The sequence below is a fragment of the Cavia porcellus genome, unplaced genomic scaffold, assembly GCF_034190915.1.
Source record: "Cavia porcellus strain 051 isolate PalLab524CR breed Dunkin Hartley unplaced genomic scaffold, mCavPor4.1 scaffold_7, whole genome shotgun sequence".
In the NCBI taxonomy this organism is placed as follows: domain Eukaryota; kingdom Metazoa; phylum Chordata; class Mammalia; order Rodentia; family Caviidae; genus Cavia; species Cavia porcellus.
Window position 1 is genome coordinate 60,694,664 of NW_026947490.1, and position 144,179 is coordinate 60,838,842.

The window sequence follows — 144,179 nt, forward strand, 5'->3', positions numbered from 1 at the left end:
AAGTGCAAAAGCCACAGCTGGCAAAGCATCATGCTGCTTTCCCTGCCTATCTTTGAGAAGAAACTAAAATTACCTCCATGAAAAATCTCATTTAGGTTTTGCTAATATGTGTTAAAAATCTAAAAAGTGAAACAGAGCAAGCAGTTGTGTCAGGGCCCCCAGGAGTGGTCTGAGGGACACTCACTCAAGGGACTATTAGAACAATAGCTAATTCTACCAGGGAGCAGCACTCAGAAGTGTCCCGTTGTGGTGGTTGAAAGCATTGGTCATTTCCTGGCTTCTTTGTGGGAGGGCTCTGCATGATACCTAAAAGTTGGGGAGAAAGTCAGTAGCGCTGTTGTTTGGACCTGGGCTGTCTCCTGAAAATCCTTGTATGAAATGTTTAGTCCCTGGCTTGGCAATCTGAAGAGCTGGAAACATGAGAGGAGGGGCCTGATGGAAACCCCTTTAGTCACTGGAGGTGTGACCTTAAAGGTTACGAGGGGACTTGAGGCACGTTATCTCTTTTCCACTTCTAAGCCACAGCCAAGTAGCTTTGCCCCACCGCATGCTCTTGCCCTGATGTGCTGCCTTGCCAAAAGGCAATCGAGCCAAGCAACCAGGTACTGAAACCTCTGAAACCATGAGCTGAAATAAATCTTTCCTTCTTATAAATTGATTATCTCAATTATTTTTACAGCGATGGGAAGCTGGCACAGCATCTTCAGCATCGTGTGACTGCTATGAACAAACAGGATTCAGTTACACTGCAGGAAACAGGACTTTCCACAGCAATGGGACAGAAAAGAGAGTTCCAGCTGAAGCGTGAGTACAGATAGCACAAACGAGCCATCCAGGGTCAAGGCAGAGATTGCAGCAAGCAGGCAGCAGGGTCCTCTGTGCTGTGCTTACATCAGGCACTCCCCCAGCCTCATCAGCATTACAGAAATCAGTGCCTTGATCTCAAGCACCTTCTCCATTAAAACAGCAAGGAGACTTTGTCACAGTTTTCAGTGCATGAAAACTCCCTGGGAAACAGCTGAGATGGATTTCTCTTACTTCTGCTTTGCCGGGGTCTTAGGAAATGTTCCATGTTATCCCCATAACAGTTTCCAAAACAGCACTTCCTCAAGGCTATTCTAAGGCTGCTCCACTTCCCATTTCCTGTCCAAGGGCAGGAAGTATTCTTAAAGAAACAGTGAATGTTGTGACATCGCATGTTGTGATTCAAAACAAGTGTTTAGCAGTCACTTGCTATATAGAAATAAAATACATCATAGTCTTGTTATTTGTAAGCAAACTTCCAGAGGAAGATATGGTGCATAGGGTATATGTCAAATGTAGTGCTTTAACTTTATGTTAAATTTGTTAAAGTAAAGGAGTTCTCTAAGGTAAAGGATGGTGTCTATGCCCGCCAGTGGCTGCGTGTGGGTATAAAAAACTCGGAAGTTGCAAAGATGAGATAAACAGGAAAGGACTGAAGATATTGTGAAATACTTTTATATAAAAGGCAGGGTCATATAAATATTGTGAGAAACAGGCTTTCATATTGAGATATAAAAAAATCAGTCTGGAAATCTAAAAGAAAACTAATAACCCCATGAATAAACTCCATTCAGGGCTGGGAGTGTAAGGAGGTTGAGAAAAGAAAATGTTTTGATAGTAAAATGTAAGAGCCCTCAGAATGGGAAGAGCCACGCAGGACAGTGATGAGGGTGGGCAGGAGGAGTCCTGCACAGGTTCAGCAGGAAATTATTCCAGCCTCAACTAGAGACACAGTGGAAGTGAGAAAGAAAACTCTCAATTTGTCCAATTTCTGCTCAGGAAGTGGAGTGAGGGTCCCGGGGGGAGGAGGGAGGCCAGAGAAGGAAATGGAAGAATAAATAGATGCTTGCCAAGCCCTTTAGCTTGGGAAGTGGGGAGGTGTTATTGACGGTCAAGGAGGGAAAGAAGGTGTCTTTAAAGGAAACAAACAGGGTTCATTTTTAGGTTGGTTATTTGATGTATGAGGAGAAACTCGATGTGTCTAGGAAAGAAAAGGCCCAGGGGAGAGCTCCTCTCAGGGATGGCTCCATTCACTCCACAAGTGCACAAAAGAGGGATGCAGAGCCACCATAGGCAGAGGCGAATTCCAGGGAAGGGGACAGTCAGATGAGAGCTATTAGATGTAGGCTTTGTCCAAATCCTGTTCTGTGCGTTTGCATCTGTGTGCCTTTCACTGTGTTCAGCTGGCTCATGGACCCTGTCAATCTGCTTTTGACAGACTGAGAGAACGAATCTTTGCTGCTTAACCCAAAGAAGAGCTAGGGGATAGAGCAAAGGGTAAATGTCACAATTTTCATTTTTCAGCGGGTGTGAAACTTTATAAATAACCCAAAGAGAGGCAGAGAAGACTGCCAGGACACACACAGGCGTGGTTTTGAGCCTACAGAGAAAGTGGGAAAATCAGAGGAGCAGAGGAGGACAGGGAAATTACACAGACAGTATGCAGAATGCCCTTGGGGAGATGCTGGGGGATCAAGACTCATGTCTGCCATGACACCCAAAGCGAGAGGGCCACTTGTGTCTTCACCGCTGCCTCTACCACGTCCTCACCAGCAGCCACACCCAGGACCACTACCCGCAAAAGCCACAGAGAAGGGAAATGTTTGTGATTTTTGCGCCAGGGTTAGAAAACAAGCAGAGATCTGCTAAATGGGAAATAAATAATTTAGAAGTGAATGTAAGCTCTGGCTGAGACGGTATCCAGAATTTTTGTGATTTAAGAAAAGAACAATTTGGGACTCATGGTGAGAGCTTGGGGAATCTGGAATCTCAATAGATTTTCTGATTCACAGGGAGCAGAGATTGAAGATCACCAAGAGATGCTAATCTGTTTATCTCCATTAGATTCCTTTTACACACACACAAACACACACACACACACACACACACACACACACACACACACCCCTGAAAAAATATGAGGAGCTGCTTACCTGCAGATGGTGTTTTCTTCTGTTTGTGCTTGTGTGTGCTATTTTTTATTTGTTTATTTATTTATTGAGATAGGGTCTTGCAATGGAGTTCAGATTAGCCTAGAACTCAGGGTCCTGGGGTCACAGGTGTGTGTGCCACCATGCCTGGCCCTGTTATTATTCTTGTTTTTTAAGGGGTGATTTCTTAACAGCATTCATTTTCTATTTTCATGCTTTTATATTGTTTAACGTTTTGATTCATTTTTAATAAAAAAAATCCTTTAAGTCAGATAACTTTGAAGAAAGCCAGATAACTTTGAAAATTAAGCCAAATGAAAGGGTAAGCCCTCTTAATGCCTAAATATTTAAGCAGTTAATCCTTTAAAAGTCTTTTTTAGTGTAGTTCCATGAGATGTGTGGCATTTTTGCCAGGAAGAACTTTAAGACATGATTACAAAATACAAACAATTGTGGCCATTTATTTAGAATGACCTCCCTCCCCCACCGTAGGTGCGGAAGTAAAGACAAGTATTCAGGAGAGACTTGTTGAACAGAGTAGACTGTGAACTCATTTGGAATATATAGGTCTATATTCCATAGAGAGAAAAGAACTAGCAATTATTAGAAAAATCTCATGGCAGCTCCTTGCTTTGGGTGGTAATGAGCTATTCATTGAGGCTCATCTCCAAGACAAAATCCTGTTCAGGAAGGTTCTGTATGTAACCTCTTTGGGCACACATATCTTCTGGTTTTCTGAACCAGACAATTTCAAACATATTATCAAGACATCCCACAAACCATCGGAATGTTCCAAAAAGTTCAGCATTTTTGACTTGTGAACTCTGTGACTCACATTGCTCTGGGAATTTGGAAGCAACACCCAAATACTCTGCGGATCATATGTTTGAAATTTAGACTGGAGAATGTGGCAGCTGGATTTACACATAGGCCTATCAGAGCTCAGAGCTCTGCTTTAGCCTGGCTCCTATACCAGCTTCCTCTGGAAGCAGAGACAAGCTAGGCAGGGGCCCATGCAATTGATGGGGTGCTGTGGTCAGAGACACAAGACACCCTTCTGCTGGTAGGATATGGGGAGGCTGCGTCTTGGGACTGTGAGCATTATGCCTTCGAGGAGGGACAGGACTCAGAGTATTTGCTTCCTAAAGGCAGAAGTGAGGACTCACCTTCTTCTACCATCCACATTTCAAACTGGACCCAGGGTTCTTTGGGGTCTTCAACCCTGTACATGACAGTGGCTAGTTGGGGCACTGTTTCCCCAGGGGGATGCCAGTTCTCCACACACTCCAGGACACTGCTGAGATAGAGGAAGAGGAGGAGGCTCTTATTTTGCAGCTGAAGTTGCATTTCTATATCTGCATGTTTTCTTTCTCGTGTGTGTGTGTGTGTGTGTGTGTGTGTGTGTGTGTGTGTGTGTGTTCCTGCTCATTTCCATAAATAAAATGTTCTTTCTCAGCTGTATGGTTGCTTCCCCTGATTAATTCCTACCCCGGCCTCTCTGGAATGGGGTTTCTTCTTTTGCTTAAAACAGCAGGCATCTGCTTTTTGAGTTGAGTTAATGGGGGATGCAAGGGAGTGAGCCAAGTCTCTGTGGGCTTTCTGAGAATCCCCACAACTCCCTTACAAATAGCTCACATTTTCAGCTGACTTCTTTTGATTTTGTGTATGCCTTACAGAGGTAGAATATTTCCTATGCCACTCAGAGTCACATGACATGGCCCACACTGGGATGGATTTTCAGTAATATCTTGAAGGGAATGGAGGAACCAAGCGTCCAGTTATCCCAGCATCAGAAGCTGGCTGGTTCTCTGCCATCAGCCAGGAGAACAAAGCCTTCCTTACATCCGCCTTCCTTGCCTTACAAGGCAAGACTCCAGTCGCACTGCAAGCTTTATTATCTGCTAGTCTTCCTCCAAAGTCTTCCACACAATAGATTGCATCTATTTAAATACCCAGATCCCGCTGGAAACATGGTCTTCCTCTGATACACACAAAAAGGGTTTGCAGGCAGCAATCTGCAGGTAGTAATTTTAATAGCCACTAATGTGAATTAATAATTCTAATAACCTCATTTTGGATGTGTTATCGGGACACTGGAGAGTGTTGCCATGGCTGCTGTATTTTATTGCTCACAGCTGTGCAAACTCATTTTGGCCGGCACAGTTCTCTTGTCTAACCTCTCCTTTCATTGGTTTGCACAATCTCTCCTGTATGGATTTAACAAAACAACAACAACCAAAAGTTAAGGAAAAGTTGTGTTCTTAAGAAGCAAAGTGACGTTGTTAAGTGACAATAAAGGAGCTCAGGGCTTTAGAAGAGGATTATGCAATTGTGTCTTCATGAATTAAATCATTGTTTTGACACATTTATTAATATCAATGTCCAAAGTGTAATTTATCAGCACTCCAAAGCATCTTCTTTAAGTGCTTTGGGGCACGAACAGTGTTCCTTAATAAACTATGCTGGTGGTTATTGCCCGTAAAGCTTCCAAAAGGTACATTAATTCATCTTTCAGGCCCGTAACTGGCCATGGAGCAGTGTTTTCAGCTCAGTATGCCTGTATGTCTCCTCTCACTGTGGTCGTGTTTTTTGTGTGTTTCTTATTTAATCCTCACTGGACCTGTGTGGCGAGGTAGGGTCTGTATCCTGTACCCTACTCTTGGGGAAGCTTGTGATTGCTCTGAATAGAAGAGTCCTGGGTAAGCGATCCTGTGCACTTCTCAAGGAGTCTTGAAAGGTCCTGGGTCCCTGTTTTGTGAGAGTCACACATGCTGTCTCTGCCAGGACCCATCACTGAAGAGGTTGCCGTCTAGAGGTTGCCCTACTGTGAAGTCTGGAAAATGTCTGAGTGCTCTAGGTGACAGTGTGCTCTGAACCAGTCTTTGACAGGGCATGTCACAAACCAGGACTCTGACATCTTGTAGGTTTTGTCTTTCCACCATAGCTCCTTGATATTATGGGCCAAAGATAAATCAAACTGAGTCCCTAATCTTAATCCACTAGCATAATAAACTGGCTGGTTGTGATTTATTGCTGTCTTAGGGTGTTTTATTATGTGGCAATAGGTAATTGAACACTAAGAAAATTTCAGTGTTAACCAGTTTGGCCAGTGTCACCAGGAGATATCTTGAGATCTTTCTCAAGTTCTGAGATTCAAAACCAGGTCTTTCTGACACCAAATCTTAAGATCTTTTAACTATGAAATTATAATCACCATAAGAAAAGCCCATAAATTATACTTAGGGGAAAAACAATATTATGAAAATATAAGGAACAAGTATTTTCCTTTCTGCTCATGGTTATTAGAGTGGACTTATCCTAGGCCTGCCAATCCTAAATACAGAAAAGCTGCGGAAACCATGCGGTGATCTTTAATTAAAGTATATTTTTTTAAAAACCACCCCTGTGTTCCTACCAAATTGTCATGTATCTGGTTTGAAAAGTAGCCAGCTCATTGACTTTAACTGTCATCTGAACCCATATGGCAATCTGGAACTCAATATGAAACCCCAAGTTCTGTTCAGCTCTCCTTGCTCCATTTGAAGCCAATCATGGAGATTACTCAACAGTTGCCTTTCTCTGTTGCCATTTAAATGCTGGGTTTTGGCTCTTTTTTTGCTTTTTTCTTTGTCTTTTTGAGACAGGCTCTCACTATGCATTTTAGTCTGACCTTCAGCTCAGTTTGTAGACCAGGCTGGTCTTGAACTTGCTACAATCCTCCTGCCAATCCTAGTGCTGGGATTACAGAAGTGTGCTAATATACCCAGATAATTAATTTTTTTTTAGTTCTAAATTTTTACAAAATTTCTAGACTTTCCCAAGCTTTGGTCCTCCTGGTCTTAACACAACAAACAAACAAACAAAAATTCAAGATCTGAAGTCTGACCACCCTACTTTCCTGTCACAAGGAAGTCTCTTCATGGTGAGATCCACCTACAAGTTTGTCATACAGTAATTTCAAACCTTGTCCTCTCACTCTCCTTTTTCTGTTAAGAAAACAAAAAGGAAGGCTCATGTGATAGTAACTAAGAAGCACGTAGGACTTAGGAAAATGCTAGATGAAATGGGAGGATTTAATAGAACCTTTGAGCCTTATTGGAGCTGAACTGTAGGCAACACACATACAACTGTACTCTGTAAACTCACAGGCAAGCTTGAGATTTTACATCTTCCTGGAACAAATTGACTAACTTTGTGAAGCTTTCTTTATAATGAGAGGTCTCAATACAAGGTCGCAGGTGATGGAACTGCTTCAGCAATTAGTCACTAAATGCATCTAGAAGCCTTTGGGAATAAGGGACTTTCCTTGCAAAGAAGCCTTATTTATTAATTGTTAATTATAATTTCTCTTATCAGCTTCTCTGTGGAATTAGCATCTAGGAAGAAAGACTGAGGGAGAAAATTGTAAGAGCTTCTGAAAAGCAGACAGCCCTCTGGTTAACAGTACTCCATTAGCAATTGCGGTCTCAAAGAATCTCAGCAGGGTAACAAAGCAAATGCATTCTGTCCACCATTTTTGCATAACTCCTCAGGCACATGACACCCAAGTGAACGGCACTGTCCTAAGCTGCCATTCACGTTGCTTGTAGGGAAATGGTAAATGGGAGCTTTGTTTTACCTTGATAGCTAAATCACATTAAGAAGTTTCTTTGGAGGCCTACATCCACATCCGGCCTTGCAGCCTGTAATTTCATTTGATTTGAAAATCCGGTCCCGGGCAGGATGATGGTAGATGACGTGGTCACACCGGCCTCTCTTCAAGTTGTAGGCCTTAGGATAACACGTCATTGAAATGGAACCTGCTGGTAGGAACCCGCAGACCAGTCCACATTGTCTGAGTGAATATGGCGAATCTGCTTCTTGAAGAGAGCAAGGAACTATGCATAAACACATCTGACTATTCGTGGTTGTTATGATGCTTAGATTTTGCATAACAACAAAAGACATCAACTTTCCTTAAAAAAAGGTGAATGTGACATGCAATATTGTTTTCCTGTAGGAATGTCTTCTTCATGGAATTTTTGGTTTAATTCTTTGCAGGTTACAAAAGTACATAATCACTGTTGACAAATATAAATACACATATTTCCCTACCAGTAATAAGTGGATTAGATGATATTTCAGATCTAGACAAGCCTAATTAAATTACTCCTAAAGTTACTGGCCTCTGTGGATTGATCTCTCTTTGACCTTCACAGCCCATCAGGATAAATGAAAAGAAAGCGTTTCAATATATGTTCACATTAGAATTTTCACGTGTCTTCATATGTAGAATATTATATACACATATCCACCGGCACATGTTTGCATGTTCCTTATGTTTTACAAGGATTCTTATGGTATAAATTAGAATTATATGATGGAAATACATTATATAATTGCAAAGAAATGTTGCATGTTACATTTTAATGTTTTCACATTCATTTTGTAAGAAAGGATTACTTTTAAACAAGTATCCTCTCTTAAGAATATAAATGTATTATGATCCTTTCATCCTTTTAACAGTACAGGAAGAAAGTACTGTCCAGCATAACCAGCAAAAGACATTTTGGACAAAGTAGTGGAAATTTTCCTTATAACACTAGGCACTACAAATTATCTTTCATGTGGAAGAAATCTTTTGTCCTTCAGGAGGTGTCTCTGTGGTAAACACTCTAAGGGAACATTTTTTGGCATTTGTGAAAATACAATGTTTATGTTACACATTTTTTAAAAAAGGTTGGATATATTATGCTGTTTGTTTAAAAATCATACTTTACCACTGAGAGCAGATGTGCCTTCTCCTTAAGAAGTATAAAATTAAAAAGTTATAAGATGCACAGACTGCTAAAACTATGAAAAGTTTTTCTTCCTTTTCCCTTTCTTTGATCTTCTTTTTCTTTGCCTTCCACATGACAGTTTATGATTTTCTTAAAGTAACCACACTTCCTTAAGCATTTTTAGACACTTACTCATAAACTCATCAGGGATCACATTCTTAAGTGATTCAAGTTATTTTCACCATAAATATATTACCTTTGATGTTCTTGCTTGGTAGAAGTGGCCATGTATCTTTTTTTTTTTTTTTTTTTTGTCTTTTTCCTTTTTATCGGTACCAGGGATCGAACTCACGACTGCCTGCTTGCAAGGCAGACACTTATGCCGCTGAGCTAAATCCCCAGCCCCTAAATGGCCACATATCTTAAGCAAACACAGTTGCTTAGTACTGAGCCTTGCACAGAAATACTTGAAATCTTGCACTAACAAATGAGATGCATGATTTGGTATTTTAAAAAGTCTGATAACAGATAAAACACAATGTAAAACATCATGTGATGACCTGGTGATGTTTTGGTTTAGGTATCTGTTTAATCAGGCCCTTTTGCTACAGGTGCACACTGTTTGGACCATCCACCTGAGGATATCCGCTGTCCACTTTTGCTGGGTTTCACTTCACCATTTGGTATGAGGGGTCCTATAGTCCTAATTCTTAAAAGGGTATATTTACTAACCCTATGTTTTCCTATCAACTTAGAAGTGTCTACACACACACACACACACACACACACACACACACACACACACAACACACACACACGAAACTTAAGGTTTTGTAAGACTATTTTCAACTTCAATCCCAAATCAAGGAACTCTATGTTTGAATAACAGTTGACTAAAGACTAAGGACAGATTGAAGAATGAAAGATATCTTTCACTTTTGGATTTCTTTTTGACATGGCATTTTTACATCACAGTAATGTTGAAGAAATATCAAATTTCCTAAATAAAGAAATATCTCTTTAAAAAAAAGAAAACTAAATGATCAATGAAAGACTATTTTTCAGGACCAATGGATATTGGTCAGTGGCACAGCACCTGCCTGGCAAGTGCCAGGTCCTGAGTTTGATTTCCTGTACAAAAAAAAAAAAAAAAAGAAAAGAAAAGCATATTTCTCAGGGCTTCTAATTCCATGGAATATTTTTTTAAAAAATCAAAAAGAAACATCTCATATCAGAGAAACATTTCTGTTCCTTTGGATCCTTGCAAAGGCTCCTGGTATGAGAAATACTATAATTCCTTGCATTAAAGGGATGATTTCTGGTGCATAGCACTGTATACTCAACACAGTCAAGGAAACTGGCAACCAGAGAAGTTAAATAACAATCGTTATAATGTGGGCAATGTTGGAGTAGATATACTTAAAACTACTTTTCTCAATAGCCTTATGCTCATTCGTGAATAAAGTGAGTTTAATAACAGAAGTAATTACTCTTTCTTATTCTAATTAAAATCTCTAGTAAATTTTCAACTCATTCTTCTTTTCAAAATGTTGTTTTCAGTCACTCTGGACTTGTGCTTAGAAGAAACAAAACCAAAATAAAAACTCAATTAATTGCTTTTTGCATTGTATACTGTCCCCAAAATCTCATCCCTGGGATCACTTTAAAATTCATCATCCTTGGAAAAAAAGTAAATCCCATAACTCCTTAATTTTCTTCCTTTTTGATCTTAGTATATCTTGTGTAGTTAGTAAAATCCTTTTTGTTTATTCTCTTCCTATCCGGGGAACCTGAGTTGCCTCCTGCAACCTCCTCTCTTTCCTCTTCAGAAAAGCAATTGAAAACATCTTGGCTTGCTGCCTAGAGAAATTCATCCATTTAATATAAAACTGCAGAAGAATTCTCCAAACAGAGAACATAAAACACTCTCCATGATGTTCCGTGAGTGGTTTCCAAGAGGTGCCAAGCTCAGAAAAGACAGCTAATTCTTCCTAACACCTGAGTTGGGTGTCTGAATGCTGGGTGAGGTCCTGTCAGCACATTTATTTTTCTTGCTCTGATATTGCTACTCTTCCTCCTCTGGCCTTGCTTTTGCCCTGATCACTTGAATAATCAATAGTAGCAGCAGCAACAGCAGCCTGATTATACACGTGCTTGGCTGAGCTCAAATCTGGGTAAGAACACATTGCCTTCTTAACGATAATGGACACACACTGTCTCACGAGCAGAATTTCTAGAGCAAAGGTCAGAAGCTTATGAAGTCATTTCTGGTCCTGCCTCAGTGACAAGAGTCCCCTGTCCTTCTCTGCTTTCCTTCATGCTTCTGACATGACCAGAACTGGTTTTCTTAAAATGTACCTCTGGGGTGTTCACACCATATGGCTGTTCTGAGAATGTCACCCCATGCTCTGGGGTATTTTTTTCCCCTTAGCTTACACAAATTGTAAATTATTATCCATAAAATAATGGTAAAGAGAGACAAGGGCAGGGAAAGGATCTGCTGTAAAGCTTCCATTAGCAAATGAGATTGGCTTTCTTATTCATGTGAAAAGTTCAAGGAGGCAATCTTGTTAAACAGCCATTTTGCATAAAGAAATAATATGTTATAATGGACCTTTCCAAATAACTTTGATGTTTTCCAGAACAATTTATTAATACCATACTTTGGAGGAATAAGGGATAAAATCTCACTAGAGAATAAAATTGGTGGTGATCGGGCAGTTGGTCATGGCTCAGCAGATTTCATAGCTGTCTGCAACACATTTCCAGCCTCTGCTAGAAGTACTTTATGGTTCTATTTCCCTCCACCAGCTCCCTTTATCTCGGGATTATCAGACCAGAGAAACACAGCCCTGATGGTCCATTTTCTGTATGCAACACAAATGTATCAATAAACAGTGATGCACTTACCTTACCTCTTCCTTTTTTCCATCCCTTCCCTCATACTGTTCCCTCTGAACTGAAAAGTTGTGGGGGTGCTGTGAGGGGAAGAGGAAGGTGAGGTGAAGATATCCCAGGCTTTCAAGACGATGTTAGTAAATTTACCCTTGTGAAACAGTTAACATGACTAAGACCCCACTGTTTGGTTTTATGATTGGATTGGTGCCTGTCTGTGTACACTTATATGCTGAATTCACATAAACCAATTTAATGGGACTGGCACAACAGTGCACGTTCTAGCTGGACTGTTGTGCTATCCTGTTCTCCTGAGTAAGGTCCATAAAATACAATGGCACTTGAGTGCTTTCAGTTTTCTTGTGTTTTGGGACACTCTTAGAAGTATTTACTATCACTATATTAATTAATAATTATATTAATAATAATTACATTAATAATGCCACACTCATCTAAGTGCATATTTCAGAGGTTGCTTTATAGGTTGTCAAAGGGCTCTGTTGCCAAAAAAATTTGGGGAACATCATTGTGCAACTTGTAATATATTTACTCATTTTATGAATCTTCTTAGCATTATGTAATGTTACATTACCCCAAGTTATTTGCCTTTTGCTAAGCAATATCTATCAAACACAACTTGTGCACTAAAACTTACAAAAATGTGGAATCCAGAATTATGGAGAAAGAAGAATTAACTTTTCTTAGCCTCAAATAGCTTATGAAATCTAAGCTGACTTGAGAACCAAGTCTCTGTGTTAGAGAGATCCATAGAGCATGAAGAGCTTCTCGACCACGGACAGCACTGGGCTAAGGATTTCAGGCCAACAGCCCTCAGAAGACGATATTCCTTGGAAGGCTGAGACAGAAGTATCACAAGCTCACTCCAGTCTGGGTACTGTAGCAAGACCTTGTCTCAAAACAAAATTCAATAGAAAAAAAAGAGTGGGCTGAGACTGTAGCTTAGCACTCTCTGGGTTCAATTCCCAGAAGAAAAAGTCAAGGTCCTGCCAACAGTCATGTGGAATCCAGGGCCCATACCCGGGTTGTACCCATAGCAGACCTGGCAGGCCCTGCCTGACTCCTGAACCACAGAAACTATAGGAGGATAAGGATTTTAAGCCACTAAACTTCATGGATAATTTGTAATAAAGTCATAGATAACCAATACAGATTTTTGGTTTGTACTCCTCAACAATATGACCCAGTGTCCCTGTAGGATTAGTTTAGAAAATCATAATTGAAGATATAAGTCCTGCACAGAGTTTTGAGGAAGACAAACAGATTACTGTTCTCTGCATGAGAGCATATTCCAGTTAAAAGGCAAAGAATGTGCAGGGGCTTATAATAAATGTCACTCACTGCAGAGAATATTTCCTGAGAATTTATTAAATGCATGACACTATGGGAAGCAGAAAAATGACTGGAGAAATTTTTCCAGTTCTGAAGGATTCTTATCCCTAGGTTAAAAGGTAAATAAATAATAGACCATCTATTTTCAAATGTAGAAGCAAAATAAAGATATAAATTGCTATACTTCCATATATACATATGGGAGATATTAGTTCCAACAGAGTGAAAGGAGAAAATTAAGAAAGTTTGCTGGAGGAAATGTCAACTGAATTGTCCTCAGGAATGGGGAATAACATGACAGTATTTAACAAGTAAAGGCATTGTAGTTGGAGAGAACATAAGAAAGGGTTCAGATATAAGCGCTCATGTCGTGTTCAGTCAGTATGTGTAGGGCATAAAATACAATACCTTTAAGAAGGAACTGAATCCAAAGCTGAATATTCAAATGACTTTTATTCATTCTGAGCAGATTTTTCTTTTACTAAATCACATCAAGTGTATCACAATTAATCTTCTAGATTGAAAAATGTGGAATTTTAAATTTTTAGCCCCGTGTGTTCACACTGGGAATGAACATATCTTTTGGAATAAACTTTTCCACCTCTTTTATAAACGACCTCAGAAAGTTCCCTGAGAAAGAGCTCTTGGCTTAAGATAAGATTGAAATCATCCAACCAAAGGCCATCAAATCCTCAGTCACCTAGATAAAATTCCACATTGTCCCTTGGAAACTTCTTGTAATGTTTGACAGCTTTACCAGGTGTGTTATCCTTGCCCTGCTTCTCTGACATTGATTTTAAGTTAGTTACCCACTTTTAAACTGTGACAATACTGACGTCTTTTCTGAAATGTTCTGAGTTTCTTTGAACTCCCTTCCCAGATCTCATCTCTAAATCATTAATAATTGTCATGTTCTTTTCTGGACCGCATTCAAATTTCTTTAGTAGTAAGGACTCCATCTCCACAGAGCACATTAATAAAGGGCCTAACATATGACAGGTAGGGTTAAAGAATGACTTAGTTTTCATGTTTAATATTCCATGCATGTGGCATCGTGATTTTTGCCTCCTGGTGTTAACTACCATGTCCTGGCCTGCATATTTCCTGCCTGTCAGAACTTCCAAAGCTACAGTGAAGTCAGCTCTTTAGGGTGTTTTCTTCGCTTCAACAACTTCTCTTCAGGGTGCTAGAATTAAGGAGTTATCACCCTCCTTGGAGGTTGTATTAGAACAAACAGCAGTGTAATTAGAATATCGATGTTCCAACACCATGAAAACACAGAAAGCTTAAGACTTCTTTCTTTGGTCAGGTAGTTTGAACTTACATGAGTGTCTCCACTGATCTTATCTTGCATGGTCTTCCAAACTTCCTGCCAGAGAATGTGAGGTGCTTGCTTCTAGCATTCTTTCACTGTTGAGCAAACAAAGGTTTAGATATGGTAGTACTTATTTAAGTAAATTGTAAATCTAACTTAAACTAAACAAATATTTTGGACCAGCTTCTTCCACCAGGCTCTTTACCCCCACAGTTTCCTAAAAGTTACTGAGGGTTGGGGATAGAGCTCAGTGGTGGTGTGTCTGCCTGACAAGTGGGAGGTCCTGAGTTTGATTCCTGGTACCCCCCCAAATGTTATTGACATGGCTAATGAGAAAATGCAATGTGATTGTAGAGTAGCTGCTAAAATGTAGGCATTACTGCTGTATTAGAATTGTAGGATATGACTGAGGAAGTTGGTGAAGTTTTCATTTTGTTTTGAATGCATGTGTATGTGGCACCAGACTACCAAGTCCCTGACAACATGCTGCCCAGCTAACAGCACTAAAGCAAGAAGTGGACAGAAGTCAGACAGACAAAGCCAGCCAGTCTCCCTGAGGCCCATTTCTGTCCTCTTAAAGCACCTGCATCGTTCTTGGCACTCCATGGAGAGCTCTGCAAATCCTACTTTCTCTTGTACCAGGAGACTTCCTTTGTCTTCAACTGGCCAACTTTTTGACAGTAAATGGCAATACACGTGGAGATCCATATCATCTATATCTATGTCTATATCTGTATCTATATTCATTCCTGGGTTTGTTTTTGGTGGGAAGTTCTGTTTTTCCAAAAGGACTCATTTTTATCTCAGATTCTAAGTTTAAAATAATTGTCTTCAGCCAAAGTAAAAACCAAGATTGCACAACTGATTAATCACTAAGTAGGGCCTAGGTATCCGTGCTTTAATTCCAGGATTCTTTCTATTAAACTATACAGTAGATAGGGAAATTAATGGGAAACTCTAGTGCCTGAGAATCACATTATTGCATGATTATACTGTTTTGTCATTATGAAATTATGGGCATCATTGAGTGGTAGGAATCAGAAATTGCACAAAGCCAGTTAGCAAATTATATTCTAAATATTCCCTTTGGAATCAATTAAAGAACATCTTTAACAAATTAATCCTTTTGTTTCATCATTAGAAAGGAATACATAAACAGGATATTTAGGCAATGAAATATTTTTCATTCTAATTAATTATAGCAAATTAGTTAGAGAATCTATAACAAATTGCAAAGTTTGATACCTTATGAACCTATTAAAGTGAAAGCTTTCCTTATTACCTTTAAATTATTCATTTTCATTGCCCAAAATGATAATTTAATAGTTTTATTGGCATGTGGTAATTTTTAAATTGCAAGGATCTAGCCATCTTACTAGTTTTGTATATACATAAATGAAAATTACCTATAGAACTTTAGAAATAATGTAAAATAATAAATGAGTGTGTGTATCTCATTGATTACATAGTCTCAGCTTTTATGGAAAACAGAAGTAAAAATTTGTTCTCAAGTAAGCCATTGTATACCTAAATTTCCATGTAAGAAAAACAACTTTTTAAAAATCTGATTTTGTGAAAATTTCACTTTGTATTGATTTTTCTTTTCCTCGTTCTTTGCCTTGAACCAAATTCTTGATTTTTTCCCTGAAAAAGGAGAAAACAGATATGTCAGCACTTCTGACTAATCCGCTCTGCCCCTTTGCAATAATACTTCTTGAAAGAATTTTCTGCAGAGGATCTCTACTTCTTACCTTGTTTTAGCACTTACTCTTCTCGAATCAGTGTCTGTCCCCCTCATCCTCTGAAACTGCTCCTTGCAAAGCATCGGTGGTCATTTCTTTTGCCTTTTCTTACCTGGCTTAGTCTTGGAAACATTTGAACATTCACTACTTTGTAAAACGCTGCCTGCTCTTCATTTCTCTGACCCCGAGTTCTTTCCTCTGCTTTGACAACTCCTTCTTCTCATCTCCTTTGCTGACTTCTTTTCCTCCATTTGACATCCAAATCATAATCCCAGACTTCTTCTCTTCTATTTCTTTGCTTCCTCCCTAGATAATCTTATCAAGTCCCTTTGCTATAGCTATCATCTATATGCTAATGAGTCCCAAATCTATTACTTCTGTCCTGACCTCCATTGGTTGTTTGACTTCTACATTTAAATGACTCACGGCTCTCAACTTGGTGTTTAACACAGAATTCTTGATCTCTGCCTACAAACTTGCTCCCAGTCTGCCCGTGCCGGCAAAATACTCCAGCATGTATCTTGCAGATCAAGCCAAGAACCAATATGCCATCCTTGATTCATTTTTATCCCACACTTCTTATTTTCAGTCCTTCATGAATTTTGTCCACTGGACCTCTAGAATGGGTCCCGAACACGTATACTTCTGCTTATCTCTCACTCTTGCATTTGTCTCTAGGACATCATTGTCTCTTACCTGAAACGCCATGAGAGCCATCCTGGTGAGTGCCCTGATTGTCCTCTGGTTCTCTGAAACCCATTCCCAGCACAGCAAGCAGAATAACCCTAAGTCAGATTTCTCACTTCCCTCCTTAAATCCTCCACTTGATTTCCTCAGGTTGAAAATAAGACCCACACTCTGCTCTTTGGCTTTCAGAGATCATCTGATCCTGCCCTGCCTGCCTTTTTGAACAAATCTTTACCCTCGCATGCACTCTGTCCAACTCACTCCAATGTGAGGACTGCATTAGCCCATGGAGTGAAGTGCTCAGTCCCATTGTAAACATGTTTTATGCTAGTGAGAGTTTTCCATGGTTTCATTCTAACCTAGCTGGCACAGGAAGTCATCTATACATTCATTCATAAAATACTTATTCCTTGGGGATTTAGTACACTATTTTGGGATAATAAATAGAACAGGGAGCAGAAGTTTATATTCCAACAAAGGAGGCATAGAACAAACAAACAAATGAATGAACAAGATACTCCTTGATGCCTCAAAAATGCAGGGCATGATGCAGTTATTCTTCAAATTCAAGGCCAGAATTATAAACACAGGTAACCATGGGCGATATCACGAGCACGCAGATGACAACTGCCTGGTAAGGAAGGTGACCACAGGATATTTCCACTGAAAGTATGCAGTTCAGGTTCTTTGAAAGAAACATGATAAATGGAATCAGTGAACAGACCAGTAATTTTAGTAAGATGAATTTTACATATAAAATGATGCAATTGCCACTTGCAATTAGAAGGAATTTCTATTTTTATTTATAAAATTATTAATCAAAACTGCAAATGCCAATTTGCAAAGCCACACATGAATAACAAAACAGGAGGCAACCAGGCGTCCAGGGACATCTGAGAGTGCCCGAGCAGGGCACACTGGGTTGGAAGCCCAAGCTGAATATGGTTGCAAGACCTGTCACACTTTTTCCTACATTTCTCAGGGCCTTCTCCCTTGTGTTTGCCTTCTTTCTTCCAACTGTGAAGACTTGACTCTGCTTTGCAGGACTTTCCCCAGCTTTGTCTGATTTTCTCCAGGTGATGGCTCCGGCTCAGGAATATGCGCGTGCAAGGCTGTGCCCTGGCCTCACCCTGCACCTGCGCAGTGTTAGCGCCACTCTTCTTTCTGCACACAGAAACAACCTTGCTGACACAGTGACCTCTGAGGGTCCTCTGGTCACTGTGACCCTGTTGCCCTGGAGGTGGGCATGAAGCCAGCATTGCACGCCTTCCACAGCTCCCGGAGAGCTGGTGCCTGAATCTCCCTGTGCCACTGCCAGGAGGGACTAACGTGGTTTTTATGGGTTTTTGTGCAGTCCAAAGTCACAAAGGGGTTGAATGTCATGGTGACTGTCTCTCTGGTGTCAGAAAGACTCAGGCAGTGCTTGCTCCTGACCAGAAGTGAGGTTTCTTTCAAGTCTAATAATTTTTTTTTTAAAAAAATTGTCTATCTATCTATCTATCTATCTATCTATCTATCTATCTATCATCTACCTATCCATCATCTATATACCTATCATTTATATGTCTATTTTTGGTACTGAGGCTTTGCAAATGAGCTACATTCACAGCCCTTTTTACTATAGTTGTTGTCGTTATTATTACTACTATTTTGAGACATGGTCTTGCTAAGATGCCTAGTCTGTACTCAAACTTGAGGTCCATCTGTTTTAGCCCACTCAGTACTGAGATTACAGTTGCAACCTGCATCCCCAAACCGTGCTAAGTAATTTTAAAGGCATCATGGCTAAGAATTCTCAGATGTAAAGAAAAATATAGCTCATTAAAAGATCATGTAGTATTTAGTAAAAAAAAAAAAAAGAGAGAGAGAGAGAAAAGACAAATGAGTGAAAAATATATATTTGAAACACAATGTATAATATTGTAAAAACTTCAAACCAAAGGCAGTGGTGAAGCTTTAAAAGTAAATAGGGGATTGCTAGAAATGAACAAGAATTGTGCTAATATCAGAGTTTCACAGCCACACAGTAAAAGAGAGAGGTAAATGGTGTCATAGTGTCTCAGTGTAAAGAAAAAAAAATTAAACGGGAAATTTTTAAAATTCCTTTATTAAATGCAAGGATGACATAAGGAGATTTTGAGATATTTTTAGATGTTTTTTAATTCTACATGTTTATTCATTCTGGAAGAACTCTACAAGAATGTTTAAACCAGAAGGTAGAGAAAAGAATGGAAGTGAAAGCAAAGGGATGTCAACTAGGCAAACAGAACATCTTCAAGTTTATTTCTAATTAAACAAGTAATTGTTATAAAGAAAACTGTATGCCCTATAACATTAAACCATTAGGCAGGATAAATTGATTAACAAGGGTCCAGTAGAATTCTAGCCATAACAAATAATACAAAGACATTTATGGAAAATATTTAGACTCCTTGAAGGATAATAAATAAAACCTAAACAAATAAGAAAATAAGACATGTCTTAAGAAAGGAAGACTTAATGCTTTAAAGATGTTTTAGTATTGTTCCCATCAGTATCACATGGTAGAATGAGACCAACTATTTATCATTTATATAGACAAAAATGAAAGCCATAAATAGCTAAGAATATTCCTAAAAGGAAGATCTTCATGGGGATCACAATATTTCACATACTATGACATCTATCAAATCCTTAATACTAAAGAAATTTGGCACTAGGAAACAATCAATTTAAACGATAGATCAGAATTAAACCCATATGCATGAAAACTTGATACACAGCACAGAGAGATTATAAACCAGGGGGAAATATCAATTTTTAAATAAATTGTGCTGGGAAAATTATTTCACCATATGTATGAAAATCAGTTTTGTTCCCTATCTCACACCATATGTCAAAATAAATTCCAGATGGTTTCAAATTTTAAGCATGAAAGGAAAAATATGTGTATCTATTAGAAAACAATGAAGGTGTTATTTTGATTTGGGGAATAATATTTTAATGATGTGCAAAAACCATAAATAGGAAAGGTCTCTATGCAATCAAGGTAATGAATTAGAAAAAGAGTGAAAAAAGATGTTTCCAATTGTCATGACTGCTAAAAAATTAGCATATCCATGAAAATTTAGAAGTAAAAACTAAAAAGAATAGAGCTAAACATAAGTGAAAGCTTGCTGGCTAATAAAATACTCAACTTCATTATAAGTAGATTCATATAGTAAGTATTAAATTGATAAAAATGTGTAAGCTAAGGAAATCAAATTTTATGGCGGATTAAAGTAGAGTAAGGCAGATGAACATAGACCCTGTTGTTGAGAGCATGCAACCTGGCACATAAATCTGGAAAAAAAATTCTAATCTTTTATGAATTTGAGGTTGCCCATAAATTGCTATTATCCCAACAATTCTACTCCTAGAAAGTTTTCCCCCTGAGCCTTAGGGAGATTCACAAGAAGGTAGACATAATGTTTTCATTGCAATATTTGATGACTTCTGATTCACTGTCAATCACATGTATCTCCAGTCCAGAGCTGTGCAGGGTGGCTGGGGAAGCAGAAGAAATCAGTTGATGAGACGGTATGAATGAGTATGTTTGATGCTGGGAGAGGATTGGGCAAAGTTTCTCTGAGGGTAAAGCATGTAAGCTGAACGTAAATGATGAGAAAAATCACACTTCCAGGCAGTGCCCCTGAGGAAATGAATTCTGGGTAGATGGACATGACCTGGGGACAGGAGTACAGAGGTATTTTGTGAAGTACCAGAAACAAAAGTGCAGGCTGAGATGACTGAGGAGCAGGTCTCCCAGGTTGCTTAAGAGACTGCTGCATAGAAGACCACAGTAGAGGCTTAAAAACCATTGGGAGGTAATTGAATTGGTTTTAAATACTATAGTAGACAGTATTGGAAATTTAAGTGTGGAGTAATTTGATTTAACTCTTCAAAACATCATTTCAGTATTTCAGCAGAGAATACATGGTTATGTGTATCATATAAAATAAGGAGAGAGAGAGAGAGAGAGAGAGAGAGAGAGAGAAGAGGGAGGAAGGGAGGAAGGGAGAGAGAGAAGGAGAAAGAGAGAGAGAACTTAAGGCAGGCAAATCATTTGGGTCACCCTTTGACCATAGAGAAACACTTAATGTAAGAAGATACTGAAGCAATATCAAACAAAATATCTGAAGGTAAGAAAATGTGATTTAGAAAAGTGAAGAATTTTATACCCAGGACAACTGTCCTCAAAGACTGAAACTAAGAGACTTCCACTTTCAAGAAACCAAAGATTTAGGGAACATACCACACATGGGATTTTCTTGAAAAATCCATAGAAAGATTGAACATTACCAATAAAGAGACATGCCACATGTGAGTTAAAAAATAGAGAAATCATAAAGGAAAAGCACAAACTAAAAAGACAAAATAACCTTACGTGCTAACATTAGACTTAAGTCTACAATTAGTTCTACACTACTATGACAATTATAGATGTAAATCAGAACATAGAGGTCTCAATGAACAAATTTCTGTGTGAGTTAAATACGTAAATAAGGTGACTAACTTTCTAATCTTTAAAATTTTTTTCTAATAATAAAGCTGTGAAACATTTAAGAAATAGTACTTTCAATTAAGAAAGATGATCTGAAATTTACACCTTCTTTTATTCTTATTTCAATTCATCTTTCCTCTATTAAATATTATTCAGATTTAATAGCTGTATGTAATTATCCCTTTTCTTTTAGTCTACACGTATGTATGTGTATATCAGTTCAACCTGTTGATCTATCTCTACCCACGCATGTGTGTAATGACATTAAAGAATCTGGTTCTGGGTAGTAGACTGCTTTTTGTCTCTCTCTCCCCTCTTATTCCTTGTCTATAATCCGTCAAGTTTAAAATAACAGTAATGTTCCACTTTTACAAAAACAAATGAAGTCATTATTTGAAGACTAGTATAAAAATGAGGAGGGAGTGAGGAAAATATCTGGCTTATGTAATGCTAGCATGTAATCCACCAACGTATCTTTCTGACATCAAATCAAACTTCAGTGTGAATTACAGATGTAAACACTAAAATCATTATTTCATTCTTTTACTATCTTGTAATATTCAAAGTACTTGTATATGTGATTTTCTTTTTGCTTTATGCTTTCAACTAATTTAAAAAGTAGACAGAAACAGATCTTATTCGTTCTAATTTTATTCAGGAGTACAAAGTGAGGTGACTTTACCCCCGCGACAGTAAAGCAAGGGACAGAGTGAAGAGTGAAACTATTTTAAAGACAGGTGTCTTGTGGTTTCCTTTTTCTTTTCTGATTTCCCCATGCAATGTTTTAACATTTAAATAAGTGTTGAAAAAAACATCAATGTGTACAGGAAGACATGGGGGAAGATATTGAGAGAGAGAAAGTAGGTAAAAATATGAGACCTGATTTCTCTTTCCAAGAAGGAGAAATATTGAATTTGCATGCACAATAATTTCCTGAAATCCTAACTGAGCTTTGTTGCTTGAAGTCAGATCGTCATTAAATCAACTTTCCCAGTGAGTATCCCATAATTTTGAATTATGACTTAATGTTCATTTATGGTTAGGATTATGATTAAAGTGCAATTAATCTCTGATGAAGCCATGTCTACGTTGATTCACTAAATCAAAACTTCTGAGGAAATGTTTTACTTTTATTATTTCTTTAATAACTAACTTCTAGCTAATCAGGCAAGTCTTGCTATAAATTCATGCAAGTCCCCGACAGTAATATTGGATTGACTTTTTAAAATAAAAATTTGAGTCATGGCATGATTTTAGTGTTTATATCTCCTGCAGTATTTTGAGTTTATAGTACCACTTTGGTTAATAAAGTGCTTTTAAAAATATTTAAAATATAGCTTTCAACAAATTAACAGTCTTTCTATAACTCATATGTTGCGTTACCCTTCTGATTTCAGGGACTAAACACTTGCTTTTCTCTTATTGAAATTAGTTTTAAAATATTTACTGAAACATTTCTCAAAGATTTCTTTTCTCCAGGCAAACTCAGAAAAAAAATCCATCTATATCTTCTGAAACAAGCCTAATTTTAGTGCAAGAGCTTATTTTTTTAGGCTAAATCATTGATACTTCTTTTCATGAAATCTTCTAAATTGCAGATGATTTAGCTTCACTAGATCCTTAATAATAGAAACCACATATAAATTGATTATAAAATTCCTGAGCATAATTTTGAGAAATTCAGTACATTTGTTATTAGAGAATCTGAAGATATCAAATTGACCCAGTCAGATTGGATAGGCTTTCAATAGTCATGTTTCATTAAAGTTTATATGCAGAGACTTACCATCTTCAAGTGGCCTTGCTCAAAAGCAGGAGACTGCTTTAGGTCATTTAAGAGCAGTAAGACTTTGTTTGTGCTTGATTTAAGTGAAAACAAAACCAACAAGAATTATAAGAAGCCTTGCCCAAGTTGTTTGAAAATCTTACAAGCTGATTATAGCTTCTAATCGGTTATTAACATCACCATTACTGCCAGTTGAATCAAGTGGAAGCAATTTAGTCACTGCTTTACCAACGTGTCCTTGCTACCTCCTGGACACTGTCAGTAGGTGTGAAAGGCCTCCTGTGATTGTCATCATGCCCAGCCAGTCCTCCCTCTCTGCAAATGTCCCACATGTGGACCACACAGCACTTGCAAAGCAATCAAAGTCTGTTAGTCATCAGATGATCTGTCTGGTATTTTCAGCCACCCTAATAATTAACTGGGTAGCAACTGAATCAATAATGCAATGATTCAATGTGGTTGATAATGTGACCAGGTTTCTCTGATGATTGGTGAAGTTGTTTGAGTTTCTAGGATCCAGGCATAGAAATAATGAAGTTTTAATGAAGTTCGCAAATAAACAGCACAGGAACAGTAATATAGTTCAAATAAACATAGCTGTGATTGGGGTGAGGAGACATTCACTTAACAACTTGCTCCTTCCTCATGTGTTAACTGTGCCAAGCCTACATTAGGGTTACATCACAGAGTGACGTATAGAGATCCTAACCATGAGCACGCATGTTTTGATAGAGTTTACAGAGATTTGTTTATATCCTTGTTTTATAAACATGAAAAATCTTGAAAATTTAACATTTGTTCACATAGATAAATATGTCCTTATCTGCCTAGTTATATGTTTGCATATGTGTTTAATGCTATACTCCCCAGTTCCACTTGTTCTCTCCTTGATTTTGCAGCTGAAAAGATCAAGACCTAGAGAAATGACATCTTTAAATATATGGAAAGTATACATATGATGTAGTTTATGTTATCTTAAAATGCCTTGAGAATAACAAGCACTTAAAGAATGTAGGGTGTGAAAACTTGTAAAATACGTGGATCAGCAAGAAAATAAATTATGACATTGTTAATTAGTTATAAAAGTGTCTGCTTTTTCAGCCCATGAAAGTTTTTATCTGACAGAAGGTGTAGTTACCTCCTAAAGCAGACAACTTGTTCAATATCTGAAGATAAATATCTACCAGTAGCTTTTAAACAATGCTTGTCATGTTTGTCATTTATAAAGTAGATTCATACATAAATTAAGTTTTCCTGAACTGTAGCTATGAATTAGAGACCCATGAAATGTGCTATATTGCTAATATACTCCCATGGTATGTCGCTATCAACTCAATTGTTTTAATGATAAATTTCCTTTAGAAAATGGAAGGATCTGTTGTCAGACAAAACCAAGAACTAACAATGGACTATTTAGACTTGCAAATGATGGAACATTTAATTATTCCAAAATAGCATTCCCCAGTTAGGGTATGATCATTAAATCCATCATCCTTCAGTTTATATGCATGCAACATTTATCATGTCTTCCTCAAACAGGAGTCAGTCATCTAAATATAGATTTTTGGACCATCCATTTCAACATGACATTTCATCGAAAGCCTGGAATTTCATTTATTTTCTGTAACAGAGATAAAGTGTTTGTAAACCATGTGATAAGACCATAGAGAGAAAGCAGAGTGAAATCCAGCTCCATAAAGAGATAAATACAGACTCTACTGAAGACACTGCTGCCATAGAAGGAGAAAAAAGAAAGGCAACATATCAACAGCAGCAGAGTCCATATTCTCTGGACAGTTTTTAGAATCGTTTGGGGATCAGGATGTAGCTCAATGCATTTAGCATGTGTAAGTTCTGGGTTCCAAATTCAGTACCAAAACTAACACAGTAATACATGGTTGGTTCTGGTGGTCTAAATTTGTTTGAAAATTAATTTTTTCATTTAGTCTCAAAGACAGGGATAGCAAGATCAAGATGCAATGAAGGTAAACATAACTGAACTCTTTCTGTAGATCTTCAAGTACTAAAAGATGTCTCTGCTTCATTTGGGAGAGAAAATAGTATTTTAGGAAATTGAAAAATTGATTATGTTTCTGCACACATCCTACAGGTTCCCATTTTTCAGGATAGTGTACACAGTAGCTAGATGTTCCTTATTTTAAGTCTCCCCGAGAACAAGTTATGTTTGGGACTTGGACAAGCATATCATAAGATGAAAAGCACAAATAAAAGCCACATAATGCTGGCTTCTGCTGATATGGATGGCATACAGAAGCCAGCAGGAAAGGGTGAACAGGTAAGTTTTCCATGAAGGGCTGGAAGGGTCTTACTTGGTCCAATCGTAATAGTTTCTCCAGACCAGAGCTGGCCCTTCTCTCCACCAACATTGCATAGCTCAGGAGAACAAGATTCACAGAAGAAGAGTGAAGGACCCAACACCACTTGCTAGAGTCAAACCTGAGTTCTGGATTCTAAGGTTTCTGGATTCTTTTTCTTTTTCTTTTTTTTTTCCTCTCTTTATTACAACAAAATTTACACATTTTGGGTTTTATTGCTCCCATAGATCTTATTACTTTTTTGTAAGAGAATAAAATCAAACATGATAAAACAAAGCTGTCAGTCAAAACCAAGGATAGACATAGCACATGATGTAAAAACAGAGTACAAGGTTATCAACAATGGTTACCATAATGCCTCTTGCTTCCTTAAGAAGAATTGTCTATCTCATTAGGTATTACAAAGTTGAACAAAACATTAGAGAACAAGACCAATAAAACCTAAACATTGTAAACCTTACAGAACTTCAAAAGAGGATAATAGTCAAACCAGAATGGGCATCAAAGTGAATCTTATTTCCTTCAAAGTAGTTGCCTATACTCTGATACTTAATACTATCATACAGAGCAGAACAGAGTCTAATCAGTCAAAATAAGATAGTGGGAGTATTACAGGACTTCAAATCAAGTTAATAGGAAATCAAAAAAGTTACTATACTATATCCTGCTAGGTTTTTTGATTTTTTCCCTTTAGTTTAAAAAAGAAATAATTTTTTAATGAATAAGGGAGAGGTTGAGATAAAAGAGGGCATAACAACATAACAATACAGGTCAAAGCATGACAGTTTCAGCAACCTAGTGCTTCACCACCAAATAACCAGACTTAATAGTAGTTACCATAGTGTCTTTTTCCTTCAAATATTTGAATATAACTTCATATGCTATAGAATCAAACATATCAAGACTGTGTAACACCATTCAAGTGGATGAAAGCATTGTAGAGTATTTAGAACCAGCTAACAGAAAAATGAACAATGGTTTCTATATTGTCTATTTGCCCATAACAATTTTTGTTTATACTACCACATATGATAAAACCCAGCAAGATACAACATGATAAAACCAATGAAGACAGAAGAGCCATAGTTTGGTGGGGCTTTAAAACAAGATGGTATTAAATCAGCACTAGCTATTATGATGTCTTGTTTTCTTCAAAATAGTTGTTCATTGCATCACAGGTGTTATTTCATCTCATTAGCTCCATGGGGTAAATACGTGAAGCCATGCATATAGGTGCACACACAAAAGCATTTATGAAACAGACCATTCTATGAAATTGGGAGCTAAGCATCCAAATCTATCCTCTTGCAAATTGAGCCCAAGCTAGTAAAAAAAAAATACAGTTCTGAAAAACAGTATTGAGCATCATGCAAAAGATATGGAAAGTCTTCATAATATATTTGAAATACTTCAAATACATATTTGTGTGCATATATAATAAATAAGGTGTGGAAAAATTTGGTGAATGTTTAAATTAAAGCAAGTTATTACAGTCAAAGATGCATGGTGATTAGTTCCCTTTCAAAATATTCCCCTTTGGTGCAAGCACATTTATCCCGCACTTCTTGCCACTTTCTGAAGCAGTTTTGAAAATCTTCTTTTGAATCTTGTTTTGAATCAGTTATAATTGTTCACCTCTCATGGTCATTTTCGGGGAAATCAGAAGTTCCATGGTGGCAGCTTTGGGGAAGAGGGTGGGTGAGGGCACTGTGTAACGATTTTATGAGTCTGTCTTCCTGTTGGATGACATCAGCAGTAGTACTGACTTTGAAAAAACACTCACAATAAAAAATTTCCAGAATTGTTACTGAGTGGCAAGAATAATGCAATAAATGTATTCAAAGTTACAAAGAGTCTAATGAAGGGGACTGATTAATGGCAATATTTTTTTTACTTTAAAAATTCATGGCATATTTCACTTATATATGAAATTATGTATAAAGTTATTGTTTATCATTTTATACATACATATATATATATATATATATATATATATATATATATACATATATAAGGAGTATCTAAGAATGAAGACAATAAAATTAAAGTTGGAGAATGAAAGAACTACATTGAAAATAATTTCAATGTGTTCATAGCCAGTTGACTTTCTGTAGCAAAATTTTAAAATGTGAACATTCACCATATATTTTGAACAGTGCTTATGTATGTGCATATATAGGTCTATATATGTTTGTGGATATTGTACTTTTTATTATTATTATTAACATTTATAGATATAGACAGCAAAAGAGTGTGAGAGAACGAGAAAGAGGCAGCTAAAGGCTAATTATTCAGAGCTATTGCTTTATGCTGTTTAGTTTTATGCTAAAACTTTGCAACCAACCAGTATAAAGAAGATAGCACACTCCTCCATTTTTAGCCCAACTTTTTAAACCCTGACAGACTTAGCTGCTTTCCCAGTTCCCATCGCATTCAGCTCTCCTGCCTCTGGATCTCATCTCCTTCACTTCTGAGGTCAGCTCTGAGTCTGTGCTGATGGATGACAAGAAGACGTATTTTAGATGCTAAGCAGTGGAGTTGGCATTAATTATCCTCAACTTTCTCCCTGTTATATCTACATGCAGATATGAATGAATTTCATGCCTGTGAAACTTTCTTTAAGATTTATTTAACTGGCATTTGACCTAGGTAATGGCTAGCAAATTCTCCTCTTCCTGATTTGTCCTCTTCACCCTGGCAGAAGAGTCCTAGTTCATTACTTGTGAGACAAAGAAGAAAATGTAAGTAGCTCCATTATTGTCTTCGAATAGTGGAAGATGTATCTCTTCACGTACAAGAAAATTGAAATCGATGATATGACTGTTAACATCATCCTGATTTAGCCACTTCACTCCTAAACAAAGGACATAAGAAAATAGCACGGGTACAGCTAGTGACATATAAGTATAACGAACTTGCTTTAATCATAAATGGGCTGAAGGGAGGCATATAGAGTAGATTAATCTAAGAAATCAGAGGAATGTCATAGAAAGCTACAGTGACTTGAAACGCGTCCTACCTAGTAGTAGCTACAGTGCAAATATTATCTGTGTACAGTGCTGTTGTGTGTACAATGGCAAAACTCTCTTCATTTTGAGTGTACGTGAAGCATCAGCTGTCTTGATAGTTGTGATTTCCTATGATAACCACGGTATGAACCCTTCTTTAGCTGGCAAAACACTCTGTGAAAGGCATCACATTTGGACTCTGTCTTACACAAGATGTGCACACCATTTTTCTTTCCCTTCCAGTCCCTGTCACTGCTTGCTTGTCTTTGTCAGGTAAAAAAAATATCTTGTAACATTGTCTCGGTGTTTACCGTTTTCATACAACAAATTCTGAGACATGGTACTTTGGGAAATTGTGTAGGAAAAATCTTTTGCATGGTGAAAACAGTTCATAGCAGGCCACCTTCACATCTACAGAAATGTTTGCGTAGGAAAGAAAATAAAGTATTGCCAGTTATTTCACTCTGTGCTGTAATATAGCCAACATGAACGAAGTCTGGTCTTAGCAGAACACAACGTCTTTCTGTGAACAAATCTTGCACTAGCTGGTTCTTTCTTTCCTCACCAATTTCCCAATCTCTTCCCCATCAGTTGACTCAAATTTTCAACTTTCTAATATTTTTCTGCAAAAGCATTAGAATCTATTCTTTTGCTTCTCATAATTCTTACCACAATTTGATTTCTTCACTTTTTCTTCTGTTCTCACATCCCTCTCTCATCCCATCTATCTGCAGAAAGGCACAGGAAAGGCAATAAAGATAAGTGTGAAAGCAGCTTCTATCTCAATGTGCTTCAATTTTCCTCTTTTTAGCTCTTTCCCTCCTCTTTGGATTTTTCTTACCTCCTCCTTTTTAGCTCTTCATATTCGGAAGGAGGCCAATGATAAGCAGAAGAAAAATGGGCATAACTTCATGTACCAGTGCCTTGAGTATCATTAGGAAATAGGAAATGGAAAACAAATTAGATGAAGGAATTCAGGAGGTGGAGGGACAAATTGTCACGATGGAATTTACGTCTCTTAGTGTTACGACAGTGAGGTCAAAGGGAAAAGCAAGACACTAGCTCATATCAGTCTCCAGAGACTGAAAGTGGGTGCAGAACCAGCCAACGCAAGTGCAGGAAGAGGACAAATCTCCAGAGGAGCTCAGTGCAGAGACTGAGGACAGACGGATCTGAGGATGTCATCAGAACTACAGAGTTCTTGTGTGATTCCTGAGGTCTTCTGGGTATTGTGAATTGAAGCAAAAAGGACTAATGGAGGAACTGTATTCTATGGAAGTCTGAGAAAGAACAGGATAGAGACAATGATTCATAAGGAACCTCATCCTCACCACTTGTAAGACTTCAGAGGGAGAGAACAGAAAAAGAGTCCGGTATCTGACAATCATACATCTTTCCCCTATTCCTAGGAGCTAGGATGCTTCTTTGTTTCTCAAATTTAAGAATATTATTTCTTTTTTTTTTTAAATCAAGGAAATTAACCCTAACCTCCCACCACCACATATGTGGCTGTATACATTTCTATGTAAGAATTTGGAAAGTGGAAAGGCCAATAAAATAATTGAAAACCAAGGGCTGACTGTCCAGAAGAATCAAGGTGGATGGTCAGTAAGAAATTTTCTCCAAAGGGTGCTCGGCCTTTACTATTAACATAAAATTATAGGGCACTGGAACTGTTTATGTCAGACACTTTTGAAAAATGAAGGGATTAAGAAAGAGTCAAGGAAAATAGCTGATATATGGTAACTATTTAATAGAACCAGATAAATGAATAAAACACCCTTTTAAAATGAATTATGGAGATATGTGTAAATATTGATGTGGTTTTCTTCAAAAATCATTAGTTTTATAAAGGAATATTTCTAAACCACAGTACGTAGAAGACACACATTTTCAGATAGCAATGCATGGAGGTAAATTTGTTTTCTGCTTGTGTCTTGAGGGAGTGGAGTAAGCATTTAGCCACCAATATCAATAATAGGTTTACTGCACTCAGTATAATAGTCTTCAAAATATAGACCTGTGTTTGTAGATTAAGACCACACTAAGAAGAGAGTTAAGTAGCTGCTAACCCATGATGACCACTTTTACCTTTAAAACAAAATTAACTTAATGGACACTGCTTTTAACTAACCCTTGAGAGAGAGTTTACTTTATTGTCTGAAGAGATTGCTGAACTAGAGCAAGAATTAGTCACTGATTTTTGGTTTATTTTGTTGTAATATTTTAATGACACCACAAATTTTATACTTAATTAACATAAGGAAAACATTCCAACCTTTTGTTAAATATTTTAGGATATTCTAGGACTACTTTCAGATAATCTTCAAGCTTGTGTTTTAAAATGTATCCAGTTTGCACCAAAATATATCATAATTCCCTCCAGAATAATTTGCAGCTAAGATAAAAGAATTAGATTTATTCTCCTTTCTGAGATGAACTAGTTTTGTTCACCTAGGCTGCTGTGGCACAGTATGCTAAGCTGGGTAATTTATAAACAATAGATTTTGTTGTATATAGCTCTTGGGGAAGTCTAAGACCAAGTTGCCAATTAATTTGGTGTTTGGTAAGGATCAATTCCCCTAAAATGGTATTTTCTGTGTATCCTCACAGGGCAAAAAGGGACAATAAAAATCCTTAGTTGGTTATTTTTTTTAAAAAATTTTTGTTCTTCAAAGAAAGGCATTAATTCTATTCAGAAGGGCAATCAAATGGACAACACATGTGAGACAAGAACTGGACATTAGACCATGAGCAGCTGTGACCCTGAAAGATGGTGGGCGAGGGAAGCAGACCCTCTGATAGTGAAGCTTCCTTATAGGTCATGTTCAGGGAGGAGAAACTCAGGCAGTCACTTTATGAGTTTAGGTGATGGATCTTGGCGTGGAGAGGAACCAAAGTAGTTAGCAAGAACTACTACAGAAGTGGCACTGTTGAGAAGGGAGAAAACAAACTCAGAGTATACAGAGTATATCTCTACTAGTGCTTAAATGAATACTAGGCAGATCACATAAACAAAATAGTGACCTGAAAGCAGGGGGAGGAACATCAGAAAGGATTAGGAGATACACAATTGGATCATAAAGAAATTTGACTGATCACAAACAAGGCATGGAAAGTATAAAAAAGGATAAAGAATATATAAGAAAAAATACAAAACAAGAAGATAATAAGTTTGTGTTTAATATATTGATAATTATATTACATGTAAATGATTTAAATAGCCTAGTTAAAATACAGAGGCTATGATATTGAAAAAAGACATAAAAAGAAAGCAAAATCTAACTATAATGAATTATAGTAAATACACTTTAAATATAAATACATAAATTATTTTGAAACAAAAGCCTGGTTAAAAAAATCATGTTAAATTTCATTATTTGAAAAGCTGGAGTAGCTATATTCATATTAGACAAAGTAGTGTTCAAGGTAAAGGATATTGACAGAAACAAAAAGTTTATTTTATAGTGATAAAGGGACAAAGTAGTGAGGGATATAACAATCCTAAAATTTTATGCATAGAATAAAAGAATTTTAAAATATTAAATGTACAATTATTGTCAGGGATTTTGCTGCTACTCTCCTAATAATTAGTAGAACAAATAGAAAATCAGTTAGAATTTAGGAAATTTGAACATTACAAGCAAGTGGATCTAACTGAAATTTATAGGAAAACCTCCAGCCAACAATATAGAATAAATATTCTTTTCAGGTGCAGGTAAAACATTTACCACATAACCTATATTCTGGCTCATAAAAGATCTCACTATATCTGACAACATTAAATAATATAAAATATTCTCTGATTATAATTAAATTGGAAACAAATAAAATAAATTCAAATTAAATGTATATCTTAAATAAATTGTTAAAAAGCTTCCCAAAAAGAAAACTCCTGACTTAGATGGCTTCATTTGTGAATTCTATCAAACATTTAGGAAATAAATAGTACCAATTTTACACAAGGTCTTTTAGAAAGGAGAGAATGCTTCTCAACTAAATTTATGAAGTCAACATTTTCATGATATCAAAAGCAAAGATTACAAGTAAAATAATAACAATTCAATATCTTTAAAAAACACACATAGAGAATTCTAGCTAGAATTTTAGCAGATCAAACGCAACAAGTTGCATTTGCAAAAGTTTATTATATTGTGATAAATCTTGTTTCTCTTAGGAAGACTAAGTTGATTTAATAGTCAAAATTAATCAATACTCTTCCATCATAAAAAAATACAACACATAAGCATCTCAGGGAGACACTGAAAAAACACTTGACAAAACCCAGTGTCCAGAAGGCACGGAATCCCATCCCAGTGTGGCGGAACTCTCTTCCTCACCTGGGGGCCAGGCCGTGGTTCCCTGCTGGGACCAGTGAGTGGGGACCAAGCGTGGAATCCGGTCCCAGTCTGGGGGAACTCTCTTCCTCACTTGGAACAACACTTGAAGCTCGAAAATATAGGAAAATGACAAAACAAAAGACTAGCCAGAGAAATTAGACAAGAGAGAGAAATAAAAGGAGAAAGATAGGAAAAGAAGTTAAATTATCATTGTTTGCAGATGACATGGTACTGTACATAGAAGACCCCCTAAACTCCATCAAAAGACTCTTAGATATAATAAATAAATTAAGTAATGTAGCTGGGTACAAAATCAATACTCAAAAATCAACAGCATTCCTATACACTAACAACAAAATCACAGAGAGAGAAATAAGAGAAGCCATACCCTTCACACTATCAACCAAAAAAATGAAATATTTAGGAATTACTCTCACAAAAGAAATGAAAGACCTATACAGGGAAAATTATAATACACTGAAAAATGAAATTGAAGAAGATCTCAGAAAATGGAAAGACATCCCTTGCTCATGGATAGGAAGAATAAATATTGTGAAAATGGCCACTCTCCCAAAACTTTTATACAGATTCAAAGCAATCCCAATAAAAATACCATCAACATACCTCATAGAACTCAAGAAATCACTCCTAAAATTCATCTGGAGTGAGAAGAGACCTAGAATAGCAAGGACAGTTCTAAGCAGCAAAGGCAAGGCAGGAGGCATCACAATCCCTGACTTGAAGTTATACTACAAAGCAACTGTAGTAAAATCAACATGGTACTGGAACCAAAACAGAGACAAAGATCAATGGAATAGATTAGAAGATACAACCACACCTACAAACACACTCAACCACCTTATCTTTGATAAAGGGGCCAAACATGTTCACTGGAAGAATGACAGTGTTTTTAATAAATGGTGTTGGAAAAACTGGCTCTCCATATGCCGGAAACCAAAACTAGACCCATATCTATCACCATGCACTAAAATAAAATATAAATGGATCAAAGATCTAAATATTTTTAAAATTTTTTATTTAAAGAAAGATTAAACAAAACAGAAAATAGGTAGAAATAGTACATACATTCAGAGGAAAAAAAACAGTAAGAAATCACTAGTTGATGTTGTTGTTTTACAAATAGTTGTTCAAGGTACAAAAATGGAACATGTAAAGTGGGAATTCAAACAGAGAGACTGCAAAAAGTTCTAATCAACTGTCCAACAAAAACTTAGTAACATGGTTGTCAATCCTATACATTTAAACATACATGCAGTTATCCATATCTTCATTTATGTTTAGATTAAACAAACTAAAGCAGGTTAAAATTATTCTGAACCAAGAATAATAGTATTGCTGGATTTCACATCATGGCACTCCATGATCAGCACCGGGTACTGTAGTGTCTTCTTTTAAAAACTGAATTTAAAGAAAGACTAAAAAAACCCAGAAAACAGGTAGAAATAATATATAATTTCAAAGAAAAATAAATGATAAGAAATCACTAGTTGATGATTACAGATTGTCTTCTTACAAATAGATATTCAAGATACTAAAGTGAAGCATATAAAGCGGGGATTCAAACAGTGAGATTGTAACCAGTTCTGTTCAACTATCCAACAAAAACTTAGAAATATGGTTATCAATCCTATACACTTAAACATATATGCAGTTACCCATATCTTCAATTATGTTAACTTTGAATAAACCCAAGCAGGTTAATATCACTCTGAACAAAGAATAACACTATTGCTGGGTTTCACATTATGACCCTCCAGGATCAGCACTGGCTATTTTAGTATCTCTTTTTCTTCAAAGTATCTGTTCATTTCATCAATTGTCATAAGATCAGTTCTCATAAACTGTTTATAGATTCTACACATGCATGAGCCTTAACATGTATTTTTTTTTAATTTTGAAAGTAGTAAAAATGAAACAGCACAAGACAGAACAAAGCCAATTGAGATAATGCAGTGAAATTGGTACAGGATTTCACAGTAGGATACTGGGATAGTAGTAATAAGTACTATGGTATATGTCTTTAACTTAATAATAGCTGTCCAGTCAATTACGTATTATAAAATCAAACCAAAAATAAAACATTGTAAAACCAATTGAGAATACTGAATAGAGCAAAAGAAACATAACAAAACAGTGAAAACAACCTATGCCTTCAAACACAAGATAGAAGGAAATCCCCCATAATTGCTATGCTGCATATGGTCATCCTCCCAAGAGATGTTGAAACATCTATCCCCAGTAGCTAAGGGGGGAGGGGGCAGGTGGGAGGAGGGTGCTTGATTTTCAGCTCACGTGGCAGTAGGCTCACAGGTAATGGTTCTTCTCCAGGCCCAAGCTGCAGGTGCTTACCAAGAGGGCAGGTGAATAAGCTGCCTGAGTCCCTCCATGGCCGGATCTCTGGAGCTCTGCAAAGATCTAAATATTAAAACAGAAACACTAAATGTATGGGAAGACAAATTGGGTAAAAACCTTGAAGACATAGGAGTAGGTAGAAAATTCATGAACAGGACTCAAACCGCACGGGAAACACTTCCCAGAGTCAATAATTGGGATCGCCTCTTATTAAAAAGTTTCTGCACATCAAAAGAAATCTCCAGAATAGTGAAAAGAAAACCCACAAACTGGGAAAAAATCTTAGCGAACTGCCCCTCAGACAAAGGACTTCTGTCTAAAACATATAAAGAATTAAAAAAAAATCAGACCCCAAAATTCAAAGACCCAATCCAAAAATGGGCATCTGAGATGAATAAACAATTTTCAAATGAAGAAATACAAATGGCAAATAAATACATGAAAAAATTTTCACCGTCACTGGTCATTAGAGAAATGCAAATTAAAACCACACTGAGATTTCATCTCACTCCTGAAAGAATGGCCAAGATCAAGAAAACCACCAACAACAAGTGCTGGAGAGGCTGTGGGTAAAAAGGAACTCTCCTGCACTGTTGGTGGGAGTGTAGACTAGTACAACCATTGTAGAAGTCAGTCTGGAGATTTCTCAGAAAGCTGGGACTGGAAGCCCCATTTGACCCAGCTATTCCACTTCTAGGCATATTCCCAGAAGAACTGAAAACATCATACCACAGTGATATATGTGCACCCATGTTTATAGCAGCACAATTTGTAATAGCTAGATCTTGGAAACAACCTAAGTGTCCATCAACTGAGGAATGTATAAAAATGTTGTGGTATTTTTATACAATGGAGTACTACTCAGCTATAAAGAATGATCACATTGAGATATTTATAAATGGACGCAGCTTGAGACCATACTCATAAGTGAAATAAATCAAACTCACATGTATAAATACTGAATAGTTTCCCTAGTGTAAGAAATGATAAGAATACATAAAAGTATGTGGTAACCATGATTCCCAATCATATTGGTTTGAAGCCATATAATGTTTTCACTCATTAATTGCAAAGGTTTTAATCTGGGCTGTTCGATTTTAGTATCGGTGATAGTACGAATAGCTATTTTGAAGAAAACAACACATCATAAAAGCTACTGCTGATTTAATATCATCTTGTTTTGAAGTCCCATCAAGCTGTTGTACATCTGTTTCCACTGGTTTTAACATGTTGTATCTTACTATATTTTACTATATGCGATAGTATAAACAAAAATTTTTATAGGCAAAGAGAGAATATGGAAACCTTTGTTCATTTTCTGTTAACTGGATCTAAATACTCTGTAATTCTTTAATTCTCTTGAATGGCTTCACACTGTCTTGATACGCTTGATGCTATAGTATACGAAGTTATACTCAAATAATTCAAGGAAAGAGGCACTATGGTGACTACTATTATGTTAGATTATCTGAGGATGAAACACAATGATTCTTAAATTGTTTGGTTCTGACCTGTGTTGTTCTGTTACAACGTCCTCTTTTACTCAATCTCCACCCTTTTAAAAAAATTATTCTATTTTTTCTTTTTTTTTTCAATTAAGGGAAAACTAAATTGGGGAATAGTGGGATATATTATAGTAACTTTTTTGTTTTCCTATTGACCTGATTTGAACCCCAGTGTTGCTCTCCCCATCTTGTTCTGTCTGATTTTGCTGTGTTCTATTTCGTTTGATGGTGTCAAGTTTGAGGATATAGGCAACCGCTTTGGAAGCAATGGGATTTACTGTGATGCCCATTATGGTTTGACTATTGTCTTCTTTTGAAGTCCTGTAAGGTCTCCAGTGTAGGTTTTGTTGGTCTTGTTCTGTACTGTTTTGATCAATTCTATTATACCTGATGATATAGGCAACTCTTTTTAAAAATAGCAAGAGGCACAATGGTAGCCATTTTTGATCATCTGGTATTCTATTTTTGCATCATGTACTATGCCCATCCTTCTGTTCTAACCGACTCTGTTTTGTTTAGTCACGTTAGGTTTTATTCTCTTAAAAAAAAAGTAATAAGAACTGTGGGAGTAAAAAAAAACAAAAAGTGTGGTTGTTATTATAAAAAAGAGAGGAAAGGAAGGTGGTCTAAGGACTATAACTGCATGTATGTTTGAGTGTGTAGAATGGAAAACCATATTTCTGAGCTTTTGTTGGATCATTGAATGGAACTGTCTGCAATCTCACTGTATGAATGTCCACTTTATATGCTTTAATTTTATAGTTTGAACAACTTTCTAAGATGGCAGTGTGTAACCTATTAACTAGTGATTTCTTACTGTATATTTTTTTCTTGAAATTCTGTATTATTTGTACCCTGTTACTGCTTTGTTGTTTTAATTTCCTTTCTTTTTTCTCTTTAAATAAAAAAAAAAACAGTGTCCAGCCATTTTTAAAAGAAAAATCAATTTTCTAGGAAGACAAGGGATTTCCCTTACTTAGTAAAGGGCATGCGTAAGAGGCCCATATCTAACGTACTTTTTCATTTAGTGTTTAGAGAATGGACAAGATTGATGTGGATACTGATACCCAGAATCTCTGAAGAGTACAGTTGAGGTCAGATGCCTACTTCGGTTTTGCACCTACTCATGACTTGGGGGATGTCTTGTCTTGTGTAACCGCCAGTTCCTCCTGCTTGTCTATGTCCATGTTTTCCTCTGCACCATGCTTAACCAGGCTGGCTGGTGTCACATCACGTAACTATACAGAGATTTGGCCTTATGGGCAACACAAGGGTAAAGCTCCTTAGGATTCCTTTGATCAATTGTTTTCTATATCATTGATATGAGTGCAGTCTAATTTTGTTGTCATGCATGACTTGGGATATGGTCATGTTAAACCCTAAGAATTCTTAAAACCCGGATCATTGCAAGAAATGATTTGATTGGTTTTAGAGGAAATCCAGCTTGACTGTTTTTAGAAGCAATCTGACTGGAATCCTGAATGTGGGCTTCTTAGTTATCACTGCTAAATTCCTGGCTCCTCTGGGCTTTGTAATAATAATAGAATTCTGGACTTAATCTAGATGCTTTTATCTTCAAAGCCCTTGGCAAACATTAGCTAATTAACACTGAGACCCTACTCTAAAGGCTTTCCAGCCACTTGTTGCTATCCTATTTTACTATTATTTTTCAAAATTTATTTTTGTTCATTTTTATGCACTTTAAGACATGTGTCTTTTAAAGTACATAAAACTTTTAAACTGTCACAACTCCTTAGAAGTTTGACATTTTGTTTGCGTAAGCCATCCCATCTCTCAAATGAGGGGCAAAGGAAAAACTGGAATCTACAGCTTATTAGATTACAGCAAGAGATTGTGGAGTCAAACCTAGAATCTGCTGCATTCCCATGGGCTTGGGTCACATGGTTCCACTAGATGATTTCTCTGAACTCATGAAACTGCTTGCTTTTGCAAGAAATGAGCAATAAGAATAAGGTTAGTTTAAACTGATAGGACTTCTCTTATGAGTTACTGGAGCTTTGCATTGAATATTCCACTTTGCCTACAGAATTACCTTCCAGATCTTGAATCAGACTTAGAGGTGCTAACCTCATATTTCAAAGAGACTTCTCCTAAAGTCTGTGCTAGATTGAGAATGCATATGTAAGGACCGCAGCCATGTCAGATGAGGAAGCATGCAACAAAATGGCCTGCAAAAGCTTGTGTTCAGGTCCTCTCCTCACATTGGACTCAGATCACCTATGCAATGAAAATGGAGGCTACCTGATGCTTGATTAAACTCTGCCAATGGTCCTTTATTTGTCAAGTGAAAATTTACTATTTCCCTGATTCTAAATTAACCCACCCTGGTAACTTGGATTCTCCTTCACTGTTGCTGCTTCCTTTATGAATTAACGTAATCACAAGTGGGAAGCTGCAATTGCTACTAACCCCATTTGAAAGTTCATAACTAATACTTCTTCAGTGTCAACAGTGAATACCAGCTCAATCACAAGCATACGCTGTAACTAAGAAGCAGACCTAGTAACCCTGGATATTGCTGTGCTTACTTTTACGAAAGCAGCAACAATTCTACCCAAGGTTATTAAGAAATGAGTTTATGAAACAGAGGCTTGCACAGGTTTGTGCAAAAGTCAGGAAGCTTTACCTGGATGCAGAGGTTTACCTTGAATGCTTTACCTTACCTCAAGCTTTACCTTACATGCACATGGTGGCTTCCTTCCCCACATCTGTGAATTTCAATACTTGTGCAGCATTGAGGTGAAGGCAGTCTATTTGGTACTGTGCAGACAGGCCCAAGTCTTAAAATAGACCGTCTTCCCTGGGAGCACTTATCCCATTGTTTCAAAGTGCTTTGCTAATATTAAAAGCTTTAGAAGGCATCAGAACAAGAGTTGAGAAGGAGCCAGAAGTGATTGTGAGCACCTCTAATCCCAGCTTTGGGAGGTTAACACAGGAGTGGGGACTGTGGAAATCCAGGCTGGGCAACTTGATGACTAAGTAAGACTGTTTCTCAAATTTAAAAATAAAAAGGACTGTGCATGTAGCTCAGGGTGAAGGTTCTGGGTTCAATCTCTACTCATGAAAGCATGTGCACACGCACACAAACAGAAATGGTGATGAAGAAGAAGAGGAAAAGGAAGGGGAAAGAGAAGACAAAGAGAAAGAGGGAGAAGAAGGCAAAGGAGAAGGAAATTGTTAGGAGAACCCAGTCAGCAAATCTCCCACGAGGATCAGATTAAATAGCAGTCAGTCATTCTCTGCCTGTTGCTTCATCCACACACAAAGTGATGGTGGCGGAAATTGGAAAGAAGCAATGTGATGGAAGACAGGTGTGGGTTTACAGAAGACACAAGAGTGAGGAGGAGCGGACTGTGTGATATGGTAGGTGAAGTAAGTTAAGGAAATAACGTTAGCTCCCAGTTGCAGGTTGGCTTGATGTAGGCGCCACTGGCTCATATCAGAAATCCAAGGAGGAGCAGGTAAGAGTGGGGGCTGGAGATGGAAGGTGGACATCCTACTCTGAACATCAACCCACCTACCGGAAGTGACCACTAGACGCCTGTTTATGTGTGGTGTTTTAGAGGTTTATGTTTCATTTTTTTAAGTTTATTGGTACAGTTTAGGTATACATAATGACCACATTACCATAAGGAATTTATATCTGTGTGTGATATATCCTGATTCTTCTTCTTTTTCTCATTCCCATCCTCTCTTTTCAAACCCTCTTCCCTTTCCTCTTCACAAAGCTCGATTTTCATTTTATTCTTCTTTTCTCATTTTTCCTTCTTTCTTTCCTTTCTCCTCCCTGGTTCCCTTTTACTTTTGAACAGTTTTGTTCAATTACATAATATCTACGATACATTTATGTTTTTATTAACATTTTCAATGTCTCACATCAGTAAGACAGTGTGAAATCTACATATAGATGTCCGATTTATTTCACTTATGATTATGGTCTCAAGTCCATCCAGTTAGAAATAAATGTCTCAGTTTTATCTTTCTTTTTGGCTGAGTAATACCCCATTATATATATCATCTGAACTTTGGGAGGGGACAATAGATCAGTGATACCAGTTTGAGAAGCATTACCAGAGAGACGGCAGAGAATGCAGAGCAAGCCTAAGGAGGTTGTGGAGAGAGAAACCTGAGTTTTTGATAAACACACTGAAAAAGGAGCAAAGAAGAATCTACAAGCAAGACCAAAGAGTAGTCAGAGAAGTCAAAGAAAATCAAGAGATACAACCATGGCCACAGAATCCAAGGCTGCCATGTTTCCAGAAGAAAAGGAAGTGAGTAATAAGTCACTGTGCTCATTGGATTTAGGGACAAGATCATTGGTGTCTTTGGTGAGAACATTTCATGTTAATGGAATAGTTTATTTGGGAGATAAAGAGGGAGAAAGTGGTGATAGCATATGTGGACCTCTTTTGAGAAATTGGAAAGGGGGAGAAATAAAAAGCAGTAAGTAAAAGGTGAGAAAGGGCAGACTGATGGCAATTGTTTAATGTGGAATAACAGAGGATGGTTGGTTAACTGCTCAGAGAAGGGAACAGAAGAGAGCGAGAAGAAAACATGAGTTAAAGAACATGTAGTCCATAGAGCCAGAAGGAATCATAGCATCAACTCTTAACCATACATTTAAGTTTAGAAATTCTAGCTGACCTCACATTAAAGGTACTCAAATCCATTCCAGCTCATATTAAATGCATTTTTTTACAATGAACAAAATCAAAAGGATTTTTTATAATTTAGCTTTCAAAATTAGCTGATGATGGATAATTCAATTTATAATTCAGTATGATTTATCAGCAATCAATGTCCACATGCAGGAATGTGGGAAAATTGAGACCATCCAACTCACAAATTATTTTCAAATGTAGCAAAATGTTTACGAATGCTAAGCTTATAATGCTTTGGTTTATAATGTATTATAATCCTATACATGTTCTATTATTTAATACATTTGAGTTTCATTATTCCTATTTTAAATTCAGTAATTTTCTTTTTTTCTGGATGAAGGAAAAAATGTTGTACTTATGTGAGTAACTTACAAGTTTTGGGAAGTTTACTCTTCTTGCTTAATAGCGATGGAAATGGTCCAAAGAATGAGTTCCTGAGATGAGAGGCGTGGGTAGAGAAGACAGCAGAAGGGGAGGGGGCCTTCTTTCAAAGGGAAAGACTCTTCTCTGTTTGTACAGGAGAGGACAAAAAGGAGGGGGGAAGAAGCAAGCTGATAAAATCCCCACATCTTTGTCTCTATTTTCTCCAAGAGTAGAATGTACGATTCTATCACCTCTGTCCATGTGTGTCGGAGAGGGGTTACATGTTTCCTTAGAAGGTGGGCATTGCTATTGTTCCAAAAACTTCTGGAAACTTCTAGAATCCAACCTCTTGAAAACTGGCTCTGCTGATGGTAATCAGGGCCTATGGATTCTTTGCCATTCCCTCCCATCCAGGCCTCCTCCTCCCATTGTTATGTGGCTGGGGTGTGAACTCCTCCTAGACCTGGTGACCCCACAAGAAGACTCTGGGACATTGCTCATGTACATCTTTCCCCTCAAAGCAAATCTTTTTCTGCTCCCTCATTTTGGAACACAAGAGTTGAGCGGAGTGTTCTCACTGCTTTTTAATGTTTTCATCAAAGGAAAGAGGGGAAAACATTTTAAAATGAATTTTAATATCTCTTTCTGTTGCCTTTCCTTTTTACTGTAAAAGTACTACATGTTTCCTTATAGAAAAACTAGAGAATACATAAATAAGTTTTATACACATCATTGATACATGTCACCATCTGAATGTTACTTTTCCTTCATATCATTAGCCGTCAGATAAATGCAGATCAAAACTAGAGAGAGCTACCATCTCATTCCATCATTATTTTTTAAAAAAGGCCCAAACCCTAAAACTAATAAACAATGACAAGGATGTGGAGAAAAGGGACACTTTGTACACTACTGATAGGAATGTAAATTAGTTCAGGCATTATGTACTAATTAATTATAAAAAAAAAAAAAAAAAGAAACAGAGCTACCCTAGGGTCCAGCTATCCTACTTCTGTACTCATCCGAAGGAAATGAAGCCAAAATACCAAAGAGAGATCCATATGCTCATGTTACTCAAGTGCTATTCATGATAAACTATGAAATCAGCTTAGGTACCCATGAGCAGATGAATGCATATAGAAAATATGATAAATATAGGCAATGGAGTATTATTCAGACATAAAGAAGATTCACACTCTACCATTTGCACCAAAAAGGATGAAACTAGAAAACATTAAGTGAAATAAACTAGACAAAGAAAGACAACTGCTACATATTCCATCTCATATGTGGCAGATAAAAAAGATCAACCTGCACATAGAATAGTAATTGCTACAAGTTGGGCGGGGGGAGAAAGAGAGAGAGAGAAAGGGGGTCGATAAAAGGCTGGATTGGATTAGTCTGCACTGTGCATGTATGGAAATATCATACTGCACCCCTTTAACATGCACAAAAGACATAAAAGATAAAAACATAGAATATGATTATAGAAGATACAACCTTTTGTTTCAAGTAAAATTATAAAGGCCAACAAATATACTTTAGTTTTTATACCTATAGTGTATTCCATTGTTCTACCATTGTCCTATTGCTGGTTACTTGTTTTCAAATGTTAGTATTATAAAGAACATTTTGATGATCATCCTTATACTTAGATATACATATATAATATTGATTACATTTACTGAGGATAACCTTGTAACAGTGGAGTTACAAGTCATGAGTTTGTACTTTGAAAGGCGTTTGATACATATTTATTTTGAGGCCATTTTGGCATCATCTGTTTATTCCCCTGACAGTGTTTAGTCTTGGCATGATTTTTTAAAACCACTTTTAATATGGATAAGAAATCAGGGGTCACTTAGTGAATTTGGAACCAGTTTGAAAAAAGAACAAAGTGCCAAAACTCTACTTTTGTTAAAAAATCACCACCTCTTTAAAAACTGCAATCATTTCCATTCTTAATGAAGCCTCCACACAATGGCACCCAGCTCCAGAACCACAGGCAGTGGTGCCCGACAGTCCATTTCATCATGGCGCGCCCAGCGATGCCATCAGCGCTTATATGAATTAAAGGTCACTGTGGTGAAAAGGAAGGCTGTTTGCCAGGGCCAACTCCATCACCTTGACTGTGCTGGGAAGTCTGTGATGGACTAAAAGCATCAACCAGACACTATGATTAAAATCTTCTAATACTGAAAAAGCTTTTGGGAATTCGAGTTTAGGACTTCTTTCATTTCATTCATGTTCTTGCACAGGGTATGTAGGAGTTGGAATGTCATAACTTCCTTATTTCAGGCCAAAGACCAAGGCAGTAATTCCAGATGGGGGATAAAAATAGGTACACAATGTTCTTCAGAACAGTTTATAAGTTTATAGACAGATCAGAGTTAAGGTACAATTCTGGGTTGTACCAACACTCGGTGTCGATTTTCTGAAGAGAACATCAGATCAATGTACCACCATGTCAAATGGACTGTGATGTCTAAAATATCTTTACATTTGACTATTGAGCTAGTGGGTAGAGAGAGAGAAAATATTTCATGAACATCTTTTTGGTCAATAAGTAACTTACAGAATAGGTCTTGATAACACATTGAGTAAATCCCTCTAAGAAACTTGAGGAATTATTAAAAATACACGAGACAGAAATCTAAACTAATGAGGGGAATGTGCCTATCATAACACAGTGTAAGAAGTACTACTTGAGGTAAAATTTGTGTATTGTATAAATTTGTGTAATCCTTGTAAGAGATTGTACCTTCATTTCATAGAATAAAACTAGAATAGAGCCGTATTGAGGAGAGATTCCCTTGAAGGTCACTACAATGTGAAGAGCCTGGCTGTGTGGGGTGTCAGCTGAATAATCACGGGGACTGAGGAGATAGGCCTGGACTTCGTCCACAGAACAGGCCTGGCAAATTCCCATGAAATTAGGTCACTAGGCAAATGTTCCAGGCCTGCCAGTGTACTTATAATTCTTAATCTCCCTTCTAAGCTGTTTGAAAAAAAAAAGACTCTTTTGGCACTTAGAAATTTGCTAAGGCAGTATCTGAAATAACAGAATGGTTTAAAGGGACATCAGATGAATGCCAAATACGAAGAATATAGAGAGTTTAGGAGAACCTTGAGGATTAAGAGAGAAGTTTAGAAATTGAGGCTAATATGTGAGGTCAGAAGCTTATTCAATCACCCAAGTAATAGATATGCATTGCACATATACAGAGGAGAGAGAGAGAGAGAGAGAGAGAGAGAGAGAGAGAGAGAGACAGAGAGAGACAGAGAGAGACAGAGAGAGAGACAGAGAGAGAGACAGAGAGGTGAAGAAAGAGACAGGGAGACAGAGACACAGGTATAAGAGCTAGGACAGGTAACTGTTTTCCTTTGGGAAATTTAATAACAGCCCAAGAAGGGCAACTATACTGAAATAATTCATGGGTCCACTGGGTTGCCCTTTTGGAAGGTGACCTTCAATGCAGACGAGGCACACCATTGAAGTCTGTGGCCAGTATATTGAATTACAAGCCTCATAAGCATCTCATGTCTCAAATCTCAAGTGCTGTTTTTAGAGACACATTTTCTGGCACAATCACTTCAAAGTATCTCTGAACAAACATCCATTCTAAACAATTTTGGGAGTTTTTCTCGACTAATAGCACATTACTGCAAAATTTTGTTTTGGGTCTTAAGAGAATTTTTTAGTTTAGTTAGTAGTTATTCATGATTTGCCCAGGGTAGTATGACTTCTTCTAGAAGGACAAAGCTTTCTGTAGCACCCAACTCTCCTGTTCCTTAGGATTAGATGGGTGGCCTTTGGCCCTCTTTGTTGTGGTTGTTAGCATCAAATTTCTTGGGAAGATATCCTACCTTCTTAAACTGTCTGGATGGAAATCATCTCCCACAATAAATATAGAAAAAGATGATAAAAGTGGACTTCCTGTTGCAATAACAAAGCTCAAGTGGCCCTTATTATGTGGCTCTTCTCCAGCTTTTTGGCCATGTTCTAGTCCCTAGCTGTCATGCACAGGGAGTCTGCACGTGTGGAAATACTTATCATCTGCTCTGGTGACCTGCAGATGATGCGTGTAGAACCTTTAAACACAATAGCATAATAATATACAATGGTGTTTTACAAAAAGATAATCTTAGACTCACAGTTTAAGCAACTTTTGCTTTTGTGGTAGTGAGGACTAAACCCAGGCTGTTGTATTTTAATAATTGTTCCTGACTGTGGGTAAGTCCACAGAGACCCTAGACAGGGAGTGGGGATGAAAGGGGACAAGAGACACAAAGAGCGGAGACAAGATGAAGTCCATCCAATCAAGTCTCATTTACTCAGGGAATGAGTATCAAATATATAGGGTATTGGGGAGGAGAGATTTGGGTTCTGAGACGTCAGCAGGTAACGTAGCAACAGTGGCAAGACTGAGGGTCAGAGGTTAAATCAAATTTTCAAATTTCCCAAGTGCAGGATCATAAGCATAATCCCTGAATAACAGGCCAGGCCAAACAAGCTAGGCAAGGTGCTGCTTAATTACCAAACTTAACTCCTAGAGGGAGTTAAGGTGGTGCGGCCTACAGATATAAAGTGGCAGCCAATTACAAGGCTTCCTACAAATAATGTCCCCAGTTCTTTTTTATTTGTTATTTTGAGACAAGGTCACTCCAAATCACTAATTTCCCAGATGGGGCTGGAACTTGTGATCCTTCTTCCTTAGCATCCCTGAGTCCTGGGATTACAAGCGTGTGCTACCATGACCAGTTTCTTCATCGTTTTCTTTAAATACGCTTCTTGGTTTTATTTTTGAACCTAATGAGATGGTAGTAGACGTTGGCTAGTTTCACTTGACAGGTTGCAAACCTGGTAGCTAGAGAAGTAGTCTTTCAGTGACTGAGATACTGTAAGTTCCTCAGTTCTTTATTTTCATCAGAGGACAGTAGGTTTTTGTATTTTTAAATGAATTTTTGATGATTCTTTTCTATCTGTCTGAGAAGTTCTATCATATCACAAATCTAATTGTGATTAAGAAGTGCTTTATATCACACATTGTTGCCAATTCTCCTACGATTCTTTTCCTTGATTCAGGTGGAAATTGTGAGTTGGTACTAAGCATGCTGATGTCACCAGAAATGCGGTATGTCAACAGTGAACAAAGATGGGTGATGGTCCCTGCCACTGCTGGCTGTCAGCATCCCATGCCTATCAGTGCTGAACATTGGAAGTTGAGTCTCCTGGGTGCTGGCCTCTGCCTCACTTCGGTGTTAACCACTCTGAGCATTTTTTTAGAAATGACAGCTCTAGCTACACTGCTGAACATAAACATTCCAAGCAGATTTACAGGACTTTTGGAGCCCATACTACCCAAGAAATATATCTTGAGAACATTTGCAGGAATAACAAAGTGAGCCTTTACCTGAACAGGGCCTGTGCTGTGGTAAAGGGGACTCAGTAGGGTGAGGGTGAGGGTGAGGGTGAGGGTTAGGGTTAGGGTTAGGGTTAGGGTTAGGGTGAGGGTGAGGGTGAGGGTTAGAGGGAGACCTTCAAGACTAAGCCTGAGAAGTGTCTGGGAAATGCCTGTTTCAGTGGAAGTCCAGATTATAAGCTTGCTAGGCATGCTGGCTATGCAAATTAGGGTCCCAGATCCCTGGTTTCCTAACCTTACCCACTCCAAAGTACCTTCTCTTTTCATCAAAAATACAGCAGTATCTACTGAAGTGAGTGGCACGGGGGAGGCTCACCATGCTGCCTGCCTGACTGCGCTCATTTTGGAGTGCAAAGTGGGTGTTTGATTGCTAGGAAGGACACCACTAGATAGCCGAGGAGGACACTGAAACACTGGGGGACAGATTGAGGGGAAGCAAAGGAAGTCAAGAAGGGGGAGTGTGCTGGCTGCTTACCAAGCTATGTTCCCCTTCCAACCAGCACAAGGACAAATAAGAGAGTCAGACCCCTCTCATCTGTCTCAATGAGACTGACTGTTTATCTACACAGTGCAGAAATACTAATCTTATTTGGAAATTACCACAAGGACCTGTTAAATTATGGATAAAATGTGAATCATTTTATGCCTAATCATAAAAAAATGAGCAAAATATCAAAGAAATTTGTTTGGGGAATATTAGTTTGGAAAAATACTAATAATTTTCCTAAAAGAACTTTGAAAATAATTGTACACTCAGTTTTATGGGGAAATCATTTCATTATTATTAATGCTTTTAATTCTCGAAAGTTAGTTGTGGTATTTTTCTTGCAAAAGCTTGTTTGGAAAATATAGGCAAAATGATATAATTATTATGTGAATTTTATTGTCTCACCAAGAAAGCAAAAATAAACAGAAAGACTAATTTCAGATAAGAATAGGACATTGCTGCCACTAAGCAATCTTTGGCAAATGACTTTAATTTCCTGGAACTTGATTTCTGCATCTATAAAATAGGGACCAGAATTAGATCACTCTTAACAGTAATCTTCAGAGATGCTCTGCAAAAACATGTTCCCAGGTCAAATGGATTTGGAAGTCACTGCACATTGGGTCCCCTATGGAGTATTTAAATACTCACTGGTAGGTTAACAGTGAGAATCCTGTAGTAAAGGAACTTGCTTATCTTTGTTTTTGCAAAATTTCTCCAACTGATCTGGCCACAGAATGCTTACTCTGTTTCCTTTGTATGATAATAATTAATACATCTAGCTCCCTTTTTGGGAAATGCTGGCTCAGTGATCTAGGGGGTGCTCCAGCCTCCACATTTTGTTTTTTTTCCAAGGAAAGACAAGATTTGTTCTTTTTCTGAGAACAGAAATCAGTCTTATTTATGCATTAACTCTGGTTATTCTTCTTAACCTTATTATTTCCGCTTTTTTAGTTTCTACAAATGTGTATATACTAAAGACCACTCCATGCACATTCCTAAGAGCCACCACTTACATCATGGAGACTTCCCAGGCACTAAAAAATTGTCCCTGTTTGGTTAAAATTTTTTAGTTACTAAATAAATTTCAAAAATTACAGAAAGACAAGTGATTAAGCCCTGGATATTAAACCCAACCAAAAACATTCACACTTTTTAAATAATTGCCACAAAACACTGATCATGTTACTCAACAAGCATTCTGTAAGAATTTGTCATACCCAACAATAGAAAAGACATTCAAAAAGCTTGTATATCCAGCTTTTTGACTTGCCTCAGCCCCATACATGAAGAGGAATTGTCCTGGGTTTCAAACAATATATGAGTAACAGTGTACAAGTAACAAAATTTTCTTTAGTTTTAAATTTTACTTATTAAATTATTTCCTGAGATAAACAAGCCCAAGTTTAGTAATGAAATAAGAAAATTTATTTGCCTGCTTAACAATGTTGAACAGCTGTCTGCACAAGCACATAGACATGGAGGGCTGTGAATACAGCACTGGGATTCGCTGCCTCCTATGCACCAAGTTCCATGAGCACATGCAACACCAGGTAGGATGAGATTTGATCCCACTAAGCATATGGTAGGTGCAGGGGGCAGAGCTAGTACCCTGTGCTACACAGCCTTCCGTTGTCACCTACCCAGTCTGCACTCGAGAACTACACAAGCAAGTCAAGACAAACAATGTTAAAAGTCACATAATGATGTTCAAAATGTAAGATCTTGGAAAGGACTGCATTACCAGCTGTCCAGGGCAATGTGTGGGCTACAAGGTGAACACACCTGCTCTATACTAATGAAGGAGAAGGAGCTTTCTATAAAGCCAAAGATGAAACACAATAACATTATATGAAAGCGGCAAAAGGTAACTGATTTCTGTTTGTTTAGTGGCTATTATACCTCTACAGCAGGTACTGCATATCCATTATTCATTTTAAAAAGATGACCACGAGACAGAGGGTGTAGCTCAGTAGTGGAACATTTGTCTGACGTGCTGTGGCTCTAAGTTTGATTCTCAGCACAATAAAAACATAAGGATAATAATAAGTAAAAGGATTGAAGAAACATGACTTGCCTTTTATACTGGCTGCAAACCCAACCTAAGTGGATCCAAGGCCTCCTCTTGATGATTATCAAGTCTACTTAAAATATCACTAGCCATGCTTCCAGGGAGTCACACACCTCAGCCCTAGCACTTTTTGTCTTTGGAAAAGTAAACACAAAATATATATGTGTATTTACACAACCAAAAATGATTCTCTCTGGTTCTGTGGTTGTGTGTCTAGGAGTCCGCATAGGTTTTTGTCTTGCTGTCAGGGAACCTTTCAAATGCACAATATCCAATCTATCCTAAATGTAAAGGTTAATCTCACTTTTGAAAGGAATTCATCACTCTGGGTTCTGAACATTTATTTTTGGTTTGTACTGGGCAAGAAGATTCCTAACAAGGAGTCAGAGCTAGCGGGTGAGTGACTTCTTGGTGCCCTTGAAGATCATGGTGCCCTTCTATGCAAATGTCGCCTACTCAAAAGGACTGAGACAACAGTCTTCTCTTAACTTTCATCCTTTCTTCTACTTGTAACCTTTGAACTTCATGGAGCTTACGCAAATTATAGTATTGGATTCCACCATGACTCAAAGTAATGAAAACCTTCCTCCAGGGCCTCAGATGAGCTGGAGAAAATACAGACCGTATGTGAATTCCTTAGGTCCCTGGCATTTAGCTGTTCAGTGGATAGTTAAGCTCACTGAACAGCCTGTCCAGACCTTATCCACAAACTACAATAACTTAGAACCCCAGAGCTCTGTGTTCTAAACTTGAATCTGTTGCTCACTTACTATATGGCTTTGGGCATTTAGAAGAAATTGGGTTAAATAGTTTCTTTTCTTTTTTTTTTTTAATTTTATTTAAGGAGGAAAAAGAAAAAAAAACAGAAAAAAGATACAAGTTATGCAGAATTTCACAAAAAAATAAACAGTACGAAATCACTAGTTAATAGATTACATATTGTCATCTTAGAAATAATTGTTCAGGTTACAAAATTAAAGCATATAGAGTGGACATTCAAACAGTGAGACTACAAACAGTTCTGTTCAATGATCCAATAAAACTCGGTAATATAGTTACCTATCTTATACACTTAAATATACATGCAGTTATGTCCTTTAGAGCACTTTCTTTTCCTCTCTTTTGTACAATGATAATTACACAATTACTTTTTTTTGAAGAAAGTAAAACCAAATGTGATATAATAGGACAGAGTCAGGCAAATCAAAAAGATGGACATAATAATGTAAAAACAAAATACAAGGTGATCAACAATGGTTACCATGTCTCTTGCTATCTTAAAAAGAATTGCCTATATCATCAGTTATAATAAAATTGAACAAAACAGTGAAGAACAAGACCAATAAAACCAAAACATTGGAGACGTTAGAGGACTTCAAAAGAAGATAATAGTCAACCATAATGGGCGTCATAATGAATCTTACTGTCTTCAGAGTTGTTGCCTATACTCTCGAACTTGGTACTATCAAGTAAAACAGAATAGAGGAAAATCAGTCAAATCAAAATGGTGAGAGCAATACAGGGTTTCAAATCAAGTTAATAGGAAATCAATGTGGGTTACTATAATATATCCTGCTATTTTTATTTATTTTTCCCTTAATTAAAAGGGTAAAAATGAAAAAGTAGATAATAAAAAGGAGATTGAGATTAAAAAAAAGAGGGCATAACAACAAAACAGCGAGGTCAAAACATAGCCATTTAAGCAAAATAGTGTTTCACCACAAAATAATCTCGATATAAAAGTAGTTACCCTAGTGTCTCTTTCCTTAAAATCTTTGGGTATAACTTCATATACTGTAGCATCAAACATATCAAGACAATGTAAAACCATTCAAGAGAATGACAGTATTACAGGGTATTTAGAATCAACTAACAGAAAATGCACAATGGTTTCTGTATAATCTCCTTGTCTATAAAAGTTTTTGCTTATATTATCACACATAATAAAGTCCAATAATATACAACAGGTTAAAACCAATGGAGACAGAAGTAAATAGTTTCTTTTCAACATACTTCTAGTTCAAAGATTCGGGTTTATAAAAATGGAATAGGTTCATTATCCCAAAACTGAATAAGTATGTTCCTCATACAAGTCACACATGCTTTGAAAACACACAGTCTTGTTCCGTGATCAAAGAGTGCCTACAGAGGGAACAAGCTTGCTTGTGTATAATTTATTACGTTAATAAATTATACAGCTAGAAAATAAATTAGTGTGTACTGTAACAGTTTTCTCATCTCTGCACTAGATAGTGACAAAAATACATAATACATAATATTACTAGATAGTGACAAAAATACATAATATTCATCTGGGAGAGTTAGGCATCACTCTTAGGAGTTGCATCAGAAATTCTAGACTCTGCATGTCTCCAGATCTTGCATGCCTGTAGCAACCCCAATCCAGTGCCCAATCCTGACTGCAGGGATGTTTGTACCTTGCAACAGGAAGAATCAAAGAATCAAATGCATTTCCCACCTTGAGGAAGGGCTGGAAATCAGTCAACAATTGTATTCAAACATGTGGAATTAAGTTATTAAATAATATAAAAGGATGTCCAGTGTTATATGTTATTCTCCAATACTAGAGCAATATTTGAGTAGGATTATTCCTTCGTGTACATTTCCTAGATCTTGAATGTACAAACATTGCAAAAAAGCTGGCCTGAATTTAGGGGTGAAGTAGAAAATCTAGGAAGACAGGAAAAGCTAATCGATTCACTTAAAGTGTGTTTGGAAGTTTAACTTTGTTAAATCCATGTTGTTTCTGAGATCAAAATAAGTCTGTCTTAGCTACCACTTTCTACTTGGTTTTTGCCCAGAGTTCTGAAGGTATTATTTTCTTTCCATGAGGAAAAATTTTCCTCAAGAGATACTTTCTGTCACAGAATAAGAAATGTCAAAGAAACCTAGGTTCCAACTTAAACAAGAAAAAGTGAATGTCTTTGTACCCAGTGCATCTGGTTTGGACCCTGGTGCTGAAATTCTCACTAGATGTTCATTGAATACGGGCAGTAAATTAATGAATTAATGAGAGAAATAAGACTTTGGACCTAGTAACATGGAAGTGTGGAATTTGCAGATGTGTTTGGTGATTCATGCTGATCCTTTGTCAAATGCTGAGTTAAATTTGGGTTGGTGAATTTCCTTCAGAGGGTGGCTCCCTGGCAGAGTGCTTTTGGATAAATGTACATTCCATGTAGACTCTAGGAGTATCTTGTGCATACTTCTCTACCAATTCCCTGCTGGACCTAACATTTTGTGACTTCCTTGTATGGCAAATTCTCATCAAGTGTGTAAGATAATGGCCCTAGAACAATGTTCTAGTAGGTGCACTGGAAAGGAAATAGTATTTTCTCCACTTTGGGGTGGGGGAGAGAATTTTAATTCAGTATAGCTAAAGAATATCTCCTTCCATCTCTAAGTCATTTCTAAAGACGTTACAGTTTTGATTTTTTTTTTCTTTTTGCAATGCCTCCGAGGTAACTTCCTCAGTCACACTAGTGTAACCAAATCCACTTTGCAAGAAATGATTATGGCATGAAGGAAAGCTACCTCTTTGCTGTGGCTATTGTTCCTCAAAGATGTCCAGTCTTTGCTACGGTGATCCTGGTGTCTGTTACTAGTAATTCTGCCAGCAATTCTACATTTCCCATAGGATCAGACAGAGCTGGGCCAAAGGCGATCTATTTCTATGACACTGTGGCCTTTGTTCCTTCCTCTTCTGTTTCTATGTCCCTAAAACCTCAGCAGTGATTGTCTATACCTCAGTTTCCCTTTGTGTCAAATGTTAGGGAAAAGTTGCTGGGTGAATGGATGTGATTTCTATGGAGACTTCATAATCCTCTATCTCAGTGAGGACACCAAGAAAATAACACAGGAATTCCTCATGAAGTAATTATTTAATAGCTTTTCCAGAAACAGATGACTCAAAAATTATTTAATTTTCCAACTCAAAATTATTTAATTTTCCAATAAGCCTTCACTAATAAAAATTAGTCAGATATTCTTTGTCAATTATTTACTCCTCTGAAGACTAATACTAAACTGTAAGAAAGCTACTGAGTGAAAAGAAGCAATTATCTTCTTATTTGCTCTTGCAGTTTCTCACACTAGGGAGACAATGTGGTGTTTATACATGTGAATCCGATTTATTTCATTTAAAAGTATGATATCAAGTTGCATCCATTTACCCAGAAATGTCTCAAGTTGTCTTTCTTTATGGCAGAATAGTACTCCATTGTATACAAAAACCACATGTTCTTTATCCATTCCCCACTTCATGGGCATTTGAGTTTTTTTCCAAGGTTTAGCTACTACAGATTGTGCTGCTATAAACATCGGTGTGCTTATTCACTGTGGCATGGAAAGGGGGAAGGGAAGGAAGGGAAAAGGAAAAAAAGGATAAAATAGGAATAAAATTTTGTAAATAAGTGGAGAATAGTTGGAGGGAGGAGAGGGGACTGGGAAAAATGAGGAATCAAAATATATCATGTTCTGGTACACGTTCCCTATGATATGATCCTTATGTGTATTTAAAATGTATCGATAAATTTAAAGAAAAAAATAATTAAAATTTTAAAAAGTTTTTAAAAGAAGTATTTCAATTATCTGACAAATACTAAGCACTGGATCTATGCCATGTATAGTTTTAGTTGTGGGACAAATGATGACACATAGGACCAAAAATGTTCATGTTGTCCAAAGGAAGACAGAGAAACAAAGAATTTCACACACTTTCATATGAGATTATGAGGAAAATGGACAGTGGGACGAAGCTGTACTTGCGTGAGAGGGCGGTGTGAGGGTGGGGAGCTGAGCCATAGGAGTGGAGATGGCAACAGAGGAGGGCAGAGAGCCCGACCAGGAGCGTCTTTGCCAGGCAAGCTGAGTTCATTTCATTCAAGCGTAATGGTGAGGCACTGGGCTCTTTGACAAGAGAGTGATGTAATCTGATTTATACCTTAAAAGGTTATTGTTTTTGTTTTATGGGAATTGGGAGGAAGCTGGGAGTGCGTTAGAAGGATGTTTTATTAGTAGGGCAGCCAAGCAAATAATGATGGTGAAACAGATGCCAACAAGCAGTGTCACCAGGTATCGCTCCCTCTGCATCTCACTGGCATGAATATTTCCTCATGGATTCCATCCCAGAGTCACAGTTCTTCAGTCTCCTAAGATAAGAGCATGGAAAAAGCATTCTGTAATCAGGTTTCATACACTTGGGTGTGAGATGTGCCTTTTTTCTCTCTCTCTTATCAGGCCTAGTTAGACTATGTGGTGGATTATCTAAAAGTCGATTTGGAGCCTCCAACTCAGCTGAGTCAGGGAGGTTCTGGGCATGGAAGACCCACCTGAGAATTGTTGCAGGAGCAGCATAAAAAGAGAATGAGAGGAGAAGGCTGTACACCGCTGATTTTTCTGATTTTCCTTGCTATACCTGGCTGCATACCTGGCTGTTCTCATTCTCAGAGGAGCTCAGGTCCTTACTGTTGCTGAGTATCACTCTGCTCTCTGTGAGGGAGCTCTGGTCCTTGCTTTAAGCGTGGTTTCCTGGCTCCAGTGCAGATCCCTCAGTCTGCAGGCACAGATCTTTACTCTGCTGGTGTAGACTTTCTAGGCTCCACCACTGACCTTTGGGGCTTCCCAGTGCGGGTCTTTGATATGGACTTGCATGAGATATTGTTGTACTCATTGGGTCTCCAGCATGGACAGATCTCTTGTATTCTTCTGTATTTGACTTTTGGGTGACTATTATATAATAATCCTGCAAACTGTGTGTCATCTTAAATCTTTTCTCTTTCAAACCTTGATTATAACGGACCACAAGATTTTTATGAAAGCTCCTAAAACAAACAAAATGAAGGAAATCAGGAGTGAAACAAAGACACTTGATAAATTATAAGAGACAGAGGTAGGAAACATAAGGGGTCTTATCATTCAAGCAGAGAAAGGCCCTCATGGGCTAGGAGGAGAGGGCAAGGTAAGGATTGACACACAGTAGGTAATCTTCACCTTCCCAATAAAGACATGGAGACTTGAAGAAAGTACATTCTCATACAAAAGTATTTTGTTGAACTGTATTGATTTATTTTTGACACTGGAAATCTAGAGAAGGGAATTTTGCGTATTTCTGTGCAAGTTTGGCAATGCTGGTAGTTGTTGGATGTTGGAATTTCTTGGGAATGTTCTTGGCTTTTTGTAAAGAAAGGAACAATATCATCTCATTTAGGTCATTCGAGGAAAGCAGGATGACAGAGCAGTTATCTGAACTATGTTGCTTTCTTTCTGGTAGGTTCACATCATTTCCTTCCACCAAATAGAGATATAAGCCTGGTGAAATGAGAGGAAGACTTTTCATCTCAATTTCATGAACAAGGACATTCTACACAGGTGAGAAAAACTGTTTGTGGTTCTAGAATCACCAGGTCCAACCTGGATCCTCCTGACCCTGCTCTTGGCCCATCATTTAAGCTCCTTACAGAGTCCCGTGGTCTCACAGATGTCTGTAATCCTCTGCATCCTTGCCTTTCTTCATGTTGTTCCATTTAGCAGAGCAATGAATTTTCCTAGCAGAGGAAGTGGAACAAATATTTATTTGCCAAAAAAAAAAAAAAAATAGACGTTTTAAAGCAGTATATACATCACACACACACACACACACACCCAACTGCATCTTTTGGCCCTTGAAAGGAGTATCTCATAACATATTACTTCTGGTCATCTGAAGGCCTACTGGTTATTTAATTCAGTAAGAAGACAAGTAACTTAAGTAGAAAACAAATCCAAGAAAAAAATTAAAAGGTACTGGAATGTTTAATTCTGAAGGACAGAGGTTGAAGGATAATTTGGTGACAATCTTCATGAAATAGAATTGAATACCTTCTTACTATCTGGATCAAGTTTTACTGATTTGTGTACCATGAACACAACAAGAGGAGGAGATTTAAACTCTGCTATTAGCACGTGTGATTAGTTGTTGCTGAAACTTGTAAAGGAATTGTTTACTAATAGAGTGGTTTACACCAAATGAAGACTGTAAAAGTCAGCTCTCTATTTCTCTGAGGCCTATGTCCTCTGTAGTCTCACTGCCAAGCACTTTTTTCTCACTGCCGCTGGATATATTGTCCTGTAAACCTTTTTCTTTTTCTTCGGTGTCAAATTCTGCCCTATTTCAAAGCCAGTGTCTGGAGAGGTTAGCCCCACAAGGCGGTTCAGATACAACCTGTTGAAACTCAATGATTTTTCACCTTTTACAAATCCCTGCAAGGAAGCAGAACTTTGGGATTTAGAGGTATGATCTACAGTGTCAGCTGTCTGCAAGGGGTTCCACTTCATTTTTGCTTTCATTGAGCATGCTTTGGAATCGTCATGCAGTGGAGGAAATCCTTTAGTAGTGAAGGAAATCAGTCCATTGTAGAACACTGGTAGCTTAATGCGAGTGTGCCATTTTCTACTTATTGCTGTGCCTACAGAAACTTCTAAACCTGAAGTTTGGAATGTTTGTGTTTCTCAGTATGTCTTTCTAGAAAAATCTCAAGGATTCACTTCACCTAAAGTCTGTATCACATAATGTATCCAAGAGATCAGAGAGGGTCTAAATTGAATATGTCTCCTTAGAGACTCTGGAATATTATGGCAGACCATGGATTTCCATGTGCATACTGAGTCATATCAGCCTATGAGAAAGGGATTTAAGCTTTATTTGATATTTCCCAGTTAGTTAAAAAAAATGTGGGAAAAACCATTTGGTAAAATTTAGGCTCAGTACACAATAACAGGTCCAATAACTTAACCTGAAGGACAATATGGAGAAGGCATGTTAAGTTATCTCTGATCCAGCTCTGATCCTAAACACGAGTAGCAATAGATTCTACTTTATATGCAGAGAAATGAAAGAAGGTTGCTAATGTAGGAAAAAATGAGATCATGTTGTATAAGTCTCCACCACCTTGCTCTATGAAAATCTAGTGTAAATCTTTTAAAAATGAACTTTCACAAAGTTAATATCAATGAATATAGTCAAGAAAATTGTTGCAATTATTGGCAAGATAAATGTTTCCAATGAATACTTTCATTTTTGGGATACAGCATTCTCAGAATCAGGATAGAACTAATTCTGCATAAGTATTAGACTTGTTAAAAGATAAAGCAATAATAATGGTAGTAGTGATGATACCCATGTCAATAGTAACACATTCAATCTTTTACCTATTGTTTGGAGTAAATATTGTTAAGCCATAAAGAGCAGGAAACCAATGCATAAAGAATTTAAGCAACTTACCAAGCAAGATTCATCTAAGGCAGAATAATAGACTCAGAATTCAAAGCCATAGTTTTAAGACTGCAGTGATGTAAAGGCAGGGCTGCTCTCCTCATGGCGGCTGTGATGCAGTGGTGTGGAATAAATGAAATTAAGACATAGGACTAACCTCTGCTAGATTAAAGCCTGCTCTTAATTTCTGAATCATGGAGATGGCCTGGTAACCAAAGAATCCCATATTTTTCTCCAATCACTTAATGTGTAGCATGTGATCTAGAGATAAAGTCTTACCTGGACAATAAGAACTCAGTCTATAGTAATATTTATAGACGTATATTCACCATTTTGTTGCTAGCTTCTCATTCCATGGTGGCCCTGGGAAACAGAAGGTAGTAGATTGTCGACCACAGTTGTCATTCAATTCCTTACAGTTCCAAAAGAGCTTGAGTTTTAGTTAAAAGCCTCATCTGAACAAGGCATATTCAGGAAGAAATGCTTAAAAGAAATTTCCTGGACAGCAAATGTTTCCTCTTTTGGATAGTTATGACCTTCACCTTTACCTCCAATTCTAAACTTTCAGAACAAATAAGAAGACATAATCAACTCATGGTCCAAACCTGCAAACCATGCATATGGAGATTTATGTTAATATTCATGCAAATTAGGCACAATTCCTGGGCTCCTGGGAGGTTGCAAATGGAGCCCTTGGTACAGCAGAGGTCAAATATCCTTGGCTTAGAGATCAATTCTACATGCAGATTTCAAAGAGCAGTGGCAGCCCCTAAACACAGCAGTCTTTAAATGCTGTGATAGTTCCATGCTTGAGTAGTTTTCTGTCATAATTAGAAAGAGGTGACCCAGCTCAGAGAAAAACAAAGAGCAGAATGAAACTGAGCTCTCATATTCTGGTTATCTCAAAGACATCCAGTAGCAATGAGTTCCACTTTATACCATTACTTATTATTTTTCCAACCCCGATTTCCTAATTTTTTCATGTGTACATTAAGGGACTTCAGATGGTATAAAAAATGGCTTTCATATTTTCAGTTGACTCTGCTTTGAATGCTGAATTTCTGTAACCTACCAAAAAGATGGGAGAGCTAGGCCATTGACTTTGAGAGTATCTCAGTAGCTTTGTACCCTGAAGTGTTAGCACCTTCCCTGAAATGCTGCAAGAACAATACCAATGAGATTAACAAAGACCGCATAGCAACAAAGGAATCCTCAATGACAGCTACCATTGGTGCCATTAAAATGCCAGAGTTGGGAGATCTTAACTCCAGAGTGCCTAGGGGAGACAGGATTACTCACAAAGGCCATTCGACTTTGCCATACCCTTTTGAAAAGTTGCTAGATAATCTGGGATACAGGGTGGGTGGTGTCAGTCCCTGTCTATGGCAGGGGAAAGGAACTGTGGAATGTGCCAGCTCATCATACCAAATCCGGGATAGCCCTGAAGAAGTGACATGAGGCAAAAGTATTCACAACCATGCATTCGCGTGCCTTGATTGGTGAGTTCACAACTAAGGTTTTATCCTCTTCTACTGCTATTGCAAGTTAAGGAACTGCACTGAGTGGTCAGATTTTGAGTATCACCAACACTTCCTGCCCACCCACAAATCTCAGACAGGAAAATGTTAACAGCTCCCAGTGCTGGCTGCATTAAATCTACCTCCACGCAGGCCAGACTCACAGTCTCCCTAACAATTTCATCTGTAGCCTGACAAAGTGAGAATGGTCCTGTTCCCTTAACACATTTCCAGGACTGTGGCCAATGGCAGACACCAGGTCATTAAACACATTCACAGCTCAATGACTAAAGAGAGGACATGATAGTTTTAATTAATTCTTTCCAATTGAGCCCTGTGTTTCTTGGATAAGATGATTATTTCTGAGTCCTGCTGATTCCTCATCTACAAAACTGAATTCAAAATGCCATTTTCCTTGAATGAAGTGGTTTGGATAGGATAACAAGAGCAAAAATATCTGAAAGTCCTTATAAATATCTATTTTTAAGTAGAGAAAAGGAAATTGGAGAGTTTATTTTATTATACATCTTTATTGAGAGAAAGACAGTTTCTGTGTAAGAGAGACAGGAGGGGACCCGGAAAGTGGGTTGTCTATAGAGTTTAGAAATTAGTCAAATTCTATGAGAAAAACTAATTCAGGATAAAATCTACGGTTAGAATGATGACTAAAATGAGAAAATGAAATTAAAACAGACAGGGCGGGCATCTCAAAAATAAGATATGGCATTTGTGTTGTTTAGTATAAAGAGCCAAATATTTGGGGAAAAGGGTAGAGTGGAAGAGTTTAAAGGAAACAGGAAAAACCAACAAATTAGGCCATAGATAAGAAATTGGATCAAAATCCAGCTTTTAGTTTAACAGATCAGTGCTTTCATCTAAACTATAAATAATTCTCACCTGCAGTTAGGTATAAACCATGCAAGCAGTACCAATATTTGAAAGAGAAAATTGTTCTTGCTTCTAATTAAAAGGTATTATATTCTCAGTTGGCTGTGTTGTCCAAGAATCCATTAATCAAAGAAACCATTACATCTCTACTTACATTAATTCCATTATTGTATCACGTGAGTTATGTTCAAACATTTATTGCCCAATAATTTTCAGAGAAAAATGTAATAGCTTGGGTGGAGATACCATTAATGTGAAGAGTTTTTGGCATAGGAGTTAATGAAGTGCATGAACTAACCCTCCAACCCCAATTATAATGAACTTTTCCAAATTCCAAAGCTAATGGGTAAATTCCAAATGCTGTAAACGTGATGGCTGGATTACAGCTTTGCTCAGTGAATGTCGATTTAGCTGCAGACTTTTGTGAGGATAATATCAGATAAACAAAATCAAGGCATCTTTCCCTTCCCCCAGAACATTCAAAACTATTTCTTACATGCCCATTAATTTTTTAGCAATGGCTTCCATTAAATCTTTATATAAAAGGAAATGTTTATATAAAAAATTACTTTCTAAAACAGGCAGTAGGTTGTGCCTTTTTTTAACATCTCATGTAGTAAAACAGTATCACTACAAAAATAATTCTAACAAGACTTTATAGGTTATTATAAGAGAATTTGTCATGTGTTGTCTTTTATCACAGAGCTTGTCAAACCACAGAATTATGAGATAAATGGTAATGGTAGTCATGTAATATTTGCTTTAGGAAATATGAGCAGCTGGAAAAAGACACTGTATTTCCATTTAACACCTTCGGTACAGACTCTCCAAATGCCAGAGGTTTGCTGCAGGTCTGAGGCAGGAAAGCGGAATGAGAATCTTGGATTTAGAAGCAATCGCTGCATCTTCGAGTTTGACATGACCTCAGAAGTTATCGAGACCAGACAGATTTTTTTCCAGTTAGAGAAAAGATGCATTTGGAAGCCTGAGCATCCAATTATCCAGCCTTAAGAACAAGTAGGGATCTGATAGAAGGCAGCCCTACAGGTCAGCAGGGAGGGGTTTTTAGTCATTAGAAACAAAAAATCAACAGAATGCATGTTAATTACAATAACATATGAAATCCCAATATATAAAACACAGAGAATAAAGATGCTTGTGTGGAACAGAGGAGGGTGGAGATGTGTCCCATTCATCTGTCCCTACTTCCTAGCTGAGTTTCTTCATGGAGAATTGTTAGACAGCTCTCTGGGAGATGGCATGGGGTAGGACTTTTCTGATGGCAAAATAAAGAATTTGATCTGAGAATAAACCTCAGTAAAATCACAATGATGATAACATCACTGCTCAGACCCACAGGGATAACGTAAGAAGGAGGTTAGAATCAGGATGGTGGCCATTAGATCTTCCTTTAAACATGCAGATAGACACATAGACAGAGGCACATACATACAAGCACACATTTATAAATTCTGTGGGGAAAGATTCATTCTGATTGGTCCAGCTTGAGTAGGGTCCACCAATTATGATGGATTGGAGCAGTGGTGGAGAGAGAAGGTAGAGGCTGGGGTCATTTAGCAGACACATGACTGGCTCTGAGTGGGGTTCAGTTCCTACAGAAGAAGTACTGGCCGCACACAGACATAAATACAGAGATGGGACTGGAACTCAGAGGCCAGCTGAGCTGCAGGAAATACAACCGACCAGGCTGGACTTGTGAGCTCAGTACTAGGAGCTATGCCTCCAGGGGTAAGTGTGGCTATTGTGCTGCTTTTACCATTTGGGAAAGACACTGTACATGGAGTCCTTGGATCTAGAGATAACAGAAATTTAAAACCTGGCCAGGAAGTGGAAGAACACAGGAAAAGCTGTTAATGGAGAAGGAAGAACAAATGGGGAAGGGACTTCAATTTGAGCAGATGGAGAGCTAAAGGGGGCAAAGTTCTGATGGAGAAAATTAGCCTGGCCTATTAACAAAGGAAAGGGACTGGGTGCATTTGGTTACTGGGGTGAGCTAGGGTCTGAATGGGGCTGCTGAAGTCTTTGTCACTGGAGGGGCAATCTGGGTCGCATGGGAAGACTGCTAATGCTTAGGACAATGACCTTATCGAGGGTGATCTGACTACAGAGAATCTGCTGGAAATCCAAGATGACCTTAGTTTCAGGCAAAGATTGGAGACCAGGAATTTCTGGACTTCCTTGCAAATCCTGAAACTATCTTACTCTTACCTTGGTGTATTCTGTCTTAAAAAAGATGAGATAGGTAAAGTGAATTTAGGGGTAATATGCCAGGTTTCAGACAGACACTCCATAGGTGGTTAACATGCCTCTAAGCAGATCTCAGCAGGAATATGAAATAAAGTTTATGATAATAAACAAGATAGTAGAAAATGAAGGTAGAGGTGTTAACTTTTGTTCTGCATTTAGTTACCCACTGGGCATCTGTAGACCCAGCTGCTAAATCCCTCACTATGCACACAAGTCCACAAAGATTGGTTAGTTCCCAAGAGTTCAGGAAGACCCAGCAATAAAAACCTGAGGCAAGGAGCACAAGAACACAGGCAATCGGCAACAGAGAGCTTTGGAAGCAGATTCCTGAGCTCTGGCTTCCAGCTAAGTTTGAGTCCAGGCTCCAGGCACTGCAGGCAACAGGCCAGCAAGGCACCATCTCAAGAGAACTAGAAACCAGAAAAATGGCTTTGAAATAAGGACAAGTCACACAAATCCACAATTCAGGTTTTGCCTAATGGAGCTCTAGGGTTAGCAGAAGGGGGTAACCTTAGCTATTGTTGCAGGTGCTCATCATCCCTGCCTGGTACAGGGCTGCATTCCAAGCATGGGGACTAGTGGGAAAGTTTTGGGAATGTGGGCTCTGCGCGACGAGAATCAAAAAGATCCTTAGAGCTTCCTATTTGCTCTGAGTGAGGTCTATGGAGAGAGGACATCTCAGTGTCATCTTCTTGGCAACAGTGTATCTCTCTTGACTCTTCCTAATGTAGAGAATGATCCTCAAGGATAGGAAACCATCAGACTCTAGCAACAAATAATGTCTGAGCCCAGATAAACAGTCAGGTGTTGAAAATAGATGTCCTCTAAAAATGAACTAACAAAATGAGTTATCCCTTCTAAGCTGAAACTTATAAAGAGTTCTAAAGAGAGATCTCAGTAAATAATTTCAGGAGTGGCTCATATTCATCACCTTGTGATGTTTTTCAAGCATAGAAGGAATTAAAATTGAGCCTATATTTCAGCATGGTACATATTTTACTCATTTGCTTAATTTGCTAAATATTTTCATGTCACATGGCTTGCAGAAGGAAGACATGGAAACGTTTAGAAGTAGGACTCAGGGCATTAACTTCAAACACCCACTTCTGATATTCCTGCCAAGAAATAACAAAATATTTGTCTCTGAGATAGTTAACCTCTCTTCCATACACAATCCACAGCACATCGCTTTGGCAGGCTTCATGAAATTCTATGTTCTCCGCAGAGGATGGTAATCTTTCTGCTTAGGATCTCAGCTTTCCCACGAAGATGAGAAACACCAGGAACACACACACACCACTTTCCAACAAATCAGCTTGTCTTGAGATGATTTTTCATCCAATTTAAGGGTAAATGTCAGAGAAGTGTTTAACTCTATTGGAACTAACCAGCCAAACTTCCAAAGGTAGAAAATAGATACAGTTTGTAGCTCTGGTGGGCATGGGGTCTTTATCTGCACTGATTCTCTTCCAGCTCCTGGGATGCAGGTACCAGAGGAAGGATAGATACCTTTACATGTCACCCTAGTATAACAAGGTGGGACATTTTATTTTATCTTGCAAATTTCTTTCTCCCCCAAATGACTCTGGGTATATTACATATAAAACCAACCCCTGGCTTTTCTGACATGTTTTGCCCAAGTTGCAGTTATATACACCTGTGCCAATTACCAGTAAAAGGTGATTACTTATTCAGGAGGAAGGAGCTTTAAAGAACAGTGGGACCCAGTTCCATATGAATGACACATTTTATCTGTTTTTCAAGTAATTCATGGAAAATACTGACGTAAAGTGCCAATTATTTTTTCCCTATGAATAGGGTTGGCAGTCTTACTGTATACTTTAAAAGTCACTTACGGTTTGCTCATATTTTTTTTTTTAATTCCCCAAGGGGAAAGGATGTATTTTCTTCACTGTAAAGATTAAAGTTAAATTTGACTTCACATTCTGTAAAGGGGACTCTTGGAGGCATCCCATTCTCACATCTTCCGGGATATCATTACAAGTGCAAGTTTGGTGATTGATGTCTCCTGGGAGAACCCTTCAGAGAAGGCTGCATTCTGGTTAAAATAACAAAGTACTCCTCATCCTCTGGATGCATTTGAGAACCATTTGCAGGTGGTCATTGTTTACCCTGCTAAAAGTGAGCCACTTGGTTTGAGGCAGCTCATTTCGGACCTGGGCTGAATGCCATGCCTGAGCAATTCTCTCAGCAAAGCTGCCAACAGACTCATTCTCATTGTTTTATTCGAATGAGCATTAGCTGCTGCTGCATGCAAGCCTAAGACCCTCTATTAGAAAACGGTTCTCTAGACCCTCTTAGTGAAGCGTGGTGGCTGTAGAATTTGGGGGAATGTGGATGATCTCCAAAGGGCACACTGTTGTTTCTTACCAAACGATTGTACTTTAGACTCAAGCAGACATAGTGGGGAAAAGAAGGAAAGGCAAGGTGGCAACATGTTTGGCTGCTGTCCTGGGCAGCTGTGTCACTCAGACACCCAGGAAAGGATACAGGCTGTGGAAAAACAGTGGCCCATACATTTACATTACTTAGAGGGCACGCAGTTCTCCAAAAGCCATCAGCACTTCTAAACCTCTTCAGAAGAGCTCAGAGCAGTACCAGCACAGGGCATGGGGCTGTAGTTTCATTTCTGAGGGGTAAAGAAATATGAAAAAATTGAGATTTGCAAGACCCTGCTTTCAAATTAAGTCTCCCTGATACAATATGATAGAACCAATGAAAACAAGAACAAAAGCATGGTAGAACTTCACAGTAAGATGATATTAAATCAACACTAGCTATTATAATGTCTTGTTTTCTTCAAAATAGCTGTTCATACCATCACAGATAATAAAATCAAACAAAGCAGGATAATACCATTCCAACTAATGAATGAAAGCATTATAAGGCTTCAAAGCAATGTAATGGGGAGTCATGATTACTATAAACTCTTACGTACTCTTACCATTTCTTATACTAGGGAGACTCTACGGTATTTATACATGTGAGTTTGATTTTTTTAAAATTTAATTTTACTCTTTTTTAAATGTACAGCACCCAGTATTCCCAGGCAATCTGCCATCCAAGTACTAACCAGGCCCAACGCTGCTTAGCTTCTGAGATCAGATGAGATCGGGCACGTTTAGGGTGGTATGGCTGTAGACTTTTTTTTTTGAAGGTAGTAAAATACAACAGAACAAGATAGAACAAAGCCAACTGAGACAGCGTAGTGAAATTGGTACAGAACTTCACAGCAGGTTACCGGGATAACAGTAATAGGTATCACAGTATATCTCGTTATCTTCTCAATAGTTGTTCTTTCAATCACGTATATCAAAATAAAATGAAATACAGAACATTATAGAGCTTATCAAAACAGAATATTGAATAGAGAAGTACCATTAATCAGAATAAAGCAAAACGTAGTAAAAATATTTGTCTTTACGGAGATGGTAGAAGGAAATCCCCCTTATTTGTATATTGCATATGGTCAACCTCCCAAGAGATGCTCAGATCTCTGGTTCCCATTTGCTAATGTGGGGCAGGGAAAGTGGGATATTTGACTCTCAGCCTGTACACCGATAGGCTCACTATTGCTTAGCAGGTAGGCAGGCTGGTTACTTGGTTTCCCAGTGTGCTAAGTTCCAACATGGTGCGGATCTCAGGAGACACTGGTGGCTCTCCCCCTGGAAGGGCCACAGCCTGCCACACCACAGCCACTTACTAGGGAGGCTAGCTGATTGCTTAGTTTCCCAGCATCCTAAATTCCAACATGGTGTGGATCTCAGGAGGCACTGGTGGTTCTCCCCCTGGAGGAGCTACAGCCTGCGTTTGATTTATTTCACTTATGAGTATGGTCTCAAGTTGCATTCATTTATTTATAAATATCTCAATGTGATCATTCTTTATAGCTGAGTAGTATTCCACTGTACAAAAATACCACAACTTTTTTATCCATTCCTCAGTTGATGGACACTTAAGTTGTTTCCAAGATTTGGCTATTACAAATTGTGCTGCTATAAACATGGGTGCACATATATCACTGTGGTATGATGTTTTCAGTTCTTCTGGGAAAATGCCTAAAAGTGGAATAGCTGGGTCGAATGGAACTTCCAATCCTAACTTTTTGAGGAATCTCCAGACTGATCTCCACAGTGGTTGTACCAGTCTACACTCCCACCAACAGTGCAGGAGAGTTCCTTTTTCTCCCATAGCCTCTTCTTTGTCTTTTTGAGACAGAGTCTTGTTATGCAGTTCAGGCTGGCCATGCACTCACGTTGTAGCACAGGCTGGCCATGAACTTACAATGATCCTCCAGCCTCAGCCTCCCAAAGTGCTAGAATAACAGGCGTGTGACATCATGGCTGTCTCCTGATGAGGTCTTCTTAATAATACCATTTTGAGTTATGATTCCCCCTTTCCTTTTATTTTCTCTATTTTTCCTCAGTGTGATCTGGAGAACTCAAGTTCCATGCACAGTGTCTGAGCAATGAAGAATGAACTCAGTCAGTCCTGGTGTAAACAACAAGGCAGAATCTGGAATCAAACCACTACCATTTAAGCATCTACTCCTCTTCCAAAGGACAAGCCTGCCTGGACAAAGAGTGATTTGTGGTGTTGCTCTGGGTCCCTGTCCATTCAGGAAACAACTGATGCCAACGTTTTCTTTAAAAAAGGTGTACCTTTAATAAAGCTTATAGGAGAATCATAGAGTTCAAAGTAGGCACAAAAATTACCAGAGTTACAAGCAAGATGTTACAGCAATCAATACTGTTACTAGGAAAACAAACAGACGCCATGATGCTGGTTGCTATGGTCATCCTTATTCGCTTGTTAATTATAATCACTGTAATATTTTTCCATTGGTTCATTTAATTCAGCTTGGCAAACATCTAGACTTTATCTTTGATTTTTGGTGATGATTTGCTCATTCGATGTTGTTTTTCTTTCTTTTTCAACCAATGATGTTGGGCAAGTTTCAGTTTCCTCCATGAGTTTCACCTGTGCCTGGAATGCTGCAGTTTCTCACATCGAACAGTACATGGGAATCTGATCTACTTCCTTTAGGATAATGTCCTCTGCCTGTTGGAGGCTTCCAGCGATTCGGGACAAGTAATGTTAATTTTGTGGTAAGACTATGTCATCTGTAAATCCTTTTCTAATCTGATGACTCTCCTTGAAATATTTATAGTCATCATGTGAAGGTCTCAAAAATTCTTCCAAGTTGGTGGTGGTTTGGAGTAATGGACTGAAAACTCCCCTGTATTTTCTAGAAACATTGCATTGTGTCTCTCAGATGTCATTTCTTGCAGAGTCTCCCTAATTTGGGAAAAAGAAAACAATTTTTGAATTTTAGTTGAGAACAGCATGAAGATGATCCTCCTAGAGAAAGTACAGTATATTTAAAAACAATAGAAAAGGGATTTTCCTCTTCTCTCCCAAAGAATGTAGCTTCTTATTCTTTCTCAGCAAAGTCTCTGACATCTGAACTCTAGCAACTACCACGAAGTTTAATGTAGTCTTTTTCCATTATCATTGGTACAATTGTGAACCGTGGATAAGTGTGCCTTAGACCAGAGGAAATAAGATTTTGAAATTTGCAGAAGCAGAACCTTTAGAAAGCTGTGTAGTCTAAACAAGAGAGAAGTCGGCAGTCAGAATACAAGGATATCAGCATGAGATAAGACCGAAGCTCAGTGGCCAAGAAAAGACTGAGCAGTCCAGTGCCATAGGCTGGAAGGTCAAAGAAAATAGAAGGTCAAAACTTGTTAAATGTGTAGAATTCCACTCATGGGTCAATGGGCCAAGGATTGCAGCTCTGACTTTTCCAAATACCCTTTCTACAGTTACCGCTGGGAAAGGAATCGCTTTCATGGTATATCCAGCCCAAGACATGAAACTGAAGGCTGATAATAAAAGACATTATAATTCAACATTAAATGGTTCTATTGGATAAAATTTTTCTCACGATCTCTATTACCTAATCCGACCTCTTTCTGTTATTTGTTCACTTTTAAGTGTCTAGCATAGACTATTTCATGCTTTCCAACTTCTCAGGCCATCTGAAAGCTTTGGGTATAAGACATCTCTAATCTCAAAGTACATCAACCATATTAACATTGCAAGTTTTGAGAAATGGCTACTTCCTGTCTAGAGCTTTTCCTGGCAATGAGTAGCATAAGAACAGCCCTTCCTCTCTAAAAGAGAAAGCTGAGAGAAGAAAGAGGTTAAGATGGAACAAAAGGCAAGAAATTGGTTCTGATGGACAGTTAAAATTTCAGCAGTGTAAAAGAGAGAAAATTTAACAGTGGACAGTTACACATTCATGTGCCTATTCAAACATTTTTAATTTATTTATAAGATACCAACCATACATTCACAAAGAGATCCATTGGGAAAAATAGTGGTGGTTCTTAACTCTCTTCATATTGAAAAAGCAGAAGTGTTCGGGCAGAAACCAAGAATTCTCAAGAAGGATCTAGGCAGTTCCTACCTCTTCCTTCATGATCTGCATGTGAAAACACAAAGACCAGTAGGTTGAAATCTGGGTTTCAGTTTTATAATTCTGAGCAAGTCTCTAAATTCTGCTGGCTCTCAATTTCCACCACCATAAGATGAGAGATTTTATGATCCCAGCTCGGTAGGAAGGGGATCATTATGGTAAGTAGATATTTGTGGGAGAGAGCAAAGGAATTAGCATTTTTCAAGATCCTAAAGGATCAATCTATTCCTATATATCCATCTAATATGTACTTAGTGAGAATTTGTTATTACAACTACTAATCATTAAGCTATATTACTAGTTATTTTTAGCATACTATTCTAGACACTAGCATGTCAAACAGGCGGTCTCTGCATCTTCATAATCTATGATGTAGTGGGGATGAAAGAGAACAGACTAAGTAAGATGGCACCAAAATCATAAAATCATAACATGGTGTAATAAAGTATGGTTACCAGTAAAGACAAATGCTATAGGAAAAGTCAATCAGGATGAAAGAGTAGATACTGTGGGTAAAAGTGGCATATATTTTGGATTGGGTCATTATATGCCTTTGGGAGAAGGTAACATTTGCACAAAAGTCTAGGAGCCAAGAAATATCCCAAGCAGAGAGAGACCAGCCTGTGTAAAGCACACTGAACAGCAGGAATATGTGAAGCTAGGACATTAACTGGAAGTGATGTCACAAAGTTTGGTACCACATCTATGGGTAAACATAATGAGTACCAGTCTTATCTGTGAGTGTAGAGACAGCCAATGGAGGGTTTCAGCAGATGACTTATATGAAGTGATGGATGGATCATTATTCACAAAGTGTAGCTGTGTATTGGAAGGCTGGGGTTAGACAATGGGGAGGGGAAGAACAAAGCTAATTATCACAATGCCATCATAACAGATCAGGTCAGAAGTGATGGTGCCTTTCACTACAAAGTCAATTGTGGAGATGCTAAGAAATGAAAGGATTATCTGAAATACTGTTTTCTATGGAGTCAATTGAGAGGTAGAGAGTGAGGAACAGAGAGGAAAAGAAAATCATGGCCCTATGTTTGGGTCTGAAAAAAATACTGGAGCCTCTTTCTGAAATAAGAAAGACTCAGAGTAAAAAATGGTGTAGGGAGAGAAAGGTGAGTTCTGTTTGGGATGTGTTGAGTTTGAAATGTAAAACAATTGGAGATGTCTCACAGGCTTCTATAAAAGCTGACATGCTCCTAGGATAGTAACCTGTGTGTGTGGCAGCCGCATAAGATGAAGTGGGTGTCTGATCCAGTTGGGTTGAGGAGAGACTGTATGACCCACACGGAGGGAGATTTTATCCTGTGGGGAAGGAGAATCCCCAAAGACTCTACACGGGAGTTCGCAGTGTAAGTTCGTAGGTACAGAACACTCACTTGTCTACAGCTGGCATGGCTTGATGGTTACAGGAGCCAAAGAAAAAACTACCCTGATTGATGAAACAGATTACAGACAAGCCAGCAAGACAAACCATCAGAAAAAGTTTAACAGGGGGAAGGCAAAAAGGTTTTGGAAATTAGGGGCTTGATGTGCCCTTATAAGCTAGAGACTCTAAAAGCGAAGCTTGGGTCAAAAGCCTGAGCTTGTGATGTTGCTTTTGGAGTCTTCAGTGTCTGGACAGAGGAAGGAGTAGGAGAGAATTCTGTGGATACACACATAGAGTCAGACGAGGTAAGACCCAAACACAGGTTCTTCAAACCACCAATCTTAAGGGCTGACGGAAGATGAGAAACACACAAAGGAGAATGAATGGGGTGAGACTGCTTGTAAGTTGACTGACAGCTTCTGTGCTCTACAGTTAACTCAATCTTCAAGCAACAGTAACAGAACATGCATTAGGAACCCAGATGACAACCATACACGTGTACGGCCCTGTGGGACGGAGCATGGAATTCTGCAAAAGGGTAACATCTTAGCTTGAGTTCATCAGAAAATCAGAGCCCATCACAAAGTTCCTTTGCCTTTACTTCATCAGAGGGTGCAATCCCAAGTTGCAGAGAAGAGAGGGGTGAAATAGAGAAAGAGGTACCTTGGGATGCATCCTATAGTTGGTTTCCACTAGCTGTGACTGGCTGCACAGACCTTGGTTCAGGATAGTCCACCGGGGGGTGGAGGGTGGGGTGGATATGGCCCAGCATCTCCATCTCTGTCTCCAGCACCATCTCTGCCTCTACCTCCACCTCCACCTCCACTTCTGTCTCCATCTCTAGTTCATCTCCAACCTGTCGGGGCTTTGCCGTAGGGTGTATTAACCCTTTCACTCTTAGAGTGAACATGTGTGAAATCTTGGTGGGGGGTCCCTGTACCGACAGGGGAGCGGGGTGGGGGGGGTGAGAGTCACAGGATAGGAAAAAGGAAGGTAAGATAGGACTGTGCCAAGTGAGTCTGACTGTACAGACAAAGATGATGCTCTATTGATGGCTGAAAGAATAAACAGGCGAGTGTGTGATTCAAAGTAGTCTTAGAGGTGTCTGGTTTAGCAAATAAATGTAAAAGGGGTGAGGGAGCCTGAGGTTTTCTATTTATTAGTTTACATATATTTATTCAGCACTTGTCTCAGCTCTTGGCATACACATTCTGTGGCAGTGTTTCTTTAAAACACTGGTGTTTGAAAGAAAGTTTGCAAAAGAAGCTGATGCTGCCAGAGTTGAGTACTTTGCCTAACATCCAACCCTAGTAAGGGGTGTATCTGGCATCTGAGCCTAGCTCTGTCTAATTCCCAAACCTCTTCTCCTTCCCTCCATTGGTGGCTCTCACTAGCCTTTATTCTGTATCAGAATGTATTGAAAGAAAATCATAGATCAGTATTATTTTTTTCAGAACTTTATTCCTCTTTGTTAAATAATAATCATATAGATAGATAGATAGATATAGTTTTTATTTTAAATTTATTGGTATGATTTAGTTATACACAGTGATCACATTTGTTGTAGGGAATTTGTATCTGTACATTCTTCTTTCATTTTTTCCCATTCCCATCCCCTCTTTTCAAATCCCCTTCCTCTCTCCATTTGCAAAGCTTGGTTTTCATTTTATCCTTCTTTTCTCATTTTTTTTCTTTCCCTTCCTTCCTGTCCTCCTCTCCCTATTTCCCTTTTCCTTTTGAACAGTTTCTTCCTATGTCACAATATCTATTGTGCATTTACGTTCTTATTCACATTTTCAGGTTTTCACACTGAAGAGATAATGTGATATTTACACATGTGTGTCTGATTTTATTTCACTTATAATTATGGTCTTAAGTCGCATCCCTTTATAAATATCTTAATTTTATCTTTCTTTATGGCCAAGTAATACTCCATTGTATAAAAATGCATCTTTGTTATTTACTCGTTGGTTGAAGGGACTTTGGGTGGCTTTCAAGATTTAGCAGTTATAAATTATGCTGCTATAAACATAGGTATGCATATATTGCTGTGGTACGATGCTTTTAATTTTTCTGAGAAGACAAGTAAGAAGTCAAATGGGACCTCTAATTCTAGTTTTCGAAGGAAGGAATTTCCACACTGATTTTCACAGTGATTGCACTAACATACATTTCCACCAACAGTGAGAAGTGTTCCTGTTTCCCAAGACTCTCCAGCATTTGTTATTAGTTGTCTTCTTGATAACAGTTACTCCTTCTGGAGATCAAACCTGAGCATTGTTTTAATTTGCATTTTTTGAATGACTAGTGATATGAAACTTTTTTTCTGTATTTACTTCTCATTTGTACTTCTTCTGAAAAACGTTTATCTCAGATGCTCATTTTTTAATTGGATCTTAGAGGCTCTGATTTTTTCAATTCTTTATAGGTTCTAGATACTAGTCCTTTGAAGAACAGCTGGCATGAATTTTTTCTCACTCTGTGGCTTATGTTTTACTCCATTGTTGATTTCTTTGCTATACAAAAGCTTTGTAACCAGATGAGATCCCAGTTGTTGATTCTTTGTGATAGTTCCTGTGTGATTGCGGTTTTTGTTCGTAAAGTCTTTGTTTACACCTATGTCTTTCAGAGTTCTTATCTCATTTTCCACCATATTTAGTGTTTCTGTTTTAATATTTAGATCTTTGATCCAGTTTGATTTTAATTTAGTGAATGGTGAGAGGCATGGGTCTAGTTTTAGTCATCAGCATGTGCAAAGCCAGTTTTTCCAGCATATATTAGAGGGGCTGTCCTTTCCAGTGAAGATGTCTTGTCCCTTTGTCAAAGATGAGGAGGTTGAATGCATTTGGAGTTGTTTCTGCATCTTCTAATCTGTTTCATTGATCCTTGTATGTTTGTTGCCAGTACCATGCTGTTTACATCACACTAGCTCTGTAGTATAATTTCAAGTCAAGGATTTTGATGCCTTCTGAATTCCCTTTGTTGCCTAGAATGGCTTTTTACCAGCATTAGTTTTTAAGAGTATCCAAAGAGTGGTAATGTGTATCTAGGCTTGGGAATAATTACTCTACTTAGACAAAATAAAACAGACCTGAGGATTATCCAATGATTTAAAATCTAAGTGGGCATTCATTCACGCATTCTTATTTCACTAGTGTAAAGACTTCTTAGGATGCTAGATCTGATGGGGAAATGATTCTGTGGAGCTTGGAAATTTAAGCAGCAGTCAGTATGCAGGCAGCATGCTCATTAACCTCCTGACATTAGACACTCGCCTGAGATCACATCATTACATTTGATAACACTGTCTTACATTATTCTTTTATTGCTGTGTGATCTCCTGAACTGAGTTCCTCCAACTTCAAATAAAAGTTCTTGTCTCTGGTAAAGTACGAATCTTTTAAAATAAAAAAAATCAAGCCTCAACTAGAGAAATCTGGTTTGGATCAAAGTAACTAAGTCATTAATCTGGGTCTTTCTCCAAAACTGGAACCAGCCCAAGATCAAGCCATGATATATATGTAAGAGGCCAGATATTTAGAGAGATATTAATTCTTCCTTATTGTTGATGTGTTTGTGCTGACAAGAGGAGACAGAGACCAATGACAGAATACCGAAAAGGCTGGGGTTGGGTATTTTTAGCCTGATTAAAATAAGAAGTGATTTAAAACAATTTCAAACAGTTTTTCCCAAAGAATTCTCCAGTGTTCAGCCTGATTTCTGGACTGGAGCAACTTGACTGAGGATGTGGATACTAGAGAACCCCTCATGTTTCAATTGAGCCTCCAGCATGCAGAAATTGCATTCTGTATATCCAAACAATATTTTGCTGCGATAGAAAACCAGACCACAGTTGGGTCAGGTCTTTTAGTATCTTGCACAGGAAACCAGCAGTTCTCAAGAACCACTTGAAGACTTAAACTCAGTCTGCAGGACTGAGGGATACCTCAGAGGTACAGCACTTGCCCAGCTCATAGGAGGCCCTGGGTTCCATCCCCAGAACTTCAACATTAAAAATTACATTGAAGATTACAAAGTGCTTATTTACCTGCTCAGGAAATTCCCAGAGACAGCAATCATGGGCAGGTTGATAGTCATAGTAGCAAGCTTGCACCTCCAAGAAAGCTGATTCCCATTTCCCTGCTCCCACTTCTTTGCCAAAGGACTTGTTATTATGGCTCCCAGAGCTAGGGTAGAAGAGGGGTAAACACAGCCACAGTTAGCTAGGAGTTCTGTATCTTTAAACACAATCCTGTTCTCTTGTGTTTTTCTGGGTAACTTGGACCTGCCACCCCATTTTCTTCTAGGTGATGAATTCAGTAATTCTTCAGATTCTGGGTAGCTGTTTAGTGGCCAACCTGCAAATATGTCTTGCAGTGATGTTCTTGACTTTAGGTGGAGTCAGAATTTTGTGGCAGTGGTTTGGTTAATTTGATGCCTTACATTAAAAAGAGAATCCAAAACCTTACACACACACACACACACACACACACACACACACACACACACGCTTCATGTCCCCCAAAACTGTAAGCAATACTATAATATTCCATAGACCAAACTCACTTTATTTAATACTTATAAACAGCCTTACCCTGCTGTTTCAGTTCAGGAGATCACACAGCAATAAAAGAAAGAGTATCTGTACCCTTGGAAAGGCTGAGAAGAATTCTGCAAAAAGAAACCAGCTGCATTAAGTCCTTCAGCTTGGAGATATGCTGTCTCTAACCAAGTTAGCTCATTGCCTCATTACCAGAAGGCCAGAGCCCATATTTTCTTTGGCTGTGAATTTGTACATTTGTTTTAATAATGACACAACAATGATCCCAGGGGCTGCAATCAATAACTTTTTCTCCTCTGTAATGGATACCCTTTCCTGGAAACTTGTATGTCAGTTTCTTACATTTAACCAACTCTTCCTTAAGTCATTTCATCTGAGTCAGCCTGTACCATTCCTTGGGGACAGGAAAATATGACCAAATATCACTCATTGATATATTTAGAATAATCAGGTATTCTATTGGCTATGCTTTGGGTGGAGAGGTCAATCCTACCTAATTGCTTTAAGTCCTAGCTTCCCTATTTTATATCTGCTTGTAAATTAGTCAATCTCTCCAAACCTCAGTCTCTTTTATTTTAAAGATAATAAAAACATAAGACCTACTATGAGGATTAGGCAACATTGACTCTACCAGATGTCTAGAATTCTGTGCCCCGCACTTAGTAAATTCAGTTCAATAACTATTAGCCCGTATTCCATTGCATGGGCTTACTCTTTGACAGGATGTTGCAAAACTCAGCAGCATTTCCAAGGTTGAATTAGATTTTAAAAGGAAACTTCTTCATTCTCATTGTGACATTTAGGGTTGTTTTTCTGAGGCTTTGGGATGGTCTCCTGGTTTTCCTAACACAAACTAGATCATTTTGATTCTGCCTCTACCACTGAAGCAGTGAGAGGACAAGAACTGAGATTCTTTACTGTCCTGGTATCTGAGTGATGACAAGAATTTTGAGTTGGGGCAAGGGAGCACATATGGGTGCTCCACAGCTTACAGCTGTGTTTTGAGCATTGGGGCTCCTGTTACCTGCATAGAGTCTGCAAGCTGCAGATGTAGGAGGTGGTGACTTGTGAGCCACATCCATCATGTCTTACTTCCACCCCAAGCTTGCCCAGGGGACTGTGGAAGCAGGAACTCTCTGCTTCTCCATCAATGGATATAAGTGAGCTGAATTGATTTTGCCCACGTTATGGGTAAGTGAAGAGGCAAAAGTGGGTTGGTAGAAAGAATACGCTTTAGGCTATCAAACTGAGATACAAAATCTAAAAATTTTCATGGTTTACCAAATGACACTGGAGTTAGAATCACCTCTAACACACACACACACACACACACACACACACACACACACACACACACCAAAGCAAAATTAGAAGAAGACCAAAGGATGATTCTTACTAATGACAAATAAGCTAAGACACATTGTATTTGAAACATTTGGTTCTTTATTGGCAAGAGACACAATCATTTCACTATGATCTCCTCCTCCCTCTCAGCTCTCATTTATTATACATGAAGATTGTCCCCAGACCAGACTCTGTTTTGCCAGGATGTGCCCCTTGAAACATGCTGCCTCTTTCCATCTCTCCTATTTTCTTTTGTTTTCTAAACCACAGGTATGTAATAGAAATTTTATTCCTAAGAGTAACTGATTTATTTGTGCTGACATCATCAAAATGCCACAACCTAAATTTGATTTCATGTGCCAGATGATTAAAAATACATATTTCTTATCCTTAAAAACAGAAAGTCATGTTTTTCTTTTCATAAAGGAACTCACCCCTAAAACATTTGGGTTCTGGTCAAAATTCTCAACATGATTTTGGAGATCACCTAAAATGGTTTGTTCTTTCTTTTCAACATAGTGTTCCCATGGTAAATGCACTAAAATCAGAAAAGCAGGGTAAAAAAACTCTGCAAATTTGACTCATATTTTGCATGTTTCCATGTTTGGCAAAACATCTGAACTAAGGATTTTTGCCCCCTCTTTAAAAAAAAACGAAGAAAAAAAATCACCCCCATTCATTCATTTATGTCTTTACATCTTAAGCAAAATGAATTAATAGCTTTAAAACCCTTTACACTAAGAAGGAAAGTGCTTCCCACTTGACACCTTAAATGATAAGTTGTGGCCCAATGTGTTTTGAAATGGACCAAACATAAATCTGTCTTCAGTGGGAGGTTTAATTGGAAGACACATTGACCCTGCAGTCCTGTGCTGCCACCACACAGCTTGTGATAATGAAGACTGATAAGTTATCTTAGCTGGATGGAGCCTTCCAGTATCCTCCCTTCACCTCTTGGGCCTTACCAGGCATTAGGAGGAGATGTTCCCAGGTTACAGAGATTGCAGAGGTCCGTGGAAGCTGCTGGCTGGACCTGCTGTGTGGGGGAAGCAGGTGTCTCATGAAAGAAAGGGAGCCTGAAGAGGCAGAGGAGACCCAGGGAAACACCTCTGAAATTAGGATGCAGGAGGAGGAGCAGGTGGGAAGAAATGATGGAGAATCCTGTCTGCTTGTAGCCTGTTTGGGAACTAAGTTATAGAATCTTCCTAAGGCTAGTGTAGGAGGAAGTTACAAGCCTCATGGAGAGCTCTGAAGATTTTTTTTTCCCCGAAGAAAAGCAAACTAGAAAACAACAGGAGTTTCTAGCTTAGAGTATGCTGTTGAGCAGAGATTGCGCTATTGAGACCATTCCAGGAGAGGAAGTTTTAAGGCCAAAATTAAAATAGCACATTTGTTCCTTGCAATTTGACTTCAGAATCCCCCAAGGCTCCTTCCCTGAGAAGCCTTATTTTTCGTTTGAGAGATGTTGTGCACCATATGGATTCCTCTTCTTCATATTTTTTTTTCTGGATTTACATTTTGCATTTGCCAAGAATGTCTTATGAGACAGTGTACCTCATTTTCCATGGGCATCCCGAGAGATAACAGGCACCTCCAGTGCTCTCTGTATTTGCTCTGGTAAATGTAAACATGAAGAACAAAAAAACCCCACTATTTAGCAAATAAAATGACACTCATAACTTTTAAACTGTGCAAATCATAATTACAGCAATCTCAATAATTATCATTTAATGTTTAAAGAGCACCAGCCTTCATTAAGAAGCAAACTAAAATTGGAACTCAGCTTTGACATTAATCTGTTACAACTCCAGACCTCAACCCAAGACAACACGTTTGAACATTTTGACTTAATTTACTGGTGAATTCAATCAATGTGTCAATTCCCCTTCAACTTCCAAGTTGATGGACTCTACTGATTGAACAAATTGATCCACTGTGTTGTCACACGTGGACTTAACCACCACAAAAATGTAACAGTGGGCTCAGAGCTGGGGCAGACAGGAGGAGAAAAAGGGAAATCAACAGTTACTTGAGAGTCATGTTATTCTCTTTGCAATTCTCCACGTTTGTTGCTGGTATATTTTTGGATATTTTGGCAGGGCTCATGGGAAAGACTGATCCACTAGAATGGAGTCGCAGGAGCGTTGGATTTAAGGGGAACACACTCACCCCCCACACACACATACACAGTGATAAGCTCCTGTAGACATCTTTGGCTGTACTTCTTTACTGCTGGCAGTCTTGGAACAACAGACTGTCTCATGATCTTTCAGCATCTTCTCTCTGGCTCACAGGCTTGCTGGGTATTGCAGTATGAATCTGGAAGGCTCTTAGTTGTCTGAGTCTTGATTAACTAAGAAGCCTTCTTAGTTAAACAGTCTTCCTAAACAGTCTTAAAGTTGAGAACAATTACTCGCACTGTCTGATTTCATCTGCTGATTCATGGAAATCTTATCCAGTGCTTACAACACACCATAAATGATAGAATATGGTGAAGGAATGGGGATCCCATTTGAAGGTCTTGCATTTTGCCCAATAGGGCATTGGCTTGTTTGACTCAGTCATTTACACATACCTTTGTCTACATGTTTCCTGAAGAATATTATAGGAAATACCAAATATATGTATCCATGCAAATATGCATATGTAAATATATGTATTTGTAAACTTGCAAAAATTATCTGTATAAATAAAAGTGTAACTTGTCTATTAGTGTTCACAGGAAGTTGTTAAAGTAGTCCAAAAGGTTTGATATTTAACACAACTCAGAGAAATAAAAGGCATGGATATCACTCACATCAATAGCTCCCATAGCTGCAGAATCAATGGCTTAGCCGAAAGGAAGTGGCGAACCTCAGAGTCTGCAGGAGCTGTCTCCCAGGACTGCCCAGTAACTTTCTTTGGACACTCAGTTTCTATTTCTAACAGACTGGCTTTGGAACTATTTGTTTCATTAAGCTCTGGAAGGGTAGTCATATGAATGAACACCAAACAACACCATTTCAAATGAAAGGAGTTAATAAATGGTGGCTTTCTCGAACATGATTACAATAATTGTCACCTATTGAGTGCTAATTAGGCACCAGATGCCACTGCCAGTGCTTTATATGTTTTGCCTCAATTAATCCCCATCGGAGCACCTAGCTTTTGGGAGTGGGACGGAGTTACATTCCTATCTTAACTTCATCGCTTAACAGGTTGTGTGAACACGCAAAATTTACTTAAATCTGTCACACTTATGTTGAGTTATAATCGGTGGTTGAGTATCATCCAACAGTTTCTGAAAGGTAACTTTACTAATGAATACTAATGCATGTGGCACTTCTGTGTGTGATCTTGTCATGTGCATGAATATTGTTCACCACCGAGGCATGTCTGAGCCTTCATAGCCCTCGTCCTGTCACCCAGGAACTCTTAGTTTCTTTGGCCTTTTATAGTGGACCTCATTTCCAAGGTACTGAATCACCCTCACTGTTCCTTCTGAATCATGCCACATTCTCCATAATTCATCTTGGTTCGGTGCTAAGCAAAACGTAGCTCCCTAATCAGGGCCTGCCTGAAGTCAAGTTAAAGAGAGGATTAGTGCATGATTCTTGCATGTCATATACCAGTGTGTTAATCCTAACCTACCCCACAAAACAACGTGAACAGAGAAGCAGAGGCACAGAGAAGATAATGCCTTGCTGTCACATCACAAAAAAACCGAGCAGCAATTTGGCTTTCCCTTCTCCAATTCAGTTCACAGTAGAACTAACACCCTGGCTCTATTTATTTTCCTAAGGAAACAATAGCAACATGCTCTTGGAAAGATTAGAAAGAGTAAGATCCTGGCCTTTTGTTTTATAAGTAAATGGCGTTTGAATTTTTATGTAGTGTGGGCTAAGCCAGCCTGGGGCAGAGTGTGATGATCAGAACCACATTATAACAAGAAGAAAGCACACATGGTATTTTGCAAGGGAAACTTCTAAGTTCAGGTTTTTTGGTAAAAACTGTTTTCTGGTTCATTTGGGACTTTTAAATGAATAGAATCAAAATTTAAAACAGAAGAAAGGAAATTAATTCCTTAGCAGTGTTGCACTGTGTGCCATTTTGGTTGGATAAAGAAAGACAAATGTGAGCAGGCATTCTGGAAGGTTCTCTGCGTGCAGTTCCTTCATGGCATGCCATATCTTTCTTCTCCAATCCAGTGTCCCTCATCTTGATATGAAATATCCACTCCTGGGCGACTCTTTGTTCATATGAGAGTTGAACTCTCATATGAACTTTAAAATTTTAAATTTTAATATAATTTTTTTTGTATTACTCATTTTACCCACATCTAACATGTTTGCAGAGGTACTGGCTTTTCTCTTGGTTATATCAACTAAGTGTTACGGCACCTCCAAAAGACACTGAGATTGGAGGTTTCACTGAGATTTCAAAGAAGAGAACTCCTCTCTAGCCGGCTTTCTTCTCTGCCTTTGCTATGACTGTGTCCCACCATCCAGGCTGTCATCCCCATTACGAGCCTCTCTTCTGCCTGTGGAAGCCTGGCTCCCCATCTCTCCAAAGCCATCAGTGTCCAGATGCTGCTCTCAATGAGCGCTACAACAGTGGTTTCTGCTCGTCGCAGAGGCATTTTTAAAGTTTCATCAATTCTGTCAAAGACAAAGCCCTGCAGGAGAAACTCTTCCTCCCTGAGAAGCAAGCTAGTATCTCCTCATCTCTGGCATCTCAAGCTTGCCTTGGAAGATAATGGAATTCTGTTCCTAGAGAAACACGCTTGTCCTCGGAGAAGCCCAGAGTGCTTTCGGGGTCAGGAGAAAGGCCGAAAGTTTGGCCTCCAGCTCCTCTGAGGACTTTGCCCTTGTGTGCAGCCTCTTAACTACAGTGACAGTTAACAGCCTGATTCTCGGTGACGTGGAAACTTGATCACCACATCAGTACATGGGCCATCAAATACGTGACCCTGGGGTGAAAGTCTCCATGTCGTCTTACCTCCCCGCAGCCAGGCCAGCCTCCCAAAGCACTGCTTCCCCATTATATTTATACCCTCCCCCTCCTTCCTGCTCTTTCACACAAGGCAGCTGACAATGGTAATAAATGTGGCCCTACTCAAGGATGGGGCTGTGACAGGCTCAATAAGGAGTGGACTGATTTGTTGCTTTGGGGTTGAAAGCTCAGACTTTCATGAAACAAAAATATTATATTCAGGGTAATGATTTATGGCCTTGACTCCTGTTTGATTGCAGACCATAAATACTAGCAAACGGTACTTACAGCCTCTCTAGAGGACATTAGGAACACACTCAAGTTTATTTTATACAGCAATTACAGATTCGGGAGAAGCACAGACATTATTTGAAAGATGTTATTTCCCCCCAAATAAGTATTTGTAGATGATGAGGTTCAATAGTGATTTTCTGACCCTCTAACCTTCCTCACGTGACTCCCTCGAGCTGAAAAAATCCGATGACAGATCAAGCCAAGGCCGAAGCTGTCACCAATCAATACTCTGACAAGGGCGTCGTCTTTTCTTTCTTTCTTAATCCTGTAATGAGCTTCTCAGCCTCAAATGCATGGCATGTGACTAATTTTATCCCCTCAAAATGTAGAAACTCCTAAGCCATCTCAGCCTAAGCTTGATAACCATGATCATGATGTGAACCATATTCAAACCTGTTTAATTTCCTTGGGCCTTACTGCTTAGGCTGGAAAACAAACATGTCTTCTGCAGGGGCAGTTTTAGCCTTTACTTCTTTTTTCCTTCTTTCCTTCCTTCTTTCCCTTTTTCCTTCCTTCCTTCCCTCCTTCCTTCCTTCCTTCCTCCCCTCCTTGTTTGCTACCTGCCTGCCTGTGACAGGACTGAACCCAGGGCCTCAAGCATGCTAAGCACATGTCCCACCACTGAGCTACACCCCTGGTCACATCGTTTCACTTTGCCTCTCTTGGCGTAGTCTTGTCACTATTCTCACCCTAGAAGACACTCTCATTTCTCCTGATTATCTGACTACCCTAAAGTCTTGCAGCCATGTGAGTGAGACACCTTATGACAGATGCCTGTGCCTGTGGTATATATTTATATTACAAAAAACTTCGATTCTCAGAGGAATTTATTTTATGCTTTCTACACTCAGTGCTCAGTTAATTAATTTAAGGTAGCAAATTACATTTTTTATGATAACAGTTTGATGCCTACATGGAACAGAGACATCTGTAAAAGCTTCCACCAAGGTGCAGGAGTTGGATTCCAAGGTTGTTCTCTGACACGGCACTGCAGGAAAGTCTTACTGCAGGTGGGAGGTAGGCTGAGCCAATGCTTTACTTCATTATTACAGTTAGTAGCCCACACTCAAGTTTTTTCGAGAGACTTCCCAGAAGATAGAAACCAATTAACTCTTTATTTTGGCAGTGATCATCTTAGATATTCTTTTAATGGGTATTATTCTTGCTAAATTATAGATGAGCTTGATAGTAAGACAAGTGCCATTATGTGAGTTATTTATTCATGGGCTGTCGTCTGTAACATACTCACACTAGTTTTTCTCAAAGTTCAGTATTGATCAATTGCTTTAATCAGTTGTACCAAGGGATACTAAAAGACTCAGCAGTCGTAGCTTTAAGAATCAGCATCTCTCACTGGGTCTCCGCCAGAGCGGGAGTGAAAACTGTGGCTATTTTCAAACTTGGTAACAGGAGCACGGACTTGAGGTGGATAGACAGCTCCTTCCTTCAGACGGGCGAATGTAAATTGTATTTCTAACTTCACACACTCATGGACCCACCCCTTTGACCGGATGTTCATGTTTTTATCCACACGTTTCGTTCAGTTAGCATATTAGCTGAAGGGACTCCTGACACCCGGCTTCCCCTCCTCTGTTAATGATAGCCACATATCTTTTCTGACTTTGCTTTCGAAGCAGGGAACAACTCTGCTGGCTCCCCAGAAACACATGGCCAAGGCTTCAGCAGATAATCAGCATTCTGTCTAGAGGCAATTAAAGATGATATAGTTGGGGCTGTGTTTTTATTTATACTGTGTAATGAGGCTCCAAATTAAAAAAGTTATATCCTAATCTCCATTAATGTAAAGAGTTGCAGTCTTGCAAGTGCAGTGGTCCATATTAGGTGACAAATTTATCATTTTTACACTTTCTTTCTGTGCCAAGATTCAGCATTTCCTGAGGACAAGTGCTGATGCAAATAGCAGGAGACCTACCCCCTCTCTTCTCGTCCTACTGTGGAAGTGGGTTTCATTTGAGCAATAAGATGTGACAGACCGTGCATTTGTGGGTAATTATGGCACACCTCGGGTGGCATTAGAAAGCATAAGATTGGGGGTGGGGGCTTTAACTTCCTAAGAAGAACAAGAATGACCCTGAAGTGCACAGCTTGGGCACCTTATTACAATTTTAAGTTGAAATACATTAAAAGAAAGAAAATAAGGAGCAAAGACAGAGTGCAAATTGGTAGATGGGAATATGAAATCCATGTCAGACAAGGATCAGTCTTCGTATTTGTATGTCTAAACCTATTTCCAAGTGGTCATCCCTTTGAAAAATGACTGCTTTCTCATGCACAATCAGTGACTGATTGTCCACAAAGAGCTTCTGACTAGTTCCTCTACATTGTTAACCAAGGTTGGTAAGAGCTGGGAAAAGAATCATTTGGTTTTCTTGAAGAATATAACTTTCTTAAAGCTGGTAGTTGGCAAGAATCTGAAGTGCTTTGAGATCTGGGCCAGTATTCTAAATGGGATGATGTACTTGGGGAGAGACATAGAGGCAAAAATATGGAACAGACGTAGGCTGGTACTATCCATTGTTCAGGCACCCATAGGGTACCTTGGAATGCATCCTCCTCAAATAAAGGGCGGTGAATGTAATAGAAGATGCTCCTACCATTAAGGAAATCCCAGACTTTCTAGAAGCTCTGTGACCGGAACTAAGAACAAAGACCAAGCCTATTGTCCCATGATAACACAATGACCTTTAGCAACTTATCACAGCAATCTGAAGACACAGATGTACTTCAAACATTGACAGTCCTCTCTATGTAGTTTAGGGATAAATGTTTGTTGACTTCTGTTCCAAACATTGAATACCGAATTTTCACAAAATTAAAGTTGGCTACTTCAGGGCACTCCAGTGTGTGAAATACAGTATTTTTCTCTCTTCTCTCTGCTTATCTGAAATGCATTCCAAGACCCTAGAGAACCCATTGAATCCTTCAGCATCAGAAATCAAGCTGATGCTCATTTTATGAGCAAAAGCAGTGCTTGCTAGACAGACTTTCCCCCTATGTCACTGGCATTCCTGCTTCACAGAGGTGGCACTCACCCAGTTCAGATCCAAGGCATTAAGTCCATCAAATAGAGAGGAAATTTCTTTCTCTTAGGCATGCTTTACCTGAGAGTGTTTTGTTTCCTATGCAACTGGGTAGTCACCTAAGGACTGAAAGAAGAGGAAGATTTTTGTTTATTTCTTAAGGCTTTGGTGAGAGAAAAATCAGTGAACCACTAGGCCATTCTGATCATTAGAATGTATCTCTGAAAAGTTCATGGGAGTTGTTGGGAGCTTAATCACTCAATACATAAATTAATGATATTTGGAGAAGTGGACTTCAGGAGATAATGAGGACTAGAAGAGTTCTGGAGGGTGGAGTCCCATGATGATATTAATGGCTCTATAAGAAGAGGAAGAGAGAAAGGAACTGATTGGCTTGCTCTCTCTCAACACGTGAGGTCTTCCACCATGTTACTGTAGAACACCACCCTCCCAAAATGCCTGAGATACCCCAGTTTTTCTCCAGGATCACCAGCTGAAGATATATCCCTTTTCCATAATTAACACAGATTTTGTTATTTTGTTATAGCAGCACAAAGGGATTAAGATAGATGACAATGGGCAACCCAGGGAGAGACCATCCGACCAGTGTCTCCTGAGATCCCCTCCATGTTGGAACTTAGGACACTGGGCAACAAAGCAACCCGCTTGCCTCCCTGGTAGGCAGCTGTGAGCCTACTGGCACGTGGGCTGAGAATCAAACACCCCTCACCCCATTAGCAAATGGGAGCCAGCGGTCTGAGTATCTTTTGGGAGGATGACCATATGCAATATAGCAAATAGGGGGGATTTCCCTCCACCATTTCTTTGAAGACAAGTATTGTTATCACTGTTTTGCTTTGTCTTGATTAATTGTGTTTCTCTATTCAATACTCTGTTTTGATAGGTTCTACAATGTTCTGTATTTGGTTTGATTTTGTTATACCTGATGAAAAGGACAACTATTGTGAAGCTAACAAGATATGCTGTTACCTATTACTATTACTGTTACCCCAGTATTCTGTACCAATTTCACTGCATTGTCTTGGTTGGCTTTATTCTGTTGTATTTTACTACCTTCAAAAAAAAAAAAAAAAAAAAAGACACATGACAATGCAGACATTTTCTTTTTATATTTAGATAATGACTTGTACACTTAGAGAAAAAAATAATAATCATTGTAATAATTGATGAATACCAAGTCTTTGGCCTATATTAAAGATGCAGATTATCTCATCTCGTCCTTACAACAACCATGCGAAATTGAGACTCATATTAATCTCGGTTTTACAGATGAAGACATTGAGGTCAGAGGGGTGAAGAAACTTGCTAAGGTCACACATGGATAGTTAGTAGTGTGAAATCTAAGCCCGAGTAATCTGTCTCAGGAACATGTGCTCTCCAGGATAAAAAGATTTACACTGTCATGGCAGATATAAATCTTGGTCTATAAACTCACATGTTTTATTTTTCATAAATCAACTATCGTGTGTAAGTCCTTCTTCCACTGAGGGCTGGAGGAAGTAAAAGCTCAACCCTTCTTTGGGCCCCCTTCTTGTTGGTGCAACAGTTTCAGCAAATTTGGGGGTCTGACCAGCATGTTGAGGGACTGAATAGATACAGCGCCTGGTGTATGCTGACCGGCATATTGTCCCAGCCCACATGAGGATCTCTGCTTGGGAGCTTCTGTACCAAGCTTGGGCCTTGATTCTGGAGACTTTGCCCAGGAGAGGGTCCCTTGGTCCCCCCATGCCACCATAGAGCAGGAGCCAGATCCTTGTAGTGTGTGGCCTGGGGGACTCTCCGTCATCCCTCTCCCTCCTTCCTCCACTCCAGCGTTTCTGTCTTTTTTGCTCTTTCTTCCCATGAGATGTGCACTTGGAACTCTTTCTTTAGCCACTACTCTTTTTAAAATTATATGGTTTTTGCAGAGAACAACCCTGCCACAAATCCCTGGCAGTGCAGACCTTGAGAGCCTCTTGAATAGTGAAAGTCAAGGCAGAACACAGTGCAAATTTAAACACATGCTTCTGCCTCTGCCCTTCAGTTCTTTGCACCTCTGTCATTGGTGTCATTCTTACATGCGCATGCAAACACAGCCCACTAACATCGAGCCAGCAGTCTTTCTGGGTTTAATAACAATTACATGTTCTCTCAGACAAAGCTCAGATTAGTTAAACTTTGTCTCTAGAAATACTGATATTATTATGGAAATACACTGAAACATTCTTTATTAAAATTTCCAATAAATTGTGCATTCCAGCTGATCTCCTTGTGGTGGGAGAATGATGTACTAATTTTTCCATGTGTCAATTCAGTGCCTTTTAATACATCTCATAATTCTAGTCTAATTTATAAATTATCTTGGAAAAAAACTTGCTAGTCTGGTCTCATCTTTCAGTTATTTGAATCTTTAGCAAGATTATTAAAGGGATATGTAAATGTCTCGTTCTGTGGAAATTAGAAACACTGAATTATACCCTTAATGTATTCATTCCAAAAGTTGGGGAAAATTACATAGGAAAGATACAGTACTTCCGGCTCACATTGGTTTCCAGGTTGCCCACTGGAGTGTTTAGATCTATACGTTGCTTATACTTTATCAAATACATATATACACACACATATATATGATAAAATATATACCACCAGCAAATCATCTCCAAGTCCATTAAGACACATGTAGGATGCTTCCTCAGTAGACCTCATCTTTGGAAATCATTTTATTTTCACGGTTTAGTGCCTTCTTACTAGAATGGAGCCCTCCACAATTTTTTCTAAAGATTCTATCAGTCTTGATCCAGTGTGCAAGGTGATAAATGACTGAAAGTTGGCCACAGAGGGGAAGTAAGCAATGAGTCATGCTGTCTCCTAGTAACCAGGCAGTAAATAGCTTCCAGCAAGTGTTTTCAACCCCAGAGCACGCTTACCTTTGGTATTATCTTTAGACAGGCTGTCCTAATCTATATCTGTGCTCTCATCTTTGTTTTAAAACTTATAGAAAGAAATAAAAAAAGAATGAGATCAAGTTTTATTTAGTACCTTCTTCAAAACCCAAGTGAAAACACACCTACAATGCAGGAATCTTTCTAAAGAGACTTGAGTCCTGGACTCATTTTCCCCAAGTCTTGCTTGCCCTTAGCAGATGTTAGGAAACATTTCAGGCTGCATGTTATTTTCTGTTTCTGGATATGCCCCCTTGCAGCAGTGCTAAATCGAGTTGTGTTGCTGGGTGCTTCTATGATTCGGAACAAACTCTCACACTGGAATGCAATATGGAAGTCTCTTTTGTTCATATTCCACCAATAGCAGACTGCCTCAGACTAATTAATTTAATGTATTGAACTATGTAAAATATAAATCTTTCCTGAGTTATCAGTGAGAAGGGAGAGAATTAAGCTTATTAATTTTATTCAACTTATTCACCTGTTGGACTGCTTTCTCCAAGCACTAGGGGTGCGGTGCTGGAGAAGGAGAATTGTTATTAAAGATAGGGGCAGGGGACAGCAGACCTAGCCATGGAGCATGGGACAGTATGGGTTGTGCCCAGGTAGCGTGACGTAGAGGGCACTTCAGATACACAGAGAGCTCCAGGGAACCAAAGGTAAGTAGGCAAGCAGGGAAGACAAATGGCAGAGGCAGGCAGGATGACCACAAAGCCTCTCAAAGAACCTCTGATAGGAGATGGCTAGCCTTGAATTAAACTGTAAGTTCCGTAAGTGATGACGTTAAACCTCCTTATTTTTCTCTAAGACTCTATCCAGGGTAAGTGTGCAGGAAATGTTTGCTAAACAAGCCTACTTCCACTTTAGGGGAAAAGAATAGAGGATCCTAGATGGGTTGGGGATTGGGGGTGGGGGAGGCACAGGTATGAACCATTGGCAAGGTTATGACGGAACTGAGATTTTTACCAAGAAGGCATTTGGTTTTTGGAAAAGTCCCCAGAGTGAGAGGTCTTTTGCATAAAGTGAATCTCACCCTTCCTAATGGCACCTTTTAGTTTGCAGTTTCATTGTATTCATGGAAAAGTGTCCTATGGTGGCCAGGGCCTTGTTTGAAGGCGATACAGGGGGTCTGTGGGGACCCTAATGACTGATATCAGTGTCATCAGACATCTCCCTCTTGAGAGACTTCTACCAAGTTTTGGAAAGTAATTACAAAATCTTTGGCTTCTGCTTTTACTACCAGCAATAAAAATTGTTGCTGTGTGTGAGAATCTATTTTGCTCCATTTCATTTAGCTTTTTCAATTAATAGAACAACCACTCTGTTGAGTGCTTATTTTACATTTCTAGGGTAATATGAACTTTTGAGAAATGAGCATTTTAATCCTACCCCTAATTCCATCAAAGGGAGATACTTGCTTCTTACGTACAACCCGAGGCATAGAGTTTAAACAGGTTGTACAGGGTCAGAAAACTAATAAGATATAGAGCTGAGATTTGAAGTCACCACTTCCTAGTTCTAAAGTTCATTATCTTAACCACAGTGTGACCCAGTTTCCTTTCTCTAAACCTCAAGACTTGCAGGGGATGTAGCTCAGCATCACAACACCTGCCCGGAAACCACAAGGCTCTGAGTTCCGTTCCTGGTACCAAAAAGAATCATAAACCTCAAGCCTGAAACAAGGTGTGTAAAAGAAAATTTCAGAGCCTGTTAATTTGGCTATGGGGTAATTGTAGAATTGTATGACAATCTTTCTCATGTAGCTCTCCTAGGCATATTTTCTTTCTTTCTTTGGTGTTGGGGATCGAACTCATAACCTAGTGCTTGCGAGGCAGGCACTTATGCCACTGAGCTAAATCCCCAGCTCCTAGGAGTATTAAGAAGTATTTAATCCTTTGGTTTCCAAACTATAATTCCAAGATTGGGCAGAGGTTCTGAGAGCTGCCCAAGGGGAAGCAAATGGGGTGTGGAAGTCAGGAGGCTGAGAGGGGAACCTCAGGACTTTCTATTCCCTTTTCCAGAGCCAGATGCTTCCCTTTTTTTTTCTTCCTGTTGAAATTCTACATAAGATTTCATTCAGGGAAGAGGATGGTGAGAGAGGCTTACCACTGTGAAAAAAACAAAATGACTGATGATTGCTGAGTTAGTCTAGATCTGCTATTTCATAATGAAAGGAGGATGCAGAGAACCATTCAGCCAGAGTCACTCTGTCAAAATTATAGACTGTGCTGAGAGTACTCCTGAGGATCACACAGTCTGCCAAGGTTGGTGATCTGTGGTCAACCACATTGGGCCCAAATTCTTCCTTAACTAGGGACTCATGGTCCATCAAAAGTTCTCATCTTGTGGCCTTGGGAACATTTCTCCTTGTAATAATAAGCTAACCTCCTGGCCTTCAACATCCTTAGGAGTTGCATGGGAGGAAGTCTTTCTTTCACTTGACAACACCTCAAAATATTTGAAGGCCTGTGACCTACCCCTGTCATCTCCATCCACATACCTCCCGTGGCGGTAACTATTTCTCAGACAATGTGTTGTGACTGACTTTCTCTAGAAAAGTTTCAGTTTGTTTGGTATAGAATTAGACCAAATTAAGTTTTTCACTCTTTATGCGATATTTCATTCACATGCTTACGTAGGCAAGAGGTGTTAGAAGGAAGAAAGAAGGAAGACACAATTGTCACGAGGCTGGGCTTTCCCACATGGAAAACTAAACAATACACACACCTTTCCTTCTGTTTCTGACAAGGAATTTCCGATGTTGTCACAAACATGCGCTGGCAGGCAGAGTTCCTTCCCGAAGCGAATCTTTGTCCGTTGTCATTAGCTGTCTAAGCTCCGAGGAAGATTTATAAGTTTGAAGCAATCTGCTGACTACAAGCTGAGTCAGATTGAGATTGCTCTTCTCCAAACTCGTCCATGGTGGCAGCTCACACGTCTATTGTAATAGATGTCACAACTGAGCCATTGAAGATGGTGAATCCATTTTAAGAATCTTTGAAGGTGTATTTACAAATGAGAAGACAAAGGGGAAAACAGCTTTGACACATGGAAATATTATCTAAGTTTTGTAAAAATGAAGGAAACAGTCATGTAAATAATCTAAAACAGAAGCTAAAATGATGGTACAGTTCTGGAGTATGCTGGAGTTTTCCTCCCAAAGCATAATAGGTTACATTTTTAATAGGAAATAATTTTTTAAAAATATTAATAGTGACTAGTTTTCCTTGAGTTCATTCAGGTCACCACGTGTTGTGAGGGACAGAGAGATCAACCTAAAACTGAACATTTGCTGAAAATAATCCACCAAACAAATAATTAGCCTCACACACTTAATCTAGGGATGATTATATTCTACAGTTACTTGCTATTTTTGAGCTGCTGTAAGTAGTTTACTGTGCATTTTCACATCCTATTTCATTCAAGGAATTAAATGTGCTTTATGTGTATTATCTTATTTCTGTCATCACTGCTTAGGAATTGTTATTATCTCCAGCTCATATTTGTGGTAAGAAAACTTTTGAACTGTTGAGAAGTAAAATTTCAGGAGAGGAAAAGACTCAGTGCCACGGAATATACTCAGCAAGGCTTATGTAGAGCTCTCGAGTGTTTCAGTTGGAGAAGGCCAAGCACCAACCTCGCCAGCCTTCTTACTTTAAAAATGAGGGTGACAACATTAGAGCCACTTCAGGATGTTCTACTTAGTGGATTTAAATACTTTTCAATTTCACTTCCATTCCTTGAGTTTGAAATGAGAACACTCACAGGATCTGTTTTCTAATAATAGCATTCTTATAATCACTAATGGTAAGGTGCCAGGAAGGACGGGCCCAGCTCCCAGGGTGACAGCTAGCTAGGGCCTACATCAGGCATCAGGGCAGGGGCGAGACAGGGGAGCGGTTGCAGGCTGCACCTGACTCTTGGTGACACTAACTCTGCTTTTAGTAAAGGGACCTTAGAACAGCTTTTGGGCCTCTGTGCCTCCATCTCTAAAATTAGAGCTTGGACTAAATGTTTTAGGCACTCTTAGACTTCTAATGTGCCACCATTCTCACTTTCTTTATATAAATTTTTCAAATGCATAATACATACATATGTCATATATATGCAAATTCACAGATATCATAAAGAGAGGAGGAAAGCAGAAATGAGAAATGGAAGATTACATTACATTTGAGCATATTTCAAAGGTAAGGGAATTGTGAGGAGCCAGGGGACTTGACATTTGTGAATGCTGTAATTCTAATAGACAGTACATTCTGGAACACTTGGATTGTTTTCTGTTTTCCTCTTGAAGTTTTGAAAGTTCATGTTTTCAAATAAGCATCAAGTTCTCCTAACATGGTACGCTGTGGTCACTCGCGATCATGAGAAGATTTAAACACTGCAACTCCTGCAAGCCAAAGAAGAAAAGGGCAGTAGAGTGTCCCTTTGAAGGAGTCCCTTTCGGCTTAGTCCTATGAAGCTGGAGCTCCCAGCTGGCAGTACCACCGCATTCCTCTGCTAACCGATTATGTCATCACAAACAGAGATTTATGAGCCCCTGCTCTAAAGAAACAGAAGGCAGGATGAATTATGAGAAGTTCCAGGCCTGCAAACACTTTCTCCAATAATTAGCTTAAGGTGGGGAGGAGGGAGAAATTAACCTCACTAAACTCCCATTTTACACAACCCAAATAATGCAATGCCAACATCTGAGTGAGCACAGAAATTCATCTTGAGGTGATCCAGTTTAAAACCTCATTTATAAACTCAGTCTGAAGGGCTTCCAGTGAAAAGGGTGAAAGACTGCAAACTGTTCCCCATTATGAGCAACCAGCCCCTCAGCAGGACAGCTTGGGCAACACAACAGGGCCTTTCAGCCCTGATGGATGCATGCCTGAGAGAGCCCACAGGTAGATATAGAATGACTTTCTGTTCTGAGAGGGAGCAGTGGAGCCCATCACCACAGACTCAAACTTCTGTGTTCCCCAGTGCAAGCAAAGAAGCCTAAGCACACAGCTGTGGTGTGCCCGTACACCTTGCTGAGTGTGTTTGCAGACCACTGAAGGATTGCACTGCTGACTTAGCATGCCAGTACACAGGTGCATTCTCCTAGCTCTGCAACCAAATATTCAACCAGCCTTAATTTATGTTCTCTTACAAAGAAGCCATAGGAAAAGACGAGAGGAATCCATTAACCCACCAATCAATATTTATGGTGCATCTACTCTGTGCGGGAGATTATTATGAGACCGGATAAGGAGTAAGAACTGAATAATATATAGGGTGCTTCCAGCTCTCAAGGATGGTTCAGTCTAGCTCAGACACGATGACATAGCCATACATGTCTGCGTGTAGAGCAGACAGCAGGCAGAGCGTGGCAAGGCAGGTGAGTGCTGGAGACAGGCAGGCAGTTGAGAGCTCAGTGTGGGGATGAGCCTGGGCGCTGCAAGGATCCAGGAAGTTACCTTTAGAAGTTGCCTCTGATAGGATTCTGGCTGGTGGAAGCCTGCAGGGAGCTCTGTAGGGGACTGTGAATTCCACATGATCAGAAACTGTCAGGAAGCCAGGCTCACGGGGTGGAGAGCAAGAAGACAAGCAGGTGCTACCTTGGAAAGTTACTTAAGAGGAAAACATTGAGGAGCAAAGAAGAATCTTCCTAGTGAAGCTGGGGAAGGTGCAAAAAGAGAAAGGAAGCAGTTATGAAGCATCCTCTAAATACGGGTCCCTGTGTCAAACACTCTTTGCGTGCTATCTCACTTAATTCTCCAACTGTTTATGTGACTAATATTTTTGTTTCTAGTTCACAGATAGGAAATTAAAAGTCATGTTGTAAATGGAGCCAGAATGCAAACCAGTCCTTAATTCACCCCTCACTTTCTAGTCCATGTTCTTGTTCCCTCTGTAGGTGCTAATTTTCTCATCTATAAAATAGAGAGCTGGGCTAGGGAGCCTGTAAGGCCCGTTTTAACTTCAGAGCACTATGAACCCATCATTCTAAATATAAAGAGAAAAAAGGTGACAGCAAAGGCACTGTAGGAGAAAGTGGGACACAGGAGAGTTACCTAGAGATTGGGAGATGAGGAAGAGTTCTGACACAGAATAAAGCCCGCTCACAATCTCTTCCTCTCCACCTTGCATGTGCTTTCCTCTCATTAGGGCTCCAGGAGTCCTGCCAGGCAGCCCATCTCAGAGAGGGCTCTCTGGAGGCTCCCAGCCCTGTGAGCTGTAAAGACCAATCCAAGAAGAATCAAGGCCAGCTCTCCAGGGTTGCCTCTGGAGGCTGAGCCTTCTCTGCTGTCTTAGTCACTTTCTCATCACTGGGACAAAACTCCTGACACACACAGTTTAGAGGAGAGGTTTATTTTGGCTCACATTTTCAGTCTGTGGTCAGCTGGCTCCATGGTAGAGGAAGACTGTTTACATTGGGACTTCCAGGAAGCACAGAGAGAAGGAGGAGCCCAGGAGGAAGACACCCTTCCAGGTCATGTTCCCAGTGATGTTTACCTCCAACCAGGCCTCACCTCCTAACAGTATATTCAGCTTGGAGATCTTCAATGGATGAATCCACTGGTAACACCGCATGATCCGATCCTCATCATCCAAAAGCCTAGTGCCTGAGTACCTGAGGCTTTAGGAGCCCATTCTAGACCATAACCAAATCTGCTGCTGGCTCCACCTGCAACCCCTTAGAGCTGCTTGGAGCTCTGTGGCCTCTCCAAATAGAGAGGGACAGAGCCACCATGGCCTTGTTTCAAGCACATAGAAGTCCTCCCTTATCCATGGGGGACACAGCCCGAGATCCCCAGTGGATACCAGGAACTGGACATAGTACCAAACCCTAGACATACTGTCGTGGTTGAGATTTGTTTTTATTGTAGATATCAGCAACCTCAGCACATCGCGTTTTCTTTCTGTATGATATTGAGATATTTGTCCTTTACAATGGCAGCTGATTCACTAACCTCAGTGAGGAGAGGGCCAGAAGTGTGTGTCTGAGTCCTTCCTAGGACACACTGGACAAGGGATGGCTTGGCAAGGTGGATGGCATCAGATTTCATCATGCTACTCAGAATGGTGCACAACTTAAACTTATGAATTCTTTTTTTCTAGAATTTTCCATGTGGTATTTTTCAACTGCACTTGGATGCAGATATCTGAGAGAATAAAAAATGCAGGTAAGAAGAAAACTGTTGCACTTCATCTCCCAGCAGATGACAAGAAAGAATAAAATTTTTTTATTAGTACATGGCTGCAGTACATAGCATTTACATTAATTTTAGGGAGTTAGCAAATACATCTAGCATATGTTAACTATTTGCATTCTCCTTTCTTTCCCCTCTGTCCCCCTCTTTCCGTCTCTAGATCTCCTTCCCATTTGTAAAGGATCTATCTCCCTGTTACCTATTGTCTATCTTTTATTTTGTTTATAAGTTATTTACATTTTTAATTTCTCATATAAGAGAAGCTATGTGATATTTAAGCCTGTGTGGAAATTCTAGTGAGAACCTACTGAGAGAAGAAAGGTGTGAAATGGGAAATGGAGGAGAAATCTTGGCCAGAGGAAGAAAAGACAACCATAGAGAAGAAACCATATAAGAAAACTTGTGTAAAACCAACAAAGAACATATTTCTATAACCTTTGTAAACATATCAAAATTAGACATTGGTTCATGGTGACACTGGATACAATCAGAAGCCAAAAGCAAAGGTAATATTTGTGAATGCCAGTGACAAGTGATGAAATTCCCACAGGATTTTGACGTGTTCTGGAAACTTCTAACCACTTTTGAGCACTACCTGGGCCACTTTCCACTGGATTTGCCCTGTGTCGATATTTTTGTTTGTTTTCCTTTCTGGAAGATCTGAATTCTACAGAAAGTGAGACCTGTCTCCTCCCTCCCCTCAGGACTGTAGGGTATTGTCTAGCATCTTTTGTTGCAACACAGAGAACCCTGGAGCCTATCAAAGGAGGATATAGATAGAGTGAGACTAGTAGATCAAAATGATGGATTAACCCATGATTGATCCTCTAAGTGTTTTAAGCTGCCAGGGCAAATAAAACCCAAGACAACAATCCTTCCTTGGGTACAGGCTTAGTACTCTGTTTATTTCTTAATCCCCCTTGGTAACTTTGGAAGTTGGACACCAGTAGCAGAGATGCTTAGTAAAAAGGAACTGTGTTCAAGCAGGATCTGCCCTAATAAAGACAGCTGAACTCTCTAGAATTATCCTTCAGCCGAAATTTGTCTTCACAAAGGGTTTTCTCACTCAACCATATCATGAGTCAGAAAAAAGTTCTGGGGCAGCCTTTTCCCATGAAAAGTGCCTGCCCTGTCATCCAGCAAATCTTTCCCTTCCCACCCACAGAGCTGGTCAGTCCTCACTAATCTGAGTACCACAGGCATGCAGGATGATTGGTGATGGCCCAGGCTGTGGTCGGTAGAGAGGCTCATTGCCACCCAGCATCTCTTGGGTCTCAGCCGGGAATAGCAAGCAGCAACAGAATAACCAAGACTTGCTTGGAATCTAAAGAGGATGCAAGTCATGCCTTCCCTAGATTTTAGGTCAAACCCATCACCAACCCAAACACAGCAAGAGAAAGAAGTTTCACAAGAGCAAACACCTCTGAGACATTTTTAACTTGTTTTTGGGCAGTGACTCTGTCAGGTTTTGAAATCTGAGCTCAAGGGATGCTGGCTTAACCAAGTTGTAAAACTTAACATCAACAGTGTTTGGGCAAATTGACATCCAGAGATGCCTGGTGTGATTCATTGCAGGGACTCCTGGAATGATTGAATGATTCATTGATTACATCACTTCCATGATATCTCTGCCAAAAATTCATAACGGAATCTAAGCACGAAGGTGTTCTAAAAATAATGGAACGGAGTTCTTCAAAAGGTCAAGAAAGACAAAGAAAAGGCAAAGAAACTGCTCCTGATTAAGAAGACTAAAAAGATCTAACAGATAAATGAAATGAACAATTCTAGCTTGGATATTAAAGCTATAGAAGACATTAAATAATTGACAAAATGAGGATGCAGACTGTAGATTAGCTAATGACATTATGTCACTTCTGAGTTACTTTGATAATTGGACTTCAGTATATGAAAGGATGTATTCTCTTCTTAGCAAACACACAATGAAGTAGTAGCTGATAAATGGAAATATAATATTGGCAACTTTAACTTCAGTCATTTAGGAAAAAATTATTTGTCCATCGATCATCTATACATAGAGAGTGGTAGAGCAAAGGGGCAAAACAAAAAATTCCTAAGTCTGAGCTGAACCACATAAAAGAATCTCTTGTAGTCATCATGCAACTTCTCTGACAGTTTGAAAATGTATCAAGCTAAAAAAATCAAAAAAGTCTCCCCAATATTAAATGTAACAGAATCAGATCTATAGTCAGCTTCTCCTTCAAGAATGAAATATGAATCTGATGGCAAGATCCCAGCGTGCCAGAGGTGGGGAAGCATTCTCCACTCTATCTTCTCACTGGACAGATACCTGGAGCAGCTCCGTGAGGACTCTGAGTGGTAAACAGCAGCAGACAATGCAGGGAATGCTCCTGAATTCCAAGCACCACTGACCTGATGGTTTCACGTTTGTTTCCACATCCCATGGCCTGAACTCAATGTGGCTTACCAGGAAGTGGCCCTCAGCACATAGACACCAAGAGCTCCAGAAAATTACTTCTGGTTTTGACTCCAGAAGCATGAATGGGAAACTCAACTCTGTTTTTTTCCCCCTCTCCTACAACACCAGGAATGAACTGAGGGTGTTGGTACTGAGTTGATTACCAGGAAGTTTTTGTTTGGTCTCTTGATATTTAGTTTTACCAAATTGCTCAAACTGAGCTCAAACCTGCAACTCTCCTGCCTCATCCCCCAGAGTACTGGGACTAGAAATCTATGCGGCTCCATCTGGAATCCACTTATTCATTTCCTTATTTACTAGGTTCCCAAGTAAGAGAAATGAACTATTATTGCTATATGCATCAATTTAGAGGAATATTAAACCATTATGCTGAGTGAAAGGAGACAGACTCAAAAGGCTAAAGACTACATTATCCTATTTATATGACATTCTTGGAATGACAAACCTCTAGTGAAAAAGAAAATATCAGCAGTCACCAGAGCAGGAATGCAGGCTGGTGGTTACCATGCAGATCTCAAGAGGGAGGCTGGGGAGGAGTAAGGGCATTGCTAAGCTTCCTGAATGGGTAGGAGTCCCAGAAGCCTAAATATATTTAAATTTGAGACCTGTATGTAAAAAAGTTAGCATAATTTTTAAATTAAGGCAAAAAATAAGTTTTGGCTTACTTAAAAATAAGTTTACTTCCTGCATATAAAGATGAATGATTCCAAAGAATTCCTGAGGATCTACCATGATGTTATAGGTACAATTCATTCCATGGGCATGTTGATTGGGGTCATAAGACGAAAAATATCCACCAGCAGAAGTCATTTAGTTCAGGATTCAGCCACTGTCCTGGGTCCCCAGTTGCCAGGGGGAAGCTGTTATCCTAGCAGTTTGCCAAAGAGGAAGAAATTCCGCATGCTGATGGCTTGGGGTATCTATTCCAACGGAAGAGAGGGACACCTCTTGGTACAGAAAATTTCAAATGATGGCAGGTGGTGAGAGTGAAGAGCTGGCTATCAAGGCCATCTGTGAAGTTTCCAAGTCTCCCCCCGAGAAGGAATTATCTTAATAAATTCACCATGGTCCAGAGAATGACCCTTGCCTCTTGAGGGTCAAAGATTTGATCTTGTCATTGGCTCTGAGTTAACTGGAGGCAGAGAATATCTTGAAGATCCTTCATAACTTCTATGATTGTTTAAAATTGTGAGCTGACATTCTTTCTTAGAATCATCTGACTCCCTTTGCCAGAGTGTTTGGTCAAGCAGCTGCCTGTTGGTGGCTCATCTTTTCATCATTTCCCTGCACATTCCTGAGCACCTTCGACATAACAGACATTGCACCAGGTGCTGGACATACAAAGATAAATAATGCATGTGTGCTGCTTCCAGTGACTCCCTGCCTTCTCAGAGGTCTTGCTGCGGGCTAGCGAATGTGACGACTAGCTGACAGGTATTCTGGGCCCGCTGGCGATGATTTTCCACATTGTGATTTAACAAAATAAAGTTAGGTGGCATCAGTCACTCTCTTGTGGATTCTTTAGCAAAAATCATTATTCCTGACTTTTACTACACTGACAAAAAACAATAAAACCCTGAGATCATGTCAGACCTGTTGACTCCAATAAGGACCCCCATCCTCTGAGATTCCAGTCTTTATCATGACACTAATGATTACTTTAGAATTTAAAGGGAAATTACTTTTGTTCTCAACCCACACCCCGCCAACTTCCTCCAGTTCCTAACCCTCTATACCTATTATTCTCTCTGACTGCATATCATTTGGCCTATTCAGCCCGCTAACTGAGGCTAGGAACTAAATTTCCATCATGCTTTATTCCATCCCTCTTCCCCATGCCAAGCAGCTAGTTTAGTCATTTGCAGATAATACTGTAAGTCATTCTAGTTTGTGTTTATGAATAAGTAGGATTTGGGGGGCAGAGAGAGAGACAGAGAGAGACAGAGACAGGGATGACATGGGAATTGAGCTGCTTGGAATTTGGAATTTCTTTAGTGCAAGCTTAAGTAGAGCATATTTTAAATGGGCTACAATAAGACTTACTTTTCAATAGGAAAACATGGTTTCTAATTTTGGATGCCACTTGTTAGCTATGTTATCTTCCTAGGATGATTATCATCTCCAGGTCTCAGTTTTCTTAACCATAAAATGAAATGTCTGGGGTAGAAAAGCTGTAAATACTTTGTTGTCCATTGTTTCACAAACAAGTGTTTCTTGAGACAAAAATCCTGTCTGTGAGGTTGTTCCCTGTTGGCTTTGTCATTTGTGTCACCTATTTCTTTTGAAGCTTGGAGACTCTGAAAACTGCTCGTGTGAGAGAAGATTTCTCATGCCCATCCAATCATAGATATTTCCTGTTAGGGCTTCTGATGCCTCACATGTTCTCAAAGGTAATTGAAAATACTGGAGACAATTCAAGGACCATTATTTTGTTAGCCAAGAAAATAGCGAATGATGACTTTAGTTACTGGGCTATTTAGCTGATCATAGACCCCATTACCTCAATTAAGAAATCAAATAGGAAAAAAACATTTAGATTTAAAAAGCCATGCACCACTACCTGCTACTGGTCTATAAGGCTCGTGTTTCATTGGAGATTGAAATTCTTTGTTTCTTCTATGTAGAGGAAAATGGCCAGGTCTTCTGATTTAGCAGATATAGTGATCCATGATCTCATAGGTTTTATAATTATAAACCTAAAATCACATTAAGCAGCAATTTAAAAAAAAAAACAGGTTAGGACTAGAAACCTTCTCTGTAAATCAGGGCTTGAGCGTTTGTGAAATTTTTTTCATTGTATTGAGGTGGAACACAGGGAAAACAAATGAAATTTTCTTCCCTTTAAGTTTTTTTTTTTTAATCCTGAGTGGTATAGAAGATCAAATTATGGGAAGGCAAGAGACCAGCACTGAGATGAACACTTATGATCCAGGTATCCTAATTCCAGGTGTTCAAGGCATTCAGGAATTGAATAGACAATTTCATCACACAGACCAAGCCCTTGAAAAGATGCTGAGGTTAGCTTATAGGTTTATATCATTCAAGTGGGTAGTTTACAGGATGTTTGAGGTGACTGTTGGAGGGGAAAGAATGCTACTACTTGTATTATTAATATTTATTGTAGAGCTATATTCAGACTATGCCACTGCCAGAGAGAGATGGTCCATTGAATGATGGCTCAATTTTGCTGGAGCACTGAATATTTCATCCAATTAAAAATTCAGCAACTGATATAATCAGTGGTAAACTGGTAAATGGGTAGCATTTGGCTTTCCAGCACTGGTTTGCAGCTTTTGCTGATTTGTATGGTGTGGCTGAATATCAAGCTACTGACATGATGTCATTTGGTTTTGCACAAACTGCTGGAAATATAACAATGATCAGCTTTATTGAACTGGTAGAAGCTGCTCCTGCAAGCTGCTGGGAGTGTCTTAAACCAAAGTTCAAGAATATGGAACAGAATGACTCTGCTTGAAATCAAGTCCTAGGACAATCATTCTTAGACAGCACATCTAAGTGTTTATTTTGTTGTTCACTTCCATCCCTAGTTGGAAGGAGCTTTTTGGAGAAAGGCTGAGCTCCAGGAACCCTTCGTTCTGCATGCCAGCTGCTCCTCACTAGCTCTGTGACCGTTCCATGTTCCCAGGGAAACATGCAACATAAGCAAGTTGCAAAACTGAAAGGTGGAAGTTCTCTTTGCCTTTCTGCTACTCATTGTGCAATGCAGTTGTCAAATCAGTTCCAGGATGGGGTATGAAATGGAATGTGCTATAGTTCGGCTCTGAAATGTGCCTTGAAGTACTAGGTACTATGTAGGCTTGGTCTTCAGCTTGATGCTACCGGGGTGGGGGTGGGGGGGCTTGAGGGAGGTCTTTAGGTCATTGGGGTGGCCTCAAAGTCAAAGAAACTTTGACTCTTTCCCTTTGTTCTTTCCCTTCATAAGGGATCGATCCATGAGTCAATAGCCTGCGTGCTATAAAACATAAGGGAGGTGAGATGTTTCTCAGGATGCCCCGAGGACTTCGAGGACCTTGTCTTTTCCCTAAGAAAGGCCTTTTGAGTGACTCTGCATAGGGAGCTGGAGCAGATCTGCTGTGTCCTCCCTTCTATCAGTGATCTCCCCCTTGTCTCAGCCTACCCAGTGCTGTGTTTAATCCTACTTTAACTGTTACAGCCCAAGACATGTGGCTTCTTTATCCTCTTCCCATTTTCCCTCTCCACTGTTTATCACATATATGTTCTGTCATGTTTGTGTTGAAAGATCAATTTCTAGAAGCAACACAAGAATATGAAATTGAAAAAACCAACACATGATTTATGCCTCTAATATAATAAGGCTACATAATAAAACTAGTCACTTATGAATGTCTAGTGAGTTGTACCTTGACATTCATTATTTTCATTGATACTTAACTATTTAAACATCCTGTGTACGGTCCTTAATGGGACTCTTTTCAGTGAATAATGGATGAAAGAATGGTGTGACATCTTTGTGAATGGAAGAGCTTAGCTTCTGTGACCAAGATGTCTTTTCTCTATTCCCACATTTTTCTTCAGGTTTTCTGTTTATTTTTAGAGAATGGCAAATAGCTTCCTGCACCGTGAGGGGCATTTTGGCAGGAAAATTCTACTCTTTACCTGTCAGCTCTCTTCTCGAGCTACACCAGCAGAGAGACTGAAAATGCGGGAAACATGCCGTGCATTTGCTAACAGTTGGTGGAGCAGCAAGTGAACTCGAGTGGGTGGCATTTGTCCCGATGTCTATGCTCTGATCTGAAGCTTGTACAACAGATGTCCTGGGGCTGGGAGCAGGGTGGTGCTCATTTGTGGAGGTGAAAAGCTAGGGATGAGTGCAGGCCACATCTAGTGGTGGTGGCAGACTGCCGCGGGCTGTGGAGCTCAGAGTCGGTTCTGCTGGGTGGTTTTGCTTCAGAAGCATTTTAACCATTTGCAAGGCTAGAACCAATGGCAGACACCACTTGTTTCACATATTTTATGGGGCAAGAGTGCCAGAACTAGATTGTATGGAGCTTTTCACAAACACTGTGGTTTTATGTTTATTCCTGTGTACATTTTACCCACTTTAAAAACTGGCATTCCAGAAAACTTTTGTATTGCTGCTTTTAATTTTCAGAATGGTATGAGAATACTGTAACTCAAGTATTCCTTTATTTTTTTCTGCAGTCAGTCTGTGTTTCTTTGGGTGTATATAATAGTTAATGTTTTTTCTTATCCTTGCTTTTGCTTCTTTGGTTTTTCTTTACCTTACAGTACCTATTTTAGCTTTCGTGTTTCTCTAAGTAAAACAACAACAGCTCAGGATGTTGTAGATATAATCATCTACAGGGTTTAACATATCAAATATGCTCTTCCCATGATTTTAGGATATATTTCCAAATAAAAATGGTTTCAAAAAACTCTGGTAAAAGGGTAATTTGCTTTCAACTATCAAATCATAGTCCTTAACTCTGTAATTATAATCAAAATGTATCTTTTGGTTTAATGGAGGTGGTAACCCCAGGACAGATATGGGTGTTCTTGGCTTTTATTTGACCAATGCAAGGTTAAAATAATATATATCTCCGTCCTTAAAATTAAAATCAAAAGAGGATCTACAGAAGATGAAACATTCTGATTTTGAAAGAAGTTGGTGGCGAGATGATGTCTGTTTCCAATTACACAAACTGGTTAAGAAAAAGAATTTAAATCAGCTGATATTCTTCCTTTCATTATTTGTGATGTAAACCAGCTCATCTTTTTCCTTTCATTACTTACATGACATCTAATAAGTGGTCTGATTGAATTTAAACATTTGCAGGGGGTCACTTCCGTCTCTGGGTATGTAGAACCCATGTCTACAAGAGTCATGCACTTCACCAACAGGAATTCTACATTTTGCATGAAACACAGTACTTCAACAGGCAATTTCTCTACTTCCACCATTGTGATACTCTGCTTTTCCCCACAAATTAATTCAAATGATGTCATTTGTCATGATAAAATAATCAGTTAAAAGAGTAAAGTAGCCCAGTAGCACAGGCTTGCAATCCCAGCCTTCTGGGAAAGTGACAGTTCAATTCATAGACTGAGTGAGACCCATCTCAAAATAAAAAATAAAGAAGTTCTAGGATTGTAGCTCAGTGCAAAAGCCCTGTGTTCAATCCCCAGCATGGACAAAAAAAAACAAAAACAAAAACAAAAAAATGTGAAATTATTGCTGGAAAGAATTATCATCATCATGCCTGGTTTTTGCTGTTTTTTAATGGGGTCATCACCAAACACCCTGTTCCCCTTTCCATAGTGACTCCACTCAGAGGAGAGAGACGCCACAGATCATCATGAGTAAGCTCTGCATGCGAGTGAACAGAGAGGCTAAGGCTGGCTGCACTCAAACAGCTGCTCTGGGCTGGTGGTCCGGCAGCACCTTCTTCAGAGTTCGTTGAACGCATGAGTCACCCGGAGGACAGGCACTGGTATTGTCTCAACCTTCTGCTTCCATGTAGCCGTAGATTAATTCCCAAATGCCAATGTGAATGATTTCCTCTGCCCAAATCATATTTGAGAAAACAGCTGCAAATATTGCTGTGTGTCACACACCCATTCAGCACAATTTCTTGTTCCCAGGGTGAAGCAAATGGCTAATGAAGCCATTCATCCACCCTGACCCCAAATTGGGGCATGAACAGCAAATTGCATCAAATTACTTTGGATGATTACATTCATGGAAACAAAATAGAGGAAGGGAGAAAAGGAAGAAGGAAAAGATTTTACATATATAGGTATACAGATACAAGGTAGATAACTATGCTACTAATCTCTGTTAGTTCATCAAAAGGAACAGTTTGTGCTTTCATTGTTTGATTGATCATTTTTTCATGCCTAAAACTTGTAACCTGAGCAACTACTTCTAAGATAACAATATGCAAAAAATTAGCCAGTGTTAATCTCCTACTATTTTTTGAAATTCGGTGTCATTTCTATTCTTTTTTTGTTTTGCTTTTTAAAATTAAAAAAATGAAAAGAAAAAATAAAATCTATGCCTTAAAAAAAAACTATACTTCTGTATTCTCTCAGCAATCACAGAATTTTAAAATTGAAAAAGGTGTTTGGATATTGTAAAATAGGGGTAGGAATGAACACCAATGACTCTGGGGTAATGACAGATGTCAAGGTTGGAATTAAGTGAATCCAATACTTTATGAACAAGGCAAAAGCTGTGGTGGGTGCAACAAATTCAATAGGTCACCTTCCTGAATAACAAATGGGGCTTTATAATAAGTGTCCTGTAGGGACTAAGTTTGGAGAGTGCAGGACAGGAATTGCCAAGTTCTTGGAGTATAAAACCCTTATTTAACATGCAAGTGTCTATAATCCAATCAGAGGTGCTGATGAATAGATTCTAAATAGTATTATTCCAATTAAGTATGTACATGAATACATATGAATATATATAATACATGTAAACCATATATAAAGTATATATATGTATATATGGATCCATTGGGATTGGGAGAAGAAGTTAAAGAAAATTTTTATGTTTTCTACTCTGATTAAGAAACATGAGATTTTTAATATAGTAAATGAATAATTGAGTATAGCTAGTGTAATAAAAAGTATTATTAGAAGAAAAACAGTGGACTGGGGGCATAGTTCAGTGTTAGAGTGTTTGCTTAGCATGTACATGACCCAGGATTCAATCCTCAACACCACAAAATAAATAAGTAAATAAGTAAAAATAAAAAAGGTGAAAGGAATTCTTTGCATGATAAAGTACTATGATATTTATGAACTTTTACCTTTATCATCACAAGTGACTGGGTTACATAATCTTCAAAATGATAAAAATACAGAAATATTAAATAAGAAAAAGAGTATTTGTTTCCTTAACACAAAAAGTTAATACTATTTTACGAATTTTACATCATTCCTTAGCAAATTAGATCCATCCTGAAATCTTTTCAAACCAACAGCAACTGGAAATATCTGCCTTGGGAACTAATAAAATAAAATTAAATTAAAATTCAGGGCACATCTGTTGAAAGAAAATGTCCCTCATTGAACAAGAATTTCTGAACTTGCCATCACTCTTGGATAAACTTCTCAAGAGTGTTTTTCATGTGTAAAGATGATTTTCCTGATTATTAACTGAAATCATTCTGTAAGAACCCAAGAACTCCCTTTCCATCAGTTAGGCCAGTGATCAGAAGACATCTAATGTTGTTACTACAGTTCTTTCTAAAAAAATGGTAGAATTCTGGGGAATACATAGCTCTCCCATGATGTTCAAGTAAGGCTGAAACTTTAAATATTTATGAAGTAGGTAGCCAGACCAATTGGGCTGGAGAAAGTAATATGGGCATTTGAGTTGAAAAGGAGGAAGTTGAGCTATCACTATATGACATGACCTTATATATAACAAAATGAAAGCCTCTTCTTGGAATTGAAAAACAGATAAAGTTACAAAGACAAGACAACTTACAAAAACTGCTGTTTTTTTTCTCTATACCAATAATGAATGAGCTAAAAAACAAATTAAGAAGCAATCTCATTTCACAAAATACCTAGGAATAAATTTAACCAAGGTGGTAAAGGAACTCAAAATAACAACAAAAACTATGAAACATTAATGAAAGACACTGAAGAGGATACAAAAACAAATGGAAAGAATTCAAATTTTGGTACATGAAAAGAATCAATATTTTTCAAGCTTTCATTCTACCTGGAGCCATCTACAATGTGAAAGCAATCCCTATCGAAAATGCTATGGTAAAAACAAAAAAAGCAATACTAGAACTGACATTCACAAGAAAACCATGAGTAGTCAAAGCAATCCTAAGCAAAAGCTACAACATTGGAGGCATCACAAAAAATAACATAATAGTAACTTACTGTAACCAAAACAGTGTGCTTCTGTCCTTGACAGAGTCAGTCATGGGAATAATGTCCTAAGTGTACAGTTAGAATCCTAACAAAGAGTTGGAACCCAACCCAGTCAAGGTGATAAATCCTGGTGGTCCTCCTGAGCAGACCAACTAAAAGTTAAGTTCAAGGCACTTGCAGTTACTAAAGTCCCTAAGCTATCGTCGTACAGATTTCAGAAGTCTTTGTGTTGTTACCCACCAGTCCTTGGCCAAGCATGCACAGGGTTGAGCTATGGGTGGCTTACTAAGACCAATGATGAGGGAAAGTGGAAATGATTTGCTAGAGTTTGGGGGTTCAGGGAGATGCTAGAATTGTAACTCATCTTAAGAGGCAATATTTGGCTAACACTTTGGCCCGCAGCTGACACACAAGAAAAGTCTGCCTTTTAGCAGAAAAGTCATGTAACAGAGTCAGCCCTACTCCAAATACACCCTAGAAAGTCTGAAGTGAACCTGTCAATATGAGTGTAGCTTCATTTGCTAGCAATTGAATTGCAATATTAAAGCAAAAATCTATACTTTATGGAGGAAGATAACAGAATCCTTAGACTCTAAGATGGATGATTCGGGCTGCTGAGTATATAATAAAAATAACTTGACAGGAAAATCACCTAGAAAAATTAATAGTCAACAGAAAAAGAAACAATGAATGCCAAAGTAGGCCAGCTATTGGGCTAGAAAACAAAGCATTCATAATTTATCCCTGGAAATTAATTTTATTGAAAATGAAAGACAAAAGAGTCACAGGCAGAAGATAGATTGATCAAAATGATCCATTCTGAAAAAAATAGAAGAAAGGAAAAAGAAAAATAAAGATGCTCATAAATTTGAGGTACATTATAAAATACATAATTTTGCATATAGCTGAAGTCCCAGAGAAGAGAATAAGTATTTTAAGAACTATTGGCTCAATTGATCTTTGATTTGGTAGACATGTCCAGGAAAGTTCAATGAACTATAAGCAAGATAAATGTGAAGTAAACCACCCCAGGCCCATCATGGGCAAACTTTTAATAGCTTGAGATAAGGAAGCAAGCTTAAAATTACACGCAAGGGGAAAAAAAAAAACAATATAAATAATGACTCACTTCCCATCTGAAATAATAGTACAAAAAATAATGGAATAAAAAATTTTTAAATGATGAAAATGAAACAAAGCCTGTGTCAATCCAAGATTCAATATAAAGAAAAAAAATCCTGTAAAAATGAGTCTGAAACAAAGACACTGTTAGATAAATTAAAACAGGAAGACATTATGTCAGCCGAACTGAATTATAAAAAAATTATAATGGATATTCTTAGGACAGAAGGGAAATGATACCATATGGGAATTTAAATCTACCGGAAAGAATGAAGATCACTCAACCAGTAAATAAAGATATAAATATAAAAGACGAGGTTTCTTTTTCCTCTGATAAAATCCTACATTATGACTTTTAGTTTAAAATTAAAATAATAATAGTAGAAGGTAACATTTATTTGGTCTATAGAAGTAGAACTCTGCATGTACCAGCACAAAGGCTAGGGAGTAAGGAGAATTACCCTGCTGCAGGGGAATTGTATTTGCACAAGGTGAGATGTGAGGGATTAATGTGAGGTGTGAACTGAAAAGTCAGGAGAGGAGGTGTGAAGCATGAAGTTGAAGCTGGCTAATATTGGCTCAATATGGACTTTGAATTACACACTGGATTTTACTACTTTATAAAATAAGTCGATGAAATGGGGGCATTATCCTTGTGGATTATTACAGAAAGATCCTGTGGCCCAGATAGATTTTACTTTTGTTCACTTTTCACCAGATATTTCTTGGAGTAATGTTTTGAGGCTCATATATCTGTTGACAGAGAAATTCATGATTAAAAACAAAGTGTGCTTTGGGTAGTGTTCAGGATTGCATTTCACTTGCAAAAAAGTCAAATGAAAAATAAAGGTATGACGAATTTAATTCTATAAAAGAGCTCGATAAGTTCAGAGTATATTGACCATCAAAAACACCAGTGATAATCATCATTACATTTAAATGTTCTAAATGCTCAAGTAAAAAGTATGAGACTGTCAGGATGAATTTTGAAAATGCAAGATCCATCCATGTTACTATATGTGGTACACCTTAGAAATAAAGTTGAAACTAACAGGATGGGCAAGGATACATCATGAAAACCATAAGCAAAATAAAGCAGTCAGAGCTATATGAATGTGAGACAAAATTGACTTCAGGAAGAATGTTACAAAAGATAAAAGGGAAAATTTATACTAATTTTAAAAACTAACTCATTAGGACTATGTAGAATTCCTGTAGTACTGGGCTTAATAATAAATACAATAACAGGCCATCCAACACATAAAACAAAACCCGATAGAGGTAGGAGGAGAAATACAAAATTCTACAACCATAGCTGACAATTTTAACATATTCTTAGAGTAATTATCAAAACCTACATATAAAAATCATAAAGATGCAGGAGATCTGAACATGATCAGCCAATCTGAATTGACATTTATAAAATGCCATAAAGGACTTCAGAACACATATTCTTTTCAACTGCACCTGACTTGATAAAGGCTATATTGAATCACAAAATAAGATTTAATCATTTTCAAAATATTGGAATCTTATAGTACAGAATATCTGACAATAGATTAAACTAGGAACTAGTGATATATATGAAGTTCCCAGATATTTGGGAAGTTAATAAAATATTTCAGTATAATACATGGATTGGAATTTTAAATTAGGAACAAAATTTTAAAATTTGAATTGATTGAAAAACGACATTCAAAAATTTATAGGCTATATCCGAATATATGCTTAAAATGAAACTTTTACCAAATGCTTTTCTAGTCAGGAAAAAAAGCTTAAAGTTAATAACTAAACTTCTTAGTTCAAATAAAAGAACAATTTAAACTGGAAGTAAATAAAATTTTAAAAAGTGATGAAAACAGAACTTCACAAAACCTAGACAAATGATAGAAAATATTCCTGAAGTAAAAATAGTGCTTTGAAAATGTCCAACAACAAAAAGAGACAATTTCCAAGAGAACTAATCAAGAAAAAAGAAAAAAAAATCTCCAGATATTTTCATGAGTGTGATTCAAATGTTCCAACAGATTTTAAACCATAATGAAGTAATATCCCAAATGTTTATAAATCCATTTAATAACTTAGAAGTGAGCTAATTACATGACAGACACAAAACTGATTAAAAATAGAAAATCTGAATTGTCTTACATCTATTAGAGGTATTGAAGTTCTAGTTTCATAACATCCCCTGCAAAGATACACCAAGATGTGGTCCAGATGGCTCCACAGGTGAGTTCTACCAAACTCTGAAGCAAAGAATTGTTACAGTTTAGACAAGAAATTCACCCAAAGTCCTCATGCACTCATAGGTGGGTGTTTTAGTCACGCATTGCAAGGAAAAAAGTTACACACAGGGCACATAATTTATAGTATTATTTCATAACAGCCTCCCAAAGAGTCAAATACAAAAGAAAGAATGCAGGAAATCTGTCCGCACACTAAGATCCAAAGAATCTAGATGAGGGCTTCATGGCAACATGTTGCATGAGTCCAACTGAAGACCTAGAACCTGTGACAATGTCCCCCATGAGCCCAATTGGAGGCCTAGTGCCTACAACAATGTCTCATGCAAGTCTATTTCATGAATCTCTGCTGGGAAGGCACAGAGGTCAGCGATGGAAGCCAGAAAGTCTTTGCCATCTGGCTGAAGGAACTGTGCCAGCAGGCTGAAGGGTTCTGTTCGAGAGCCAGGAAGCAACACTCAAATTAAGGACCAGATCTCTCCCCAAAAGTACCACAGCCATCCTCCAGTGTCTTCCAACCTCCTCCTTTGATGAGAACAGCAGAGTTCATATCAGGAAGCCAGCATGACTAGCTTCTCCTGAAGACTGAACAGCACACCATCTTCCCCTCTGGAGCCAGAAAGCAGCAAAGTAAGGACCAAAGCTCTCTCAGAGTGAACTGCAGCCATTCTCAGCAGCAAGATCCTGAGTTCCTCTCACGATGAGAACAGTCGAGTAAGCGTCAAGAAAGAAGTTCCACAAGCTCCTGAGACCAACAGCAATAGGAGAACCAACAATACCTAGGAGAACAAACCCTACTTCTTCCTCCCCAGTTCTCTTTTTATCTTGGCAACAATCCTCAAGGGAGTCACTGGCACTTAGCACCCTGCTGATTCGGTTCAGCTGATATTATAAATTTACCACCAGTTATCAACCCACCACAGGGGGTCTTATGGAAGGTACTTGGATTATGGAAATTCTGTGTTCATCAGTGGAGTAATGCACATGTGAGCTCAGTGTCTGAGTGTGCTGTTGGATGTCAGACCACAGGTGGCGGGTCACTGGGGCGGTGCCTGTCTCCCTCATTGGCTCCTCCTCTCTGCACTTTCTGACTGTCATGACATCTTGTAGGGAACAGATTTTTCCTCCATTATGCCCCACTGCCATGCCATTTCCTGCCTCCAACCCAGCTGACCACAGACTGTAACAGCGAGCCAAAATAAACCACTTCATATTTAAGTGATGAGTTTCAGATATTGTGTCTCAGCAATGAAAAAGTGACAAAGAGAAGAATGATATAAAACATGACCCATCTCTTCCAGAAATTAAGAAGACACTTCTTCTCCTCTTTAAAAAAAAGTTTATAATGATCCAGACACAGAAACCTGCCAAAGAAATTAAATTTATAAAACAGTAACCCTCATAAATATGAGATGTAAAATAACTTCCTTTACAAGATGCTAGAAAGTGAATTCAATAATATATAAGAAGAATAAATATTAGGATCAATGGGAGTTAATCCCAGGAATGTACATTTGGTACAACATTAAAAATTGGTACACAGGCCTTCTGGGTTCAGTTAAAAGATAAAAAACCAGTGACCAATATCATATTAAATGGAAAAGCTTTCCTTCTAAAATTAAGAACAATATAAATGTGTCCTCAATCATCAGTCCTATTTAGTATAGCACACTAAACATTACCCAGAGGAGTCAGGCAAGAGAAAGAAATACAACATATAGGAGAATAAGAAGACAAATTATCACTGTGTAGGATGACATGATCCTCTAGAAGACCCCCCCCAAAAATTTCAATCAAAGACTTCTTGAATTAATAACCAAATTTAGCAACATACTAAAATACAGAACCAACACACAAAAATGAACAGCATTTCTCAAAGGCTCATAAGCTCATACATGGGGCTTTTCAGAGCTGGTTGGATCTAGAGTGTATAATACTGAGTTTAAGGGTATATGGTACTAAATTCGTCCATGGATTGGAATTAGCATAGTAATGGCACATTGAGCTTTATGAGCTTTGAAAAAAGGAGTAAAAAACATATGTTGGAGGAAAGACAGTCTCTTGAACAAACAGTTGTGGGAAAACAGCTATCCATATACAGAAAGTTGATTCTAGACCTCTCAACATGTCCCAAACTAAAATAAAAAAGAATCAAAGGTCTAATGTTGAAATCAAAACAGTCTGCTGGAAACAAGCTAGGTAAAATTCTTGAAGATATGAAAGTTAGCAAGGACTTTCTGAACAGAAGCCCAGTTATATAAGAAATAGTACTAAAGAATTAACAAATAGGATCACATCGAATTAAAAAGTTTCTTCTGCACAATAATGGAAACAACCAATAGAATCAAGAGATAACCTAAAGGATGAGAAAGAGTTTGCCAGCTATTCCTTGGACAGAGGACTAATACCAAGTATATATAAAGAACTCAAAATATTAATCCCCCCCCCAGTGAAGGACCAAATCAAAAAATGGCAACTGAAGTGTATCTGACACTTTTCAGAGGAAGTACATGTGTCCAGTGAATACATGAAAAATTGTTCAACATCTCTGGCTATTAGGGAAATACAAGTTAAAATAACACTGAGATTCTGAGTTACTCTGGAAGGAATGGCTACCATTAAGAAATCATATAATGACAAATTCTGGTAAGGTTGTGGGGGAAAATAAACTGTCCTATTTTATTGGTGGGAATAAAATCTAATACAATCACTATGGAAATCATGGGGATTCCTTCACTATGGAGACTATTTCAAAACCTACAACTAGAAATTTCTTTGACCAAGCTATTCCTCTTCTACATGTCTTTCCAAAAGAGTTAAATACATCATATTACAGTGATACATGCATATTCATGTTTATAGCAGCTTAATTTATAATAGCTAAATATTGGGAGCAGCCCATGTGTCCATCAACAGAAGAATGGATGAAGAAAATGTGGTGTTTGCATGCAATAAATTATTAGTCTGCCATAAAGAAAGACAAACGAGTTATTTTTAGGAAAATGAATGCACATTGAGACCATAATGCTAAGTGAAATAGATCAGACATGCAAATATAAATATCATATGATATTTATGAGAAACTCAAAATACAAAGAGCACAATAAAAGATAAATAATAAGAAATAGGAAGACTGATCATTTGCAAATGGAAGGGACCAAAAGATGAATGGGAGGAGGACAGGAAGGGGAAAAATTAAGATGTGTTATGTACATATACCAACTGCCCATGAAAAATGTAATCATTATGTATTGCAAAAATGTATCAAAAATAAAAATTAAAAGAGACAATGGAGAGCTGGTGAAAAAATTGTTGTCAACCTTACAACAACAAAAATTAAATGGACCATACAGAATATTAATGGTTTTTCTTGACACCAACAAATGAAACAAGATAGCCAGAATCAAGAGATAGATCAGGATATGTAAGAAGAAATGGGTATCGAACACTTGCCTACCTAGAACAGATGCCACTGCCGTCACATAAGTTTAGAAATGCTTGTGAACTGGTCCAGGCCACACCCACAGGGAACTGCAGCTTCTTGCTGTCTTCCTTCTGTGCACCCTGCCTGGCATTCTCAGAGAAGACGAGACTCCTTAGGAAGCCGCTCTGTTCCATGACTTGGGGAAAGAAATGTCTACCATAAAGAAATCATGTATTGATCATACAATGGGGAAAGAAATATTAGTTGAAGAAATAGAAGTTGTCCAAATTCATCTCTTTCACATCCTCCATGGGACAAAAACCTTAATGAGAAAGGAGAGCAGAAAATGTCAGCTTAGGGCGCTGGTAAAAATCCACAGAAGATAAAGAAAAGGAAAAGAAAAAAGTAAAATTGTACCCTGAGAGAGTGACACCCCAGGATTCCATGGGGGGAGGCAAAAGCACCTGTAAATGATGCATCTTGAGAATCTTGTCCACGGGGTCTGCTTTAGAGTAGCCTGGAGCACGGCCTCCAACAATGCCTTCCTTCTGACACTGCCCACATCGTGCCAAGAGCTGAATAAATGGAGCCCTTTGCAGAGGAGTGCTAGAAGAGATGGATTTTTCTCTGGGCAACAGTAGAGAAGGAAGTCTCAAAGTCAAGGAAGCAAGTGATACAGAAGAAAGAGCACACACAGCAACAAAACACCCATATCCTAACACACAGCATGTTGTTAAGCATCTGACACCATTGTTCACTGGAGATGGTGTAGCAGCAACACCCCTCAAACTCAGCCCAGCTCCTGAGCACATTAATATGAACCCCTACATCAAAAGTCTCTGGCTGGAAAGATACACACTTTTGCCCCCCACAGTGTGATCAGACTTCAACAACAACAACAATAACAACAATTAAGGCACAAGAACAGGCCAAAAAAAAAAAAAAAGGCCTGAAAATAAAAAGCAATCATTAAAGCCAGTCAAAAGCATGCCCGGACTTGGGAGACCAACCAGGAAATCAACTAGCCAGGCTTCCCCGTAAGCTGCTAAACTGCGTAAACGTGTGTGCATTCCAGGGAAGCATCTCCTGTGATGCTCCCTTTGTGCAGGGTGAGAATCAAACACCATCCACCCCCACCGAGGGCAGCCTGAGTTGATAGCAACTAATGTACATAAAGTAACTAAATGCTTGTATTGTTGGGTTGATTATGCAGGCCTGGGGTCAGTGGGCTGGGCATCTCTTGGGAGGATGACAGTATGCAATATAGCAAATATGGGGGATTTCCTTCTATCTTCTCTTTGAAGGCCAATTTTGTTTTCACTGTTTGGCTTAGTTCTGATCAATTGTTTTGCTTTATTCAATATTCTGTTTTGATTGGTTTTAGAGTGTTTTGTTTTTGATTTGATTTTGCTGTACCTGATGGAATTGACACCTATTGTGAAGATAACGAGATACACCTTGGTAGCTATTACTGTTTTCCAGGTATCCTGCACAGAAGTTCTGTACCAATTTTGCTGCATTGTTTTGATTGGCTTTGTTCTGTTCTGTTCTGTTGGATTTTATTATCTTTAAAATAAAAAAAGAAAAAAAAGAAAAATCCAGTCAAAAGCATGACTTAGACATTAAATTCTCACAGGCACTTTAAAATTATTCTGGTTAAAATGTGAATACTAAAAGAAAACAGACAGTATACAAGGTCAGATAGACAATTTTATTAAAGAAAAGGAAACTATAAGAATTAGATGGAGATACTAGAAAACAAAAAACATGGGAAGAAAGCTAAAAATGGTTTGTTGTTTGGCATGGTGGCACATGCCTATAATTCTAGCACTTGGGAGGCTGAGGCAGGATAATCACTTGTGTTTGAGGCCAAATTGGGGTACATAGTGAGTTCAAGTATAAGCGACCTGGCCAAGATCCCCAATCTCCCAAACAAGTGTATGGCAAAGGCTTAAACAAATGAGACAAGTGGTATGATTTTGGGGCTCCAGGAAGATCAAAACCCTCTGCAGAGTTCAAGACTCTGAGGGCTAAGACAAAAAATGTCTCTGAGTGGTCAGTATTTATTTAATTTTCAAACAAGGAAAGGGCTAGAGTGGAACATGCAGGAAACTGAGCAGGACCTTGGGAATAGTTCAAGGACTTTTCCAAGTAACAGATTGTGTTAATTTAGGAGAACTGTATTATGTTAATTTACAAGTATTTTAGGAGAAAATCTCCAGGTTGACTTTCACTCTAGAAGTGAGATGCCTGCAGTTACAATCTCTATCTTAATTATTTGTAGTTGGAGCCAGGCGTCCTCAGCTGTGGCCTTATCTTGCCCTTTGAAGTGTCTTTTTGTTCTCCAGTCAGTCATGCCCAGGCCATGCTGCAGCCCTGCACATGTGTTCAATTTCCAGCTTCAATGTCTCCCAACATTCAAGGCCAGTCTACACCCATACTCTATATATAGAGAGAGAGAAGAGAAAAAGAAAAGGTGGTTTGTGATGGTCTTAACAGTGGACTTGGACAGCCAAGGAAACTTGCATATAGGAATCCTGCAATCTGAAGCACAAAAGAAGAAAAAAGTAACATGAAAAACAAATCCAAAGCATAACATCCAAGAATTTCAGACAACATAAAATGACCAAAAGTATGCATAACAGAAATTCCAGACCAGAAAGCGGTTGAGACTGAAATATTTGAAGAAATAATAGTGGAGGATATTCCAAAATTAATAAAATCCAAGATCCCAGTCACAGATCCAAGAAGCTCGGAGAATTTTTGGCAGGATAAATTAACACACACACACGCAAATACACACATCCTGCTCTAGGCATGTTGTTTAGACCACTGAAAACCAAAGTCAACAACAAACTTGGAGACAGAGGCAAAAAATGCCTTGGCTACAGAGAAAAAGGATAAAAATTACAACCCAGTTCTGTGCGGAGAACACACCATCCAAGAGACTAAGCTACAGTATCTTTAAGGTGCAGTCTGTCAACTCAGAATTCCACAGCTGGAGAAAGTAGCCTTTGAAGTTAAGGAGAAACAAAACTTTCTCAGACTGACAATGACTAAGGCACAGAATGCATTGCTAGTAGACAGGCTTGTACGTAATGTTAGAAGAAGAATCTGTTCCGGTTGAATATGGTATAGTCAGAAATCTGAATCTACATGAAGACATAAAGAACAGTAGAAATGGAATAAATGGTGGTAGAAAAATTATTTTCATTGTTAATTACTCTAAAAGATAAAATTTCACCATAAAACAAGTAACAATGTATTGTGTTTAAAAACACTCTGTATCATAAAGTGTTTTCCCAACCCATGAACCAGTATAGTTTATTTGAAGATAGACACAAATTATTTTTAGTTGTATATGGTAGCTTTTAAGACAACTAGTAATAAAGTTAAACAACAATTCAATAGAGGAGACAGAAATTGAATTGTAATTGTTAAAACCTAAAGAAGTTAGGAAAAGATGAAAGCACTAAACAGAGAACAAACGGAACAAGTAGAAATTAGATGTCAAAGTTGTTAATTCTAATCTAAGCATTTTGCAATCACTAAACAAGAGTAGCCAAAACACATCAGATGCTCATAATAGTCTCATTCCTAGTTTTAATAATTCTCATTTTTTGTACTGATAAATCTTGTCCTCACCCTCTTTTATTAATTAATCTGATACAGAAGACTGTATACTGTGTGATTTAACTTAAATTAAAATCTAGAACAGACAAAACTAATCTAATGGAAAAAGGTAGGTCAATCATTTCTGGGTAAGACCTTCTAGAGGAATGATCATGGGAAAAGGGGGTGCCAGGAAGGTCTTTGGGAATCATGAAAATGTCCTGGGTCTTGACTGAGGTGATAGTCACAAAAACAGATTAAACAGATGCAGGTACATGTGTCTACCAAAACTTGAATGCTTGCGATGTGACATTATGTTTTGTGCAGACTATATCTCAGTGTTGATTGAAAAAAGAACCCACTAGCAGAACAAAAACCCACTAATTCATCTTTAATTTCCTTCATAGCAGCAAATCTACAAATCTGTTGACACCAGAACTCAAAAGGAGACTTAGGCACATTGTTCCTCTGCACATTTTGTGTCCAGACAAAGATCAAGTCTCCCATGAAACACAAAAATGAATGATAAACATAGGGAGATTTAAAATTCTGTTATTGTAATATATTTTATAGTAAGCCTGGCTGGCAGGAATGCTGTTTGGAATCCAGAGATAAAAATATGTTTGAGGTTTTTCTAAAAGCAGCTTGAATTTAATGATTCTTTAACATTTAAAGTCCAGTTTTCTAATCATTTCCTCTTAATTATTATATAGTAAGTTGTGTCTCCATAATCTATAAAAACATCAAGAATTGATTTTTTTCATCATTTGGTATGTTAAATGGCACTCGGTGCTAATTTTAACTTGCTTTTTCCCCAAAATTATTTGAGCTAGAAAGATAAACCCCTTAATGCTTCCATAATTTAAGGAGAAAAAGAAGCTCTAAAGCTCTGGAAGCTCTTCAGCACTCCAAAAGACCAGCTAAAGCCATAAAACTTATACATATGACTACTCAGGAATCAGTGTGCACTTTCTCCTCCTCACCCAAATCCTGGGACGAGCCTTGGCCTACTTAGGTCTGGGCCTGAACTTCTGTGGTAGGAGGAAGTCCTCAAAATTCTCCGTTTAGGAGACAAAAGTGTAGGAGATCCAGGAGGAGAGTGAGAGAAGTTACCAAGATATAAGACAGAAAGAGTTGGTTCCTTATCCATCCATTTGTGCAGTCTGTGAGTGAGAGATAAATCTTATTCTGGCAAAGAGAATTATATTATAAAAAATAAATGTTTGGGAATGAGGAGATGGCAAGGGCAAGGTTCTGAGTTTGACTCTAGGTACCAAAATATTTAAAAAATTATTCTCATCTGTGGGATCAATTCCTTTGTCACCAAAGTTATAATGTCACATTGACCCTGAAGAAAAGCGAGCGAATCGGGGCTGGGCATTCCAAGCAGATTTGGGCTTCAGCCTAGAGTTACTGACTTTACCCCCAAGGACACATCACCAGAACTGGGCTGGGTGTCAGTGGGGAGCTGAATCACCCCAAGGACAGTATCTGAGCAGCAGGCTCAGTGCAGAGGAGGGAACTATGTCTTGTGGAAAATGGCTGGGCTGTGTGCAGATTTTGGCGCCGCAGGACTGTCCATGGCCAATGCTAAACCACACAGCAGAGCTGACCCAAGACATCTACACTCAGAAACAGAGGGCTGCCCGGGGAAGGCAGGGCAGAGAAGGACAGGGTCCCATCTGCATCCAAAAGCTGTCTGGACATAGGGAAGGAAACTGCAGGATATTGGAAGGGGATGCAGGAGAGCTGGGGGTATTTGCTTTTCAGTGAACCTCCTGAAGAATAATTGATACTAATCTTTTGCATATCGCGGTGCTGCTGGCCCCAGGCACCTGTTGGAATGCATGTGCTCTCTTTGCTATCACAGGACAAGTAGACTCTGAACATAGTTATTAAAAACTCTTCTATTACTGCTTGATTCCTTGTCTGAAGCTTTTGAATTTATTTTTGAATTTATTTTTGTTTCATTCTTGGCAATTTGTGAGGGAGGTGAGGTCTGTGCATTACTCTGATTCCTATCCCCAGGTATGGGCTAGCCTTTTGTAAAATGCATTTACTGATATTTATGGAACAATTTGTTCTACCTAATCAAATACATTAAAACACTTATTTTTGCTTTCATCAGTTCAGTCAATTGTTAATAATTATGTTGTAATTTTTTTCCAGACTTGGCACCAAAACTTTATTCATTCTTCTTAGAAATTCTGCCACCAACCTACTATAAAAATTGTCATTATCTCTCAAAGTCACAGTCCTGACATCTGTTAAGTAAAGGTTTATTTTACACTTCAAAAGTCAATCTACACAGCTGACTACACTCCTTCAGAATCTTACAGCCTGCTCTTGTCAAATATTTGATATAGTAAAATTTGCTTTTAGAAAAATATTTGGTTTTCATAGAAGAAAATGCTCATTATTTGTCAAAAAATTATTTTATTCCCTTTCTTGAAGAAAAACATTTCTCAACTTTTGTCATCAACTACTTTTCAGAAAAAACTATAAAAATAATTGGGAATAATTTGTGTGTGTCCTATTTCAAAAGACAATTTCTTTCTTCTAACACCCCTAAAGGTGGAATGGGTTATCTGAGTTTCAGAGAAAGTGCTAGAAAGTCATAGCAATGGGATGGGCTTTGAGGAGCACAGAGCCTGCCTTGACCCTCTCTGATTCAGTGGGCACCCATCTAGTCTCCTTGCATAGCAAGGCCTCTGTCTTACTTGTTTGGACTTAAACCATGATCTTCTAGGCTTCCTGTCATCTTTAAACCCATTGGAGTGGCATTTCTGTAATCCCAGTCCTCAGGAGACAGAGGCAGAAGGCTCACAAACTCATGACCAGCCTGGACCCTGCCTCCAAAAGAAAAAAGAAAAAAAAAAAAAAACAAAAAACAAAAAAACCCTCGGACCCATATTAGCCATGGAGAGAATAAAACTTCTTTGCCTTCCAACATCACTGGAAACAAAGTAAAGAAACGAGTGTTTGACAGAGAATCTGCTCTGTACACTGGGATTTGTGTGAAGAACTTTTCTAAGAGTTATCTTGCTTGGTCCTGAATTATCTTCCAAGGTAAGTACTGATGTCAGAGCTTATGACTGCTTGACTTTAAATTTGTGCTGCTTAACAGGATGTTGGAAAACACCAAGCTTGTTAGTTCCACTAACAAACCTTGTCTCTTGTTTGAGAGGTTACAATTCCAAGCTTCAAACTTTGCTTCCCCAATGGGTCCATTTCTCAGCAGCAAAGGGCATTTTGAGCATGTAACTTCCTAACTGTGGGTGAGAAATATTTGCAGACAGGTGATTCTCTGGGGGTTCTGCTTTTCTTGCCATGTGCACCTCCTACCCAGCAGTGCATCTGAGCGTAGAGTTTACAGGAATTCTATAGGTGTTTCAATTCCTTGCTGCTTCTGATCGGAGTCATGAAATTCATCCTTTAACTTCCCACACTCCAGGTGCTGCCCTCCTGCCTGTGGTGACAGAAAGAGCAACTCACAAGATACCAGAAGGCTTTACCTCTGGTATTTATTCTACTACTAATTATCTTTTTCACATTGGAAAAAAAATGGCTTCTCCCAACTCCATTTTCTTTTTGGTGCAAATGAGAAACTAATACTTACCTCCCTGGTTGCCCTAAAAACCAAATAAATCATGCAGAAGTAATTTTAAAACTATAAAGAAGTTCTATGAATGTCCACAGTCATTCTTATTACACTTTGGATAGTACCTTTTACAGCTTCTGATGCACTTCAGTGGAAAACCAGCTCATTATGCCTGCTCTCCAATCCAGGCTCCGGGTCTTAAGAAACTAGAATAGCTTGGATCCTAAACAGAGAAGGAGGCTCTTTGGAAGATGACAGTGGGCTTGCAGATTCCCTGAGTGACTTGGAGAACAGGAAGAACGGAGGGTGCTCTGGAGGCCAGATGGAAGGAATAGTCTAGGATAGAGCACCAGATAATGTTCCTGTTCCCTGACTGATGCCACATAAACCCCCACCATGGAGAAGCAATGCCCTTTTTCTTTCACTTTGTAACTTGCTCCAGATTTACAGACCCAGGGAGGCTAATGACTGGCTAGACATAGGTCTCGTGACTGACGCTGAGAGTCTCAAAATAGTGGTGTCTCCAGTAGATGCCATGAGACACCCTCATATGTAAAGGGGTTGGATGTTAGACCATGAAACCAAAGCAACTCCGATGGTATGCATGGCCTCCCGCATCAACTGGCCCTGCCCCACTCATTCATCTCATTGGCACTACCAAAACTCTTAACGTAGTGCTTTAATCCTGTTTCACCTTCTTCTGCTTACAAGTGGGACATCTGGAATTTTTCACTGTTCTTTACCCTCTCTTTGGATAGCTCATCCTCAGCTTTCAAGTCCTGGCTTCAAGGAAACTTGCATGGGGAATACATGTTTGACTGCTGATGCTCTTGGCCATCCGTTGCTTGGTTCCCACCTCTGCCTCATCATTTATTGTCATAGCAGCTGCTGCTTCTTTGGTGTACTTGTAACTCAATAATCATTTGCATGACCTGTAGACACCTGCCTCACCCACTAGAATGCAAACTTCAGGAGAAGCGTGTGCATGCGCATAACCCCAGTACTCTGGGAGGCTGAGACAGGAGAATTGCAAGTTTGACTTCAGCCTGGATAACTTAACAAGAACATGTCTCACAATTAAAAAAAATTTAAAAGGCTAGAGATGTATCTCAGTATAAAACTCTTGGGTAAAATTTTCAGCACTCTAAATAAAAGAAGATTTTACCACAGTTGTCAGTAAACATTGACTGAATACTTGTTTGACACATTGTGAATTAATGGAGGAGGTGGCTGCCAGCTCTCAGAGGCTCTCAAGGATTTCCATCATTTCTCTGGATGTCACAGGGGTGACTTCTCCTCCTTCCTACAGTGCTGCAACACCCTAGAGGACACAGCCAAGTACTTATCCCTTGTGCCCTTCTGTTGGTGTGATTCTAGGGACAAAGCGATGGGTCATCAGAGAAGTGGGTGTGAGAATAAAGTACCTAAGGTGGTTGTGAACTCATTCTAGTACTCTCCTCTGAGCTTTTCAGGCACACTTGAAGTTAAAATCTTCTTACTACAACTTAGGAGGAAAAAATGAGCACAAGCATATTATCAAATAATAAACAGGGACTAGGATTTCTGTCTGGCACTATAAATATCAAAAGTGTTTTGAAAACCTTATCCCCCTTCCCTTTAAGGAGTTAGAAAGACAGGTCGATGGCATAGGAGGAATTAAACAGGAAGCTGAAGACACTCAGACTCCTGTGTCCGAGCAGTAAAGATGTTATGGGATGGTGTATCATTAATTGCCAATAGAGCACAGACGAAAAGAGCTATTCATTGTAAGAGAACGAGCTTTTAGCTTTTACAAGGGCCCTCTTACAACCAACTCCCATTCTTAGACAAGTAATTCTTCCCAAAGGAATTGCACCTTTTAAGAAACACTTCCCACACCCTTCTTCTTCCATCCCCTCTCTGCTTTCTCCAGCTTCCCGAACACGTTGGGGTTAGGAATCCTTGTTACAATCCCCTGCCCATCCTAGGCTTGGCTGTAACGTTGTCTTTCTCAGGAACTCTTGTCACACCAAACTCCTCTAACTGCTGTGCTGTACAAGCACAGGGCAGCCACTGGCATCCAGGGGAACTTTTAGCAGTGCTCCCGAGTTGGTTTGGCTGGGTAACTCATCCACAAGTAATGCAGACATTGTCATTTTCATTTGGCTTTGGTAGCTGGTGCGCTTGTCAGTTTTCTGTCCTTGTAACTAACACCAGAGATAAATTAGCAAAGTAATTGCTGAGTACTGGAACCCTGATGAGGCAGCATCACAGCAGAAAGGATGTGGTAAGGTTCTTCAGCTCACCTCCTGTCTGGGAAAAAAAGCAGAAGAGCATGGTGCCCCGTGATGGCACCTGAAGACATCCCCGAAATGACCCAAAGCTCCCAATCTGGTGCTCCTCTCAAAGTTGCCACCACTTTGCAGTAGGACCAGGCTGAGGAGTTAGCATCCAGCACACTGGCCCTGAGCAATGCTGAAGATCCAAACCATGGCATCTGGAGATGGGCCCAATTCGAAGAATCTTCACTTCTCTCTGTGCTCACTGGACATTCGATTTGAGAGATCTTGGTTAACATCTTGGCCCAAATTCTAAGATAGACAAACCAGTTTGAATTCTGACCCTGCCTCTTTCTGGCTATGTGTCTTTAACTTCTATAAGCCTCACCTTTCTCACCTGGAGAACAAATACCATGAAAGGAGCAATCTATTAAGTTTATCACGAACACTGTAAAAAGAGTGTACCCAGGAAGTGTTAGTACGGGGCTTGGCACAGGGAATGTGGCCCCTAGATTTTGGCTCTATTATCATAGCTAAAACCTCTTCTGATGCCTTAGGTGTTGAAAGTGAGAATGAGCTCCCCCAGACTTTTCTATGCTTGTCTGCATCACACATTTCAAAGAGTCAGTTCGTGATGGGGCAGATGAGTGCATGAAAATTGTCCCTCTGCACAGGAACACACCAATGTGCATTAGATTGGAACTCAGCCAGCCAGACTCAGTACAAGAATGTTATTGAGGGCCAGGTAATGCTTCTGGAGTGATGTCAGGAAGTGCAAGTATTGTGGGGCGCACATCTCATGGCAGAAGCAGGATAACTTCTGGAGCAGCTCTGGAGCTCTGCAACCTAGAGCCATTGAAGGGCTTAAGCGAGCCCCTTCAGTGTTTCTTCTCTGTGACTCTGGTTTTTGAGGGGGTCCATTCCTCTTCTTGTGGCTTTTGCCAGGGACATAGCAATCGTTTAGTACAGTTTCTCCTGCTGTTTCTAAAATGAGTAGCCCGAATTGTGATCATCTCAATATGATTAGAAAAAAAATCCCACTGTCTGCTGGACCACTGAGAAGACTGTGTGAGCATCCTAATCAGGGAGATTATTTCCACTGGGGCAATGCAGCATCTAGGATGACAAACACAATTCTGGTTTTGTGCAGTTAGAGATGGTCTCTCTGCTTCCCAGTGCATGTAAGACTGTGTGCCCGAAAGCACAGGGCAGACACCAAGTGGGAAGGAGAATGAAGAACCTGAGATCCTGATTTTAATTAGCTTCTCCTCCAACATTAGGCAGGTCTCCCTTCATCCACCCATCTCAGGCCCTCTAATCATTTCTGACCATGAGCAATGAACATATGTACCTCCATCCACTGGCAGGCATCTATGTGCCCGAGGAGGCAGACCAACCCCAGCCTTCCACTCCCTCCCTGCTGATGGAGATGTTTAAGCTTCAAATTTCTATTCGGCCTTCGGGTCTGAGGCCCAGCTTTGAACAAGCTGACATGGGGCGGGTCCTGGTGGTGTACTTTTTAATTGCATTATCCTGGGTGATGCAAATCTTTTCATTCTTCATGCATAAAGCACACACCACGCGGGGCACATACTTCCCACCGTGACTTTGTGCACAGGCCCAGCTCCCTCCCAGAGCCACTTTGTCAGCTGTTCTAAGATCTTTTGTCATCTCAGTGCTATTAATTGCCCTTGAGCAGCTCGAAGCTTTTTAATTCATAGTTTCCTGCAACAGCAGGAGGAAAAATGAAATGATTATTAAAGGAGGTTAAAATTAATTGCTAATGTAGGTAGAGGTTTTGTTATTGTTTTAAGATGGTCCTTTAAGTTTCTTAAGTTTGAAATAAAATAGATATTAGGTAAGGAATCACAATGCAGGACATTCATGATCAGCCACAGGAGAAGGAATGAATATGATTTTCTTTCTTTCCTTGTTTTATTTAATCTAATTGTTTTCCAATCAAGACATTCAAAAGATCTTGCTAAGTCAGAAATAGAGAATACCTGTGAGAGTCACACAGTGCCTGTCCTGATTTCAGAGATTCAGAGGAGAAAAAGAAACTAAACTTCCACCTTGAAATAGAAAGGAAACTTCGTATGTATTCCTTGGGAGATTTTCAACGTGATCTATACTGAGCATGACAGGTGCAACAATAAAGTGTTGGAGAAAGGCACCAACACACTTGGGAGTTCTGAATACAGAGTTGGAGCATCAAGCCCTTGATGTAGACTTTAAACGAGTGGGAAAAGATTTTTTTTTTAGCATCAGTAGGTAGCATCAGCAGTGCACCCATCTTGATACCAAGAAAAGAAAATTGTTCTTGTTCTTTTTTCATTTAACAGAATTACTACTTCCTCCTTTTCTTCCATAGAGTCTATCAGTAAGGATGGTGTTGCAATTATATCCCTAATTATATTCTTATATGTTTTGGATAAAAAATTTCTCATGGGCTATGTAAAAATGTTGCTCTATATTGTGGTAGAAGTTTTTGTTTGTTTGTTTTACCTGCAATAATTTAAATTAGGGCTGGGTATAGCTCTGGGGTTGATGCTTGCCTAACGGATATGAGGTCCTTGGTTCCATCCCCAGCCCTGAAAAAAGACAAGACGTGTGGTTCTTTGTGCTCTTTGTTCTGCCATTTTTGGATCTTTGCCCTGGTCCCGCCCCCACCTTACCCCGAAGGACACAGGATGAGACTCTCAAACACCCACTGATGTCTGCCAACCTTTGTAGGTCACCATGTATCTGCTGAGAAACCAAGAATCACTGAGGGTCTGAGCCAGGGGAAAACCAGTTCTATTGTGAAGAACTCAGAAATTATGAGCTACAAACAGTTAGGTTGTGAAGCCTTGCGAAAGACTTCAAACAACAAAAGTGAGTGTATGGAATGGGTTTAGCATCTCGGCCATGCACAGTAATGCATGCTTAGTAACTGCTATCCAGGGCTGGAGGCTGGGAAACTGTGAGGACAATTTCCTGTAGCATCTCAGGTCAGGCACAGGGTCATGTGTAAAATTAGAATGACACTTTTAGAAGAAGTAGCACAATCAGTAATGACAGCAGAACAAAGACATAAAGTGGGACAATTCCAGACTTAGGCTCAACCTCACTAAAATCATGTCCTATTTTTTTTTTTCAGGCTCAGTTTTTCCTGAAAGCATTTGATGTATCTTCCTTTTCCAGTGGGGGCTGTCTCAGCACCATTTCCTTTTCCTTGTTCAATTGATCCAGATCTGTGCTTGTTAGCTTTCTGGTACTATAACAAAATACCTGAAGTAATTAGCTTATGAAGAGAAAAAGTTTATTTATTTATTTATTTTTGTTACCAGGTATCAAACTCACGACCTCACACTTGCCAGGCAGGCACTTATGATACTGAACTAAACCCCTGGCCCTGAGAAAAGGTTATTTTGATTCACAGTTCTGAAGCTTCGATCAGGTGGCCCCATAACTTTGTGCTCCAGGGTGGGTTCCACATGGAAATGGTGGGAACACAAGGTTGAGTGAATTGCTTATGTAAGATCCAGGAGGCAGAGAGGAAGAGGAAGAACATGGACTCCCACAGTTTGCTTCACTGGCACATCCTGCAATGATTTAAGGACCTCCCACTCACCTCTGTCTCCTGAAGATGCTGCCCACCTCCCAGAAGCAGGGATCTAGTGCAGATCTTAGGAGAATGCAGCCAATCCACAGCAAAACCTATCATCCTCCATCCATCTCCACTCGCTCTCACCTGAGAAAGCCCAGCAGCTGCAGCTGGAAAACTAGCAGGCTCTAAACCCACAATGTTCTAGAACTGCTGCAGAGGACAAAGCTTCTCCTGGTGTCTGACCACTGGCTCCTTCCATCTATATAAGGCTGTACTCTGTAGGGACTTTAAGCCTGTGGCTCCTCTGGCCTTCCAAACACACCAGCCTCAAGGCAGCAGCCTGCAGCCGCCATAGCACTTACAGCTGCAGATCACAAAGATGTTTTGCAAAGAGAATCGATGTCGGGTTACAGTGGAGCCATTTGAGAGTACCAAAAACAAAGCCGCTGGTGTTCAGAAATTGTCCTCTGGGGAAGGATGAGCATTTTGCTCGCAACGGCTTTTGCACCTGCCCACCTGCCCCTTCCATATACACATGTCCATTTTTAATAGTTGATTTTCACCGGAAACCAACTCTGCAGTTTAGTTCAGTTCTTCTTTGTGCTCTGTGACAGCCAAGTCAAATTTATCATTTCTAAGGTGAAAACCGAAGGGAGAACATGACCCTGACTCTGCACTCTGAGAAGTCCTTAGAAAAAGCCAAATTAAATCAGACAATATATTCTAAACCTTAAATTGCTGGGTTGGAAGAGAATTTGTAAAGTCTGCTGTTTTCTAAATTTTTACCCCTGACTGTCCTTATCCTGTGCCTTGAGCTTTTCTTTCTGTCCTGAGAGTTAATAATGTCCTATTCACCTTCCCAACAAGACTTTCTGGAAGGAATGATGACAAAGATAATAAAATAGTTGTTGCTTGGGTAAATCTTTATAAAGTGTTCTTTCCTCATCGTCACAGAGACCAGTGAGCTGGTGAAATGCACTACCAGACACAAAAGTTCATGGAAAGAACTGCACAGTACAAACCGAGGGGCATGGCACATGGGGACAGGGATGCTACCAGAATATACCACTAAGAGTGCCTTCTTCCAGGACAGAGTGGCCCAAGTCTTCATCCATACCTTGAACACTTCTCCCCTGGGCACCCCAGCACAGCCCATAACAGAACTTGGCTTCCCAAAGCAAGGGACGAACTGAGAGGCAGCAGGCTTACTCATAGCAGAGTTGGGACAGTGGCTCCATTTTCTGATCACTGACAGTGGGACATGGTCATCCCCTCCGTGTAATTGTGCCCCAGACCCTGTGAATGGACTCAGCCTGATTCTCTTCAATCCCATTAGACACTCTCCTTCCCTAACCTTCCACAGTGAGACCGTACCCATCAGGCTCATCCTGGACCTGGGGATGGCAGCGAGGCTCCTCCAGAGCTGGTTCAGGAAGGCAACAGTTCCCCTGTCTCTGTTCCTGTGCAGCTGGGCATTTAGTTCAGAGACAGGAATTGGTCAGGCAGCAGGAATGATGCACCTTCCCCTGATGACTGCACTTCACACTTTAAACTTCCAAAATCTCACTTGAGTTTTTGATTAAAATTCCTCTTTGGAATTCTCCTTCATCCTGCCTCACCCTGGTGCCACTGTCCCCTTTAGCCCCAGTGCTCAGTTCTTCTCAGAACTCAGGGTCCCTCCTGGGACTCCCACCCAGTCTTGGGGTCCCCTCTTGCATGACCTTATGCTCTCTTTTTTTATTTCTCAAAAAACTCTAAGGTTCTTGGATAGGTGGATTATGATCTCTTCAACTTTCCATTTCACGGACCTGGTACATGGTTAGCAAATATTTTTAGAATGAATTGATAAGCTTGGTGGACATGAATTGGAATGAATTGATAAGCAAAGTGTCCAAGAGAGGAGAGGGCTGTATGCAGTCCCAGCTTGCACCCTGTGCCTGAACTCATCAGTTCCCACCAGAGCAGAGTGATCAGTTATTCCCTCAACTTCCAAGTATTGCTGTCTCGCTACACCTTACTTTACCCTCAATTCACAGACTTAAACTGTTTGTTTTCTATTTATTATTATTTTAAATTTTTATTTATTTAGAGGGACCTTACTGACTTAATAAGCTGCTTAGACTGTGCTTAAAATTGCAAACTCCTGCCTCTGCTTCCCACAGTCCAGGGATTACAAGCATGTGCCACCATGTCCTGCAAAAGACTATTTCTAAGAGGTGGTGGTAGGGAGGGTATTAATAAAGCTCTTCATTAAAGAAAAAACTAAAAAATGATGGAGTTCAGTGTTTCTAATGGCCACCATCCTTGTTCCTTGGACCCACAAGCACAGAACGGGGCACCGTCTCGGCTAGAGCATGTGGCTTACGGGGACAACCAGGCTACTCAAGTTGATGAGGCTGTTGAAGAGCCTAAGAGGTGTCAGGACAGAGCACAGAGGCTCTGGGTGCAGGATTTATCCCTGATCCTCCTCGATGAGCCAATGCCAAATACTGACAAATCAACTCCTGGCGTGATGAGCAGAGTATGCATTTCTAGCACTCACCTGCTACCACATTTCAGTTATTTTAGACAAGACCCACTCTGCATGATTGATCATTATTTTTACTTTCATGAGGTTTAGGTGGGTGGGAAGAAAACCACACCAAAGAGCATGGCAGGAAGTTTTCTTTTGAAAGAGTCATGTATTATCTTTGGGTTATGACTTCTCAAAACCCAAATTCTTAAATGTTCTGAGGTTAAAAGCTTCCTATTTGCCACAGGGTTGAAGGATGATGATTTATTTAGCTGGTGTTATTTTACCATGCAGTTTTACAGTTGACTATCTTTACATGAATGAATCTGTAATTTTCACTGGGGAGGACCATTATCTGGAGATAGGGACTCTGGATCCCAACAGGGGTCATTTGGGAAATGAAACTGGGGAATCATACTTAAAATCTATGACCTCCCTCCTTCCTGGGGGTGTTTTTGCTAGGGAGTGGGGTGCAAGAAGGCTGATTTATCCAGTTCTATAGGTTGCTGTAGGACAGCTGATAAAAATCCAGCAAGGACTATTTTATGTTATTCCCAATTTTTTTTCTCTCCAAAAGGACACTGAGATAGAAAAGAACTCAAAACTCAATTAACCTGATCAGGAGTTTTATTAATTAGTGACCACAGCTGTTTATTGAATGCTTGCTCTGTATGTGTCATACACCCCAGTGGTGGGCAGTCTGAGTTATTATCCCTAATTTAAAAATGAAGATGCTGCAGCTTGGTGACATGGTTAGTTTCTTGCCAAAGGTCACCATGCTCACTCCACTGCTGAGCCAAAGTCAAAGCTGAAGCTAAGGTCCACGTGTGACCCACACAGCACTGCATACCTTCATGCTGTGATTTCTTGCTCATTCAGAAGAAAAGGGGATGAAGTTGAAGGACTGGGTGCAAGGTGCACATCTTGTTAGTGACACTATCATGAAGGAAAACTCCCTTACCAAGTTCCTGCTGGTGACGCATATATGTACCTATCCATCACTATGCCATTAGACTCTGACATGGCAGCCATAAACTACACAGCTTCAATATTCTGAGAAATGTGCAATCATCATTTAACTTTTTAATAGGAAATATTTTATTGTATGCCAATAGAATAATATATACATCCTCATAGACTTCCTTCTGTACTAATAAATTCTCAACATAGGAAAAAAAATCTCTGAGTGCATATGCCAACTAAGCCACACTAAGCATAATTTGATTCCCATTTTTCCCCCTCTGAGCAAGCAGCATTGAGGGGAAAAGTAGAAATCGAAGGAGTCTGAAAAAAAAACACCAATGTATCGAGCCCTATCTGTCCACTGTCCTAGAGACTTCGAGACATCTGGCACTGAAGTCTTTCTCTGAGTTAAAGAATCCTGTCCTGCATTAAACAGATGCATGACATTGCTTGGTGTCAGTTAACCTCTTGCCTCAGTGCACTTGGCCAGTTTGTCTGTTGTCTCCAGAGTTGTGAAAGAGTTGGACTTAGGGAAAGCAAGCTTGGTACAAGAAGCAGAACTCAGGGAAGAGTCCAGGCAGAGAACTCAGTGTATGGGAATGGTGAGTCCATGTGGAATAACCTTTACAGGACCCTTCATTTTTAGGTGAGAAAATAAAAGAGGAACAGTTTGCCTAGAAAAAGAAAAAGATTTTCTCTCGAGCTATAAACTTTGGGGAACATTTAAGCATAGTGTGTGTAGTCAGTGAACAGCTCAGTACCAAATACAGTAGGGAACTGATGAACAGGAGAATGTCCAGCATGGGGTCCTCTTTGCAACTGAAGACAAACCCACCACACTAACAAGTTCATGAAATCCTGGCACTGAGCCCAGGTCATGGCTCTTAGGAAGGGCAGTTTGTTTTGATGCCTGTCACCACGTGCCAGACTTCAGACCAAATCTCTTCCTGCCTCAGGATGGCTATGGGCCTTGACCCTCTAGTCCTTTGAGTCAAAAGGACAGCTGCATCCCTGGGCTGCAGCTGACTTCCTCACCTGCAAAACCATGACACCCCAACAGTGTTTTGTGACTTCTGTCACCTAGATGGGCTGGCGGCAGTTGAGAGACAGTAAGAGAGGAAAGTCACAGATGTCACTACACCCTAGAGTCCCTGTCTGCTGCTGCATCTCCATCTTTACCTGAGATTTAATCAACTACACTATAAAGTCACCCCGTCTTCTCATTAGAGAAGACAGGATCTTCATTTCTTCTGTGGTGTAAGTGAGCACAATGCTAAGCCAGAAATTAGGTCCCGAGAGCGCCTTGCTGCTAAATTGGTTGGGTGAGTGGCACTTGCGGCAAATCAGCCCTTCGTGAAGGCAGCACTGAAGAAGCATCATGATTATCGCTTGATGGGAGAAGAGGGCAAGATGAGCTAGTGTGATCGTTAACTGTGGAGACTTGAGTAAGAAACGCCCAGCTAAATTGGATCAAGACAGTTCTGTGTGGAAGACCCGCTCCAGGAGGATGTGTTCCCAGAATGCCTTAAAAGGGAGATGGAGAAGGAAGATGGGCTTCTGATTCTTCAGAGGAGCTCCAGTCTTCCCATGCACCTTGGACATCATCTGTTGGCTTCCAGTGCAGACTCTTCAGCCTCCGGATATGGACTCATATGGGACTGTACAGTACAGCTCTCTTGCACTCTTCTACAACACCTGACTCTGTGGGTGGCCACTGTAAGCCAATCTTGTAAATTCTTGTATATCTGTGTATCTTGCATATCTATTTTTCCAGCAAGCACTAACTGATACAGCTAGAAAGCCAACCAACCTCTCTAAGTCATCCTAGTGTTTGATAATCACAGACTGAAAGGCTTTTTTAATCACAGTGTAGAGAAAACTCTGTTTTGGCTAAGGTGAGGTTCTTTGGCATACATTTTGCTATTGTTCAGGTTCAGGGGAAATTATGCACTAAGGAGAGGGGTGGCTCCCCAGATTTCAGTCTAGCAGGTCACGCCCTCCCACCTCCACTGCAGGGAGACTTCCCATTGTCCTAGATCTGATGGAGCATTGCTGCCCTAAAGGATACCCCATGGAAATGGCATGGGGCTGAGCTCCCCCAACTGCTACCACATCACATAGTGGAAATTTACTCGGGACTATTTTCTTGAACCCTACCTACCTTTTGAGGTTCATAGGATCTGTCCTTCTTTGGGAGCCAAGTGGAGAATTCAATTGCCGTCATCAGCACCTTTCGGTAGACATGTGACTCCTGATTCTGGAACATTCACTCCCTGAGGACGGCAGACCTGGACTGGCTATTTCCTCAACCTTGGAATTCCCCTATGGGACCTGCTACAGGAAATGCAAATCACACTCAGCAGCAAGCTTATTTCAATGCAGATAATTATAGAAGGTGTGATCAACACATTCAATGAATGTTTAAATTCTAAAATATTATTATAAGTGATACATTGCTATCAGTTCCCCTGAAAATACTCTCTATTATTCCAGACACATACACCCCATCACGCCTGCTACCTTCTGAAGTAGTTTTGCAAGTCCTCTTTCAGGAGTGTCTTTAGCTGCACTATTTTGGCTGCTTCCATGTCCTGCAGTGGTCCAAAACGTTCACCTCTCATGGTCGTCAGAGATCACACAGTGCCCGCATTCATGAATAAGATGGATGTGGATATGCCACAGTGTTTTTAAAAGCCTTCTTTTCTACTGGATAGCATGGGGCACCCAACTATATTCTCCTTATTTTTTTAATCACACCTAATAAAGATACTCACAAAAGCAGACTTCCAGAACTGTGTCAGAAAGTGGTCAGGATGATGGGATAATCATTTGAAACAAGGGGGAATTTTTGAGGAGGGTTAATGGCAATGTGTCATTTACTCTCATAAATTCATTTAAATTTTTAAAACATTCATTGTATTTTTATCATACTTCATGTATATAGTATTATACATGTATTCATACTGATAAATATATATCTTCTAAAAAGCAATGGCAATCTAAATACATGTAAAGTAGAATTTTGAAGTTAGATACCTTATCAAAGTGAACACTGTGCATGCTTTGAAGGTAGCCAGTGTCACTGAAGATCCTGTTTGGAAGGTGAGGGTTGGTTGGTTCCCTGCTATTGCAAGAAAAAAGTAGAGAAAGAAAGAGAGTAGGTAGCTTTTTGCAAGATGGGTTGTTTCTTGGGCTGGGAGATTATGCTAAAATAAAGGAGAAAATCTAGTAAGTAAATGAAGAAGAAGCAAAATAGCTTAGAATCAACCACAGCAAAAGCAGAGACATCGCCAACCGTTCTCTTCCAAGCACCTTTATCAGCTCCTATGCAGAGTAAGTGGCATCTGGGAAAGAAGAGTGAGAGGTTAGCGTGGGAACCACACCCTGGTACCCTCCTCTCCCTATGGGAAGACTCTCACTAACACCAGAGCCGTGGCCTCTCCTTCCGCCTCTTCCTTCATTCCTCCACAGGAACACAGAGCAAATGACCCAACACAGTCTGCTAGGTTTCAGGCCAGCAGATTTCTCCAAGTTCCTTCCCAAACTAACCTCTTAGCTTCTCCACATCAAGAATCTTGCATGATGTACCTCTTTGCAACTGTCTCCCAAGATTCATTCTCTCATGGATCAGCAGGGATATTTGGGAAAACACCCAGGTATTTCTCTCCTTTAGTTTTCTGTGCATTCCTCCACAGGAGGCAACCTTGGCCTAGCTAAGAGAATGCCATGGGGTTAGGGGGAGGCAGCCTTGCAGTACTCCAGGGTTCCATGTTCCTACCGAATCTGGGTTGGTGGCCTGCTGAGGGACCTGAGAGACACACAGTCGGGGCCAGGAGACAAGGGATGTTGGGCATCTGTAAGACCATCAATTGCTGAGAAAAGGCATAGTTTTCAAGGCTTGGACTAAGCGGAACAGGATTACACCATAGGTTATCAGCCAGCGTGACCAAGATCACTTCTTATAAGCACCAGCCAGAGTACAGGCAGCTCCTAGGTGAGGTCTCAAGTCCCAGTGACTCTGTCATGCCCTTTTCTGCCCTGAGGCCTGGTTAGCACCTCAGAGATGAGCCAGGAGACCTGCAGCTATCTGAAAGACTGAGAAAGACTGAGTTACACTTCAGAAAAGTGTGTTATTGTTTCCAAATATGCTACAATCTGAACTACTACCTTGCAGGTGAGCATCCCACTCATAGGAAATATCAAATAGTTACAGATGAATCATATAAAAACACCTACACTCTGTTCAGTCATCTCAGTTGTCGTAAGAAGGATTTTTGCCATACTGTATCTGTTCCTTCATTTTTTAGTGCGGTGAGTAGTTATCAGACACCTGTTACACATTGAGAACTGTGCTAAGCACTCAGGATGCTGACTGAGTTTGAGGCAGGTGGCAGAGAGTTTAGACTCATGAGGGCACTGGCTGCTTGGACCATGATAGAGAAGTCTTTAAGTAAGATTATATCACATGCTAGAAAAGACAGGCTCTGCTACTAAATCATGTACCTTAAATAGCTTAATGCTTCTAAAGCACTACCTCTCCAGCCAAGTAGTCTTTATTTCCCTTAGAATACCTGGCTTTGGGCTATCACTGCTGACAACCTTCTTTGCAAAGAGACGGACAATGAAACATAATAACGCACTGAGTGAATGAGTCCAACCAGTACTTGGCCCTAATATTTGTTTAGTAAGGTCTATTATTAAAAAATATCATTATAAAGCCATTGCTCAGGTAATGGAAGAATCAGGTAGATTATGGAGACCTAATTGTCTGTGTAGGTTTTCTAGACTCCATTATAACATTGATGGATCTCGTGCTAAGAGAAATTACAAAATATGTCATTCTGATAATTGGTACAAAAGGAAATACAAATAACAAAGATGGGGAAATAATTTCTGTCTTCACATGTAAAGCTGAAGAAGTGCATACTAAAGCAAACGGGAGGAACTATTTTCATCTGAATTCGCAAAACAAAAAATGTATCCAAAGCAGTAAAAATAGCATTATACATTTACAGTTATATTACTGTTGGCATTAGTATAAATGTTTTTGGAAAAAGCAGTACAAGAGAAGAACAGACAGGATAATCTAGTAATCTCATTCCTAAGACTTTAAGAAAATAATTCAGTAGAAGCAACTGCTCTCTGAATGGAAAGAGGGGAAGAGAAAGAGACAGAGACAGACAAAGACAGACAGACAGACAGACAGACACAGAGAGACAGAGATAGAGAAGCAATTCAAATGGCCAACACCAGGACCATGAAAGCACCTTACACAATGGGTTATTAGCATGCAGCCACTCAGAAAAATAGCTAAGAAAAATATATGACAATGTAGAAATGTGATAAAACATTATTAAAATATGAAACAGTTAAATGACACTGTGATTGTCACTGTGTAACACATGAACACATAATAGAGACTTTGTCGGAATTAGTTGATTATGCTCCTTTTCAATATTCTTTTTTAAAATGTTACATCCCATTATTAATTTTTTAAAAATTCACAAAGGAAACCTGAGGTCTCCACCCAATACAGTACAATGATACATTGTCTCCAAGTCTCAAAAATAAACAGTCACATGAGTGATAGCTGCACTCCAGGGTCTAGGAAATGGCTTTTAAAGCCAGATCTATAACAAGCACGTTGAGTGGTTTGAGGTGTGTCAGAATGGAAGCCGCGCGACTTGAAGAGAAGTCATTGCCTCTTCCAGGAACCGCATTAGCCCGCCCGCCTCGCTCAGCACATGGGGACGGCCGCAGGCTTCCCAGAACTGCAGCATTCTGGTGGAAAAGCATGGAAAAGCCCAACCAAGAAAGGCAGGCTGAAAGGTTTTTAATTCAATCAAAACAGTCCAATGTAAGCAGGGTTTCTCTTGAAACATATTTTTTTTTTCATCTACTTTTTCACTCAAATACTACTGGTCTTAGCGTCTCTGGTTTACATTCAGTCTGGTTTAATTTAACTTTATGTGACTTTATTACTTCATTTTATCTTTATGACATAAAATGTTCTCCTTAAAAGACCTTCAGATTATTTCCTGGGTGTTTAGAAAGAAGTGTTCTAGCTCCCTTCACCTAAGCTTTTTTTTTTTTTTCCTCTTTTTTCTCTCTTTCTCTTTCTCCCCCACATGTATTTTTATTTAAATAATTTCTTTAAAAAAGACAAAGCTCTGGAAGAGCTGAGGAAGATGGGTCACCCTTTTTGCAGGTAGTTTTGGTCCCCAGACTTCTGGAGAGGGAAGACAGCAGAGGCCACCAGGTAGCCTGGCAGGGCATGGTTGATTTTTATGTTGCTCTATGTCTCTGGCGGGACTACCTCAGTGCGATCTTCCGTCTTGCCACAAGAAACAGGGACCCCGACACTGCTATTTTAGTATCTATTTGATGTGTGAAGCCTTCTATGGTTTTACAAAACTTCTGCCCCTATGGAAGAGGCCACTTCTTGACTTCGTCCCCAAGCTCCTGCAAGGACCTCTGGCCTCTTCCCTGTGAAGTGAGGTGGTTTCTTCCCCTCCTGTGCTTGCAGCCCCTCTCTGGCTGGTGTGAGCAGATGCACAACAAACTCACCTCCTCTAGAGCCCTCTTTTTCTTCCAAGAGCCCTTCTTTGCTTCTCTGTTACTAAATCGGTGCAAACAAAACACAAGGAAATTATATAACTAACAATAAAGAGTCTATTGAAATTAGATAAACTGCTTCACTTCCATAATTTTCTATCCTTTGCCTTCTTATAATTATGTGAAAATCCCTAGCATGTTAGAATTTTGTGCATTTATCATTAGGCCGGTGATGACTCTTCCCACAGAATTACAGCTTACTTTAAGAACAGACGCCAGTCATGCAGTTTCAAAAGTGCAAAGAGGGTAAGGGGGTATCAGGTCTGCTAATTTCTTTACATATCTGAGTATCTGTGGGCCTCCAAGATCAGGCTAACATGCTCAAATACTGAAAAATCCAAAGTTTTGGAAAATCATTCATGCATCACCAGTTCAGAGCACTGTCAATGTCCTTAACTCCAGAGTACAGAAAATTTTATCTGTATATAATTTCACTATGACTCTCTCAAACAATTGCATCTTTTTAACAGCCAAGAGCTTATTTTCTAAAATATAAATTACATACCAAACTATTATGAAATTCCAATTTCACTGATATTCATCAGAACGAAGGGCTGTATATTTTTGTGTGGTGTAATTTATGTAGGTAGAGAGAGAGCAGATATGATAACAAAGTGTCTTAATCAGCTTTATACCAGCATAACAAATATCAAAATAGTCATTTTATGAAGAGAAAAGGTTTATTTTGGCTCAAAGTTTTGGAAGGTGCAGTCCATAATTGGTTGGCTCTGCTGCTTCTTGGTGTGGGGAAGCCACACACGGTAGAGAAGAATCCACAATAGACCAAAACCCTTCAACTCCTGGCTGGAAAGTGAAGGAGAAGAGACCTCAGGTCACACAGTCCCCTTCAAAGACACCCTGGTGACCCTGCAGTTTTCCATTAGGCCCTCAAACCCTTAAAGGTTCTACTGGCTCCCAGTAGTGTCACGGGATTAGGACCAAGACTACAGGGCGTGGTCCTTTGGGAGACATGAAAGATTCAAACAACACCCCAAGAGATGGAAATTCCGAGACCTTCACCCTTTCTTCCCAGTATCTTCTCAGTCAGTCCTAATACAGCCATACCCTAGAACGTCCTATGAAACTTTAGTTTTTTATAAAACATTTCCTTCTCACATTCACAGCTATTTATCCATAGCTACAATTCCTTGGTGACCGCGAAGTGATTTTAACATGTGAGCTGTTTTAGATCAAGACCAAATAAAAAGAATAAGTTCAGCACCCGCAGCCAGATTGGCCTGGAGTTCTTTCCGGAGTTCTGTGACCCCACTTTATCACCCACATGGGCTCTGTTCAGAGAGACCTTCTTCTCCAGTTCCAGGTGGGATTCGTAATCTCTAAGACAAGTCATAATAATAATGATTCTTTCAAAGGCTGTCCTATCAGTGTACTGGAATACTAAAATAACAATTGGAGTCTTTCTGCCCCCTCTCATGTCAGACAGCCAGCAGTTCAAAACAACCCGGGTTGTTGGCAAGGGATTTTATTAGGTATGATTTCATCAAAGCTTAGATGTGACTTCTCATGTGTTCCTATGCATTTGCCTCCAATAACCACAATTTTTTCTCTGTATCTTTTATTGTCTTCTAAGGCCTCTCAGTTCGAGAATCCTCTGAAAGGCCTTTTTTGTAGTTGCTATATCTCTTTAGATGTTCAACAAAACAGAATCCGCTGACTTCTCTAAGGAAACATGTCAGCTGTTTGTGTGAGAGCAAGCACAGCCCTCTCACAGTGCTGCCTATTACTATGCATACGGAACAATGCTGCATATTGTAACCCTGAGCAAAAGAGGATTTTGACAAAGGCAATTCTCTGCAAATGAGGGAGCAGGAAGGAGAGGAAAAGGAAACATCTCAGCAGAATTTACAGAAGACATTCTAGCCAAAATTTTGGGCTACAAACAGGGAGCAGTCTAGTAAAATGGCCAAATTTCCAATTCAGATCTTCTGCAGAAGAAAACTGCGTGCACTCTCTTTCTCAGGAAAGACACAGGCACTTATTAAAGCCACATCATGATTCACAGAGCCAGCCTCAGATGTGAGTTTTCAGAAACAGGTAAAGAAGCCCAACTTCCATGTCTTTCAATATGGTGACACTGCGGGGAGGCTGGGAGTAAACAACACACACCCCGAGATCCATGTGGGTGCCGCCGGGAATTGTCTACTACAATTCAAAAACTGGTTTATTGATTCAGCACTAAGAGCTTTTTGGGTTGTCCATTCAATGCCTTAATACATCTGTGTTCATTTTCAGATAAAATCATATTTAAGTTGATATTTGTGCATCCATGACACTCCATGGACATTGGCTCAATTTGTTAAGTACCCACTTCAGGGCAGAGTTGAGACCTAGACAAACTGCTGAGGGCTTGATAAACTGGAGATTCTGATTGCATAAGTCCAGGGTGAGATCTGAGATTCTGCACATAGAAACTGCTCCTTGCTTATTCTCTATGGTGGGGCAATGACCCACACTCAGTGAGCTAACTGTGGGATGCACAGTGTGGTCCATGATGAGTAGCTTCGTCATCTTCTGGGAATAGTAGAAATATATATTACCCCTTTCAGAGCAACTGAGTCAGAACCTGGGGCAAGTAGGAGAGAAGCTGCCCAGGAATCTGCATTTTAACACATCATCCAGGGACTCTGGTTTGGACTAATTAACTACAATAGTAAAAACAGGGTCAACCAAAAGAAACGACAATAGGTTTTTAGGTCCTTCAAAACTTGTGGTATGCAGATGGCTTCAAGATCCATGAATCGGAATCAGCCATGCTGGGACTGGAAGAAGCCAACAAGAAATCAATTAGCCAGGCTTTCTGGTAAACCACACAGGTTCGAGGGAGGGAAAAGCCAGATAATGCCTCCCATGAGCCTATTAGCACACAGGCTGAAAATGAAATTCCATGCCCCTCACTCCACTCCATAAGCAACTGGCTGGTTCACAGCACAGGCAGAGTTGATAGCAACTAAAGTACATAAAGAAACTATATGCTTGTGTTGTTCAGTTGATTTTGCAGCCCTATGGCCTGAGTTGTGAGTATCTCTTGGGAAGATGACAGAATATAGCAAGCATGGGGGATTTCCCTTCTGTCTTGTCTTTGAAGTCCAATATTGTTCTCGCTGTTTTTGCTTTGTTCTAATTAATTGTTTTGCTTTATTCAGTATTCTGCTTTGATTGGTTTTATTCTGTTTTGTTTTTGGTTTGATTTTGCAATACCTGATTGCAAAGATAACAAGATATACTATGGTAGCTATTGTTGCTTTCCTAGTATCCTGCTTTGAAGTTCTGTACAAATTTTGCTGCATTGTTTTGTTCTTTCTTATTTTGTTGGTTTTATTTTATTTTTATTTTTTAATTTTTTGGTACTGGGGATTGAACTCAGGACCCTGTGCTTGCCAAGCAGGTGCTTATGCCACTGAGCTAAATCCCCAGCAGATTTTATTATCTTTAAAATAAAAAAAATTTAAAAAAAGAAAAAGGACTTCTCAAACTTGACTTGAAAGTCAAACTTATTGCTGAATTCATTTGGTCCAGGGTGCTTGCAGTGCAATATACTACACAGTAAAGATCCAGAGGGACTAGCCAGGAGTTGAGTCTGGAGAGGAGATTAGAAAATGGATTTTAAGAGGAAATTAAATTCTTCCAAAACAACTTTATTCCCATGGGGCTCAGATTTCTGGTATCTGAGTTCAGCATTCAAGCCAGACAACCAAGGAGCTAGTGGTATAGAAGGATGAAGAACAATATTCCTGTTGAACCGATATGTAATCAAGTTTTAATTAAGCAAGGGTGTAGAACTTTAGTTTCTACACATTAGTAGTTGCAATTTTAGAAAGCTTTGTTTGATATACTTTATACACGGGAAAATTCCTAACTTATCTTTCTAAAGAATTCTGCTTTTGAAGGAAATTGTTCCTTCTAAGGGGAAAAGGGATCTGATAAAAATCTAGACAAAACTATCTACTGAGCAGAATAACACAGGTCAGGTTTGAGGGAGTCACATCCCCAGAGGAATGAGCAGGAAACTAGGGTAATGGAAAATCAGGAAAACTCCAGAGAGTTATGATGAAAACTAGGACCACTGGTCCCTCCAGCCCCAAAATGCTTTCACACCCATACTTTCCTTCATGACGGAGATCCTGTTTGCAAGAAAAACCTGGAATCTTTCCAGTTTGGCCAAAGCCCAAGATTGGAGACCTCAAATGAACTTGAGATTGGTGCTCACAAATGAGGTATAGCTTGCAGTATTATTTACTGTATTAGTTACTTTTCTCATTGCTGGGACAAAATATCTGACACTCAAAGTTAAAGGGAAAAGGTTTATTTAGTTCACAGTTTGTAAATGTTTCAGTCTATAATCAACTGGCTCTAAGGCAGGGTAGCACATGGCAGAGGGGCAATACTTCATGGAGATGGAAAACAGTAAATGCAACAAGAAAGAGAGCAAAACAAGCTTCTTTCTGTCCCTTATATTGTTTCCAGTCTAATCGGTTTAAGATTGGATAGCCAATCCAACCAATGGACTGATCCAGCAAACACTGATCCCTAATTCCAGTACTATACTGCTATCAATCACACCCTCTAGATTCAGTCAACTCTGAACAAATATTGTGAGGTTTTGGGGGACATCTAGGCACAAACCATAACATCTATGCTCCTCATAACAAAGAGTCAATGAAAGGTGGTGCCCGAGAGAGTTATCGTTCCTGCAAAAGATTGGTAGCTGCTGTTTATTTTGTTCTGCTCAGTGTTTTATTTTCTAAACTATAGAGGTAGGATTTAATTTGTATGCAGTGTCTAGACAGAGGAATACCCAGACTCCCTACCTTAATCAAAGTCCCTCCTATTGATTTGGTGTGGCCCCAGCTGACCCTCTGCCCCCCCAAAGTTTGTCCTTACTGCTCCATGGGATGCTCCCAGCCAGCTCTGGGCAACCAGAGACTCAGAAGATCCTCTACTCTGTGAACAAGCTGGGCCTCAGAAGTGGCAAGCTTGAACTGAGCAAATCAAGAAAGTCAGGCCATTCAGCTGTCCAGGCCCTGTGAGCCATGAGGCCTCACATTTGCTTCTTGTCCAGGATCTATATTTCTTCCTCCTCTTTTCAGGGCTCTTTACCTTCTCCAGTCATCACTCAGATAAATGCTTGCAGAAAAAAATGAAATGGTAAAGATAATTGCTTTGGAAGAATTTGTGAAATATCTATCTATCTATCTATCTATCTATCTATCTATCTATCTATCTACTGTAACTATCCAGACTCTGAAATGTTCCATTCAAAGAATTTATAAAAATTTAAGTCAAAGAAGTTAACACATAAGATCTAACAGGAAATTCAGAAAATGAACATTTAGCCATTAAATACATAATTGTTGAATTGTTAACAAGTACTACTACTATCATTTATAGAAAGGCAAAACAACACGCATCCATATAGGTACCCTCAAGAACTATTTTTTAGCAGCTTTTTCTAGTGGCACTATTTTCTTACATTCTGCACACTTGGTTACTTAAAAAATCAAGGCCATTGGTCATAAGGAAGTGCATAGAAAGGAACATGAATCAGGCACCCAAAGGAGCTAACCTAGTTTGCCAAGTGCAAATTTGCAGAAATAAGAGTTGAATTACAAAGTATGATTTATTGTCATATTTTCAAAACAAAAGCTCATTAGGCCTAAAATCATAATGTGGTGCCTAGTATTCACTAAGCCATTACTAACAGGAAGACAGTGCTGGTTGCTTTAGCTACATGATGTAATTGAGTCCTCCCAAGGTACTATGCCAGAAACCTGGAAACAGGGTAGAAACTACTTGAATGTCAATTCCTTTGGATACTGAAACCAATTCATTGCCAATTTTGCATCTTTCCATTGCATTGTCAGGTTGAGTTTCTGGTTAGTCAAGTCACAAAACATGAGCCAATTCCTTAGCTCTGCTGTGCTGAGAGGATGACCTGGTAAAAGGCCTACTGTCACCAGGGACATGGCTGTCTCACTGGCAGGAAGGCAGCGCTGCCAGTCTGCTCTACTGAGCTCATGTTCCTGAGTAAAAAAGTAACTCTCCCTGGAAAATTAGAGTGCCATGTAAAAGGCAAAATGTTAGGTGTTCAAGAAAGGAAAATTGCCAAGATACTCAAAGAGGTGAAATGAGTTGTCTAGTGTTATCCCTGAGCAAGAAATAGGAAGCCCCAAGCCCAGTGTATGCTCAACTGATTCCACCTTTGAAGCTATTTCATAGAAACCCAAAGGAACATAAATGGTTTAAGTATCCCCAGTTGATCAATTTCATCCCCTTTTCATTCCTATTGGGACAGAAATACTTTAGTTAAAGCAGGACTGTGATACTTTTATGACCTTGTGTCAAGAAAGTAATAACTAAATAAATAATGAACAGCAAAGACCTTAAAGATGTGCACACTTCTGGCTTTAAATCTCACTTCTGCCACCTATAACTGTGAAGACTTAATTACATTACATAGCATAAGCAACCAGCATGATGCTTTGCCCTTAGAAATTGCTTGATACATGTAATTCATTATAATACAATTATTAAGAAATGTATATCCAGTTCTGCTGAATGAGTTTTCCTTTCAAAAATATAGCAGTTATGAGATTTTTCATGACTTTTGGGTAACCATTGATTTCCTAAAATGTCTTAAACAGAGCCTATCAGCCTTCACTCCCTATGAAAGCAGAACATCATAAATTGAAATACATGAAAAATAAAAAACATTCGTTGATCAAAAGAATCAAGCATGAGAAGGAAAATCAAGAATGGAAGAAAACCCTTGCAGTGCCTGTAAATGACAAAGGATAGAAAGAGCTTCTTAGGTTCGTTGCCTGTTGCTGCAGGACAAGTTATTCCCAAATTTAGGTGCATAAAACAATCACGGCCATGATTTCAGTTTCTGTAGGTGGGGTGTCCTCGTGCTGGGAGCCTCTCTGCTCAGGGCATCTCAGGAGTTCGCAGTCGAGCTTACTGCTGGGGCTGACTTCATCTCAAGGCCTCCCTTGGAAGGATCGCTCCCACACTCACACGCCAGCTGTGTGTGGGCACAGCTCACTGGCTGATGGAGACACCAGTTTCTTGCTATGTGTGCTTCTTCTAGGTCACCTCAGACATGACAGCTTGGTTCCCTACACTCGTTTCCAAGAGCACAAGGGTGGGAGAGAGACTGGCGAGGCAGAACCCATTGCCTTTTGTAATCAGTCAGAAGCGACATCTCATCACCTCTGTTCCTAGAAATGAGTCTCTGCTTTCAGTCCTCACTCTAGGGACAAGAACTCATCTATGAGGATGTGAACACAGGAAGTGAGGTCCTTAGAGACCATTTTAGAGGCTGTCTGCCACCTTCTCACAAATCAATGAGAAAAGACAAGAAGTACAGCGAAAAATGGACCAAAAATTGAACAAGCATTTTACAAAGGGAAATGTCTCAATTGCCAGTAAAAATTCATACCACCATGGTAAAGGATTATTTTGCGCTACTCACTAAAACTACGGCCATCCTACGACCCAGCCCTCATTAGGTAAATACCTAAAACAAAGTACGTACATTATACAGGCATTACAAAGGCTGATCGAAATGGTGTGTTTAAATAAAAAAAATGTATTGTAGTAAAAGACAGTGCCATTAAGATCCATCAGTATATTTCTCCTTGCTTCAAGCACACTTATCCCCACATTCTTGCCATTTTCAGAGGCCCTGGAAGTTCTTTTTTGTGTGTGCCAGGATGAGATCTGATCAAAAATCTAGTGAACATTGCTGCCCAATGTCATGCGATGGAAAAGCAGGCTCCTGAAAGCTAGAAAGTGTGGCCTTAATCACCTTATTCACTGGAGCTGGTGCCACGAGACTTCGGGCTCTTAACAGTCACAATTTCCTTAAAAAGGAAGTGTTTTTGGTTGGATTCAGGACATCAAGACAATCACAACAGCACAACTAAAGGCAATCGAGAAAGAGACCTTCCAGAGCTGCTTCAGACAGAGGCTTATGATGGGATAAGTGCTTTCAAGGAACAGGGCTCACAATGAGGGGGGAATAATGGCACCGTGCCTTTTACTGCAACAGTTTGTAAGTTTATGCACGCGCTGTCTTTTCTGACCACATTTCACACATAAAGAACATTCATAACAACT

At 39.2% G+C, this 144,179-nt stretch overlaps 1 long non-coding RNA gene and 1 pseudogene across 1 annotated transcript; one reads left to right on the top strand and one right to left on the bottom strand.

The window, feature by feature from the left end:
• Positions 1 to 323: 323 nt before the first annotated feature.
• On the top strand, positions 324 to 68,694 carry LOC106027433 (uncharacterized). Its single transcript, XR_001201023.3, has 4 exons — positions 324 to 602; positions 680 to 804; positions 55,891 to 55,988; positions 66,991 to 68,694. It is a non-coding gene; the product is annotated as an uncharacterized LOC106027433 (long non-coding RNA).
• On the bottom strand, positions 65,589 to 65,707 carry LOC111756446 (5S ribosomal RNA; annotated as a pseudogene).
• Positions 68,695 to 144,179: the final 75,485 nt, after the last annotated feature.